This window comes from Leopardus geoffroyi, chromosome A2, assembly GCF_018350155.1.
Source record: "Leopardus geoffroyi isolate Oge1 chromosome A2, O.geoffroyi_Oge1_pat1.0, whole genome shotgun sequence".
In the NCBI taxonomy this organism is placed as follows: domain Eukaryota; kingdom Metazoa; phylum Chordata; class Mammalia; order Carnivora; family Felidae; genus Leopardus; species Leopardus geoffroyi.
Genome location: NC_059331.1, coordinates 47,414,953 through 47,559,131, shown reverse-complemented (window position 1 = coordinate 47,559,131; position 144,179 = coordinate 47,414,953). Strand labels below are relative to the sequence as shown.

General features: G+C 38.8%; 1 protein-coding gene across 1 annotated transcript; it reads right to left on the bottom strand.

The window, feature by feature from the left end:
• Positions 1 to 93,740: 93,740 nt before the first annotated feature.
• On the bottom strand, positions 93,741 to 94,730 carry LOC123605922 (U2 small nuclear ribonucleoprotein A'-like). Its single transcript, XM_045493618.1, is given in 2 exon segments — positions 93,741 to 94,567; positions 94,570 to 94,730. Coding segments are annotated over 2 exon segments (798 nt in total). The 5' UTR covers positions 94,718 to 94,730; the 3' UTR covers positions 93,741 to 93,917.
• Between the last annotated feature and the right edge of the window lie 49,449 nt (positions 94,731 to 144,179).

The window sequence follows — 144,179 nt, the reverse complement described above, 5'->3', positions numbered from 1 at the left end:
TAGCTGAAAAATTTTTCAGTGATGCTGTTTTGCCTCCCAGATAATGTTAAAACTTCATAACAAGGCAAGAACACTCCTTCACAATCTATTTTGTGCTTATCTGTCAAACCAAAGCAATGACAAAAGCTTAGCAACAGCACTACACTTTGTATTCCTGTACTCATGGCAGACATCATCAATCAGGCAAGGCCTTCCTTCCACTTGAATGCGTTGTAACCCTAGATTCCTCCATACCACGAAATGCCAAGAAACTCTTGTCATTTACAACAGTTGGCCAAAGAATTGATACCTTCTTTCCTCTGTTCCAGCTCATACTGAGCCACTGTCAAATAAACTTCTATTCATCTTGTAATACTTCAGATATCATTCCCTCCAGAAATCATCAACCCTCACTATTATTTTCTTTTATCTCAAGCTACTAGCACTTGATATCCCCATAACATTTTCTAACTCTCACAGGAGGCCATTTTTATGATGCACTGACATTACTGGTGGGTGTTCCCATCTCCTGGCTAAAATTTGAAATCCATAAGGGTGGCTGAAATCTGGAAGTAAACTGCATACTGTTGTAAGATTTCCAGACCACCATCAATGGCTTCCCACAAATGGCCAGAAATCTTGGCTGGTTACATGTTGGAGACCACATAATGGAAACTAATTTGTCTTTATTGCTATTTGATAGCTCTTTCTCTGAGATCAAGGTCCATGTTATACTCACTAGTTGAGAATGTGGCTTATATTAAAAAAAGAAGAAGGAGGAGGAGGAGGAGGGATATTTTCCTCCTTTTCTGCCCCTTCCCTGGAGCCTCTGCCTCTTGATCCCCATTAATACCTGGTCAAAAAAAATGTCCTGCTACCTTTTAGAATTTATTTCACCACGACTTACAGGCTTTTATCATCATTTGTAGGGAGTCAATATCATGTCGTCATTAAGAGCATGGACTCTGGAAGTCAGCATGCCTGAGTATCCAGGAACTTCTTGCTAGCTTTGAAATCTCTCTGCACCTTTCCTTCTTCATTTAAAAGTGGTAATAGGGGCGCCTGGGTGGCTCAGTCGGTTAAGTGTCCGACTTCGGCTCAGGTCACAATCTCGCGGTCCGTGAGTTCGAGCCCCGCTGATGGCTCAGAGCCTGGAGCCTGCTTCCGATTCTGTGTCTCCCTCTCTCTCTGCCCCTCCCCTGTTCATGCTGTGTCTCTCTCTGTCTCAAAAATAAATAAACGTTAAAAAAAAATAAATTCGTTAAAAGTGGTAATAACAATAGCCCTTACCTCATAAAGCTATTGTGAGAATTAGGTGGGATAATGTATGTAAAGTGCTTAAACCACTGCCTGACATGTGGTTAATATACACCAGAAGATACTTGTCACTAGCAAATCATCACCATCATCATCATCATCATCATCATCATCATCATCATTTACTCCAAAGTTTCTCCTGGGGACCCAGGATCAAGACTATGCAGGCAGCCCTCCCCTTGGGACTCAGCTCAGAAGGAAGATGACAGAATGACAGCCACAGGACATGTAGAAGGAAAAACAAAGCAAAGTGAGAAATAAATAAAGGTAGAGAAAAGACCACTTTACCTAGGAAAGTCTTTTAGGAGGGGACAGTTCCAACACTACTGGTATATTTCCGTGTTAAATTTAATTCTCACAAGAAATACTTTCTCAAGCATCTATGTGAAACTCCATAGAAAGGCATAAAACAACTTAAGAAATTCCCTGCCCACAACAAACTTCCAAGCTAAAATATCCAAAGAGTACAAATATTTAAGTATTTTAATATATAATATGAATACATAAAAATTTAATATAAATGCATACATACTTAATGGTTATGATAAAAAGTAAATTAAAGAATCCTATGTATACTGAAGAGATTTTAAATTTCAAAATTTTTTATGTATCAACAAAAAAAGTACGCCTCAACCAAAAATTAGCACAGGACATACAGAAATAGTCAATTTGAGGAGAAAGTCCAAACGGCTAACAGTAAGATACATTTTAAAGATCAGCAAGATTTCCAAATGATAAGAAGTTTTGGAGATGACAAGGTGAAATAATAATGTAGTTACTAATATTTACTGTGTGCTATCTCTGTGCCAAACATGTTTCATTTTTTACTCATTTATTTTTCCCCAAATTCTTTAAAGTAAATACATCATCCTCCATTTTCAGATGAGGTAACAGTAATAGAAAGCACAGATAAGACACATATTTAGTGTGATGGTTAGTTTCACGTGCCCAATTGACAGGACAATGGTGCCCATATATGTCACCAAACATTATTCTGGGTGTTTCTGTGAGGGTGTTTTTGGATGATATGAACATTGAAATCCATGGGCTTTGAGTCAAGCAGATCACCCTCTACAATGTATGTAGGTGTCACCTAATCGGCTGAAAGCCTTAATAAAACAGGGCAGCATTTGGAATCAAACTGCAACTGTTCCCTGGGTCTGCAGTCTGCTGGCCCTCCCCATCAAATTTTGGTTTCACTAAACATCCACTATTACATAAATCTAACTGATTCCTTAACAGAAATCTCTTTTTTGGGCTCTCTCCATGCTCACATGTACACAAGTTCAGTCAGTTCTGTTTCTTTGGAGAACTCTGAGTCATATATTTAGAATATGGTGGAGTCAGGTTTCAGGCAAGATTTCCTGAGTCTTACAAACTTCAGTATCCTTCACAGCTTTTCTTTGCTTTTTTAAATTAATTTATTTATTTTGAGAGAGACAAAGAGAGTGTGAGTGGTGGAGAGACAGAGACAGAGAGAGAAAAATCCCAGATAGGCTCAGCACACAGCCTAACATAGGGCTCGAATTCAGAAAATGGTGAGACCATGACCTAAGCTGAAACCAAGAGTCAGTAGCTTAACTGACTGAGCCACCCAGAAGTCCCCAGAGCTTTTCTATAAAAGCTTTGTTGGTACAAAAAATTCATGAAATCCTTTGGGGTAACGATTTGCTTATACATATTAATAATATTTTTTTTAATTTTTTTTTCAACGTTTATTTATTTTTGGGACAGAGAGAGACACAGCATGAACGGGGGAAGGGCAGAGAGAGAGGAAGACACAGAATCGGAAACAGGCTCCAGGCTCTGAGCCATCAGCCCAGAGCCCGACGCGGGGCTCGAACTCACGGACCGCGAGATCGTGACCTGGCTGAAGCCGGACGCTTAACCGACTGCGCCACCCAGGCGCCCCAATAATATTTTGAAAGTTCATTTATTCTAGAGATTTCCTCTAAGCAAACAGTCAAATTCAAACAAAGGTTTGTGTACGTGGCATTTTTTCTTAGAGTTAAAAAACTTGAATCAATTTAAAGGTCCAACAGTGAAAGCGTTAAATAAATTATGATGCACACACAGGAGTAAATATTAGGCAGTTATTAAATTATGTTTCTTAAGAACAATGCCATGGGGAATTACTCAGGAGATATTAATTTTTTTAAAACAAGCTAAATCATTATCTATATGGTGTGAGCTGAATTAGGTTATAAATGAATTTGTATTCATAAATATTCAGAGGAAAAACTGAAGATAATTACATAAAAATGTTCAGAGAGCTGTATTTCTGGGGGGTGTTATTCACTCATTTCCTTCTTTATCATTTTCTATATTTTCCAAGGACTTTATAAAAACAAATGTTTTGGTGTCTGGTCTTATTGTTTTGGGGTCAAGGCAAAAAAGGTAGTAATGAGACCCAAAGGCCTTTATGAAGGAAATCTATGACATGATGGGAAAAACAGAGTTTCTGGAGTATATTCCAAACTTGTATTCCCTGCAAGTTCCCTTTACTGAATTCGTACGTGGGAACATAAGTTCCTTCACTTGTCCCAACCTCTGTTTGCTCACTGGTAAGGAACAGGTAGTAAGGATACCTACCCACTTACTTCACAGCAAGGACGAAGGGATAGAGTCTTAGCATCAAATGATGCTGACTTATACTCAGTACTTTATAAAAAAAAAGTATGAAGCATGACTTGTGATGATTTTTTAATAGCTCTTTAAGATATTTGTACATATGGGGGTGTCTGAGTGGCTCAGTCATTTAAGTGTCCGACTTCAGCTCAGGTCATGATCTCACGGTTTGTGGGTTTGAACCCCACATCAGGCTCTGTGCTGACAGCTCAAACCTGGAGCCTGCTTCTGATTCTGTGTCTCCCTCCCTCTCTGCCCCTTCCCCACTCACACTGTGTCTCTGTCTCTCAAAAATGAATAACCATTAAAAAAAAAATTTTTAAAGGTATTTGTACATATGCTCTCCATGATTTTTGAAGTGGATACTTCAGTGTTTTTTAGTACATTCACAGAGTTGTGAAGCCATTAATACAGTAGAATTTTAGGAAAGTTTTGCCACTCCAGAAAGAAATCCTTGCCCGTTAGTAATCACTCCTCACTTCCCTTGGCTCTTAGAACCCATTAATCAACTTTCTATAAACTTGCCTGATATGGACATTTCATATAAGTGGAATCATACAGTATGTGGCCTTCTGTGTCTAGCTTTTTTCACTCAGCATATTTCCAAGTTTCACCCATGTTGAAGCATGTATCAGTACTTTAATCCTTCTTTTGGCCAAATAACACTAGACTCTATTAACATACCACATCTTATTTATTCGTTGATTGACTGATGGACATGTGGGTTGTTTGTACTTTTTTTTAAATGTTTATTTATTTCTGAGAGAGTGAGCAAAGGAGGGAAAGAGAGAGAGAGGGGGAGACAGAGGATCAGAAGCAGTCTCTGTGCTGACAGCAGAGAGCCCGACACAGGGCTTGAACTCACAAACCGAGAGATCATGACCTGAGCCAAAGTTGGACACTTAACCAACTGAGACCCAGATAAACTGGATTGTTTATACTTTTGAGCCATGATGAATAATGCTGCTATGAACATTCATATACAAGTTTTTATGGACTTATGTTTTATTTCTCTTAGGTATATACCTAGGAGTAACACAGCTAAGTCATATGGTAACTCAACATTTAACACTTTGATGAATTGTTGAACTATTTTCCAAAGTGGCTATGTTACTTTATAATACTACCAATGATGCAGGAATGTTCAGATTCCCTTTAATGATTTTTTTAACTACATATTTTTTAACTATATATTTTTTCTTAGTTGCTCTAAGGCTTATAAAGTGCATCACAGGGGCGCCTGGGTGGCGCAGTCGGTTAAGCGTCCGACTTCAGCCAGGTCACCATCTCGCGGTCCGTGAGTTCGAGCCCCGCGTCAGGCTCTGGGCTGATGGCTCGGAGCCTGGAGCCTGTTTCCGATTCTGTGTCTCCCTCTCTCTGCCCCTCCCCTGTTCATGCTCTGTCTCTCTCTGTCCCAAAAATAAATAAATGTTGAAAAAAAAATAAAAAATAAAAAAATAAAGTGCATCACAGTTTATACACTATGTTTATTTCGATGAGATATACTCTATTCTTATATAGCTCTATCCCTTGCTCCCTTTTACTGCTATTATTACTATACATATCACACTGATATATGTTACAATTCCAACTATACATTTTTAAAGAAGCTGAGAGAGCAAAGGTGAGTACGAATTTATCGTCTGTTATATTAACCTTATTTTTTGCAACTTTGGTTTTTCCGTGTATTTGAGTTACCTTCTGCTGTTTCCTTATTTCAAAACAGTTTAGCTTCTATCCATTGCATCTTTGCTATTATTTTGAAATACATCATATTCCTATACATTATAAACCTAAAAATACAATTATATACATATTGTGGGGCAACCCAATTGGGTGGAGGCCGGTCATGTAGGCAGTGAAATAACACCCAAGGCAGAACAAAGGAGATAGAAGTTTACTAAATATACTGCAATGGAGCAGGGTGCAGGAAAGCAAAGAGGGGGGGCTGTCTGCCAGGAGGCGGTGGGGGTGGGGGGCTGTAGTTATGGGGAGTAGTGATGAGGTATGAGAACGAATGGAATTTTCTTCTTTTGGTACCTGTGCCTGGTTGTTAAGTAGTATGTCGGTCAGCTAGGGCTTATGGCTAAGGTGGGTCACCTCCTGAGCCCATTTGCATCCAACTTGGTGGTCACTGTGGGCCCTTTGACCTTAATCAGCTTCCACTGCTCAAGCCTATTGCCTAAAAGTAGCCTCTACACATACTGTTTATACAAGCACTTTATAAATCAGTTAACAGAAAAAAAGAGAAGAGAAGACAACAAATTCCCTCAAGTTTTGTTTATCTGGTAATGCCATTTCATCTTCACTTTTGAAAACTAGTTTCACTAGATACAGGATTTTATTTTTTAAGTTTAGTAATACTAGTTTTAAGAAATAATACTAGTTTTCTTTCAGCACCTTGACTCTGCCATCCCCAAACCTTCCAGCCTGCACTGCTTCTGACAACAAATCATTTGTTACTGACAAAGATCGCTTGTCAGTAAAGGGTTTTTTTTTCTCCTTTCTATTTTTTTTTTAAAAGTAGCTTTTGAAATTTGACTATGATGTATCAGGCCATGGATCTCTTTGCATTTATCCTACCTGGAGTTCTTTGAATTTCTTACATATAGAGATTAAGATTTTAAATCAGATTTGGGATGTTTTCAGCCATATCCCAAGCAAAATTGGACCTTTTAAGTAATATAACAACTCTGGATACTAAACTGTCATTACTCCCACTTCCAGGGCTTGTTACTGATTTTTCTGGATAGTTTTTTACTTATTTAGTCTCCTATTTGGACTATTTCACTGAAGTCTGTTTCTGACACCATATGCAACCTTTAAAATTGCTCCTCATGGGATAAAGTCTTGAGTGTGTACACATAATCCCTGGGCATCTGAACTGATGTGCCCCTAAGGGTATCACACTCAGCTGTGAGTCTCCATTAATTGCTATATTATTCCTTTATTGTTTTTGGCAATGTCCCAGAGCATAAATGGCTCCACAGCCTTATCTGATGGAGTTAAGGACCATTTTCTTCTTATTTATTTATTTATTTACTTATTTATTATTTTGAGACAGACAGAGAGAATGAGTGGGGGCGGGGCACCAAGAGCAGGAGAAAGAAAGAATCCCAAGCAGGCTCTGCACTGTCAGCAGGGAGCCTGACATGGGATTCGAACTCACCAACCAAACCAAACCATGAGATTTAATCTGAGCCGAAATCAAGAGTCAGACACTTAACCAACTGTACCATCCAGGTGCCCCAAGGCCCATTTTCAATGGCACAGTTTGGCCAGTCTGAGGCCACTCAGACCTCAGAAGGACTTCTCCTAGCTGTCTCTTTCCCTGGTTCTCTTAAATTTCTAGCTGGTCTACCATTTTACTTACTGTTATCAGGTAGCTACCAGCTGAAGGGTGCCACTACTAACTGGTCACTGCCAAAAGTTTCACTTTTGCCAAAAGCTTCACAGTTTTTGAAAACTCTGCTAAACATGAATTCACCATTCTCTGTTCCAAAAACAAGTTCTATTTGGGAGATCTGTGGAATTCTCTCTTTTTATGATCTATTCCCTCAAGCATTATCTCTGTGTAAATGCAACAAGGTGGTGGGTGGAATGGGAGCATGCACGGTGGTCTGCTTCTCCCACAGTGACACCCTGCTTTATCATCAGGGCTTTAGGCAAGGAAAGGAGCTGCTTGTCTTCTTAGCTTGCCCATCCTGATGTGGAAGAAGGTGCTTACTTATAATCCCCACCTTAGAAGGAAGCTGAGATGGGTGTTTCAGGACCCAGATTCTGTGCCTCCCATGCCTGGAGTAGACTTTTCCCCAAGGAGTGAGACTGTTATAAGAAAGGGAGACCAGTTCTCCCAGCAGCATCTGCCCAGAACAGAGCTTCTGCAACAGGAAACTGGTACATGGGGGATGAGGTATCCCTGGGGCAAGACCCTCCTGGGATGAAATGGTAGCTACGGACTGGGAACTAAGAAAGAGAGAGGCTCATCTTCCTGGCTGTAGGTGCCTGGAGTATAATCTGTAACACACAGAGCTGAAAAGAGAGGAGAGCAAGCAAGTCAGGGCTTAAATGCCACAGATCCTTACTGCTCTTACCAACATATAGTGGATTTTTTTAATGTTTCTCCATTTTCTACAAGACCTTAGTACAATTTCCTGAGATTTTTAATGTAAACCATTTAACTACTGAAAATTTTATATAGATAAAATTATACAATTTTGTGGCTTACATAATATATATTTAAATATTTGTACATTTATACTTATATATTTGTCATATAATTGTATATATTTATCATATATCTAATTTTCAGAAGTTGCATGTTCATTAGACAGAGGGTCCACTATGCTTCTTACACAGCCAATCCAGAAGTCAACCTAACTGAGTTTTATAAGGCAAGAAAAGTCATGGCTACCTTAAAGCCAAAAGCACCCTGAAAGAATCACAGTGCATCACTGCAGACTTCCTGGATGAAGGGTGAATACACTTAATGGCAAAGTCACATTGCTGACGGCTCTTTATATTGGTGCCATACTCCACTTCTCTCTTACATAAACTTGGTGCGCTAGCAAAAAGAAACAACAATGGAAATTCAGCCTAAGAGTCAATCCAGAATTCTCTCCTGCCTTGGAAATGAAACTCCGAATGCCTAACTACAGGATTAAGGCACTTAGAATACAAGCACCAGCTAGAGGCTGCAGAGAATAAAGTAAACAAACAATTCCACTTAAATGTCTTAGACTGTGAGCCCTATAAGCCTGAAGCCTAAAAGTGTAACAAAACTACTTGGAAATCTCACCATTGAAAAATCGCATGTAAAATATACCTTTCTATTTTATTCAAGGCAGCAGTAAAAGACCCATTGAGAAAAAAGTAAAAATCTTAGGGAAAAAAAAAACTGGTAAGCAAGTAACTTTAAATGTCAGGCAGAAAATGCAAGGTTAGGCCATTTGGAAGCTTGTAATTTATTTAACATCGAAATCTCAGAATCAATTTTATACTTTACCTCAAGTTAGAGAACTTATCACAGCAGAGGAGCAAAATATTGGAAAACCTTCACTCTCCAAGTACTGTAATTTAGCTACAGAATACCTAACTAATGGCAGAAGAACAGCAAGGAGTGGTACAAAGAATTAAAGTAATAAAGGTATGGCAGACCAAAACACCTGGAAATGCTTCAAGAGCTACTGCCGATCAAGCAGCCCTGGGAGCGGGGAGCAGGGAGCAGAGGCAAGAGACAGAATTGACATGGTAGAAATGTCGAATCCATAAGCACTTCTACGGGAGGCCCAGAAACATGACCATCTCCTAGGAATCAGTTATGGAGAAGTACAGTGTCAGCATCATCTCAAGAAAGCACAAAGACAAGATCTCCTCTTTTATGCATCTCAGGAGGAACCCCTGAGGCAGCATCTTGAACCAAATGTTCCTCTGGTTTAGCATGAGCTGTGGGTGGGACAGCAGGAGTTTGTGATTTGAGGACAGAGCTCTAGAAGGTGATTGTGATACTTTTCCCCACTATGGACTTCCTGCAACTATTATCCCCAGGAGACTAGCAATAGTCTTTTTTTGAGGATATACAGCCAGAAGAATTATTTGGAAGTGGCATTTAAAGGTCTTAGTATGTAGCTACCTCTCCATCTGTATCCTGAGAGCACACCAGGCTCCCAGCCCTGCAGCCTTAGGGAACTACAGACCATGTGGTTATTGGCCCCCACAACTGGCCTAGAGATCTTTTTCTACCTTCTCAAATAGTTAACCCATGTTTTATTAAGACTCATCTCAGCCCATCTTCTTGGATGTGGTCCTCCTTTATTCAATTTAGGGCCAGGTCCTCTGGACTCACTCAGAAACAATTGCTTTCTTCAGCTGTGTTTCTCACAATGTTATCATCTTAAGTTTTCTCATCTCTAGACTAGTGTTCTCAAATTTTAGCATTCCTCAGGATCACCAGAGGGCTTGTTACAATACAGATTCCTGGGCCCCACTCCCATCTAATTGAATATGTCTTGGGTGGGGCCCAAAAATTTGCATTTCTAACAAGTTTCAGCTAATGTAGGTTGTCCAGAAGGCACTACTTCTAGGACCACAATCCTTGCAAGTACCAAATTCTATATGCGCCTTGAATCACAAGAGTATTTCCAAATGTCTAGCACTTAGCAGTTTCTGCTAGTGCTCAGTGAATGAAAGAAAGATCAACCAAACCAATAAATACATTAGTACATAAATGTATTAGTATACACACTGCAGAAACTGAAGTAACACAAATACAGTTTTTCAAAAATGGTAGCCATCCAACGGAACTATTCCATAGGTAAATAAGAGCTGTAAGCCCTTTCTAACTGGCAAGTTATCAACTTTTTTTTTTTTTTATAGTCAGTACTTGTAAACATGAATAGATACAATACACATTAGGAAATCAAGCAAAAAACACAATATGGAAATTCAGAAATACCTAGGCTTCTGACACAACCACATTTTTTCCCCAAAAAAACGAGTCAAAGCTGCAGTAATTAGCCAGAATAAACTTGTCATTCTATTTACTAAGAGTCTTAACCTTGAACTTGCCTGGTCAGCCCCCTGGTTTTCCTCATTGTTGTTCAGCAAGTCTGTGATCCTTTCTGGTTCCCTCTAACATCCTGTAGCTGTGTGTGTCCCCCAGGTAACCTCTTCAGGTTGTCCCAAGATGACTCTACAATTTTGTTGCACCATTTTTAACACTACTGATATGTTTTTAAAAATAGTTGTAAATGACATATCATTCTTCTGCTAAGAACAATTCAATGGCTTCTCATTTTACTTCCCATATAGCCAAAATCATTACAATAGCTCAAGGACCTACATCATTTTGCCCCAACCCCACCCATCACTCCTCTGAATTCAGCTCCCTTTTCTTGCTCACACCCTCCCCCTGCAGGGGAGCCACACTGACCTCTTTGATGCCCGACTACAGGGAATGTGAACCTTGCACTTCCCTCTGCTTGGAGACTGTTGCCAGATATCCATAAGGCCTCCTTTCCTACCACCTTTGAGTCTTAATTCAAATGTTAAGGCCCTCCTCGGTGAGGCCTTCCTTGACCCCAATCTAAACATTAAAACTCTCCCCTCAATACTCTCTATCTCCCTCTTACATGCTGTATTTTTCTCCATGGTATTTGTCACCATCTACATATTACATATTTTACCTCTTCATTTACTTATTATCTCCTTCCACTGTGATGTAAAGTGCACAAGAACAGGGATTTTCATCTGTTTTGTTCCTTGCCACAGATGTTGGCACATAGCAGGTGCTGTGTTGGACTCAAAGAGAAGTGCTTTCCGGTACCCCTATCAAGGGCTGATTTGCTGCCCAACTGTGGGGAGTGTGACCAGCTGAAGCCTCTAGCCATCAACTGCTTCAGGTTCTGCTTCCACTGCCGGGAGCTGCCTTGTCCAGGGTTACATGGGTCCTGAGATCAGCCACCTGCAGCTCCTGGCACAGCTCACTCTGACAGGCAATGTTCACTGCAGACTCCCCCCTCCTTCAGGTGCCTGAAATTTGGCAGGGCCTGTATCATCATTTGACTTCCTCCTCTGCCCACACCTGCATGCATCCTCCCCCTGCCTTTAACAAACGTTGATCTCTGATAAACAAATGGCACCCTAACTTTGTCTCAACATCTACTTTCAAAGCCTTTTAACCTGTAACAACTCAATAAATACTTGTTAGATGAGTGACAATACAAATGAATATGCCCCAGGTCAGGAGTGGCCCTGGCATTATTCCTGCAGGGGGTAGGCAGCTCAGTCCCCACTAACCTCAGAAGTGATAGTTCAAATGATCTAAAACTGAGGAGGAATTAATTGGGTGAAGATGGTGAGACATTTTAGGCCAAGGGCCCAGACCTGTGCCACCAGGAAACCTGGAAGAAGCCTTAGTGACTGGAGAACAAGAACCAGGAGCAGTGGCTCCTAGAAGAGGAAGAGGGAAACCACATTCTTTTCTCTTCACCCATTGCAGCCCTTGATGGCCAATCAGGAAAAACCTGATCCCCATGAAAACCAGGACCCAAATTACTAGCAATATTGGTTCGTCATTACTCTAGAAAAAGATGGACCCCATTCCCTGTGGTAGGCAGAATTAATGCCTCCCCCATGGGGTGCCTGGGTGGCTCAGTCAGTTAAGTGTCTGCCTTTAGCTCAGGTCATGATATCACAGTTTGGTTCATGCATTCAACCTCCACATTGGCTCTCTGCTTTTCACAAAGAGCCTGCTTCAGATCCTCTGTCCCCCTCTCTCTCTGCCTCTCTCCTGCTTGTGCTCTCTTTTTCTTTCAAAAATAAATAAATAAATAAATAAATTGAAAAATAAAAACAGCAAGGTATTAAAACACCATAAGAGACTCTTAAATACAGAGAACAAACTTAGGCTTGCTTGTGGGGTGTTGGGTGGGGGGGGATGGGCTAAATGGACAAGGGGCATTAAGGAAGGCACTTGGGATGAGCACTGGGTGTTATATATAAGTGATGAATCACTAAATTCTATTTCTTAAATCATTATTACACTATAGGTTAACTAACTTGGATTTAAATAAAAAAGAAAAAAATAATGATAGAGATTAAAAAAATAATGATAGAGATTTAAAAAATGAATGTTTCCCCTAAAACATCTTCATCCTAATTCCTGGAACCTGTGATTATGTTACAAACATGGCAAAGGGATTTTGCAATAGGGAGAATGGAGAGATTATATTAGATTATCTTAGTGGATGCAATTTAATCACAACAAAAGCAAGATAGGAGGGTCAAAGAAAAAGTGGAAAACACTACACTGCTGGCTTTGATGTCACAGAAAACAGGTGGCCTGTAGAAGCTGCAAAAGGCCAGAAAATGGGTTCCCCACTACAGCCTCTACAAGGTACAGAACCCTGCTGGCACCTTAACTTTAGCTTAGGAAAACTAATTCTAGAAATATAAGACTTCTGGAACTATAAGATAGTAAATCTGTGTTGCTTTAAGTCATTAAGTTTGGAGCAATGTGTCACAGCAGCAAGAAGAAACTAATTCACACCCATTCTTCACAAATATCATTACCTGATGTTCTCTCATTTCAGGGAGACAGAAAATACCTGCCTTCTGTACCAAAGATGGATATCCTACCCCACAGATGGAGCCAATGAAAATTTATGCATAAAGAAATACACATACACATATGCATGTATTCCAACAGATATTTTTGTTTTATGAAGAAATAAAAGGTTGAACATTTATATACTTCTAATAATTGCAGTGTCTGGGTTTGTCTTTACATACATATATTGACGTTTTAAGAATACCAGCTTTGTGCTAGGATTATACTTGGCCCTTGAGGTGTATTCTTTTATTTATTTCACTTTATGCCCATCATAGCACTACAGAATAAATATTACTATCTTCATCTTACATGAGAATACATTCAGGGCAGAGAGATCAATTATGTCCAAAGCCAAGATTCAAGCACGGATTGGTCTATCCCTCTTCAAGTGCATCATGCTTCTGAGACATTTAGGGATTTCTCAATCCAACCCCCTTCCTACCTCTACATTTTATATATTTCCACTGTGCCATCCACCTCTCCCCATACACAACACTGTCTATTCTACAGCCACAATGAAATTATTTCCCCTCCACCCACCTGGCTTCCTACTGCCTGATCTCCATATCATCTGCTGCTTCTGTGCAGAATTCTCCTCCCTCTCATCTCTGCCTGGTAGACTACTTATCCTTCAGGTGGTGGCACGGGCACCAATTCCTCCAAGATAATAATAAATCATCTTTGAGTACTTAGTATTCAGTGCATTTCTGTTTAATGTTGCAGCCTCAGGGTGACTCATCATGGCTGAATGTTAGTGGTGCCTGGAGCAGCTCTATCTCCAGGTCTGCCCTGAAAGTCATCTAGTCCCCTGCAGAGTGCACACTCTGCACCAGGAGCCTCAATTGAGTCGTGGAGCAGCCTGACGTGTCCCACGGAATAGCTTGCTGTCACTCTGGGCCAGGGACTTGGCTATCAATTCTTAATCACCCGTGTCTCATAGGCTCTGAAAACCTTTCAAGCCTGCTGGATTCTCAAATATGCTCCTATTGTCTCTTCCTTAAATATGCTCCCTATTGTCACATCTCCCTTAAAAAAAAAAAGACCAAAAATCCTAAAAGAGATTAGTTTCTCCCAATATGTAGTTGCATAGTATTCTTTTCTTCCCCAGTCATTTTACACATATTTCATGAGCTACTGCTTTACGGTATCTGCCTTCCTTTATCTGTCCCTAATACCCAACTTCTATGTGGTTAAGGATCACTTTGATCTTATCTATAGCTGTTTGCTCAGTGCATACCACAAAGCCATAAGAGAAACCTAACACTAATTATATAATTAGGTGAGAGTGAAAATACATCCGCTTTCAGTTGTTAGAAAAGTAAATGTATTGAGTCAAATATAACACATGGATCTTAGGAGTGCTTGGGTGGCTCAGTCAGTTAGGTGTCCAACTTGATTTCAGCTAAGGTCATGACCTTATGGTCATGAGATGGAGCCCCGAGATGGTGTCTGTGCTGACAGCACAGAGCTTGCTTGGGATTCTTTCTCCCTGCCCCTCCCCATTCACATGTATGTGTGTGTGTGTGTGTGTGTGTGTACGTGTGCACATACCCTCTCTCATAATAAATAAGATAAAATAAAACAGCACATGGATCTTAGAGCTTTCAGTTGTTAACTAAAAGAAAAATGTTCATTTAGTGTTTCATTGTTTGAGATAAATCTTTTAATGGTGATCTCAAACAGCCACTTCTACTTCCCGACCACATTACATCATTAACTGTCAACTCTGAGTTTGTCAGACTGCTGTCAGCTGATGATGAGGACCTGCTTGAAGTTTTCTTATTTTGTGGAGCAGTGATTCTCTTTCACCGAAGTTAAGGCCTTAGGGAAAGAGTCTTTTCTACCCCATTTATTTGTCACTCTGTGATCTAAGGGGACAAGGAGCAGATTCATATAAACCATTCTGTGAAAGTAGAAGAAAAAACTCTCTCATGTTCCAGGACACAAAAAAATCCTGCTATTACATCAGTATAAGCTGGAGTGTATCTGCTGATCAGTGCCATGGCCTTAAAGACATGGAGTTAGGTTTCAGGGGTTGGCCTTCCAAAGCAATCTGCAGGGATGACTGATTAGTAGAGCAAGAACAGAGTATCAACAGTGTAGAAGTAAAGATAGTAACAGCTGTCAAGTAAAAGACCACTTCTTATGTGCCAGGTGTTGGGCACTGCCTGCATTATATCTACTATTCATCACTAAAGCCCAGAGACCATACTATTGTTATTTGTTTTTCACAGATGGGGATGCTGAGCTCAGGAAGGATAGAGGGACGAACTCAAACCCAGGTATTTTTGACTCCAAATCTTGTGCTCTCCACCAGTATGAGAGTTCTTCCCAATGACTATAGGTTCAGCATCTGCTCAATGAATTTGCTCCTTAGGGCACTAGGCCTTGAGTAGAGGGACTAACTTACTTTTAGAGGGGAAGGCCTTACTTCATGTTGTTTTTAACTGTATATATATTGATATGAGTTGTTTAAGGCTGTGATTTTAAAAAAGAATTTTAAGATGCTCAAGGAGTAATATAAAAGAGTAATGAACAAGAGTTGAAATGAGTTCAAGCAGATTTTAATAATAGTCAAGATCTGTCTTCAACAATTGTGCAGAGAAATAGCCCTAATATAGAATAACTGGTTTTGCATCTTATTAACAACAACAACAACAACAAAAAGCCTACTGTGGCAACATATGAAAAGTAACAGACATAAAGTCAGAGGATCTGGGTTTAAATTCTGTCTCTCCCTACATCTCGCACAAACCTGGGAAGGTAAAAATAATATCTATCTCAGTGTGCTAATGCACATAAAAAATATCATGTGTATAAAAGCTTAAGACTCAATAAAAGTGAATTGAATCTGACTTCACACTGAATCTAAGAAATTATACATTCCAAAGGGAAATAATTCTGGCATCTATTGGTTGCATAACAATATCACTGTTGTTATCTGAAGTTTCTTTTTTCTTTTTTTTTTTTTTCTTGAACACACTGGCAGGTGCTTAACAGGTCATGGAAAAATGATGAAATAATGTTTTCCATATAGAACAATAGGACTAATATAGACCCTTCAGCCTGACTACCAAATGACTTTTGGTATTTTTAAAACATAATACAGGTGCTTTATAATCAAATGCCCATTAGCCTAGATTTAAATTTTAATTAGTAATTGATATTTTCACAAGTCTTGTACCATTGTTTCCATAAGTGTATCATAAGAATAAGCATGTCCTTAGAAAATGTTTAAGCTAATTTTAATAATAATTTATTATTAGGGGCAGCTAATCAACCCCTCTTCGTTCACCTGTGATAAACTGATTTTTTTTTTGCCAATACAGCATGTAGTACCTCATTTTAATGCATAGCTAGCCACATTAACATGTTTCCTTGCAACTCATCTAAATCCTTTAAACCTCTTCAATGAAGAAAAATGTATTGTGCATCTAATATGTGCAGGATTCCTCTCCAGGGACATGGTGGTGGAGGGATAATAGAGGACAATTCACAAGAAGCTTGTTCGAATCAGGAGACTCAGTATAGCAAAACCGACTCTAACAGATCTGGAACACAACTACGTGAAGTCTCTTGTGGGCTATGGCACCTTCAGTGAACACTGGTTCCTAGGGCCAGAAGAAGACATGTTGCTCTGATCAGAGAGTACATACCTACAAGAAAAGCTGGAAATGGCTCTCCATACCCCACCCCGAGTGCTAACAAGCCCGAAACAGTAATAAGTGCCTCACAGCCAGATGGCCTACAGAGAAAACAAATGTCTGTCCTGATTGTCACCAGTAAAATCTGTGAGGATTCTGCATGGTATTTTCTCACTTCACAGGAACCAGATTAGCCATAGGTGAAATGACAAATATATAACTTTACAAGATCAGAAACAGAGCCCTCTGGAGCCAAAATGAGGACTTTTCAAGTCATCAAGCACATTTCAGGCAATCTGACTGACAGACTAAATCTAACAGACTGAATGCCACAATTCACCTGGATAATTGACCTTTATTATTATTTTTTAAAATTTATTTTGGGCTAACATTTTGCTCTGTCTCTAAGCCTAGGCTAAAAGAACTTACAAGATCAAGTATGTGGATAAAGAGTACAGTGTAATATTTAATGGATATGCTGCCAAAGAAATGTGTTTTTCTACTTGTAATATATTATAATTCATGAAAATGATTAAAGTTTCATCAATAAAGTTCTCAGAGACATGCTTTTATATTATCTAGGCTACTTCCAAATGTATTTTGACTGTAATAAGCAGTAGTGGCTTCTCTTCTACTTTCTGGAAATTATATTACCCTTAAGGCACTAATTCATTCTGGTTTCCCAGGTTGACTCCAATATGATGTAATCTTATTCCTTTCCATGAAGCCAGTTCATTAAGTTAAAACTAAATGTCATTTTGTTGTCTTTGTTCTACTTTTAAACAAACTCATAAAATGGAAAATAAAGTATTTTGTCTGCCATGTGCCCTAAAATAACAGACATTTTAAAAATGCTAAGACATTACACAGTGCAAAGTAGTCAATGAGTAAATGATGCTGGCAAACAGAGCTCTAAGGTCTCATAACTATGCAGCCCACTGACCCAGATAAACAGCAGCCATTTTGTTTCTGTTCCAAGAATTTATTTTCTTCTCTTTACCTCCAGGGGAGGAACACTCAGGTGCACAAGAAAAACAGTCACAACCTTCAGCAAAAGCTACCTGAAAATGTGGACTTCAAAGAGCAAGAAAGAATAAAGGGAAGAGAGAGAAAGGCCTTGTAATGACAGCTGAGAATTGAATTCCCTAAGAAGTTATCCAGTTAAGTCAAGATTTGTGATTCAATGTTATCATTACCAACCACTATTCCCTTGGGGACCTCAGGGATTTGCCAAGATACAGGTTGAGTGCTCTGTCTGCCCCTCAAATAAGTACTTCCTTTCATCCTTGACAGATACACAACAATCTTATTAAAAAAATGCTTCTCAAGGAAGCAAACACTCTAGTCAGATAGTATCCCCTGGGCAGCAAGGATGTGTTTTTATTAAATATTTGTTTAAGTAGTTTTCAAGGTTCATGTAAGGACTGCAAATGATGGGATAGGGCCAGCTTCACACCAAAAGCCATATATATCCACAAAGATATTTCTTAGAAAAAACAGAAGAGTACCACCAAGACACTGGTGCATGGAACCAGTGTCTATCAATGAGTAATTCAAAAGACATGGCAGAATAGTTGGGGGTAACAACAATCAAAGAAATTCATCAAGCTGGCCATCTAATAAGAAATAAGGGCCTCTCTTACTCCACAGTAGATCTCCTATGGAACACAGACTCCTAAGTTACACAATTGGGACAGATCTCTACCTGGATATCTTTCTTTATTACTGCAGTCAGAAAAGTGTTTATTGATGAGGAACACCAAGGACAGATAAAGAAGGAAAATGTCACTGAGCATTACGGTAAGTTTGCAGCCAGGTCCTACCAACCCAATACTATTAACTCACCTGGTGACCCAGCAGTTGTGTGATGCATAAATGCATGAATGTTTGTTATTCACCCAACGTGTCATAAACTGAAAGGGTACACTGTCATTAAAGACATCCTCAATCAGAGTGTCCACCTTCATCAAAACTTAAGTATATATTAAACTTAAGGGATCCTTTGTCATCCCTATAAGCTGCCACCATGTTAATGAGCTCACTTAGAAATAGCCTGGTACAAATTAATATAAAAACTCAACAAAACCCAGTAACTATTCACTTGGAAAATGAAGTAAATTAGAAAATAAACAGTATTTGGAGAGATTAAAAGAGCACAAGTCATTCAGAATCTTGAAAGCCATACAAAGGATTTCTTCTTTATCCTCAATCAGTGAGAAGCTATTGAAGGGTTTAAAGTAGAGTGTTAACATGATCCACTTTGCCAACTTCAAAGTTGACTCTAGTTGAATGAAAATAATGCATTAGAGTCAAATGCTTCATGTATGTGTTGTCATCCCCCCTCCTTTTTGAAACTGTTATCAAAAAATGATTCATGTACTCCCACCAGGCCAGGCAAGGTGATGGAAAGGATATTTACAACTTTGAATGTAAGTTTCATGAGGGGAAGAACTCAAGTCTTCAGACTTTTTCTTAACCTCCTCAATTACTACCTAAATAAATGTAACTTGATTAACAGATGTGCTATTAATTCTCAAAAATGGATGATAGGGGAGTAAATTGTTTTCTCATTTTGGAACAACACCCACTATGCTAATTCCCAAAGCCTAATCTTTAAGAAACAATTTTCCATGTTGAGATAACAAGTTGGTGCCTGTGTCTGGACTTTTCACTCTCTATGGAAACATCTATCTTGACAACATTCCTTCTAGTGGTCTATTCTCTTCTCCTGCTGACATGAATCCTTCTTCCCTCCACTTCATTTGTCCAGTGCATAGACTGACAAATATCCTTTCCATTGCCAAAAACTATGCAGGTTCCTCTAGCCCAATTAGACTCTATCCTTGGGCATGTCCTTTAAGAGCCCACTTGTAGCAAGAATTCTAAACTGGTTTAGCCAGAATTTCCCTGCTCACTATCTGATCACCTTTGTTATCTAATCATGACCCTTATCCTCTACTATCTATCCATCAGGCAAAGCCTCATCACCTTGCCTGGCCTTAGCAAGAATCCTGTAAGGTCAGTTTAGCCAGAATCCCCTCTTCAACTGCCATTTACTCTTAATAATTTTTAATCTACTGACATATTTCCTCCCACAACCATGCTCCTTGGCTGTAAATTTCCACTTTTCCTTGTTGTATTGGACCCAATCTCTCTTCCCTAGTGCAAAATGCCACTGCAGTGGTCTCTACAGCTACCATGGTTGTCCTCCTGAATCAAGTAGGCCTTACCATTCTTTAACAAGTGTCATGAAAATTTTTTCTTTAACAATATAGAAGGGGCTTAGAGTATTCTCAAAGAACCAAGTCAAACCTTTTTCTTCTAAGACAAAAAACAAAAAACAAAAAAAAAAACAAAAAAGGGTTTACAGTTTCTGATGAGAAAATCAGTTTGGAGGACATTTAGATACATTTCCCAATTAGGATGTATATAGAATAAACTCTTTTTTTTAATTTTTTAATTTTTAAATTTAATTTTTAATTTTTGGGGGGGTTGGAATGTTTATATATATATACATAATTTATTGTCAAATTGGTTTCCATACAACACCAGAGCTCATCCCAACAGGTGCCCTCCTCAATGCCCATCATCCACTTTCCCCTTTTCCCAGCTCCCATCAACTATCAGTTTGTTCTCAGTATTTAAGAGTGTCTTATGATTTGCCTCCTTCTCTCTCTTTAACTTTTTTATTTCCTTCCCCCCCCCCGCCCCCTTCTAACTGGAGTCTTCAATGAAGATATTCTGGGCTCAAGACATTCTTGGCCCAATATCCTGTATCATCTCCAGCACAATCCTCCCTATTCATTGAGAGTCTTATATAGTAATCAGCCAGTAAATATTTGTTGACAGTAAGAAATCTGGAAAATGCAAAACCTTTTAGCTATCACTGATAATCTAAAAACATATTTTATTTTCATGGGCAGGGAGGAAAGCTGACACATTTCAGAAATATTTACAAAGAGGGGCGCCTGGGTGGCGCAGTCGGTTAAGCGTCCGACTTCAGCCAGGTCATGATCTCGCGGTCCGTGAGTTCGAGCCCCGCGTGGGCTCTGGGCTGATGGCTCGGAGCCTGGAGCCTGTTTCCGATTCTGTGTCTCCCTCTCTCTCTGCCCCTCCCCCATTCATGCTCTGACTCTCTCTGTCCCAAAAATAAATAAACGTTGGAAAAAAAAAATTTTTTTTTAAAAAAGAAATATTTACAAAGAGATCTGAAGAGCAAACAAAGGGGTTTCTAGTTTAGTGTAAGGTAATTAAAATTTTCAGTTAACAAAAACATCTTATTTAATGTAAAATTTTTTAATCTATGTTTTTCTCTATCAAAGAACAAAGCTTATTTTCCTGTCAGGTACAAATTCCTCAGCAATACATTTTAAAACATGCTATACACATAAAAATAAGGCCGAAAGTTAAAAATAAATGAGGTTATAAAGAAATAAAAGGGGAAGGAAAAAACACATTGGACAAGAGAGACATAATCAAGAATTCAAAGACCGATCCAATCAATGGCATGTTAAAGACAGGGCAGCCAAAGTCCCTTATGTTCTCAAAAGAATCATGAGTCCAACCCACTGTAACACTTTACTTTGGAATTTCCCTTAACAGAAACCATTGTAAGCTACAAAAATTCTTTTATATTTTGTTTTTTCCCCATGGTAAGCGAAAGTGTTGCAAGGAAAGTGTTACTTTCAGTAACAGATGCCTTTAGTGTCTTGGCTCTGTTCATATTTTAACTGAAAATCTATCACATTGTCAATCTTCATTACCCCTTGATTTTGATAGGTGTCTTTCCAAAAAAAAAAAAAAAATGCACATAAAATGCTAACCAATCCATTCACAAAATTTACCAATCTGGGTGAAATTTTACTGCCATTCTTTGACTATGTAATTTTTTTTTATAAAATAAAATTTTAGAAAAGACTTTGGGATTATTCGTAAATCAGGCTATAAGAAGCATATGATAGATTTTCAGGTTTTTTTCCGTCAGCTTTATTGAGATATAATTTACGTACCACATATTTTATTCATTTAAAATGTAAAAAAGCAGGGGCCACCTGGGTGGCTAAGTCAGTTGAACATCTGACTCTTGATTCTGACTCAGGTCATGATCTCCCAGTTCATGGGATTGAGCCCCACATTGGGCTCTGCACTGATACCATGGAGCCTGCTTGGGATTCTCTCTTTCCTTCTCTCTCCACCCCTCCCTTACTCTCTCTCTTTCTTTCTATATAAATGAGTAAGCTTTAAAAAAAGTAAGGTTTAAGTCTTTTAGTGCATTTATGAATTATACAACCATCACCACAATCAATTTTACAACATTTTATCACTGCCAAAATAAACCCTTAGCCCCTAATTCCCCTCTTCTCCCAGCCTCTGGCAATCACTGATCTCTCTGTCTCTAGAGATTTGACTGTTTTATGAAAAGAATTATATAATATATGGTCCGTTGTGACTACCTTCTTTCACATAGCATAATTTTTACAGGGTTTATCCATATTGGATCAGTACTTAATTTCTTTTATTGTTAGAAAATATTGCATTGTATGGATATGACACACTTCGTTTGTCTGCTCATCAACTGATGGACACTTGAATCAATTCCATTTTGGGATTATTATGAATAATACTTCATGAATATTCATTTACAAGATATATATGGGCATATATTTTCATTTCTTCTGGATATATGCTGAAGGGTGGAATTGTAGAATCAATCATTTTGAGAAATGACCAAACTATTTTCCAAAATGGCTGAAGGTTCCAGTTTCCCTCTGAGAGGTTTTAAATTCAGAAATGCACATTCAATATTTGAAAACTTATTAAAATAGAGTTTTACACAGATAGTGAGTATCTAGAAAATATAGCCTGTTTGTCTAGAAATTTTTCTTAGAACTCTGGACATATTTCTCCCCTAAATCCTAGTTTTGCCTTCCTCCTTAAAGACAAAATCTATTAAGTTGTGTAGTGAAGCAGTCGGCTAAAAGACAAGCTGGAAAAAGAGATATCAAAGAGGTTTCTGTTTTTCAGACAAATATTTCTTCTGCTAAATTAGGCTCAAAACTACCCCAATCTGATTCTATGTAGTTTAGTACTTGTACTTCCAGACTATGCTTAGGATAGCAATTAAAATCTTGAGACTCCACGTTTAGCCTCTATATTACAACTGTTATTATTATTTTTTTTTTAATTTTTTTTCAACGTTTATTTATTTTTGGGACAGAGAGAGACAGAGCATGAACGGGGGAGGGGCAGAGAGAGAGGGAGACACAGAATTGGAAACAGGCTCCAGGCTCTGAGCCACCAGCCCAGAGCCCGACGCAGGGCTCGAACTCACGGACCGCGAGATCGTGACCTAGCTGAAGTCGGACGCTTAACCGACTGCGCCACCCAGGCGCCCCTACAACTGTTATTATTATTTACTGTTATCTAATTAGAATTACATTTTTATTTATTTATTTATTTATTTATTTATTTATTTATTTTTAATTTTTTTTTTTCAACATCTATCTACCTTTGGGACAAAGAGAGACAGAGCATGAACGGGGGAGGGGCAGAGAGAGAGGGAGACACAGAATCGGAAGCAGCCTCGAACTCACGGACCGCGAGATCGTGACCTGGCTGAAGCCAGACGCCCAACCGACTGCGCCACCCAGGCGCCCCTAGAATTACATTTTTATATACATGATGCAAGGTTTATTTTTCACCTCTGTTTTCCCTTCATTTTCCTGTATTTCAAAGTTTCTGTATTGTGATGCTTTCGTTGTTATAGTACTCTTTTAAGCATGTACTTACATTGCTTACATGAAATAGTATCTAAATTCTCCCTTATTTAAAAATATCTTTCTCCAGATAGGGAAAGGTTTTTTGGCTGCCGAGAGAATTCTTTTTTTTCCAGTAAATTGTAGGTGCTAATATCCAATGTAAGAAATAAGAAGTCAGATGCCAGTCTAAATTCTTTTCCTTTAAAATTAACTTATTCTGTCTGAAAGATTATAAGATGTTTTCTTTATGGTCAAAGTTGAAGAATTTTACTAGTTATGAGACTTACTATTATCCCTGCTTAGAAATCTAGGAGTCTTTCCAATCTCTTATTTAAATTGATCTTTAGCTCAAGGAAAATGTCTTCTATTATTTATTTAATATCCCTCCTCCTATCCTTTTTTTCTTCTTCCTCTGAAGAGGTTATTACTTGTAAGAGGTCTTGAATCTGACTTCCAAGTGTCTTTTTTTTCTCTCATTATTTCCATGTGTTTGTAATTTCAATCTGTTTTGTGATATTTCTTTCACTTTATTATCAAGGGCACTAATTTAAGTCTCTATAGTACCCATTCTCTCTTTTAATTAATATTTTAGTTCGAAAGGCATTACAGTGAGTGTGTATGGATGTGTGTATGTGAGTTTGTTATCGTGGAATCTATCTACATAAGTGATCTATCATTTGCTTCTTCAAATTATCTGTCTCTTTCAGGGAAGATGGCAGCAGAGTAAGAGGACCCTAGGCTTGCCTTGTCCCGTGAACGCAAGTAGGTTACTATTAAATTATCCTACATACCACAGAAATCAACCTGAAGACTGACAGAACAAACTCCACAACGAAAAGTAGAGAAGAGGCCACATCGAAGAAGGTTGGAAGCACAGAGATACAGTTTGGGAGAAAAATGGATCATGGCCACTGCAGTGGGGAGGTCACAGAGAAGGAAGAAGGACAGACTAACACACAGGGGACTCTATCTGGGGAAGATGAATCCCCATACAGCTGGCTTAGGAAAGCAAGAGGGGTCAAATTTTATGAGTTACTGCAACCAGTAGATCTTAAAGCCTGGAGTTTTAAAAGTCAATGGGCTTGGATCAGGGAAAGCCCAGAGGCATTTGGGCTGCTCTTAGATAGAAGGCAGGGCAAATAGTTCAGGGACATAGAACATGGAAACAGTGATTTGGAGAGTACATGGGCACACAGTGGGGAGGTTATTTGCTCTTCTCAGAGAGTGCCCCAAAGAGGCAGGATTCACAGAGAGATCTCTTCTGGAACAAAGGAACTGGCCAGCCCATTTCCTTTCCTACCACTCTGCAAAAACAGAGGCGCCTGCAGGAAACAGCACAGCAGCAACACTCACTACCTAACTTGCTTAAACCAAGACCTTTCCCCCAACCCCACGTTCTGGTGGAAACACCCTTTCCAGTCATGTTTGCTTCAGTCTCAGCATGGCGGGCCACTTCCCCAAGAAGACCAGCCCAAACCCCTGCCAACACCAGATCTCCCAATCTGGGATCTCTTCTTCATAAGGTCATTACCCTCGAGAACAGGAGAGGTAGCTGACTTTCCTAACACAGAGAAGCAGGCATAGAGACTTGGACAAAATGAGTAGAGGACTATGTCCCAAATAAATGAACAGGACAAGGCCACAGCCAGAGATCTAAGTGGAACAGATATAAGTAATGTGCCTGAAAGAGACTTCAAAGTAATGATCATAAAGATACTCACTGGACTTGAGAAAAGAGTGGAAGACGGGAGTGAGCTCCTTAACCCAGAGATAAGGAATAACATAGCAGAGATAAAGGGTACAATAAACAAAAAGAGAAACAGGATGAATGGAATGCAGAGCAGGCTGGAAGAAGCAGAACAATGAATTAATGACCTAAATAACAGAGTAATGGAAAGTAATCAAGCTGAACAAAACAGAGAAAAAACAATTATGCAACATGAGAATAGACTTAGGGAACTCACTGACTCCATCAAACATAATAACATTCACAGTATGAGTACCAGAAAAAGAAGAGAAAAAAGAGGTGGCAGAAAATTTATTTAAGAAATAATACCTGAAAACTTTCCTAATCTGGCGAAGGAAACAAATATCCAGATCCAGAAAGCACAGAGAACCCCCAACAAAATCAACAAAAGCAAATCCACACCAAGATATATTATAATTAAAATGACAAAATATTGCAATGAAGAAAACATTTTTAAAGCAGCAGGACAAAACAAGACAGTTACATAAAAGGGAAACCCCATAAGGCTATCAGGAGATTTTTCATCATAAACTTGCTAAGCCAGGAGTGAGTGGCATGACATATTCAAGTGCTGAATGGGAAAAATCTACAGCCAAGAATATTCTATGCAGTAAGGCTATCATTCAGAATTGAAGGAGAGATAAAGAGTTTCCCAAATGAACTAAAACTAAAGGAGTTCATGACCAATGAACCAACCCTGCAAAAAAATATTAAAGGGGACTCTGAGTGGAAAGGAAAGACCAAAAGTGACAATATAAAAGTAGGAAACAGAAAAAGGAGTAAAAATGAATATTTTTGTAAAATGTCAGTCAAGAAATTCACAAAATAAAGGGATCTAAAATACGACACCATGTACCTAAAATGTGGGGAGGAGAGGAGTAAAAAAATGGGTTCAAATTTAAATGACCATCAACTTAATATAGACTGTTATATGCAGAAGATGTTATATATAAACCTAATGGTAACCACAAATCAGAAATCACTAATAAATATGCAAACAATAAAGAGAAGTAAATCTAAATATATCACTGAAGAAAACCAGCAAACCATGAAAGTGAGAAAGACAAGAAAGGACCAGAGAAAATCTTCAGAAACAACCACAAAAAAAGTAATAAAATGGAAATAAATCCATATGTATTGATAATTACTTTGAATGTAAATGGGTTAACTGCACCAATCAAAAGACACAGCATTGCAGAATGGATTAAAAAAGAAGAAGAAGAAGATGGCCCATCTATATGCAGCCTCCAAGGGGTTCATTTTAGACTTGAAGACACCAGTAGATTGAAAGTGAGAGTATGGAGAAACATTTATTATACAAATGGATGTCAAAAAAAGCTGTATATGGGACAAACTAGACTTAAAAAAAATAATGTAACAAGAGACAAAGAAGGGCACTATATAAAAATAAAGGGGACAAACCAACAAAAAGATATAACAAATGTAAATATTTATGCACTCAACATGAGAGCATGTGAATATATAAAACTGTTAATAATAAACAGTAAGGAACTCGTCAATAATAATACAATAATAGGAGAAGACTTTAACAACAGATTCACATCAATGGACAGATCAACTGAGCAGAAAATCAACGAGGAAATAATTGCTTTATGACACACTGAACCAGATGGACATAACAGAGCAGAATACACTTTTTTTTTCAAGTGCACATGGGACATTTTCCAGAAGAGGTCACACATTAGGCCACAAAACAAGCCTCAACAAATTCAAGAAGATTGAAATCATACGATGCATCTTTTCTGACCACAATGCTATAAAATTAGAAGTCAACCCTAAGAAAAATTCTAGAAAGATCACAAATACATGGAGGTTAAATAAGATGCTACTAAAAAATGAATGAATCACCCAAGAAATAAAAAGAAGAAATAATAGGTACATAGAAAAACAAATGAAAATAAAAACACAATGGTTCAATTGTGTGGAATAAATTCCTATCCATTCCATATCAACTACCAAAATTGAAACAGGAGGAAATAGAAAATGTGAACAGATTGATAACCAGCAAAGAAACCAAATCAATAATAAAAAAAAATCCCAAAAAACTGAAGTAGGGCCAGATGGTTTCACATGCAAATTCTACCAACATTTAAGGAACATTAAGGAAGAGTTAATACCTTTTCTTCTCAAACTATTCCCAAAAAAAAAAAAAAAAAAAAAGGAAGAAGAAGAAAGAAAAAAAGGGAAGCCTCCAAACTCATTTTATGAGTCCAGTATTACCTTGATACCAAAATCAGATAAAGACACTACAAAAAAAAGACAACTACAGTCCAATATCTCTGATGAACACAGAAGTGAAATCCTCAACACAATACTAGCAAAGGAAATCCAGCAATACATTAAAAAGATCAACCACCACAATCAAGTAGAATTTACTCCTGGATTGCAAGTGTTGTTCAATATTCACAAATTAATCAATGTGATACATCACATCAATAAGAGAAAGGATAAGAGGTGTAAGATCATTTCAGTAGATGCAGAAAAAGCATTTGACAAAGTAGAACATCAATTCATGATAAAAACCCTCAGCACATTATGTTTAGAGGGAACATATCTCAAAATAATAAAAGCCATCTATAAAAAATGCACAACTATTATCATCCTTAATGGGGAAAAACTGACAGCCTCTCCCCTAAGATCAGGATTAAGATAGGGATGTCCACTCCCACCACTTTTATTCAACTTAATACTAGAAATCCAAACCACAGCAATCATATAACAAGAAGAAATGAAAGGCATCCAAATAGATAAGGAAAAGTAAAACTGTCACTATTTGCAGAAGACATGATACTCTATATAGAAAACCCAACAAAGATTTCACCTGAAAACTGCTAGAATGATAAGCAAATTCAGTAAAGTCACCGGATTCAAAACTAATGTACAGAAATCGATTGCATCTCTATACCTCAATAATAAAGCAGCAGGAAGAGAAATCAAGAAGGGAATCCCATTTACAATTGCATCTAAACCCATAAAATACCTAGGAATAAACCTAAGCAAAGAGGCGAAAGATCTGTACTCTGAAAACTACATAAAACACTGATGAAAGATGATACAAAGAAATGTTAAGACATTCCATGCTCATGGATCGGAGGAACAAATGTTGTGAAAATGTCTATACTACCCAAAGCAATCTACTCATTTAATGCAATCTCTATCAAAAGGCCAAGAGCACTTTTCACGGAACTAGAAGAAACAATACTAAAATCTGTGTGCAATCACAAAAGACCTTGAATAGCCAAAGCAATCTTGAAAAAGAAAAACAAAACTGGAAGCATCACAATTCAAGTTATATGACAAAGCTGTAGTAATCAAAACAGTGTAGTACTGGCACAAAAATAGATACATTGACTAATAAAACAGAATAGAAAATCCAGAAATAAAGCCACAACCATAGGGTCAATTAATCCTTGTCAAAGCCGGAAAGAATAACCAATGGGAAAAGGACAGTCTCTCCAACAAATGGTGCTGGGAAAACTGAATAGCAACATGCAAAAAAAGAATGAAACTGAACCACTTTCTTACACTATACACAAAAATAAATTCAAAATGGATTAAGGGACTGAATAGAAGACCTATAAATCATAAAAATACGATAAAAAAAACATAGGCAGTAACTTCTTTGACATCAGAGGTAACAACTTTTTTCTAGATATGTCTCCTGAGGCAAGGGAAGCAAAAGCAAAAATAAACTATTGGGATTTTATCAAAATAAAAAGGGTCTACACAGAAAAGTAAATTCAACAAAACTAAAAGGCAACCTATAGAATGGGATCAGATATTTGCAAATGACATATCAGATAAAGGATTAGTATCTAAAATACATGAATAATTTATAAAACTCAACACCCAAAGGAGATATAATCCAATTAAAAATGGGCAGAAGACATGAACAGGTATTTCTCCAAAGAAGACATACAGATGGTCAACAGAACATGAAAGATGCTCATCATCACTTACTATCAGGGAAATGAATGAAAATCAAAACTACAAAGAGATAACACCTCTCATTTTCCAGAATGACTAAAATCAACTACACAAGAATGACAGGTGTTGGTGAGGATGTGGAGAAAAACAAACATTAGTATACTATTGGTGGGAATGCAAACTGGTACAGCCACTGTGGAAAACAGCATGGATTTTCCTCAAAAAGTTAAAAATAGAACTACTCTATGATCCAGCAATCCTACTGCAGGGTATTTACCCAAAGAATACAGAAACAGTAACTCAAAGGGATACCTGTACCCCTATGTTTATAGCAGCATTATTTATAATATCCAAGGCATGGAAACAGCACACTCCAAGTGTCCAGTGATTGATGAATAAAGAAGATGTGGCATACATACACAATGGAATTAATATTCCATGCAGCCATAAAAAAGGAATGAAATCTTGCCATTTGCAATGACATGGATGGAGCTAGAGAGTATAATACTAAATGAAATAAATCAGTCAGAAAAAGACAAATACCATGTAATTTCACTCATATGTGCAATTTAAGAAACAAAACAAACAATCCAAGGGAAATAAATGAGAGAGAGAGATGGAGACAGAGAGAGAGAGAGAAAACAGGATGGTTCCCAGAGGGCAGGTTGGTGAGGGGATGGGTAGAATACATGATGAGGATTAAGGAGTGCGCTTGTTGTGATGAGCACCCAGTCATGTATGGAATTGTTGAATCACTGTATTGTATACTTGAAATAATATAACACTGTATATTAACTAACTGAAATGAAAATAAAAAGAATAAAATAAAAATAAGTTATCCATCTCCTAACAACAGTTCTCTTTTGCAAGAAATCATTTTTCCTTGGTGTTTTGTTTACTGTCCATCTCTCTACCTGCAGAGTCCAAGTTAGTGTGGTTTATTTCTCAGCACCAGCTCTGCCCATAGGCAGGCACTGTGCCAGCCCCCTGCCAGTCCCAGCCCAATGCAGCAGGAGCAAAACTCTACACTCTGGTTTTCTCAGATATGAAATAGCAATCTTCCTGCCTCTACAGTAAAGCCATTTTAGCTACCTATATTGTGATGCTGCCACCTTTCCACAAAAACGAATGCCATGGAGCCCTCCCAAGAGCCATGCTGAGGACATGAGGTCTCTACTGGCTGATCTCCAAGCCATAAATTCAGGTAATGATTGTATCTCCTTTCAAATCTAGGGCCTGAAGCCTCTTTCTCACTCCAGTCCCTCTTGCTGCTAACCTGATAGCTTCCTAACTCAGGATAAATAAAAATACTATTTTTAACACTAACAGCAATAACTAACATTTCTAGGGCACATAATATGACATATCCACAATAAAATGGAGGAGGGTTCTTTCCACTGGTGTCTATCCTTCATTAGTTAGCTCAAATGCATATAATAGACACTTCAAAGCAGGCATACATCTCTGCAAATATATTAAGACAGAATTGGAAGAAATTATGAAGTTACAAGAAAATATTATAATGACTATTACAAGATTTAGATGAAAGTACAACCAAATTCAGAAGCTTGTTATCAGAGAAACATGGGACTGAATCTCTAGTATAAACTACTTTACTGCATCTAAAATTCCTCACTTACCAAATAGGAATGAGAATACCTTCTACACCAGGTCTTTGCAAGGATTAAATGATAAAACATCTTTTAGGACCTTGCCTGTTACAGGTGCTCAATAAATAACAGCTGCCATTCTGCTTTCCTTCAAATTAGTTTTTTAAAACAAAGCCTCACGTGAGGAGAGTGTGTGGTGTATTCCAAGAACAGTTTCTCCACCAGAGCTCAAACTCCCCGAGGGAGGCAATTTTGTCTGTCTCATTCACTGCTCATTACCAGATACAAGAATAGTCCCTAGCACTCAGTAAGTATTTGCAGAATGTCGAACCATCCTATCAGCTAAGGTTGGTAGAGCACCTTAGTTTAAAAATAACTTGAGCATTCAATGTTCAATTTGAGCAGCATCATAGTCTCCCTATTACCTACCTCTTTTTGCTAAAGGGGAATTCAAGGCTTAGGAAGGTACCAGTGACTTGCCCAAGAACGGCAGACAAGGGAACAACGTCCAGGCTTCAGACTCCAGATTAGTGATCTTTGCTCTGGGACACACTACCAGCTACTATCCCCTGCTGCCTTCTTCTGTAGTGTGAACAAGCTCCACTACAATTTCTTTATTTAAAAAAAAAAAAAAAAAAAAAAAAAAAAAAACAACGACTTATTCCAGTGGGTCATGTAGGGTCTAGGAGCCAAATGATGCAAGATGTCCATTACCATTAGCGAACCGAACCAGTGTTCTCATTCCCTTTAGCAGTACAGAAATGGCCTCAGGCAGCTAAGGACACAAATGCTTCACAACCGTGAATGAAACTTTCCAGATCCCAGGAGAGGCCAACAGCAGCACAGTAAGCTCAGACACAAAAAGGTTACAGGACAAGATGCTCCAGGCCAAATTTATTCATAGACCTGGAGGAAATGTCAGAGATCCTTTGTGAGATGAGGAAGGTAAAAATGTCTTCATTTGACAGAAGAGGGAACTGATTTCCAGAGATGGTGAGTCATCTGCCTGAGGTCACAGAGCAAGTGAGTGAGAGAACAGGGTCAAGCAAGAGCAGGTGTCCGGCCCCCCAGACTACATCATTATCACCACCGCAGCCTGATGAGGTGGCAATGCTGCAGTGGCTTCTGGCTCTGCGGTCCTACACTGAGTGTATCCTGTGCATCGAGCTGTGTGTGCTATGTGCTTCACACATTTTATCTCATTAAATCTTCTCCTGGCTCCATTCATTCTATTACCTTCAATTTAAAACAAATTGAAAAAAAAAAACTTGTCAGAAATCATATAGCTAGTGAGTGCTGAAATCAACAAACTTTCCTGTCCCTGGGTTAAACAATTCTGAACACAACCAAAAATAACTGACTTATGTGCTTCCTTCTAGAAGACAAGGTGAAGAATCAACCCAAATAGTATGCTTTTTAAGATTATTAGCTTGCTTGCCTAGAGATTCTTCAAGACCCTCAATTCACTATGAGGTGAATTCTGCCCTTTCCTAGTCCATTCCCCCACTTGGAAGAACAGCCTTAAATCACCCAACCCTGGTGCTAAAATACCTCAGACATCTTCCTCTGACATTTCCCCTCCCAGATGCTATGAAGACTCCTGTGATGTGGTCTTCCCTCTAGGACAGTAGGTCTGATAAGCCTGGCTCTGCTTGACCAGTAGGTTATTCTCGTGGGTTTGGGGGACATCAAAAAAAGCAGAAGGCAGAACTGGAACTCAAACCCAGATAAACTAAAATATAAAGTCCACGCTGCTAATCATCACTCACTAGCCCCCTCTTCATCAACTGCTCCTTCTTCATGAATCTCATTTGGCTGATTTTAGAAGCTTTCCCAAGTTAAACAAGTCACACTTACAGGCTCAGGCATCCGGTTACCAACAAATCTGTTCACCACTATCAGAGCAGTTTTCAATACACCTGCTTCCCCCACCTGCTACTGCAGAGAGACTGTATATGTCAGAAGAATAGGAATCTTATCTTCATTCATCCCCTCATTCATTCCCTCAACATTTATCAAGTACATCCTGCATGGCCAGGTTCTGTGCTAGGTATTTATTCAAGATTTTATTTTCATCATTTCAGCACAAAGAAAGCATTCAATAAATATTTTTAAATGAATGGATAGTTGAATGGATGAAAAGGTCAATGGGTGGAGCTATAAAATAATCCTACTTTGTAGGAACATGAAGAAGACATCCAGTGTTGGGCCAGATTGCCTTTTACACCCTGACAATTCTTCCAGACTCTTATTGGAAATGAAATGAAAGGAGGAACACATTATTTTTTTTCCTCCTAACATATGATGGAGCTAATAGAATGGCACAGGAGTATAATACCAAAAAAATGAGACTCTGTTCTACTTCTTGTTGTATCCCAACAACAATTGTTGTAGCCCAACCATTGAGAGGAGGGATTCATGTCAGTAGCCTGATCATATTACTGAACGTTTTCCATGGCAGTCCTGAAAATTGAACGCACTGTTTCTCTCATTCAGAGTGATGTGGGAGGGAGGCCAGTTAACAACCCTTTCAGCCTTCACCCAAGTGTCCCACCTGTCACCCACCCAGACTTCCCCATGCACACCCCCAAATAAACTCAGGAAAACAAGGAGACAGAATGTCAGGAGAACACTGAAGTTGTCTGTCTCTCTGCTTTCTCTCAAGGACTGTAATAGCAGTTGTGATGAAGAACCCTCCAGTGCTACAGACAGAATGGTAGAATGGAATGCTCTCTAGTTACTAAAGAGAACATTGCATACATGCATACTGTCCTGCCTACAATTTTTCTTTTCTTCCTTACCTCTTTCATGGTCATGAACAAAGAGGCCATGTAAAAAGCTCTCAAGATGGAAACTGTCAAGGAATGTTGTCGCTCCTCCTAATCCCTTGGGACATACTTTGTAGTGGTGCTGAGAACATTAGAGAATGGGATTAGCCATGTCCAAAATCTTTGTCCCCAACAAATCTGCATACTCATGCCTCAGGTGGACATGAAGAAGTAGCTCAAAGCAACACCAGCTCTTTCCCTAAGACCAGGAGCAAAGGGCCAGAGGAGCCATCGCTTGTGTTTTTCAACACTCTGCCAGGACTGAAACATGGCCACGTTTATGAGGCTAAGGAAAGAATAGTCACACTGGGCAGAGCGGCTGAGAGAGGGACAGGAAAGCAAAGAGGAATAAATCTGAAGAAAACAAAGCAAAACAAACATGAGCAACAAAAACCAGCTGGAAACTAGCCCAGAATGTCAGCAGAGATGACAGGTTTAAAGACCGTTAAAGGTCTTTAAAAGCTTGGGGGCGATCAGGGGGCTCAGTCAGTTAATCGTTGGACTCTTGATTTTGGCTCAGGTTATGATCTCACAATTGGTGAGATCGAGCCCTACATTGGGCTCTGCGCTGACAGCACAGAGCCTGCTTGAGATTTTCCTTCTCTTCTTCTCACTCTCTGCCCTTCCCCCACTCACCTGCACTCTCTCTCAACATACATAAACATCAAAAAAGTAAATTAAAAAAAATAAAGACACAGGCTGACTCCAACTTCTTGGGAAGTAGAAAGAGCTTTGCTCTCACCCATATGCAAAAAACAAACAAACAAACAAACAAACAAACAAAAAATAGGACACTGAACAAATTCCTAACTTCTTACAAAAAATCGAGAACTGGCGTCATATGAAAACGAACTAATCCAAAATTTAAGGAAAGACAGGTGTCTGCAAGCAAAGGCAGGGCACTAGCACCCATTTACCTGGAGAAGACACCTTTGGACATCAGTAAGAAGAATTCATCTAAATTCTAAATACATTTAAAAAATTAGTAAAGGCCTAGCACAGGCTGGGTAGAGAATAGAGGCAGCTGTAAGAGGGATTTGGGGCAGCTTATAAGGGGGATTTGTACCCACTTGTAGGCTTTTCTAGTGGAAACAAAGATTGGCCAGGGTCCTGAGAAAGCATCCCTTGAGGTGCAGGCCCAAGAAGGAAACAGCAGCCCCAAGCATGGAGAACCCTGCCCAGAATATTCTTTAGACAGCCAAAGCCTTACAGCACTGGAGAGGACAACAATCACTGTCCCCCAGGGGCCACATCATGACTTTCTCAGACCCTGGGAATTTCTGCTTGTGTGGGCCTCTTCCTCCATTTAATATTATATCATTTATATATATAAAGTTATACTTTACAACTGTGTTATTGTACAGGTGAGTATCATGCAGGCTGAATAAATTATTCTATATTCATTACTATTATACTCATTTTCACGTATCATCTTCAATAGTTAACATTAAAGCATTTGTGAGAAGCCCTAAAAGAACGATGGGCTCTAGATGCTGTGCCTACTTGGACAAATGGGGGAAAAGCCCTCCAGTCCTCAGTGAGGGTCAGACTTGCAGCTAGGAGCTAAGCAGGAGCGGAGTGAGGGTCACAGTGGAGGCCCAGAGACACAGTGCCACCTGAGAGCAAGCGTTCCTCAGAACCACAGAACCCTCCACTTCTAAACATGACTAGCCTAACCATCTAACTACTGACAGCAGCACAAGGGCAAGAGCAGGGAAAAAAAACCACCCATGAGGAAAAAGGCAAAACTATAGGGTGGAGAAGAGATGAGTGGTTGACATGCGTTAGGGGATGGCAGACTAGTGGGGAGAGATGTTGACTCCAAAAGAGCAGCATGAGAGCAGTTTTGGGAGGTGATGGAATTGTTCTTTATCATTCATTCATTCATTCATTCATTCATTCATTCCTTTTAGACAGAAAGAGTGGGGAAGAGGAGCATAAGGAGAGAGAGAGAGAGAGAGAGAGAGAGAGAGAGAGAGAGTCTTAAGCATGTTCCACGTTCAATGTGGAGCCCAACATGGGGCTCAATCCCACAACCCGTGGCTCATGACCTGAGTCAAAATCAACAGTCAGATGCTCAAATGACTGAGCCACCCAGGTACCCCTGCTCTTTATCTTGATTTTGTCTGTAGACACAGAATTTTAGGCATTTATGAAAACAAACAAAGGAAAAAAGAGACAAACAAATAAACAGATTCTTAAATACGGATAAGAAACTGTTGGTTGCCAAAGGGATGGCTGGTGGGAAGATGGATGAAATAGACCAAGGGGATTATGAGGTACAGACTTCCAGTTACAAAAGAAGTAAGTCACGGAGATGAAAAGCAGAGCATAGGGAGTATGGTCAAGAAGATTGTAATAAAGGCTGTTTGGTGACAGACAGTGACTACGCTTAGCGTGGTGAGCACTGAGTCGTGTCTGGAATTTTTGAAGCACCATGTGGTACACATAACACCATATGTTAATTATACTTCAATTTTAAGAAATGGCATATACCAAAAACAGTGTATTTCATGAAGTGCAAATAAATAAATAAATTAATAATTAATGAAATTTAAATAGAAGTAGCTGGAAAAGCATTCATCCCTCTTTCTTCATTGAACATCCTAAATTCAGCATTCCAGCTCTTCAGTGTTTGCCATGCTTACTACCCTGCCCACGTAGCTTGCCTCTCATGAAGGAAAAACCCTAAAAGAAAAAGAAGACAAAGGTCCCCAAATGCCAATTTCAATACATGTTACTAATTTAAGCACTATTTGTGACTGAAACACAGCGAGTTTTGAGGGTAACACAAAACTTTTAAGGGCTCTGAACACATTCTTCTTATATTGATGGCCCAAATCTCCTTGTGTTACAATTCATTTGCTGCTTGGATAAAGAAATAAAGTGCAATTATTAATGTGCTTTTGCCATAAATAATTAACCTCATCATGGGTGAAAGTGTGAAAGCTGGCTTAAAGAAACACTTCCTCTAATAGTAATTGATATTTATCTCTTCTGTCTTTCTAACTATTAAAAGCTGCTCATAACACTTAGTACTGCCACTAGGGGAAAGAATACTTAATCCATCATAATTTCAGATGATTTATATATAGATTGTAAAGGGGGGCAGTTCTTCTCTTGTGCCATTCATAAAACAGTAAGCTTCTAATAAATCACTCAGCCAAGATTTCCATGCAAGCATCATCACCTCATGTTTTAGCTTAAAGGACTAGGTCCTCCACACCATCATTATAAATCAAATTTCCATTCATATGATTGATCCCATGTGTTCTTCATTAGCAGATTTCAGATTTGAGTAAATATGCTGTTCTCTGCTCAGTCTGTTCAGGAATACGACCCCCTGTCTATTCATAAGAAATACAACATCCCTAGCCTTCACTGGCATCAGAGTGGAAATGGAATCACTTTAGTGATAATATTTTACTGGCTCTTTCCCTCATCCACTCACACAGGACTTCTGGTCACCTGTACTGATTCACTGTGGCAGTTCTGGAGCTCTTAAAGGTTATCTCAGAAGTGTTCAGTAGCCAGACTGTCAGCTACCATCACCAGAAAGCACCCACCATGTCCCCTCTCTGGTCTTACCCTGTCCTCTGACCACGAAGACCCTAGAGACAATCTCATCACTACCACTGCTAGTGGGACCCACCATTAGTTACCAACACCAGACCAAGAGCAATGCAAATAGCCTGAGATCCCTAAGATGCCCACTCTGGAGACACCAAACAGTGTTCCCCACCCCAGGTCTTCCCATCACACCATGTCACTCAAATAGCTATCTGTCCACAAACTATCACTAAGTCCCTGTGAAAACAGCTCCTTATCATTCTCCCTAAAAATCTCTTCTGCTGGTCTGAACCAGGACAGACAGATGCTGCACTTTTCACCCCCAAAGCCCGTTCTTCAATCTAGGTGTGAACAATACTCTCTCTAGTTTTTTGGCTTGTTTTTAATCATTTGTTTTATGTGCTCACACAAGTTCCTCTTTATTTCTTCATTCTTTTTTTATTGTGGTAAAATACACATAATATATAATTTATTATCTCAATCATCTTGAAACGTATAGTTCATTGGTATTAAATACATTCATAATGCTATGCAGCCATCCACACTGCCCAGCTCCAGAACTCTTCATCTGGCAAAACTGAAATCCTGCACCCAAGAAACACACTAAATCCCTATCCTCCTCCCTCAGCCCCCACAACCACTATCCTATGTTCTGTTTCTATGAGTTTGACTATTCTAAGTAACTTCCTAAGGGGAATCATACAGTATTTGTCCTTTTGTGACTGACATTATACTTAGCATAATGTCCTCTTTCAGGCACGTTTCTCCTCAGCTTTATGAATCAATACCAAAAACCTAAGTAAAGTAACTTCTCAGGGCTCACAGTTTCCCAACCACACTTGAATTTCAGTGTAGGCCCAAGATAGGACACAAGGTCCATATAAAGCCTTTGGATTTCAAAGCCAATTGATTTCTTTCTAATACCTGCCCCAGGGCCACCTACATAATGTCACCACTCTGTATCTTATTCACAGTTATATTTGGAATGTTAAAGAGCATAAGCTTAAGAGAATCGGTCATAAGATAATATATTTTCTTTTTCCTGTATCCTTCTTTTGTCAAATGCAAAAAGCCTGACTTGGTGCTTTTAGGTCTAGCTCAGACTCATGTCGTGCTACTTTTATAGCATGTTCACATGATTCAGGGAAGAGAAGTCTCACCACAACTTTAGAGAATATGGCAGAATAGGTACTATTTCAAACACACCTGAGGAAACTGGGGTCTGAAGAAGTTAAATAACCTGCCAGAGGCCACACAGCAAATCTTGGTCTGAGTTGAAACTAGGCCTTTTTTATCCATACAACACCTCCCTTCCATCCACTATCATTCATAAAATCTCTTGATAGGGAATTGGGAATTATGATCCAAAGAGCATTAAAATATCCTACAATTACTCCAACGCTTATACATGCATTTCTTTCTCTGTGCCCTTTTTAAATTACAGATTTAGATTTCCCAGGCTAAGAGAAAGGAAGGAGATGAGTTTCATTGAAGAAACTTAATTCTCAACATTCCAGCTAAAGCAGCAATCTAAAGGCAATCTTTTATGTTGCTTCCTGAGCCACAGAAGTTCAAGAAACTGCCACTATTTCCTTGTAAATATAAAATATTTTTGAGTACCAAGACACTTAAAAATCATTTATAGTATTCAGTAATTGGTAATTTCTCAAAATTTTGCATTATGTCCTAAGTTTTGCGGCCATATAGTTGTTTTATAAGTTACTTTAAAGAAATTATCTTATCTAGATCTAAACCATCCATCCTACTGTGAATGAAAAACTCTCATTACAAACAGGACAAATTGTGTGCACTCTACAAATCCTCTCTGACATCTCTAGGCAATTACCATGTGATGCAGAAATATTATCATAAATGAAATATTAAATGTAATTATGCTAAGGGTCATGATTTAAGTATACGTTTTTCAGTTTCCTGGAACATAAATTCCCCTTTTTAGGCTCAGTTTCCTCTTCTGTTCATCAAGGGGATTGGACTGGGCCACCTCAATGGTTTTCCAATTCAAAGCTGACAACCCAAGTCTAGAAATGTTAATATGGTAATTACTACAGTGTCCACTAGATGGCAGAAGAGGTAACTTCGCCAAAGGAAGCATTGGCTAAAATTCTAACAGCACTGGTGCTGGAAGGGCACTTTGGAATATGGTCTCATCGTTTATATATATGAGGAAACTGAAACAGAGTTTCAGTTTTTTATACATGAGGAAACTGAAACACAGGCGCCCCAAATATTCCACTTGGCCTGTTCCTCTGCAATACCAGGCAATATACTCCAACTCCACAGTTTGCCCATCTATATAATGGGACTAATTTTGTCTACCTGGTTGTGAGGTTATGATGAGATGGTATGTATAAAAAAGCACTTAACACAATGCCTAACATATGCTACATACGTAATAAAAAATGAATTGTTATTTTTACTGAAAAATTTGTGGGAAGAACTGAAAACAAAGTAGATCTACTTTCCAAAGTGTCAAAATTATAATGTGTAAATTATTAATAACCTGGAGGGAACTTATTAGCTCAAATTTTATCACCTTCTATAGGCAGGTGTTTCATCTGATATGCAAACTCTCTTACTTAAGTCATTCCCTTTCTTTCCTTCCTCATCTGCCTTAGAAGCACTACTACTTCTTGGGAGGATGATTTTTGCTATTTGTAAGTTTTAATTTTTTTTTACCAGTACTTGCCCTTAATATTAGAACTAATGCCATTAATACCTAATATTTACTGGGAACTTACTCTGTATCAGACATTGCACCAACGGCTTTTTCTGTATCAACATATTTGATCTTTACAACCTCTGAAGTAGGATACATTTACTACTCTCATTTTGTAGATGAAGAAATTAAAGCATAGAATTCACACAGAAATTTAATATATTCCATCACATAACACAATGTACCCAGTAAGTCTGGAATTATTCTTTTTTTTTCCAAAGAGTTTTTTAAAGTATATTTTTAATTTATTGTTATTTACTTTATCTATTTGTTTAATATTTATTTATTTTTGAGAGAGTGACAGAGAGAGTATGAGCAGGGAAGGGGCAGAGAGGGAGACAGAGGATCCAAAGCAGCTTTCTCACCAACAGCACAAAGCCTGCTGCATGTCTCATACTCACAAACCATGAGATCGAGACTACAGCCAAAGTCAGATGCTTAACCAACTGAGCCACCCAGGTACCCCAAGACTGGAATTATTCTTGCTTTTAATCAAATACATGGAAATTGATCATCTTCCCAAAGATCAAACTCTCTGAAACTATTTTTTCTCCCTCAGGAAGCTGGTACCATATAATATGACTTCATAGCCCAACATGAAGAAGAATATGAACTAACCTACAATATCAGAGTATAGTCCCATCTCAAGCAATATCATAGACTCTCCACTTCTTTTCTTTATGGGAATATGTATAATATTTAAAAATTATATTCTAATTCTATAATATTGTATACATTTATATATAAATTATAAATGATTATTTTATATTATATTATTTTTATATTTGTTATAGTTTATATTTATTAATATAATATATTAATGCACTTATGTTATATAATTAATATATTAACATATAATATATATTGTATTATATTTATTATATATTATATAATTATATTATATGTTATATAATAATATATAACATTAATTATATCAACATATTACTATAATTAAAATATCAATATGCTATTTATTATATTTTATAAATAAAAATTATTATTTAATAAAGATCATGACTCTTTACTAGCTGATTTGTTTTCTTATTGTTGCTTTATGGAAAAATAACAAAAACATAACACCTTATATATGTTTCGATTTTTGTCCAGGGGCTTAATTAATGCTGCAATTTCCCCCAAATCCCTCTACAGAGATCTAATCGGGTCTTCATATAGCCCTTAGATCGAACTAACAACTTTTCTTCTTAGCTCCCCAGCCAGGTCTCACCGTGCCTTGCTCTCTCTTTTTCTTGTCTTCCCAAACAAAATCAAACTCCTTGAGAATAGGTATAGCAAGTTATACTACTTATAATAGTTTCCTGGGGCCTCCTAATACAGAAATGTTTCCTGTTTGTGATGAGACAATCAAGGACAAATAGGAAATATTAGGAACCTAAATCAGCTAGGATATTAGTTTGGCTCTGTGACCAAGAATCTGTCAACAATCAACCCCTCTCTTGCCAAATATGTTGTCCAAGGAAACTTGGAGCAGGATGATATAAAGGATTAGCATAGAAAAACCTCCTTCAACACCAAAATATGTATAACTACTGTGTTCAGGCCAACAAAACATTGAATGAATCTTTACTACATGTCAAGCACTAGGCTATATGCTGTGAACTCAAAGGTGAGACACAGTCCCTGACTTTTGGATTTATATCCATACATTTTAAACAGAAATAATTAAAATGTTACATGTGAGTAAAGGAATAGAGTTGTATGAATTCCTTACTCCTTTATCCTTTTTCACATTTGCTACTGATAATAAAGGAGTATAATAATGCAGGGGAATTATTATGCTTTGAAGGGGAATAATCATTGAGTACTCATGAGTCAAACTGGGCCCCTCATCTTTATATGAAGGACAATACCATGAGAAGAGTAACACAAACTTAAACACATGGAAATGGGCAAGATGAAACTACAAGTCCCAGAAAAGGATCAATGGAGATTCAAGGAGAAGGAGTTCCAGGTACTTAAGGAAGATACAAACTACAGATGTGATGCTGCAGAAGGAGTTGGTAATATAAATCTAAAGACCAGATGATGGAGGATTACCCAACTCAGGATGGGATGGGATCAAATGGAATGCCTTTCACATTAATTCATACCGTCTATAATCTAACAGCTGTCACCGTAACACTGAATACTTAACCAGCCAAAGAGTCAGCCTCAAACCTCACCACCAATGCTATGAGCTGAATGAACTGTGTCCCTGAAAACTTTCTATGTTGAAGTCTTAATGCCCAGGACATCAGACTGTATTTGGAGATAGTACCTTTAAAGCAGTATTTAAGGTTAAATGAAGTAAGTGGAGTGGCCCCTAATACAGTAGAACCGGAATCTTCGTAAGAAGAGATTAGAGCGCATGTGTGTGTGCATGCACACAAACGCGCGCGTGCACACACACACACACACACACACACACACACACACACACACGGAGGACCATATGAAGACACAGGGTGAAGGAGGGCCATTTACAAGTCAAGGAGAGAGAAACTCAGAAAAAATGAATTTCAATGACACCTTGCTTGGACCCTAGCCTCAAGAATTGTAAGGAAATACATTTCTGTGGTCTAAGCCATCCCATCTCTGGTACTTTGTTATGGCAGCCCTAGAAAAGTAATATACCCAGTGCCCATAGTCATCACCTACAGCCACCATCATTCCAGACACCTAAGGACAACCTTGTGTAGAGAAGTTGCCTCTTTAGCTTTCATGCACAGCCAGTGGAGATAATAAACACAAGTATGCAGCGGCCCCATTCACAATTTCTCAGCTGCCTCCGAACACAAAATTTCATTTTCCTTCTTGTCACTGTCACAAAACTGCATGCATGGCTAGGCTAATTCATCTTGCAGCATGTACCTTCTCAAGCATGTCATGGGAGATCTATTGGTTTTTCTCAAAAAATAAACACTTGAGTATGTTTTTAATAAGTTTTCCTCCCATGGTTCAAATCCACGAGGTTGAACACAAAACCAGAGAAAGTATCAACAAAATCACTTGCCTTGGGTTATGGGATGTATCCAATCAGCTACAATAATAAAATGCATAACTTTTTCATTATAAAAGGAAACAATTTATTGATAAAGCCAGTGTTATCTGCCCCAATACTCAGAATCACTGTTTAGAGAGGAAAGGCCAAAACACCCTAAGTGGCGACATGAAGCAAGTGACTTTATGAGACAGAAGCCATTGACATAGTAAAAATTTTGTATTACTTCCCTTTTAGACAACTTGCATAGCAGAACCTGTCAGACAGTGTCTTATACTGTCCACTTAAATCCACATCTTTTCTTCCTCAGTGTCTAGCAGATGCCAAACCCATAGAAAAAGATCAATGAATATGGCCCAAACTCTGAGCAATATCATCTACTATGGCAGGTCTTCTTAGTGAATGGGGGGGAGGGGCTACTCATGATAATTATAGGACTTAAGAAAGAATGAACATGGTGAGGGAAAAGATGCAAACTGAGAAGAGGATGGGAAGGAGAGGGAAGTGGTGTAGGAGCAACCAGGTAAAAGAGGGAAACCCTCACAGGGAAGCCAGAAGGAGTCCAGTGCCAGTGTGAAATTTACCAAATATGAAAGGAATAAATGACACCAATTGTCCACTATTTCTTTCAGGAAACAGGAGCATAGGAAACACTTCCTAACTTATTCTATAAGAAGAGTACTATTCTAACCAAAACAAGACAAAAAAAATTATAAGAAAACTACAGATAAATATCTCTCATGACCAAAGATGTAAAAACTCATCAGCAAAAAATTAGGAAATTAAATGCAGCAATGTATAAAAAGAATTACATACCATAACCAACTGGGATTTATTCCAGGTATGCAAAGCTGGGTCAACATTCAAAAACTACTACATCAAGAAACTAAGGAAGACAAAAAAAACTCTTTTTTTTTTAGGGTTATTTATTTTGAGAGAAAGAGAGAGAGCAATGGAGGGACAAAGAGGAAGAGAATCCCAAAAAGGGTCTGCACCATCAGCACAGAGTCCAGCCAAGGGCTCCATCTCAGGAACTGTGGGATCAGGACCTGAGCCAAAACAAAAGATGCTAAACTGACTGAACCACCCAGGTGCCTCAAAAGAGATCCTTAAATACAGAGAAATGATGGTTTCCAGAGGAAAGGTGGTTGCGAGGAAGGGTTAAAAAAGATGAATGGAATTAAGATGTACAAACTTCACATTATAACACAAGTAAGTCACAGATAGCATAGGGAATATAGTCAATAAGATTGTAATAATGTGGGGTGATACATAGTGACTACACTGATCATGGTGAGCCATGAGGAATGTATGGAATTGGTGAATCATTATGCTGTACACATGAAACTAATGTAACACTGTATGTTAACTGTATTTCAATAAAAAAAGTAAACTGAAAGAAAAAAAACAGGTAGCAGGAAGGATATAGCGCTGGGTGGTAGTTTGTGTATCCTTGGTCCAAATCACAGCTTTATGTATATCGTGCCAGAAAAAACAATTTAATAAAAATTTTCTAAAACCACTCTAAACTTTTGTCTACATTTTGTGATAATTGTTCATTGTTAAAATATGTCATATTGTTTTCGTGTGTGTGTGTATGTGTGTGTGTTTAAGTTTATTTGGGGGAGGGGAGGGGCTGAGGGAGAGAGAGAGAATCCCAAGCAGGCTTCCTGCTGTCAGGGCAGAGCCTGAGGTATGGCTTGATCTCACAAACCACGAAATGATGACCTGAGCAGAAATGAAGAGTCAGTCGCTTAATTGACTGAGCCATCCAGGCATCCTGTGCATGTTGTTGAAAACTGAGAAAAGTAGAGATTATTTCAAAAGGAGAATAAAAATTATATTTAGTTCCACTATCCAAAAATAGAGGATATGCATTTAATATTAACATATGTCCCTCTGTATAAGACATCCTGATGTTGACACTTAATATTACATTATAATTGGCACACAATTAAAACTTACAAAGATTCTAGGGGCGCCTGGGTGGCACAGTTGGTTAAGCGTCCGACTTCAGCTCAGGTCACAGTCTCACGGACCGTGAGTTCGAGCCCCGCGTCAGGCTCTGGGCTGCTGGCTCAGAGTCTGGAGCCTGCTTCTGGTTCTGTGTCTCCCTCTCTCTCTGTCCCTCCCCTGTTCATGCTCTGTCTCTCTCTGTCTCAAAAATAAACGTTAAAAAAAAAATTTAAAAAAAAACTTACAAAGATTCTTAATGCATGTGAAAATTCTATCCTATAGGTATTTCAAGATTTACTTATTCATCCTGTAGAGTTGGATATTTGGATTCCACTTTATCTCTATAATGTAATGCTTAAATCAACATCTTTGTACTTAAATGTACTTATTTTTTAGAATGAACAGAAATACATGGAACTACAGAATATTAACATTTTTGAGACTTGCAACATACTTTTTAAAATTCCTTTAAATTCCCATCTGTAGCCTATGAGAGGTGTCCATAAAAATTTTACAGTTACATAGGTTCATCTTATAATTAAGAGCCACTATCCCATTAAAAAATAGAAATCTAGATTACAAATTAATTTTTAAAATACTACATCCAATTCAAACTGTGTATCACTTGGCTAAAAGAAGTTTAAGGGTTGCTCTATGGCAGGACATAAGACATTTATTTGCTCCAGATTTGGGGGCTACAGAGGTAAGCACCAAAGCAAAATCTCAGAGCAGCGTAATTAATCATCATGGACATTTCACTGTCAGTGAACATAAATCAAAAGGCAAGCACTTTTCCTCCCTGAGTGATATGAAACCAGCATAAACATGGAGAGAGAAATCTGATGCTTGTCAGTGGCTGATATGTATTTTTCACTTCTCCTGCAAATAAGTGGTAGAATGTTGCACATGAATACCTTCTACCCTGTGATTTATTTTCTCTACCAAGTATTACTCAGATAGAGGAAGACTGGAGCAGAAAGGCTTTCTCCCAGCAACTTGGTGTAAAAATACCAACAGATAAAATAATCTAAATATCAATATAAATTGCTCAGCAATACAGCCAGCTTAAAATGATCATGGCTCCTTCAACTGTTTAGAAACCTTGTTTACTTCAAACCACAGGTGTAGGAGATTATATTTTTCATTCATTAAGCAATAAAAAAGACAACAAACAACACAGAAACTGGATCTCCTAGACCCAGATTAAAATCCCATTTTTGCCAGCTGTTTCTATGTGATTTGAGACAATGTATCCATTCAAACCTGTTTTTCTTCACTGCAAAAGGGAGAAAATAAGATCTGTATGCCATAAATTGTAATTAAGAATAAGCAAGATAATAGACACCAAAGGGACTACCATGGAACCTGGAAGTTAAGTCTCAGTGTTGGTTGAATCAGAAGCTCTTCCTACATTCAAAGGATCAAAAACTTTTATGACATCAATCTCAATAATTTAGTATCTCTCAGTGATAGCAAAGGTCAACTCTACCTTTATATTTCATTGACGAAAAGAGTTTGAACTGTATTTTAAATCATTAGAGTCCTAATTAGAATGTGTAACTCTTAGATAAATAACTTTAAAGACTCATAAGCAAATTCATGCTTCAGGACAGCCCTGTTCAAAGTGAATTTTTATATCAGCTGCCAAGCCTGACATTTTTCAACCTTGTGTTTGTGTAAAATCCACACATCATTTCACTGTACACATTTTATATGCACTATTACTGTTTCTTTCACTTTTATTAAAGAAGAGATATGATTAAAATTTCCATAAAGTGTGTATTAAGAACTCCCCAGAGTGAGCAGATATAATATTGTATGAGATACTTACTGAATTCGAGTTCGGTATGATGTATATGTATTATGGAATTCTTAAAAAATGTATGCTGTTGACTTGAATGCAGTGCTTTGGTGGAAAAAAATTCCATTCCAATCTTTAAAAAACAGATACTACAATATCTTTCCGACAGATAAGCAAGATGATAGGCAATCTGTTGGAGTCTGTTATACAAATTCACTGCTGGATTTCATGAACCAAAAATAGACCCAGTGGCTGAAGAATACTGGAGCAAAAGATAGTTCCAACTTCTTTACAAACCTTGCTCTTTGCTATTGTAAAAGAAGAATCCCTGTGTGAGTCCACCATGATCCCCATTTATAATTATATGGGTATCTTAGGACCAAGAATTCCAGAATTAGAATCTGAACCAATGACTTGAATATAATTATCTATTAAAAAATGCTCTCAGAAGAAACCTACAAGTAAGTGGCAAAAGGACAATAGAAAAGAAGTGACAGCCAACAAGGGTATGGCTTCAGATAGGAGCGTAGACTTTGTCTGATCCCGCTGAGAATTCCGGAATATTAACATAAAACTTCAAGTCTGTCTCTCTGGATTCAATGGAGCTCAGCTTCCTTGCTGATACATCAGAAAATCATTCTGTCATAGTTAGCCTGGGGTAGGAGGGTGGTGAACGATCAATCATCTTTGACTCTCCCTAAGGAACAAGGGAGCTCCAAAGCCAAGAACCGTCATCATCCTCTGATGAACACAAGTGTTTGCTTTTAGTAGCAAAACGTGCAAAGGCTGGGAGAGGGATGGAAGAGGACTTAAGTGGGCACCAATTTATCTATTAAATCTTAAAATAATTTTAGACATATGTTTAACTTTTAATTTGTTTGTTTGTTTTTGAGAGTGTGAGCAGGGGAGAGGCAGAGAGGGCAGTTGACAGAAGATCCAAAGCAGGTTCTGCACAGACAGCAGAGAGCCCCATGTGGAGCTCCAACCCACAAACTGAGAGATCATGACCTGAGCCCAAGGCAGACACTTAACTGACTGATCCATGCAGGTACCCTTAGACTTAAGTTTAGATCACAAAAAAACATGGCTTCCCCAATGGTAGATAGTTTCTCTTCATTACATGAAGTTATTTCTCTTCATGTTCTATTGCCACATTCACCAAGTCATTCAGTGTGTTTATAATTACATCTTATAATCAAGGGCCCCTATAATAATGATTTCGTTGATTAAAATAAAGGGATTAACTTGTTTTCACTGATTCTACACTGTCCCATTTTCCCACAGTATATCCATATGGGTCCAAATCCCCCCACAAATGGAGAATATCCCTAAAAAGAATATGCAGAACCATCCTCTTCTTACTATACAACTCAAAATGTACTTCCTAGGGATAATCCATCAATAGTCTTAGGTGGCATCTTAATCTGCAGACAAGTAGTTTCATTCATGACAGAGTAACTCAGCAGGAATTTAAAAGTGCAAGAATGGACTATCCTGAAGATTCTCATAAATATTTATATAAAGACTCTTTCTTAGCCTTCACCAATGCATTTTCAAATCTCAAATATCTAGATACCTCCTCAATGCCAATGGGAACATTCCTCCCCTATTGACCAACTGGGGCTCAACGTAATTATTTAGTGGTCCTTGGTTGACTTTGAGAAGAAATTCACCTAGTTATTCCAAAAAATATTTTCACTTAAGTGAAACAATGCACCATCTTTTATTGTCCATACCTGGCAAGTGAGCACTAGCATATATTGCTTTTGTATATAATTCTGCCATCTCCCTGAGGAGTGCAGAACATATTGGTGACGGGAAAGTGTTATTTTACATCTTTTAAACATAAAAAATTTTGAATACACCATTCATCCAACCAAAGTTGTTAGGATCTTCTTGAATTCCTACTTTAATGCTTTTATAAATTTCCTTATTATAATCCCTACTTTCAAACATCTTCATTAGCATACTTTTTGTCTGTCTTCCCTACTTCTATCTGACTTTGTGTAATATTTCTAATATTTTGGCCAACCCCAAATAAGCTTATATTTTCTTTAGGATTTGGGGAAGTGTTGCTTTGGATGGTTTGCAAATATGCTCATTCCTTTATAATAAAACTAACTTCTCAAGGTCCTATAGGAAGAGAATATGGAATGAGTTGGGGTGGACCTAAAATACTCCCTTGAGACACTTAAAACAATTTTAGCAAAGAGTATAACGAGAGAAGCAGAAAACCACAAGGATCAGGCTAAGTCATGACACTGAGCCACATTATATGAATGTGTTTACAACACATTCCTATTATATGCATGTTTCAGTGAAATGCAGACTTTTAATGAAATGAAGCAAAACATCTCGTAAAAATGTTAGGGAGCTGATATCTAAAGTATGCTCTTCTCTAAATTACTGTAATTGAAGTTATTGTTAGGTTGTCAGAAGGGTGACTTCAAGAGTTCCCTAATTGGTCCCCAGGCATGCCAAGATTTCACCAAATAATGAAATTCTTCTATTAACCCATGCTCCCATAACTTCCCCAGAGAAAACTGCTAGTTTCCAGGTTAGCGAAGATGTTAAACCTCCCACTGCTCTGTGTTTCTGATGGGTGCATTGATGCAGGGGAGAGAAAGGTTTATATGCAATTGCTCGTTCTATATCACAGGCATTTCTGGTGGATAGGTGGGTAGGTGGATGGGTAGGTGGGGAGAGGAGTTACCAGTAAGACATGACTCCCAAAGACATCCAGTCTATTTCTAAGGACAGAGACACGGACCCCTATATAATTATATTGTTTACAAAGATGTATACCAGGCAATTCTATTTTTCTACTAATTTAAGTTCTATATATTTGGTTGCTGAAAAAGCCAAGCACAGAAGAGAGAAGCCTGGTTGCATATGATATCTTGCTCAAGGTTAATGATTTACTCAATAATTACTGTGCTCATGTCTGTGAACTTGCCTAGACACACAAGACCAGAAATTTCTACATGTAAAACCACCATCCTACTAGTAACCCATGTTCCATATGCCAGGTCCAAGATCACATTACTGAGGGAGAGAAATCTAAGTAAACTCAGAGAAATGAAATGAGCAGCAAAGAGTTGATTGAGCAGAAGCCCAATGATTGTCTTCACTTTTCCATAATTATATTATGACCTTCCTCACCATGAAACAAAATGGCCACATATTTAGAGGAAGACAAACAAAGAAAATGGGTGCTAGAAAAGAGAGGGAATGGGGATAAAGGAACAGATCATGCTGGACTCTCAAAATTAATATTCTATCTGCCTATGTATTTTTTAAAAAAAATTGTATAGAATTACGATTTATTTCTTAAATGTTTGATAGGATTTAACCAGTAAATCAAGCTTAACCTGGAATTTAACAGGATAATTTTTTAAATCAACTTTTCATTTTAGAATAATTTTAGATTTACATAAAAGTTGCCAAGATAGTACAGAATCCCCATTTATCCTTCACTTAATTTTCCCCAACGTGGGGCTTTTCCACCTTGGCACAACTGACATTTCAAGCTGGATAATTCTTTGTTGTGGGGGCTGTCTTATGTATTGTAGGACATTTACTAACATGTTTAGCCTTTACTCACTAGATGCTGGCAGCACTGTTGCCCCACTTGTGAGAGCAAAAAATGCTTCCAGAGGGGGACCAAATCATCCCTGGTGGAGAATCACAACCCTAATGTTAGCATCTTACAAAACCATGGTACATTTGTAAAATCTAAGAAATTAATCCTGGTGCATTACTATTAACTATAAACTATTCATATTTCAACAATTTTTCTATTAGCATCCTTTTTTCTGTCTGAAGATCCAATCTAGGATATCATGCAATGTTGTTACATTTATTGACCTACATTTTATTGGTCATGATATTTATTTTCCTTTTGTTACCTATAGAATATGCGGGAATATCCAATACTCATTTCTGCTGCTAATTTGTACTTTCTCTCTTGTTACTTGATCACTACAGCCAGAAGTTTGCTTGGTGTATATTTTATTGAACCTTTCAAAACACAAGCTTTCAGTTTTAATTATTTTCTCTATTGGTCTATTTTTTTCCTCCTATCTTCACTATTTCCTTCCTTCTACTCTTAGTTTAACTTAGTCTTCTTTTTGTAGTTTCTTAAGATGGAAACTTAGATTTTTATTTGAGACTTTCTTCTTTTCCAATAAAATTTAAAGCTACAAATAGCTATAAATATACTTCTAAGTACAATTTGGATATATCCTGGAAACTGTGGTACTTGTGTTTTAATCTTCATTTAGTTCAAAATAACTTTTCTTGTGTGTGTAATTCTTTCACCCATAGGTCATTTAGAAGTGTGTGTTTGATTTACAAATGTCTGGAAAACATTTTTTCTGTTAATAACTTTTTGTTTTGTGGTAAAAAGTTCTCTGTACAATTTCAATTCTTAAATACACCAAGTTGTTTTATGACCCAAGATATGATTATCTGGGTAGATATTACATGTGCATTTTAAAAGAATGTGTAGTCTGCAGATGTTGGGTGGAATGTTCCATAAATATGAATTTAGTCAAGTTGATTTATAATGTTTACCAAATCTTCAATACCCTTACTCATTTTTGTTCTACATGTTTTATTAGTTATAGGGAAAAGAAAGTTGCAATTTCCATCTATAATCATAGATTTGCTTACTTCTCCTTTCACTTCTGTTTTACATTAGGTATCCTGAAGTTGCTGTTAGGGGCAGACACATTTCAGATTCTGGGTCCTCCAGAAGAATTAACCTTTTGTCTTTATGAAATGTTCTCTTTATCCCTGGAAATATTCCTTGATCTTAAGTCTACTTGCATAATAATTATTTTATGCAACATTTTTATACTTAGTTTTTTCCATGGTATATCATTTTCAATTCTTTTACTTTTTTTATATTTGTGTATTTATTTTTAAAGAAGGTTTCTTATATGCAAAATATAATTAAGTCATGGGTTTTTTATCTAATGAGACAAATTCATTTGCCTTCATTTTTTAATTTTTTTTTCTGGTTATAGAATTCTAGGTTGACAGTTTTGGTTTTCGTTTCATTTCACTATCTTCAAAATGTGTTCCCTAGATCAATGGGGCAGGACAGATTCCAGAAATAGACTCACACACATATGATTGATTTCCTACAAATGTGCCAATGCAAGTCAGGGAGAAAGTCTTCTAAACAAATTATCCTGTAACAATTGAATAAAACTATGTACCTTCTCTCAATATCTTTTGCAAACTTCTTTTCAACTTGATATCTGAATGGGCTTGAGTTTCATTCTAGGCTACTTTTTCTTCTCCAGCATTCTTATAACTTCAGAACTTCTCAAAGCTTGAGGAAAAAAATTAACCTCACACCCATCTCACACTGTACTCAGAAATGAATACAAGATGGATCATAGACCTGAATGTAAAGCTAAAACTATATCTAGAAAAAAATAGGAAAATTATGTATGTCCTTGAATTAGGCAATTAGTTACTGGGAAAAAATTAGCATAAAATACAAAAAAAGGGTTAAATTACACATTGTCAAAATGAAAAACTTCTTATTAAAAGACATGATTAAGAAATGGAAAGATGAGAGGCACCTGGGTGGCTCAGTTGGTTGTACACCAACTTTGGCTCCGGTCATGATTTCACAGCTAGTGAATTTGAGCTCCGCATTGGACTCTGTGCTGACAGCTCAGAGCCTGGAGCCTGTTTCAGATTCTGTGTCTCCCTCTCTCTGCCCCTCACCCAATTATGCTCTGTCTCTCTCTCTCAAAAGTCAAATAAACATTAAAAAAAAATTTAAGAAATGGAAAGATGAGCAAAGACAGGGAAAATATTCACAATACATATATTTGACCAAAGACCTGTGTCCAGATTATTTTATGAACTCCTAGAAATAATAAAAAGACAAGCCAGTACAAATGGACAAAACACTTGAATAAGTTCCTTTATTTTCTAGTTTACATAATTTGTGATGACAAGTCTGCAGTCATTCTTAATTTTGTTTCTTAATATATGTCCTTTTTTTCTGGATGCTTTGAGATTTTCTCCTTAATCACTGGTTTTTGGAAGTTTGATTATGATTAAGTGTCATTATTAACTGTGTGTGCATTTGTGTATTAATCTTGTTTAGACTCTTTGAGCTTCTTAGATCTGTGGCTTTATAGTGTTTGACACTGTACTTTTGAAACAAATGCAAAATTTTTTGTTGAATATTGCTGAAGAATTTGAAAGTGCTTTCATTTCTTCAACTAGAATTTCTGTTATTCCCTTTTGTGACTTTTAATACATGTTACCTTATAAGACTGCTTGATATTGTTTCACAGGTCACTGACGTGCTGTGCTTTTTGCAGCCTCTTTCTCTTTTCTCCCCTCATGTGTCATATTTTCTTTTAAATATTTGCCTTAGTCCTATATGTTACACTGATAATAACTGCTTAAAACTCTTTACCTACTGTTTCTATCATCTCTCCCTTATCAGTCGAACTGATTAAGTGATTTTTCTCCTATAAGTTGTTTATATTTTCTTCTTTACATGTTTTTATTTTTTATGGACGACAGATATCTTGGATTTTATAGTGTTGAGTGTTCAGTACTGGATTTTACCAAGTCTCTTCAAAGGTAGCTTGACTTTTTTTCTGTCAAGCACTTCAAAAGTTATTACAAACCTAGTTGATCCTTGCAGGGTTTGCTTATAAGCTTTCAATGGAGTGTCTACTGTAGAACTTTACTCTAGGGCTAATTTACTTAAAGTGCCACCACCCTGGAGTTTCCAGTATATTCTATGCTTATTCAGTGATGTCTCTCCACTCTGGCTGGTAGGAATTCAAAAGGCTCCTGCCTTATACGAGCTTTGGTTTACAGCTCCCCAGTAATTATTACTTCCCTTCCAGGTGTTCTATGTTCAGCCTCATGGAATTTTACCCTACCTGTCCACATACTGGTATGAACTCAAAAATTTGAGAGAATTTTTCTGCAGATCTCCAGTTTTTCTTTTCCTTTTCTTCTCTCTCCTGATCCCCTCCTTCCCCTTTTCTCTCACTGTGTAATTACCTTCTGTCCCATGCTCTACACTCAAATTATAGCTGCCACAGCATTCCTGAATCCTTATCTCTGTCTCTTCAACTCAGCAAGATCAGTAGGCCTTATTGGGTTCTTCCTTTCTATACCACAGTGGAGAAGGTGCTTCTAGGGAGACATCTGGGAGTATACCTAGGATTCACTTATTTGCTTGCCTTCTGTCATGAATCAAATCCTATTTTGCCTACCATCCAATAACCAAAAATAACTGTTTTATGTATTTTATCCAGTTTTCTACATGTTGACAGCAAAAGGTCAAGCCCTATAACAGATGCTATTTTATGGACATAAGTGCAAGTCTCCATGCAGCCTTCTAATGGAGCTCTCTGCCTCCACTAATTTTACTGATGACACAAGTGTGCTGGATGCTGTACTGGGTAATGTCTTAAAATAAATCAGTTAACTTTAACTGATATGGGAGGCTGCGCTTCTTCCCAAACATTCAGAGTCCAAAGGTCATAAGGGTAGAAACTAACTAATTTGAACCTAGTTCTTCTTGCCTCTCAGTTCGCTACTCTTTGTTTATAGAGACTTATGGATAACTCATCTGAAACTCAATTTATCCATGTAATTTTCCATTTCTAGTGTGTTTTTTCAAGGCTTCACTTGGTTTTACCCTCTGCTTTAAAAAACTGTAGATGTTAATGTGTTCGCTTAACAGCTAAGCCCCTCTGAATCTCAATTGACCTGTCTCAATACTCTACAAGTAGTAAACAATAAGAGGAAGTAGGAAAACAAAAAACAATTATATCTCTGAAAATCAAGAATAACATTCCTTCCATTAGACCTAGGGGAGAGTGGTATTTAACTGTTTTTTTTTTCAAGAAAACAAATCTTAAAATAGTAAATTCTTAATTTAAATTAACATCTTCAATCTATTCTTCCAGCTCACCCTCTCAAATCTGATCTCCAGAAAATTAAATGAGGTTTACATGCACTGACATTCTGTCAACTATGTCCTTAAGGAATAGATTCCAGGGTCTGCCTTGTTTGAAATGACTGTCATGAGTTGACTTGTAAAAAGTAATTGGTTCTATAATTTCATACATGTCAAAATCTGCAACACACTGTTTCCTAATTGCTGTTTTGTGTGTGCACATAGGTATAAAATCAATTTAGTTGCTCGGGTAGTTCTCTGGCACTGTGTATATGCCACAAAATAATAAAAGTCAAGGATTATTTCTAGCCTATAGCTCAAGCTTTTCAAAGCCTTTCTGTCTCATCTAAAAGATTATGTCAAGGTCATTATAGTCTTCTGGACCTCAATTGTCTCTACTATAAAATGGCAGCTAGAAATAATTGACATAAATAACTTTAAGGTTCCTTCCATTCCTAATGTTTTAGAATTCCATTTTTAAGTGTGTTTAGATGGCATTGTATCAATTAGGAACACCTATTAATTGGCATGTTCATGCTCATCCAGAACAATAATTATCCATGTTCAAAACGTATCAAGTCAACTAAGTAAGATACAGCATTTTCTGCATAAATGCAATACTTAGTACCTTCTAATTATATGAAAATCAGTCAAAACCTTCTAGAATGTTGGCTATGGATAGGATACAAAGATAATTTTTCCTAATGATTCTGAAAATATACCGTGCATCAGAATCCACTGGAGAGCTAGGGAATTGCTAAGTCCTACCCCAGAAGGTTTTGATTCAGTGGGTCTGGAGTGAGTCCAAAGAATATAACTTCCTAACAGATTCCCAGGTGATGCTGATGCCACTGGTTGAAAGATCATACATACTTGAAGAACCACTGATTTAGCCAAACTCATTGCTTTCTTCTACTCCAATATCCCATAGATTAATGAAAACAGGTGTAAAGAAGGTCCTCTGTTCAACCTCATAAAATAAACCTGTTCCAGAACCAGTTCTCCTGGTCATTAGCCTTCACATTGTTTCTGTATGATCTTCCATATTGTCTTAGTTTTCTAGAACATTCAGAGACATGTCCTGAAGCATGTTATTAATGTGTTTCTCTAGATTACTTGTTATATGGTTTCTTTTGTAGACATAGTAGAGTACATAAGCCAAGACAGAAGGTTTATAGCTTAAGAAATGAAAAATGGGGAAATTATATGCTACCTGCCCTTGACTCTCATCAGTATAACTTAGCATCAGCCCTTTTAACTGCAACCTATTTTTATTTTTTGTAGCCCCCCTGACTTCGCAAAAGTGCTAATATTCATTCAATTGTCATAAATATAAGTTAAAATGAAACTATTTTACATAATAATGTAATATTTAAAACTAAATGTAGAGAGAATTTTTCATATACGACAAAACTATTAAGAACACCAGCTATCCTATAAGCAAAGCAGCTAAGAGACTTTAGTACATAATATGGATGTGACTTCTTAAGGTAGAAACCCCAAGAATTCCAATTGTAAAACTTGTAATGGTTTCATGAATTTGAAGACAAAAGATCTTTATTTTTTTAAACTACCTAGCATTGTTAGTGCATAATGCAAAACAAAGAAGTTCAATGAAGCCGTTTTATTCTATTCTGTTTTATAATTCTAACCCCTCAAATTGAACCTCTTAGATGAAACAACCCTTGGAGGAAGGGGAGGAAGAATAAGTAGAGGAAAGGAAAGAAGAAATGTAGAGTAAAACAAAGCTGCTTCTCAGATCATCAGATCCTGCTAAAAATAAAAGAACTCAATGAGATTGGTAAGTCCCAGAAACTAGAAAGACTGAGGCTAGTCCAATTGACAGGCTATTAATTGAGGCTTCTTGTTGTCACTTCTGGTCTAGCTAAGCAATAGATCACAAGTTGTAGGAATGGTGGGACTTTGGAAACTACTTGTCAGAGGTACTAGACCAGATTAATAGGATTCTAGGAAGTGGACTAATTAAGTCAACATCAACACCTTTTCCCCAATTCTCTAGTTCTGATTTTTTTTTTTCTTTTGAGAAGGTAATGAGAACTGAGTATTGATTAAGACCTGGTTCAGCATTGCTTAAAATAACAGCAACCATTAGCCAAAAGTATGTATGTTTTTTATCTTTCTTCTCTATTTCATCATTTCTTTTTTTTATAGCTGCAGTGCTTATCCAGGAAAGTTAATCTCAACTTCAGCTTCCCATTAGGACCCCCTGGGGAGTTTTAGAAAATAGATACCCAATTCCCAACCCAAAGCAATTACATAAAAATCTCTGTAACTGGGGCCACCTCAGTTGTTTCTGACACGCAGCCTGGTATAAGAAAGTCTTTTCTAAAACCTTGTCCATAGAGTTGACAATGTCCAGTTATTTTTCCACTATGTAACATCAAGATATATTTTCTATAGATGAACTCAGTAATAATTTCCATTCAGAAAGAAAAAAGTGTAGATGAGCCAAGAACATAGACTCTTGTGCCAGACTGCCTGGGTCCAAGTTCCCTGGTACACATTTATTAGTTGAGCAATGGTCAGTCACGTCACTCAATCTCCCTGTGTTTCACTACAGGGAGTGAAAGGAGAATAATACTCTATAAAAGGAGGACAATGCTATTATTTATGGCATAGGGTTGTTGTGAGATTAAATCTCTTACAACTGTGCCTGTTACAGAGTCAGAACTATCATTAATTCGAAACCTGTCCAGGAGACAAAATAGCCAAAGTGCTAAAAACACAGACTTTAGAGTAAGATAGATTCATTTCCAGGTCCTGATTCTGCCAACATACCAACTGTGGGAAACTGCAAAAGTTATTTAATCTCCCTAGTAATTCATGAAATAGAGATAATAATAGTTCCTATCTTATAGGAGTGTTGGTGAGGTTAAATGAAACAATTTATGTCATGGGCTTAGCATAGAGCCTCACTCCACAGTGAGTTCTTGTCATAATTCTCACAGCTAACCTAAGAAAAAGGAATGGGTTCATTATACACTCCAGTAAGACCTTTGGTTAACTTTTCCATCTCAGGTGAGACAATAGCATTTCTGTTTGTGGAGGTCCCAATCTCTTCTCTAGGAGAGTAAGAAAAGGAGAACAATTCATAAAGGAATTGGTCAAGTTTGAAACTGCAGACCTCAGTTACCCCTGGGAGAAAATGGATTTTCATCATTAATATCTGCTGTCTCTAGCCCAGATGCAAGAGCCAAAGTCATCTTAATTATAAGCAGCTCTGTAAATTCATCTCCATAATTCTAATACTTCAAAAATTAACCTCTTGTCCTGAGAAGGTGAAGTTAAATGTCAGTCCCAGATGGAACTTGAAGGGGCATTCAGATTCAACATCAGCATCACAATTGGCCACACAGCTGTGTATTCCTTCTCCAAATTGCCATCGATTTTTCCCAAAGCATAGCTCTGAAGATATTTTAAAAATAAAGATTTGACGGAGAATTCCTTTTTTTTTTTTTTTTCCTCAATTTTAGTCAGAGTACACCTGGAGATTAGATAAGATTTGAATTTGTACTTGGGCAAAAGTCTCATTTTGGGTAGAGATGATGAGAGGAAAGATGATTTGTTTATTGGCTTTTGAAGGTCAGTATAGCAAAGGAAGATATATCTGATCCCTGCTGATTATATGGTAGAGCTTTCTACTGGCTTTAGAGTTTAAAGATAAACACCACTTTCCTAATTCGATAATTAAGAACACAAATTTATCTAGCCTCTGGTTAGCAGTAAAACAACATGGATTCAAAAAATATAGCCCCAATGGATGTGACTGATCCTGTGTTTACAAGTCAGTCAAACACATCCCATTTATGCCACCCAAAGCAGCTGTCTAGTCAGATCATATAATGGAGATGAAATAATAGTAGGAGTACCACCGTTTCAATAACTAATTTTTGTTATTTGAGATAACCTTTTTTAAAAAAAAAAAGGAATTTTATGTATAGTATGATGTCAAGAATAACACATGGTGGAGAACAAACTGAGGATTTATGGGGGGTGGGAGGGTGGGGTGGGTGGGTGATGGGTATTGAGGAGGGCACCTGTTGGGATGACCACTGGGTGTTGTATGGAAACCAATTTGACAATAAATTTCATATATTTAAAAAAAAAAAAAAGAATAACACATGGTGTTCATGAGCAAAGGGTACAAGATGGATTCTGCCAGAAATAATATGACTTTTAGAGGTCAAGTCAAACAGACAAACAAACAAACAAATTGTCATGTGAAAGCACCAAGAAACCCAAGGATGGGCTTGGGGAACTACTAGAGAAGCATCTTATCAAAGAGCTGAGCTTTTCTAAATAAATCCTACCAGACTCTATTTAATCATCTTTTTGTCATCCTCTTTAAAGTATAGAATTTGGCCCTATTAACTAGCAAAACAAAAAGAAAAGGATTATTTTTATCAAGATAATTCAACCAGAAAACTAAAGCAGAGAAGGAGTTTAGATCTTTTCTTTTTTCTTTTTTTTTTTTTCTGGGAAAGTCATCTATCAGCCTATGGTTCTTGATTTCCCTATCTGTAAAATAGGGATGAGAGACCTTTCCTTTCTGTAGTTCACACTCCACTCCCAAGAAAATAGTAATTATTGAATATAGAAAGAGGAAGAGGTAATTTGTAGTATTATAACTGCCTGCCAAGTGCCTATACCTTCATCTGGGGTATTTCCATTAATGTAGACAAAATTTTCCTTTTTTAAAAAATATAATTTATTGTCAAATTGGCTAACATACAGCGTATACAGTGTGCTCTTGATTTTGGGGGTAGATTCCCCTGATTCATCACTTACATACAACATCCAGGGTCCATCCCAACAGCTGCCCTCCTCAATGCCCATCACCCATTTTTGCCTCCTCCACCCCCCTCCACATCAACCCTCAGTTTTTTCTCTGCATTTAAGAGTCTATTATGGTTTGCCTCTCTCTCTGTTTGAAATTATCTTCTCCCCTCCCTTCCCCCATGGTCTTCTGTTAAGTTTCTCAAGTTCCACCTGAGAGTGAAAACATATGATACCTGTCTTTCTCTGACTTATTTCACTTAGCATAATACCCTCCAGTTCTATCCACATTGTTGCAAAAGGCAGGGTTTCACTCGTTCTTATTGCCAAGTAGTATTCCATTGTATGTATAAACCACGTCTTATCCATTCATCAGTTGATGGACCTTTGGGCTCTTTCCATAATTTGGCTATTGTTGAGAGTGTTGCTATAAACATTGGGGTACATGTGGACAAAATTTTCTTAAATGGGCTCAATACCTACTTTTTCATCAACAGAAACTAAGGCTCAATGAAATTAAGCCACTTTTTTTTTCATACAGAACAGAAATAAATTCGATTTGCTAAATAGTTCCTTTCCATGCATGGAAGGAAACAGCACAGGATTGATGTCATGACTTAGTGTCATCCTGCTAAACCTCAGGTAGATGTAATCCCAGGAAAGGAATACTATCTGATCATAAATTTCATGTCCACCAAGTGCAAGAAAATTCTGAGAGTATATTCAGATTTGGTACGAACCGTGTTAAATAGTGGATTAGCAATGCCGCAAGGCTCTAGGTGTTATAGGTTGAATTGTATCTCTCCCAAACGATAGTTGAGGACCTAACTCCATTACCTCAGAATGTGACCCAGTTAAAATGAAGACATTAGGGTGGATCCTCATCCAATATGACCGATGTGGTTTTAAAAAGGGAGAAATCTGGACAGACACACACATGGAGAAAGCTATGGGAAGAATGAAGTTACCACAAGCCAAGGGGCCACCAGAAGCTAGGATAAAGTCTTAGAACATATCCTTCCCAGCACCTGCAGAAGGATCATGGCCCAGCTTGATACCCTGATGTCAGCCTTCTAGGCTCCAGAAATGACAGATAATGTATTTTTTTTAACCCATCCACTTTGTGGCACTTTGTGATGGCAACTCTAGGACATGAATACAAGGGGAAAGAATCTGGCGCCACAAGAGCCACCTCTTAACAATCCTCTATTAGAATGTGAGTTCATTCAGCTCTGAATCCTTGGCTGACAGAGAGCTTGCTCCACGCAACAATTTTTGTTGAAGTGAATAAAATGGGAAGAGTATAATGGGAGGTTTCCCTCTGCCAATTCTATGTTGCAGAAGCAGGTCACACGTTGTTTTTGCAGATAATCTTTGGAACAAAAGATGTAATGCTTACACAAAGGAGGAGAGGAAAGGGTGGAGGACCCTAGCAAAGTGGAGAACGAATAAAGTGACTGAGGAAACTCTCTTTCACAGTGTCTGGTTTGTTGTCACAACTCCGAGTACCTGGAGGAAAATTAAAGTCAAGAAGATTATCATCAACCTTGGTATGTTTTGTTTTTTTTCTTCTTCCTTGAGACTCAGGGTAACAACGTGTTTGGAGGGTTGCAGGCACAAATCCAATTCACTCTGTCATTGAATGCTGTCGGATGAAGTTACCCCACTCATTTGAAAACATTATCTCAGTGTGTTAAGCTCATTTCTAGGGACCATCCTATTTTCATGAAGTATTTTCAGATAAATATCATATTTCAGCAGTATGTTCAAGAACCATAGCTAATAAAAAATGTAAAATTTGCATTGTAGTGGAGCTTAATTCTCACAGAGGAAAGCTCTTTGCTTCAGATATAAGGAAGTGAGCTAATATGGGATGATCTTACAGCTTTCTGATACCAGATGGACCAGTCTCATGAGCAGCTTTCAGATATGCTCCCAGGGGTTACTCATGCATGTCCTCCTCAAAGGGAATTCATTCTGGTGGCTTCCAGGGACAATGGAGAATCAGAGCATGTGACTGAAGTGGGTCTCATGCAAGTTTTCTTGAATATACAAATAATTATTATTCTTATTATTAGCATTTCCTTCCTATTTTCTCTGTGCTATGCACTGCAGTGAGTGCTTTTTTCACAGTACCTTATTAAGTCATCATGAAGACCTATCTAATACCATACTTCTGGAGAGAAGAATTATTATGATTGCTATTTGATGGATAAAGAAAATGGGACCTCAAAAAGGTCCAGTAACTTGTCCATATTTGTTCAGCTATTAAGTCCAGGGCCAATATTGGAACCTACATTCTCTGACTTCCAAGTATTCTATGTGTGACACCTCCACCTAATTTATAATATTTCATTTCCCATTATGCAGTTTTCAACCTTCTTTACCATGACACAGTTGTTTGGGATATAAAGGTTAAACAGGAAGCCATCATGTCTAGTTCTGGGAATTATTTTTTCTCTATTTATTTTGCATATTTGTGTAGAGAGAGCACCATAAACTAGTATTACTATCATTAAAAAAGACCAAGAAAAATAAATAAATATAATCTTTGCTAAATAAATTTATCTATAGCCACCATACATTCCAGATTTTGACAGGAAAGTCCTAGTTTTAAATATTTAGCCCATCTATTTCTCTTTGCAGTGTATAAAATGCAATGCCCTCAAAGACAGATGGAATCAAGGAGGGTATTAGGTCAACTAGAGCCCCCAGAGTTCCACTCTCTGAAAAAAAAAAAAAAATTAAAAACCTTGTGCAGAAGAATCAACACATCTTACAAATAAACAAAAAGCCCCTTTTAATTTACCATAAACATAATGATAGCAATTAGAAACCAAAACAAGAGAAAAGCCAAGGACAAAAACGGCTTCCTGGAAAGTGAACTCCAAAATCCATTCCAACAGTTGCTAAAGGAAAAGTAACCACTGCTAACTGAGCATATTCTATGCACCAGTATGTTATATAAATTCTCAATGAATCATTGTTCTCATTTTTTTCAGATGAAAAAATTAATATCCAAGGAAGTGATATAAATTGCCTAACAGGCTCACAAGCAGCCAAGCCAATGGATGTAGTTTTGGATGTAGTTTTGACACTGAAAGCTGTTGTCGTTCCACTGAATTGGTTTCTAAATAGCACACATCTTAATTCCAATTCAATTTTTATATCCAGACCACATGTGGGTCACAAAGCAAAGTTTTTGCAACAAAGCACCAAGCCGGTGTCAGCAGATACCAGCGTCAGAGAGGAAAGGGGACAGAAGATAGACTTCAGCCTTGAAGATGGAGAGGTTCCTTCCATTAGTTAGAGCTAATGTTGTTCAAGTACTTGAAGGTTGTGAGATCATTTCTTAATTTGATGCAATAGCCCTCTAAGAGTAACAGATTAGTCCATTAGAATGGTAGCATTTGTATCTGCAGATTTTAATTCTTCAGAAAGAATGGAAAGATTCAAACAGCAAGATCTTTCCCTCAAAACTGGTTAGTTTGGAGAAACATAAAATTTGCTAAGACTTCTATCTTTATTCTGAATTCTAAGACTCTCTCTGAAGTATTGAGACACTTACATTTAAAAATTATCGGACGGGTGTGGTACTAAACATCATACATTTAATTCTTCACCACAAACCGAACACAGGGTCTTTCAATACCTACAGTCTTCTCTTTCATCCTCTTCAAATTGAAAAAATCAAAATAGCAAAAGGAGGCAAGTTACAGCACAAATTCTCCTGGTTCTGGCTCCGTCTTATTCTTTCCACTGGACTCAAAATATTTAAGTTCAGGAATGTAAAAGACCCAGACTGTTTAGAGGATGAAGCGACTAACTACTTTTACTTTCCTGACACATTTCGATATGTATGTATTATGGTGGTTACACTGAAGCGATTAATTCTTAACATGACAGAGGCAGCATGCAAACAGACTTACAGCTTATTTTTAATAAGTGCTAATACATTTATGCCTTTCTTGCCAGACTTCCCTTCTACAAACATTTGGCTTCCCAGATTATATCCACGAAAATTAATGATCTGTCACTAGGCTTGCCTATGTCTTAATGAAGTAGTTACTCAGAGTGATTGAAGTCAGGTGTGAGCAGCTTGCTTCTCCTGTGGATGATAAAGCCCTTCCTTCATTCTTTGCACAAATTTAATTAGGTGAAAGCCAAAAAAAATTAATTACTGCTGCACAATGATTCTGCATTTTTCAACAAGTGAAAGGGGTCTGTTCATGTTTGAAAGCTTTTCCACACAGTAAAGACAATAAAAAGGAGACATATCAAAAATTCAAATGAATTTGTAAATGCTTTGTGAAAAGCAAAATGCACGATTCATAAAAATGTATATTTTTACTGAGCAACTCGTAATTCACAAAGCTGAGGGCTTGGGGAAAAAATGTAAATAAAAAGAGTGGGGGATTGATAAAGAGTACCTGAGAGTGGGAAGAGGTCAGGGAGGGTGGGGCAATGCTAAGTGGAGTCACCTCCTCCAAGAAGATGACATTCATGTTAAACCTACAGGTCATCAAGAGTCAGCCAGGAGGAGGTAAGAAGGAAGGGTGGTTTAGACAGAGGAAATGTTCAGCGCAGAGAGTGTGGGGCAGGAACAAACGTGCCATCTTAGGCAGAGTTTCTTAATCTTGACATTGGTAACATTTGGGGCTGAAGAATTCTTTGTTATTGGGTGCTGCTCTGTGCACTGGAGGATGGTTAGCAGCATCCTTGACCTCTACCCCTAGATGCCAGTGGTACCCCACTCTCCTGCAACTGTGACACCAAAATGTGTTTGGACATTGCATCAAGTCCCCTGGGGAGTAAAATCTCCTCTGGTTGAGAATCACAGTGTTGGAGGAAAATATGTAGGCCATGTGGCCAGCGCAAGGGCAAGACTTAAATCTGCAGCAAGAACATAAAATTAAACCAGAGCTAAGTCACCCTTGTTAGCACCACTTCAGGCCTTGGGGCCTCAGAGGTCCTTGCTCGCTAGTACACCACAGGGCTCCGTGTCACATTCACGCTGGCTCTGTTTCAGTGTGACAAAACCAGACTTCATCTATCTCAAGGAACTACGGGACACGAGAAGTATTCTGTCCCCCACTGCCCATGTCCACCTCGAGCACGCTTACCTCCCCTTGTATCACCTCCTCTGCCCCAAGCCATGTCACTGTGTTCCCCACAGCCTGCCTCCAAGGGCTTGGCTTTCCTGCCTGTCCAGTCAACTGATGCCTTAGTTGCTCTAAAGAAGACAGAAACCTTACTCAGAAACCAAGAGAGGTGAATATTCCAAGATTTTAGAGCAAATGGCTTCATGAGGATGTTGATCACAGAAGGTACCCTTCTAAGTGTTAAGAAAGAAGTAATGAGTGAATAAGGAATTTGGAATGCATGTTTTTATACATATTTTCTCCTCTGTTTTGTTTCCTTATCTATGAAACAGGACCATTTTTAGTAAGTATGTATTTCGTCACCAGATAGGTTGGGGGGAAAAACAGGTTTTAACAGCCTGCCCCTAAATAAGCCATTACAAATCGAAAGCAAATGGGTGAAAGAAAGACAGAGGAGCAAAGGTGGTGAAGCAGCACTGAGGTATCCCAGGAAAGTGAACTTCTCGAGAATCAATTACTAATACAGAATTACACAATATGGTGACTAGCAACAGGAGCTTTGTCTTTCCTCTGAGCCCCAAGACTAGGTGATGCTCCATGAAGCCTGTGATAGCACAGAGACCATTCCAGTCCTTTCTTTGAGAGAGCATGAATTAACAAATCCATCTTCCATTTAAAGAAAGTCTATAAAGGGGTGCCTGCATCCCTCAGTCAGTTGAACATCTGACTCTTGATTTCAGCTCAAGTCATGATCTCATGGTTTGTGAGATCGAGCCCCACCTCAGGCCCTGCTCTGACAGCACAAAGCCTGCTTGGGATTCTCTCTCTTTCCCTCCCCCACTCTCACGTGCATGCTCGCTCGCTCGCTCTCTCTCTCTCTCAAAATAAAATAAAATAGAATAGAATAGAATAGAATAGAATAGAATAAAAAAAGAATAAATAGTGCTGTTTGGGCATATTTACGTAGTTTCTTCTATGTCATATGTCCCCAAAAGCCAAAATGTTTTAAGAGATTTTTCTGAAAAAGGGTGAGTGCAACTGTAATTACTTTATCTTCTGGGCAAGCACCTGGATTCTACAATTTCAGGTTTGCGAGGCACCAAACAACAAAATGCCTGGTTCCATAACTGACATAAACCCACTTCCTAATAAAATGAAGCATGATAGGCTTCCTATAGGCCATGTGGACACAGATATTAAAGTCAAGAACCTTATTTGGATAGAATTTGATTTTATCTAAAATAAAAGACACAATTGAAAGAAGGCAGAGTTGTATGCATGCATTTCTTTTGTCAGGTGTTGGCATCAATCAGCAGTTTTCTTAAGTTCCCTAATCATCAACCCTTTTGAAAACTCATGGATTGTAACAGTATGGAAATCTTTGGGTTTTTTTTTTTTCCCCACTATCTAGCTGGACCAATCATTATGCAGTTGCTAGAAATATATAAATACATAATTCTTTGATAATGCATTCAGGCTTTGGCCAGAAAAGGAATGGCTAGAGTTTGTAAGGGTATAGATCTATTTCTGGCCGTAATAAAGGAGAACTGGCAGGCAGACAGTTGAACAACAATGTTATGATCCATGCATAATCTGAGATGGACCAGGATGGACTCTAAATCCCAAAATGGGCCCCAGACAAACCCCATTTTCTGACCGACAAACCTTTATTGAACTGCTGCTTCATTCTAACTGTACTACATGTTGCAGTATATCACTGATTCCTCCCAATGATCAGCTTAAATAAACACCACTAACTAGCATTTTTTTTTTTTTTTTTTTTTTTAAGATTAGGAACCAAGTCCCAGAGACACTAAATATCTTGCCCAGGCTGCCAGCCTCATCAAAGGCACATTTGAGATCCACCTACAGATCTGTGTCTCAAGTAGGAGTAATGCAGTAAATGCAGGAGTAAGAGCTTTGGATGTTGATCACAATGTTTCCGTCTCAGTGTTAAGTATGGCACATAGCTCTCGATAAAGACTGCTGATTCAGTGAGCCAAGGAAGTCAATTAAACCGCAAGTGAATTCATATTAGTCACATGACTGAGTAATGGTAGACCTGTGGAATGAAGAGAGAAATCCTGGCATTTAGAAACCAGCGATTTATGAGTTAGTGAGCTAGGCAAAGTGGCTCTGCAGCTGTCAAGCTAACACGTGCCTTCTTCTGCCTGAAACTCTGTTCCTTCGCCTCTTCATATGGGTAATTTAGGTTTATCTTAAAATCTCAGGCAGACCTCACTTCCTCAATGTCTTGCCCTCACTGATTAGACCAAATCTCCCTGCTATATACTCTTAAAACATAGGAATCTCTCCTATACAGAACTCACCACAGTTAAGGTTTGTATTTTTTTTAAGTTCATTTATTTATTTGGCGGGGGGGGGGGGGGGGGGGGGAGAAAGAGAGCAAGCACAAGTGGGGGAGGGGCAGAGAGAGAGGGAAAGAGAATCCCAGGCAAATTCAGTGCTGTCAGCGCAAAGCCCAACGTAGGGCTCAAATCCAAGAATTGTGAAATAGTGACCCAAGATGAAATCAAGAGTCGGATGCTCAAGCAACTGAACCACTGAGGTGCCCCAAGGTTTGTATTTTATTGTGTGACTATGTGACTGAATTTCTGCCTGCATGAGACTGCACATGCTTCCCCTGGTGTCAGGGACCAGTTGGGTTTGGAACACGCGTGTCCCTATTGCTTAGACAGGTAAAGCAAGCACCCAATAAATATTGAATAGGAGAACAAAAGGTTCAGTTCCCATAATGGCTAACAACAAGCAGAAAGCTGACACCCAGCAGCCATTTCCAGCCCTCTGATGTTCTTTTTAAACTTGGCCATGCAGACTTTAATGCTAATGAGGTTTCCTTGTGTTATGGACACAGAAATTTCAAGTCAGCATTGCATACCACGTTTATTTCATTTCTCCTTTGACTTTGCATCTAATTTCTTAGATGAGCAAATATTACCCCGGCATAAAAAGTTAGGCTGTCCACGGGATGCTGAAATACATCATAATAAATGCAATGAAAGCATTTACTTCCAAATGTTTACCTCCCATTGATGGGGAGCAATTTCCAGAAGCACAGAGGACAATGCAGAGACCCTGCAGCAGACATCGACCACATGTGCTCTCACCAGCACATACTGGGCAGGTGCACTTCAAAATGAGCCTCTTCCCAGCAGGAAGTAAAATGGATCTGATCAAGGTATTGGGATGAAATGTGTTTCTGTAGTAAAGTGGCTCACAACAGCCCTGAATGGAAGAAATTGTTTTACTGTCGATTCTATCACCAGCTCGCTACTATTAAACAAAGCTGGTGAAGCTCCCAATGACCACTTTCAATTTCTATTTTAACACAAGAGCCTCTGTTTTCTCCCAAAACATGGTATTAAAGCTCTGAGGGTCATTTATTCTTTCTTCTAGGTGTGCTTGTATCTTGGGCTCCCTCTTCAGCCAAAGATCAAGGACCACGTAAAAGCAGAAACAGGCAGCAGGGAAAGCTTCCTGCTACTATAACAGTTGTCATACCACCTTATCTTTCTCTGAGCATCTGATTTCCATCTTTGACTAAATTTCCTCAACGTATTCTGCGCCTTCCCAAGACCAACTTAGGAACGGTTTCTCAGACCCTAAGACCCTACTGCGTCTCTCACACACCTCAACAACTGCCACACTGATACCCGGACAGCTGTTGACTTGATCATCTCTCACCAGTCTCAGCTGTTGGAAGGCACACGGGGTTTTACACATTTCCAGGGCCTGCATGGTTTTTGCCTGTAGAGATCTGGGAAAGGCTTTGAATCTCAAGATCTGAATGGTGGCTGTGCCACTTAATTCAGGTATATACAGGCTTTCTCTGCAAAGAGATAGATACTACATACCTTCAGCTTTGCAGGCCATCAGGGCAGTGTTGCAATGCCTTGACTCCGCTTTTGTAGCACAGAAGCAGCCAAAGACTCTACAGCAATGAGTATGTGTGGCTGTATTCCAACAAAACTTTATCGCAGGAAATTCACATTTCATAGAATTTCCTCATGTCATGAAATGTTCGTTTTCTTTGGAATTTTTCCCCAACCAATTTTAAAAAGTTAAAAGTGAAAAAAACCATTCTTAGTTCTCAAGCCACACAAAAGCAGTGAAGGGTCAGAATTGGCCCACTGAACTACAGTTTCATGATACTCCCACTTAATGTGTGTGACCTTGGACATAAAATTATACCTCTGTATGACTCAGTTTTAGCATCTATGAAGTGATCTCATCTCTCCCATGGATTTTTGCAAAGATTATATTTGTCTATTTATTACAAGTACTTAGAACATTACCTGGCATGTAATATGCACTCAGTGTTGTTTTTGTTGGTGTTATAGTATATGCCTAATAAATGATTTTTTTAAAATATATTTGAGTTTTATAGCTTATTATCTCCCCCTTATTCAGTCAGCCAAGTACCGAATGGTTGATTATCTCTCAAACATCTGGTTCCCTTTCCTGGCTCCCCTTACTAAGGTCTTAGCTTAGGATCTTTTCCTCACCCTCCAGGATTACCACGGAAGCCTTTGTATTGATCCTCTGCCTTCGGCTTCCCCTTCTAATCCAATTGTCCACATTGGTCGTTAAAATGATCATTCTAAAAGCCAGGTGTAATCATGTCATTTGTCTATGATAATCTCCCTTTTCTGTTTCCCTAAAATGAGTTCTGTGGATCATTAATTCTAAGAGGTATAAAAATGCATTTGTTCGCAAAAGAGCTATGTGTTTAAATAAGAGCAGACAAAACTGAACGAAACAAAATTAAACAGATGATTGTCTTTACTGCAGTATTTATGAGAACTTTTAATATGCTAATGTGCATTGTAAATCTCCAGGAAATTGACAAAGTGAGGTAATTTCCCATTTTTCAGTGATCAGTGTTTATCTCCCAGGACTATCTTAAGGTACATACTTTGCAAAATGCTGGTATATCCAAACCTTTAGGTTGGTATATACGGTTCTCCATGGGTTCAGTTCCCAAACAGTTTAATTCGCTACAACTGTTCATGTGGCTGTTGCTCTTTTGGTATCTTGCTGCACCCTTGCGCTTACTGAATCTTCTGTATGAAATGCTTGTCCCTCCCTGATCTGTCTGCCTCGTTATTCTTTAAAAAGTACTCCCTACTCACGTGGGGAAAGGTTAAGGGATCGTCCTTCATGTTCTCATAGGGACTTATTCATTCCTTTTTAGAGCATTTATCACATGGCTGTGAATATGTATATACACTTTTTTTTTTTAACCACAAAACAATGACTGTGAGACAATGGAGAATGTGAGAGATTCTGCTTGTTCATTAAAAAAAAAAAAAAAAAGCCTTAAAACAAAGTCTTGTGTTTCTAAATCTGATTTCACATCTCATACCCTATGATGAAAACACCAAAGAGAGCATTATGCTGATCCGTTGTCTGGATGGGAACAATGAGACTAGGCAAATTCAGTAAGTTATCCTCAAGTCAAAAACTGAGTGCCAGAAACCCAACATAACATCTTTCAACCCCCAGCCCGTGGTCCTGTCCATTATACCACAGAGCCTCCCCTTACAAAGCACAGACCCCTAGTCCAGCAGTCGTAACTCCTCCCTGATGAGTACCCTTGACATCTGCTATTTTTCTTTCCCTAGTGCCTTTACCCCTTTTCTGGTCATAGCACCTCAACTTTCCTTTGGGAAAGGACCTCCCTCTCAGCCCCTATAGTCCAGCTGATCCTCTACCCCAGCACCAGAAGTGAGGCTGCGATGTGACCTAGTCCGTCAGCCTGTTCCATCACACTGGCCACAGTCATGGGTCTGAGAAGAGGCTATAACTCAAACTGGCCCCCAAAAAACCTAATTCAAAGACTTTGCTAAAAGTCTTTGCTGTTAACCTGTGAAAATGTGAATATGGGGTTTCCAGAAGCTATTTTTCCATTTTATGGACAAGACTTGCCTAAAACAGCAGACAGCTCAGATGAATGCAGAGCAGAATCATGGAGACAGGAAGAGAGAAGGAGAGGGCAGATGGGGAGAAGGGGAAGCCTGGGGGAAAAGGGAGAGGGACAGAGAGAAACAAAAAAGACAGAGACAGATTCCAAGGCCCAAAGAAACTGCTTGAGCCCCTGAATCAAGCTGTGCCTGAAGAGTATTTCTGAATTTCCTGGTATATAATTCACTGAATTCTTCTGGAAGGCTTGAAGCAGTTGAAGTTTCAGCTTTCTACCCTGAAACCAAAACCTCCAGATGAGTACAGATGTTGTATAACTACAAGGATCACAATGAGAGAAGGTTGTGCCATTAACTCCAATAAGCACTCTCGAGAACTGTGTAAGACTTGGCCAAAAGCTTTGAGATAGGCTTACAACACGCTGCTGAGGATGCCACAGGCTCTTGGTCTAACAGAAGACAGATGATAAGGTCTCCGGTCTGACAGCCAGCCAAGGAGGGCTCGGTGTTCTCTTAACTTATTCCAGGACCTCAAAGGGTTTGACTAACAAATAACATGGCAATGATTCTAGAGTTTCAGTGAGTTCTCCTAGACCCTGTCCCTTTCACATCATCTGGCTCCCTTTATTCCTAAAGATGGAGCATAGACTCCTTTTATCAGCCTATACTCTCTCTAGAACACACAACACTCCTTTCCTTAACATAAAATAAGACTTAAAAATTGGCATAAACTATTGTCAGGATGAGAGATCCCTTGCCTTGGGAACACTCTTTTCAGCTTAGCAAGGCGCTAGTCATCTCAATATAGACAATACTTCCCCCAGATATGTGGCTATCTTTGAGCATGCAGTAGCATCCTCCCAGCTCTGACAAGGGGTCAGATTTCAAACTCAGAGGAGGCCAGCACTATTCATATCTTGCATGTAACAAGAAATCACCTCCATCCGAACACTGGTAGCTAATGAGGCATGGTTTTCTAAATGTATTTCCTAAAAAAATTGGTCCATGGGACTAATAGGCAAAAATTCTCCACAGTCATAAAAGTGTTCACAGTTTTCAGGTAAACAGGTAGATACAGGACTTCTTGAGGTGTCTAGTACAGTATAGTCACATGCAAGGTGAACTTAAAGAGGGAAGACGTCATATACAATATTTTTCAATAGACTTCAACCATGGGTTTTTGTTTGCTTGTTTGTTTGGGGTGCTTAAAACATGATGAAGTATTACACAAAAGTCCCTGTAAGAAATGTAAGGAATCATTTTCCAGCTATCCAAGGAGGGAAGCCACTGAGTAGACAAAAATGGAGAACTGCCATCGCCTGTGGTTTTTGTATAACAGCGGTTCTATTTTAATGTCATCAAGACTAACCCAGCCAGCCTAAGCCTTCTCTCCTTCAACCCTTAGATGAATTCCCAAGGAGGCACCCATCAGTGTTGATTGTGAAAGTGACAGCTGATATCTGGCCAGGAAACAGCTGTCATAGGCCAAGTCCCAAATGACCAAAGCAGTCTGGGTGGCCCGATCCTCCACTTAGGGAGAATCACGAAATCTGATCCTTCACAGTCATGGCACCACCTCGAATGCGCACAATCAAGCTCCCTAAGCAACAGCAAAACAGATGGAAGCATCTCTCCTTCCAGGTTGAGTTTTATTGCTATTATAGTACAATTCGGTCCCATTCCACATCATTATATTTGATAACTGTCATAAACCTGAAATCACTGCTATTTGAAGTCAGCACTAAGTCATTCCTGGAACTGAACCATGCCAGGCTCAATCAACAAATCCTTGTCAGCTTCCCCTTCCGCATCCATGTAAATAACCAGCCTGGTCATTCTCGTCAAAAAACTTCAGGTGAAGGAATCAGGCAGGTGTTCAGCAGGTCTCATGTCCTAAGACATAAGACTCTATCTGGTAGCTCTTGTTTTAAGAGAAGACCACAACAGGATAAGATTTTCTTTATCCTACATTTAAAACTCATGTTCTGAAGTTCAAAAGTAGAAAATTAAAAATATGTATAGAATGCCTGATCAGGATCTTAGGAAGAACTTGCTTTGATCCTTAGAATCTTTTTTTCATTTTCAAAACCAGTGAAAAGCTCAGTTGGTTTGGGTCCAATGTTATAAAAGTTGCAGTCTGGGGTTTAATTCCCCCATGGCCTTGTTAACCAACTCCCAGAGAAAAGCTCTACTTCTCAGGGCAGAATATACCCCTCCCCCTTCCTGCCCCCACTGAAGAATAATTTATGAGATGGGGGGGGAGGGGGCATTGTATTTTTGTATCGTTAGAATTAATGTGTGTTGTTTCACAGTATAATGTATATGAAGGTATCAGACACTTATAAAATGTCGAATAAATGTTAATCCCCATCTTGAATATTTTTGTTTCTTACAGAAATCACTTAAGTTGAGAACTGTGTAACATAAAGATATTCCTCCAAGGCCTCAACCTTCCTGGTATACAACTTCATTTTGCCTTACAAGAACTTGAAAATCTTGCCATGAGGACTTGCTGGCCCTATTATCAAAGCATAAAAACCAGAACATTGCAAATATCAGCTAAAAATAGTGACAGTGAAGTAAGAAGTATCTGGATTTAAAACCTGGTCCAACCACTCTTTAGCTGTCAATTGGCAAAGGTTATAAAGCTCCTAGGAATCTCTCTCCTAATCCTTAAAACGGGGATAAATATTTGAAGATACCTCAAAGGACTCTGGGAGCAAAAAGCAGGTAAGTCAAGCAAAATGCTTAGTGCCTGACACAGTTAGTACAAAATAATTAAAGGGATAGAGATTTTTTTTTTTCCCAAAATATTAAGAACATATACCCTTCAGTCAGATTCTCTGAGTCCAAATTCCGGCCCTCCCAATCCCTGCCTGTATCATTTTGGGGCAAATTCCTTTAATAAGTGTACCTCAGCTTTCTCAAATATAAAAATGAGGACAGACCTGTCACATAATGTTGTGGGGGAGTAAATGAATTAACTCATGCAGAGGACTTACAACATTGCCTGGAAATTAGTAAATGCTAAGTGTTATCTATTACACACTAAACCCACATATCCAACCCAGTCAGCCTTGACTGCGTTTTTGGACAGGGAATCATAAGTCAGTTGTCCAGAACACCTGTTTCCTCGATGATTTAAGAACATATCAGGCATCTTACATATTTAATGGATAAAATGTGACTTTGAGCTACTCAGAGTGAAAAGGCCATGGGTAGAAGAGTCTGGAAACCTTGGTTCCAGTCTATTCAAGTGTTATTAGCTGCATGGCAGTCTGTTTCCTCTGGAAAAGGACAATTATCAGCAGCAGATTCAGTGGGGATCACCAAAATCTCTGCAGGCTCATGTTCCCCATCTCCCAGCTTCTGGAAATGTTGGTTGCTGACAGCTCACAGCTGCAGTCCTCACCACAAATTGCCCCTAGTGAGGGTAACATGCCCAGCTTCACCCAGAGTCATGTCCCCTCCCCCTCAGTGGTGACCTTTCCTTTAGGTTCAAAAGCCCCACTCTTTGCCTTAGTTTGTAACAGCTCTGAATAGACATCCCAACCCCAGTGTTTCCCTTAAGGTAGGTGGAGGGCCTTAGTGGCAATTCCACTGTGGAATAGCCATTTCTATTGCCCAATCCTGGCTTCTCACTTCCTGCCAATTCCATCTTCTGAGAATACTCCTTAATAAGCTCTCTCTATGCAACTCCCCACCTCAGAGTCTGTCTTCAGGGAACCCAGTGTAAGACACTATGCTAAGTGCTATTCTAACAACCAGAGATAACGCCAAACAACTATTTTTGTTGAGCACCAACACATACAAGGAAAGCTATCAGCTCTAGGGAAACACAAAAAGAAGATAAATACAGAAACTGTCTTCAAAGAACTAGAGCCTAATAGAGAACACAGAGGTGAAATAATCTGTTACATAATTCGTGCATTTAATGAATATAATAAGTAGAAACAAGCATGTTATAAATGTACAGAATGGAGACATGAAATAGTGGGGGATAAGGAGAGAGGGGGGTGGTGACTGGATGGAACTTACTTGGGGTAGTAATTCTTTTTAATTGACCACTATTTACATGGACCAGGAATCTCCTCCAAAAAATCAAAGTTCATTGGTTTCTGACCAATAAAATCATGGGCCCAAAATGGCACACACAATTAGAATTTTGTTACTTGCCTAAAAGTATCTAATTATCATGTAAACTATTTAATCTGCTCTGAGGCCAGAATATATTTGCCTTCCATAATTCACTTAACATTAAAAACCTAGAATCACCTGATTTATAACTATATAATCCTAGTTGGGTTTTAAACACTTAAATCCATGTTGACTTATGATACTGTGTTTCAGGCTAAGTGGTGATTTGAAAATATACAAATACCATCAGACAGAATTTTGCCTAACTTAATTATTAGTGGTGTAGCAGCCGAGGGCAGCCGGCCTCAAAATGTGTCGCTTGAGCATATTGATTATTGTGAATGTACAGGTTTTTTTAATTTTTAATTTTTATTTATTTTGAGAGAGAGTGCGCATGCATGAGCTGGGGAGGGGCAGAGAAGTGGTGGGGGGCAGGGAGGGTAGAGAGAGAATCCCAAACAAGCTCCTCACTATCAGTACAGAGCCTGTGTTGGGCTTGAACTCACGAACCATGAGATCATGACTCAAGCCGAAATCAGGATTCAGATAATGTGTGGGACCCAAGGAATTTAACAAAAATCCCCTACCCCTGAACAAGCAGAGCAAGACTAACTCCATTTTGTGCTACACCCACCATCTCATGTATAACCCCCACATGACCTACTTATTGCTTAAGACAATCCCCCACCCTAGTCAAGCCGCTGAGCACACTCTCACTGGAAACCGGCTCATACAGGAATGCGGAACCCCTAACTGCCAAAGAATGTAAACCCCGCCTTTTGCCCGCCAAACTGGCACACCAATTCCAACCAGAGTGATAGGCTAGTTCAAACAGTTACTATAGGGTAAATTGTAATTCAGTTGGCCACCTGCATGTGGACTGACATGACTATGCAAACTTTCTGTGTGTGTTACAATCTCATTGGCCACTGGCCCCTATAAAACTGCTACGCCTCTTAACCTAGGGGTCCAATCCCTGCTCCGCTGTGTTGGGTATACTTGGGCCCAAGCTCGAGCTTGCAAATAAACCCTCGTGCGTTTGCATCGGTATCAGCTCCTTGGTGGTCTCTCGGATTCGAAATCGGGGGCATTACAAATGGACTGAGCCACCAAGGCAACCCTGAATTAAGTTTTTAACAAACAGCCAGTGAAAGAGGAACACTCTGATGACTCCTTTGTCTTCAGAAAGCAGGAAATAAATCCCCTGTGTAAAAGGAAACCTCCCTGTACCAGGAGGTAAAGAGACATTCTTATCACCAGACACAGGGAACGTAGAGACAAAAAAAGCTATACAAAAAAACCTTTGTTACTCTGTACTGATTTACTGCCCTGGCCCAAATTCTATTTAAAATTCTTTAAGAATTTAAATTCTTAAACATAAGTCTTCTTTGACCTGTCAACTCATCACAGATTTATTGTCTCTTCATCTAAAATATATAATAACTGCCTGTGTTGGTCATTTCTCTAGGTTTCCGTTTCATTAATAGGCCTTCATGCATGCCTAATTAAACTTTGTTTTTATCTCCTGTTCATCTCTCTCATGTCAATTTAATTCTTACACTACGTAAAGAACTCTGAAGGAAAGAGAAAATTTTCCTCCCTAACACTGGGAAATTGCCCCCCTACCTAAATTTCCTCCCACGTGAAGGCCAAAAGACCATGGTGTTCCCAGTCTCTCTCCAGCCCTCCTGGATAAGGAAAGTAAAAATGCCTTTCTTGGAGGTAAGGTTGCCGAATTCTGGGGATGAATATTACAAAGTCCACTTATACAGGTATTTGGCATATTATCCACTACCTGATCTTATAAATATAGTAAAGTTATATTTTGGGTTCTATCTAATTTCTTTGTCTCATATCTTCACTTGGGTACTTAAACCCCAACAGTTTTAACATTAAACTCCTGGTTACACTGTGAAATGAGAATTCTGACAAGGTTAGGACACCAGAATTCAATCTAGGCTGTCATATTGCATTTCTAATAAGGTTATAACATGACAATACAAGGCTTGACAAATCTCTGGAGGTTCAGTTGTGTTAAAAACAAAAGAAAACAAAACACAAGCCCAAAATGGAGTCACCTGTCCTCCACAACAGCAAACCAAGATCTAATTACAGTTTCAACCTATCCCAGGAATGTGACCTTTAAAAAGTCAATCTGGAAATTTCCTTATCAGCACTAGTGAAATAATCTGCATGATTAAAAAACAAAAAAGCAACAATAATAGCAAAACCTGCCATCCTTCCTCCCCTCCCCCCACACACACCCAAACAAAGATGTCCTGGCCTGAAACAATCCTTCCTTTTCTTTTGCTAATAATTTTCTTGCCCCACCCTCTCCCTATGAAAACCTTCCATTTTGTACTACCCAAAGCAGTCTACATTTTCATTTTGTAAAACTTCTTAGAGCATCTCCCTACCTAGGATGCTACTCAATTCATAAATTGCTTATAAAGCCAATTAGATCTTCAAATATATCCCATTGAATGTTGTTAACAGTTGTTATAAATATGGAGATGGGGTGCCTGGGTGGCTCAGTTAAGCATCCAACTTCAGCTCAGGTCACAAACTTGTGGTTCGTGATGTGAAGTCCTACTGTCCTCTGTGTGGACAGTTCAGAGCCTGAATCCTGCCTCATATCCTGTGTCTCCCTCTCTCTGCTCCTCCCCCACTTGTGCTCTCTCTCTCTCTTTCTCAAAACTAAACATTAAAAAAAAATATGGAGACAGAACCCAATTTAGTCTTAATTCCTCTGTTTGATTCTCCTTTGAAGAACCAATACCTAATGTTTCTTTGTTTGCTTTTTTTTTTTTTTTTTTTTTTTAATGTTAAAGGGAAAGGTATGAGAAGCAATTGTGGGGAAAAAAAAAAACAAACAAACATTGAAACTACTCTTTAGTTAAGTTAGACTTACTTCAAATCCTGAAGGACTCAAGGTGACAGGCAGGCTTGTGGTTATATCGGCTTCTTTTTTTTTTTTTTTTTTTTTTAGAATTATTTCCCCTTCCACACAAATACAAATCTCGGTAGTCCTCACTTATATGTCTACTATACTCATAACCAAAAGCATTTCTCTCTGTTCTGGTCAGATCATATATAATGCAAATCCCCAAACACAAATCTAACTCCTATATGCCCTCTGGGAGGATTTTGTCAATAACAAAAAAGAGGGTTTCAGCTAGCAAAAAGTACTTTTCAAGGTCTCAAAAAGTTTGTAAAAACAATCCAAGTAACCTGGGAACAAAAAGGGTCTCTGTAAATCTCAGCACCTTCGGAAATCAGATTTAGTAGCCTAAGAATATGGGGAAGATGAAGCGGAATTAATATTTCCTGAGATTTTTACTTCCATATTACCCCATCTTGACTAAGAGTTGATGAATATGTTGTATTTTCTCAGATGGTTTTGTGCCTCAATTTCAACATACCACAGCTTGGGTTCTTAAAAAATGTGTGATTCCCACTGATATTCAATCATACCTCCATTCCTATGGCCAGCCTATCAACATGTCACTCCTGGCCTCAAGCAACGACCTGCTAACTGGTCTGGCATCTTCTCTTGTACCCTTGCATCTCAGATTCCACACACCAATTAGAGAGGTCACATTAACTGAACCCAACATCATGGAAGACAGAAAAGCATCCCCAGATGGTTAGGAGCTGGCTTGGCACTATCACTACATACTGGACTTGACAGGAGCCAGTGTAGCTTGAACAATTGGGCCTGTGTGGTTTCCTGTTGACTATACATAATTTCACAGAACATCAACATCAGGCAATATCTGATGGATCAAGATAAAAACAGGACCTTTTTATATAATCATGCCTGAAGAGACATAACATAAACATTGTCCAAACCACCAAAACAGCCAGACATTCCTGCTCCCTGCCCTTCCCAGATAATGATGACTGCTGCTTCTTTACTAGTTCAACTCTATCCTCACTCCTTTCCTCTCATAAGAAACCCAATCATACAATTATCCCATTCTAAGATAGCACACAACCCAGAACAAACCTTTGCTTCCTTGAAGACTCTTTAAATTGCCACATAGAGTTCCAATCCTAAGAGCCCTTTCTAACCCCATATTACAGAGACAAATCGTTCTCCATGAGTAGTCTCCTGTGAGAATTAAGAGAAACCTCATTAAAATGGAGTCAGGAGGCCACCAGGGGGAGATCTCATGCCCTATGACATGTAGTTAACTATTCGCCTAACAGAAAGAGACATACTTTTCTGGTCATACTACTTCAGCTACTTTACTATCCTAACAGAACAAAGAAAGCTGCTTCTCCCCTCCTGGCAACAGCCCAGCCAATGACAGACTATGAAAACTCAGCCAATGAAAAGCTACTACACTTTGAACACTCAGGTTACTCCAATGGACCTCCTGTTTGCAACAGCTCCTCCTATCTTCAACTGTTCTTTTGTAAAAGAATGTTCCTCTCCTTTGTTCTCCCCCTTTGACCATGGTTTTGATGTATCACACATGTCCCAAATTGCAATTCTCTACTATTCCTGAATAAACCTATTTTTGCTGGTAAAATAATCAACAGCTTTATTTCTATGGTTAACACTCACCTATTGCAATGACCAATGAACCCACTTTCTTGAACCATAGGTGTGTTCGGGTGGTCTTTGGCTGCAGAACACTGACAACCGCTTAGCTCAAAAAAGAGTGTTCTTCGGCCAGACCGCCTGGTTCAAATTCCAGCACTGCCACTTACTCTCCATCACATACTTCCTAGGCCAAGTGACAAAACTTTGTTTGGCCTTAATATCCTCACTTGTAGGGCATCTGGGTGGCTCAGTTGGTTAAACATCTGACTTCAGCTCAGGTCATGATCTCACAGTGGTGGGTTTGAGCCCCAAGTCGGGCTCTGTGCTGACAGCTCAGGGCCTGGAGCCTGCTTCAGAGTCTGTGTCTCCCTCTATCTCTGCCCCTCCCCTGCTCGTGCTCTGTCTTTCTCTCAAAAATAAATAAACATTAAAAAAAAATTTTTTAATATGCCCATTTATAAAATAGGGGAATTGTGATCATGTGTATTTCCTTCAATTTTCTTTGAGGGTGATAAAGTAATACATGTAAAATGCACACAATATATCACTTAAAACACCCAGCGGGTCAAATCACTCCTCTTTAATAGGCAAAATCATGAATACATCTAAAAAGATATACCTACTTCTTCAGCCTAATGACGCCCTAATTGTCTCCTCTATAAAATGGGTCTAAAAATATCATTATCAGTAATAACACAGATAAATTTTAAAAAATATATTGACCATATCTTTGGAAAACCTCTAATCATCAGCATTTAAAAGGCACAAAGCAAATGTAATTTTACTTTCTTCCTTTGGGAAAATTATTAACTCTTTTAGGGCCTCTATTTTCTCAAATGAACAACAGTGGGATTGGATAAGACCAGTGCAATCCAAATATATTTTGTGGAATACCCCAGGTAGGTGCTTTGGGGGTCTGCAAAATTTTATTTTAATTTTGTAAGAAAAAATGACATAAGACTGCTACCGTCATCCTTCTTAATATCCTGGAATCTATATGGAAAATGGTACTTTAGCATAGTGTCTTACACCAAATAGAAAATCAGTAAATATTTGTTGCATAAAGTTCTAAATTCAAATTTTTGAGTTTGAAATTTGTTTCATCAAAAATTACATCATGTACAAATATTCTACCAAATATTATAAAACTTGAGTTTCTTAATTCATGCTATTAAAAATTAATTTCATGTTTTATATATTGGGATACCAAGTTGATTTTTATTTTTTCAGAAGAAAAAAAAAGTCTACTGCAAGTACCAAAGTTAAAACTATAACTTGACTGGCTCATCTCTAGGTATCTCCTGACCTGGGGTTCAGAGGTGTTCATATATGCTTTGGAGGATCCCAAACACTTCTGATTAAAAGAAAGCCACACAATACCCTGTATCATTTCAACAGGGATGTTGTTTGCTACTTAAATAGGCAACTGCTACTTAATTTTTTTTTTTAATGTTTATTTATTTTTGAGAGAGAGACAAAGCACAAGCAGGGGAGGGGCAGAGAGAGGGAGACACAGAATCTGAAGCAGGCTCAAGACTCTGAGTTGTCAGCACAGAGTCCAACATGGGGCTTGAACTCATGAATTGTGACGGCATAACCTGAGCCGAAGTCGGACACCTAACCCAGGTGCACCAACAACTGCTACTTTTTAAACATGTGGATTGCCTAGAGAAGCAGAAAAAAAATGTTCACTTTGTGTAAAAAAAAAAAAAAAAAAAAAAGGGCCTCCATCCTGTATTTATCCACACAAGCCAGGACAGCCATGAACACATACACATACCAGAGCCAACGAATACACCGTGACTACTGCTGGCCTCCTGATTCTGTGTGCAGTGAATTATACTTGCACTGCTGGGATATCCCTTTTAGAGACACCAGTAACAAACCCTTGAGATGATTGCACTCCCTTCTGCCTGAATAATGCTATCAAGCGATACTGAATCATGTTATTCTTAACAATCCAAACTTCACTGAGAAAAAAATTCTACAAGCCCTGTTCAGCATTCCTCTGATTATATGAGCTGAGATGTTGAAAAATCTTAAACATGGACTGTTTGAAGGTGATCGTGATAACAAAAATTAGACTGGAAGAAACAGTGATCATCTCCTCCACGACATGGCTTGCTTAATAAGCAATCTTCATAGTGTTTCAAAGCATCAGCAGTGATCTAAGCCATTTCTGTTACATACCAAATAAGGATACTGAGGTCCAGAGAAAGAACACGGTTTCTTGATGACAAATGGCAATGTTATAAAAACATTATACTATAATCTTAGTCTCATAACTCTTCCTATTATACCATATGTATTCAGTATACCTTACTTGAATTGAGATCTAAATGAATTGCAGTATATGATCTAGTGCAGAGAATATTCTCGTTCTGGGAACATGGTGGACAAGTAAATGACTCTCCCAAAGAAGATAACCAAAATGCTAATACGTGTTTTTAAATCTTTAGAAATGCAAAGATTATTGAGGAACAAAATAAGGAATAGTTATTTGAGTATTTGAGGCCAAAAGCTAAGTGAAGATAGGTAGAGCACAGAAACCACCTTCACGTTTAAGACAGTAGGTACAGCTGTTGAAATTAACCACTGGTTTTCATGTTCTTGCCAGGCTCAAAACACTAAAGACCAAGTTCAAGGCCATGCAAGAATGGTCCCAGCCCATAAAGCTAGAAAGTCAAAGAACTATACTTCTGGAAAATGAGCGAATTAAGAAAAGAAAACAAAAAGTGCTCTCTAGTAGGGGACTCCAGGAAAGCTTTCCTTCCTGGAATCTTCACAATGAGAGGAACTAAAAACAAATCTCTGGAATGTGTAACCCACATGGCCTGAATTCACACTACAAAGGTGGCCCATGAAATCTCAAACCAAGAATTTACTTTAAATTGTTACCCTTGTGGTAGAACTTCCAAACATAGAGCAGAAGCAAATAAAATGCATTCCTAGGATAATACACCCTCATCTCAGGCTTTTAAGAATTTCCACTGGTAATAATCCAAGAAACATATTGTCATTGCAGAGATTCGTTTAAAAATACATGCCAAGAAATAAGTAGGTATAGATTCACAAAGATTTCAGATACTAGGGTTATCAGACACAGAAATAAAACACACATTCATATCCACTTAAAAACTGCAAATCTCCAAGCAAGTTTTTAAAAGAACTAAGCTAGGGGAAAAAAAAAAAAAAATACACACACACACACACACACACACACACACACACACACACACACACACATATATATATATATATATATATATATATATATATAAAACATTTGATATTAAAAACTCAAAGAATGGTGGTCTGGTTTCAGGTAAGAAAGAGTAAATAACCACACTCTGCCTATCCCTCCCACTGAATGAAGCCATAAAGCTTACATGCAATGCATGGAACACCTTTCTGAGGACTCTGAAAAGTAAACAGGAGCATGCCAGTTGGGGAAGAAAACTAGATTTTGAAGCACCACTAAAACAATGAGGGGGTTTGCCATTTTTTCCCACTGGTGTCCTCCGACCTGCAATCATTGCAACCCAAAACTCAGAGCTGACATCGACCCTGACAGAGACCATCACAGGAAAAGCAAAGAGGTCTCCTAAGGCACAGGAAGAATAGGAGAAATCTCTTTTCCCTTTTTGCTGTTCTCTTGCAGTACAACACCCAAATAGTTTCGCAGCTATTGTGGGAGCCACAACACAGCACCAAGAGGCACTCCCAACAGCCCAGAACTCTGAGAAAGAACTTTCCTCTTTAATCAGAGAATCTGGTGGGGTGAATTCCTATTGCTCTTTTTTTCCTCTCTCTGTCCTTACCCTCTTGACAATCCCAGATATGGATTAAAGTTGCCAAAAAGTGGAAACAACCCAAATGTCTTTGAAGGATGAAGGGATAAACAAATTGTGACACATCTGAATATCTAAATGATAGGATACTATATAGCAATAAAAAGAAAAAAGCTATTGACAGACTCAACCACTTAGATGACTCTATAATCCATTACACTGAGTGAAAGAAGCCACTCTCAAAAGGGTTACACACTGCAATTGATTTTATTTATACAACATTCTGAAAAAGACAAAAGTATAATAAAAGAGAATAGATTAGTGATTGCCAGGAACTATAGGCAAATAACTTACTCAGAGGCTCATAAGAGAGAGAGCTAGTCAATGTATTCAACAGCTTCATGAGGTAATGACATCTTTGCTGTTACAAGTATTTAAAGCATGAGTTAGGTAATAATATATCAGGGATATTACAGAAGGAATTTATACTTTAAAGTCTGCATAGATGCCCTTTAAACATTCCATTCCACCTTTCAGAGACTCTCACTTTAAGCTAAAGTCTGGTTAGCGCTGAAGTATACCTAGACATACCTAACATTAAATAAATATGGTCCCTAGACTTTTGGGGGTGACAGCTCACTGAAAAATCCTCAACAAATAAATACTTTTTTAAAAAATTGTGCAATCAATAAACTTGTACTGGAATGCCAACTTTGTAATAAACTCTAAGGAGACAAAAAAAAAAAATTCAGACATGTTCATCACCCTCCACAAATTTGTAATACTTCTTGGAAGAGAAATCATTAATACCTGCAGTGTTAAACAACATAAAAATGGTAAACACTAATGCACAGTAATAACTTAAGAAAGTCCATGAGTAAGAGCTTGTGTAATTTCCACATTGATGTACAGGCAGTAAGAGCTACGGGAAGTGGGGAGTTTATTGGATATTTTCTGTATTCCCTTCCTGATCCCCTGTGTATCCTGCCTCTACCCACTGTATGGCCATGAGACTGATCCATATGGATACACCAACAAACTCCTGTGTCCAGATTGTGATTGGATTCAGTCAATGGGAGGCCCAGGAGGAGATCAAGAGGGCAGAATAAGAGTGAGGTAAATATGTTTATTTCCCCGGTTCCTGCCTGCCCATTTACTACAGGCTCCTATCAGGTGTCCATCACCACTCCTCTAGTTTCCCCTTCAGCTTACAGATGGTAAAGGTTTCCAGCCCTCAGGGGGCTTCTACACCCTTCTTGGTTTTCCTCAACACAGGTTGCACCTTTGTAAATAGTCCATTTGTTACATTATTTTCAAATAACTCAATTTGAGTTTGCCATTTGCTGGAGCCCTGACTGATCCTGTGGAGAAGGGGCAATATTCTCCGTGCATTGTAGTGATTGGGGAAGCTTCAGGGGGACTGGAGCAGGGTTTTGAAGTATGAATATAATGTAGACATTACTCTGTTTATAAGGCTTGTCCGGTGGCAAGTGATTATGTTTGGCACAGTCTGGGATTCAAAATCAAAACAAGGAACATGATGGAGAAACACAAAGCCTACTGACAATAAGGCAGGCCAAACTGACTTCAAGGAGAATGGTGGGTGTATGTTCATGTGACGTGGGGGGGGGGGGGAGGAAAAAAACATGCTAACACTCAAAAAGTGTTTAGTGAACTCACAATATAAGCTCATATTCTGAGGAAGCAGCAATGAGCAAAACACAGTGACCCTATCTTCCTTGAGTGCTTTCATTATGCATGGTTGTGTAACACATTATCCCCAGACTTAGCAACTTAAGACAACATAAAATTTTGTTGTCTTACACTCATTTGGGGTAAGTAATTCAAGAGTGTTTTAGCTGGGCAGTTCTGATTTGGGTTTCTCATGAGTTTCCAGCCAAAATATCTCCTAGATCTGAAACCATGTGAAAGCTAAATTGGAGCTAGGAGATGGCACATTCACACAGCAGACAATGTTATTCTGTATATTGTCAGGAGGTCTTCAACATGGACCTTCTCTGGGGCTGATTCAGTATCTTCACAACATGGCAGGTGGCTTCCCCCAGAGTGAGCGATACAGGAAAGAGCAAGTAGGAAGGCACAACATCTCTTATAATCTAGTCTCAGAAATCATAATCTGTCATTTCCACAATACTCTATTGGTCACAAACATGAGTCCTAGTCACTGCGGGAGGGGAATATACACAGATAGGACTGGAAGAAGATTAGAATCTCTGGGGGCCATCTTGGACACAGGCTATGACATGGAGTTTACAGTCTCTGTAAATAACAACCACCACACACACCAAAGGATTAATTATAACCTGTAGTCATTACAGGGAAGGGAACCCACAGAATCATTAGTTAACCTAGCAGGAAAATCTGATTGAACATGAAAGCCGACACAAAGACTGATGGACTCACATCAACTATAAGGTCATTTAAGATCACATGATTGCAGACCATTGGCTCCTTGCCCAGGTTAGCCCTGGTACACTCACCAGTTTCCAAATGGATTTTTTCTTGCCTACAGTTACAGTGGCAAGGAGCACAACAATCCTTGGAAGTCTTTCTCATTTTTTCCCCTGATTTCAGTATTCTACATCTTCCCCCATGGTTCCTTTGTTTCTCCCAAACCAAGACCTATTCTTTTTTTCCTAACAGACAAAATCTCACTCATTTTCTAATCCCCTCATGGCAATTCCAGTTAAAACGAGAAACAATGGGACACCTGGGTGGTTCAGTCAGTGAAGCGTCTGACTTCAGCTCAGGTCATGATCTCACAGTCCGTGAGTTCGAGCCCCGTGTCAGGCTCTGTGCTGACAGCTCGGAGCCTGGAGCCTGCTTCGGATTCTGTGTCTCCCTCTCTCTCTGCCCCTCGCCTGCTCATGCTCTGTCTCTGTCTCAAAAATAAATAAAAACATTAAAAAATAAAAATAAAATAAAAAATAAAATGAGAAACAAACTCAACAAAAATAATCAATACATGCCAAATAAATGTAACATTTTATTTTCCCTGTGTATAAAAAAAAAAAAAAAAACCAACCAGGTGTTACACTAGACAATACTGAGAACACAAAGAATGAGCTATCTGCAGCTCCAGGTTGTCAGGTAACAGAAGGGACCTCTGGTTTCAGAGGTTCCAGAGTTTTCTGATACAGAGAGTCTGAAAATTTGCATTTCTAACAATCACCAGTGATGCTGATGCTGATGGTCTGTGGATCACACTTTGAAAACCACTGGTATATGTCTGGTTACCAACCTGAGCTGCACACTACAATCACCTGGGAAACATAAAGGTATAGACAACTGTTCATACTCCAGGTATTGTGATACAGTTGGTGTGGGGTGGAGCCTAACCAATGGGATTTTTTCAAAGCTCCATCAGGTGATGTTACATGAGACCCACTGGTGCTGAACTTACCTAAAGCTATCACGGCTCTTGCCCAGTGAACCTGCTTACTGTCACCTCATTCAGAAAACAATAGGTGAGTGCTCAGATTTTCACACTGGACTCTGATATCTCAAGATTTCGGGGGCACTGCTGCCAGGCTGGAATGCTTGTTTCCTTTTCCTACTTTAATAAGACTACCTTCTCTTTCATCATCTCCTATATTGTTCTTCCTCCCAGGGTTTCATTCGAAGAAAGGGTCCCTTGGCTATAAGAGATATTTGGAAACCACTCATATAAGAGAAAGGCCACTAAGTTGAAGATGAGCAGGTATTGCTTCTAGCTATGTCATTGTTTTCTTCTCTGAGCTTCAGCTTCAACCTTAATCATTTCTGAAACAGTAGCTAACCTTTGTATAGTCATTTGTGGTTATAAATGATAGTTTACTATAATAGACAACTGGTGACAATTTGCTTCACATGATCATTACAACAATCCTATATCAATAACTGATATCAGAGACCCTATTTTGTAGACAGGACAATCACCTACAGGTCAGATTGAAAAACACACCTATGTTTATCCAGCAAAGGCAATACTCAATCTAAGTATTCTTAGTTTAAATTTTGATTCCTTCTATATCCTGATGCTGCTATTAACATCTTCTCTCTCATGACTGACATGAGTCTCTGTCTCATTTCCTTCTTTTCTACAAAAAGGGAGCAATTTTTCTATTTGGAGGGGTCCAAAATATCTGGTAATAATCTCACCTAGGGGTATGAACAAAGGAGCCGATTTGAAGGCAAGGGTTCTCAAAGCATGGTACCCAGGTCCATCACCTGAGAACTTGTTAGAAATACAAATTCTCAGGCCCTGCCCCAGATGTAAAGAATCAAACTTGGGAATGGGTCCCAGCAATCTATGATTTAACAAGTGCCCTTGGTTATAGCAACAGATGGTAAAGTTTGAGAACTACTGGTTAAGAATCTCTAATGCAATCTTCAGGAGCTCCATCCTGGAGTAAACTTGGTGGCAAAGCTAGTGTTGCTAAGGTAGGCTCATATGGCTTACAAGAGCCGACCATTAAAGTTTCAATAATTGTGCCCACTGGTTAGGAATATTTACATGATGGAAATTGGCCAACACTAAAATTAGAGTTTATACCTCTCCCCCTTTGCCCACAAGAGAGCTAGTTTACCAGCACACAATGACAATAAAATTCTGATCACTGATCCTAGTTCTCAGACATGGTCTGAAACTTCATTCCTAAGGTCAAGATTTTATGCCCTACCTTGATTATGCCAGATGCCCCCACTTGCTCCATTCACCAAAAATTGGAGAACGCATAGCCAATTTTGGTTACAATTGTCAATAGCTTGTCATGATTTTTAGGAGAGGGTACAAAAGCTCTCTATGATCTGACTCTAACTTCCATTTCAGTATCATCTTTAATCACCCTCTTCTAATCTGTCCACATTAGCCTTCAGCCATACTGTGAAAATTATCTCCCATTCCCTAATTCTTCAAGCCATCTCTACCTCCTTCAGTTCACTGCACATACTATTCTCTCAGCCTGAAAAATGCTCCCTCCCTGTCTCACTCATTTTCTAGGTCTCAAATCAGGTACAATCTCCCCCAGGAAGTTGTCTTCATACCTCTTCCCTCCCAACCCTTTCCTTCCTGCTCCCTAACCCATCCCACAAATTAAGAAAACTACATGGCATTATTTCTGATGAACACAAAAGCAAAAATCCTCAAAAAATATTAGCAAATACAATTTAATAATACATTGAAAGAATCATACACCATGATCAAGTGGGATTTATTGTAGGTATACGAGGATGGTTCAACACCTGCAAATTAATTAATGGAGCATACCATATAAACAAAATCAAAGATAAAAATTATGATCATTTCAATAGATGCAGAAAAAAATCTTGACAATATTCAACATCCATTTATGAAAAAAACTCTTGACAAAGTGGATATATAAGAAATGTACTTCCACATAATAAAAGCCATAGATGACAAACTCACAGCTAACATCATACTCAATGGTGCAAAGCCAAAAGCTTTTCCTTTTATAAACAAGACAAATACCTTCCCTTGATATTTTCACTCAACATAGTAGTGGAAGTCTGAGCCAGAGAAATTAGACATTAAAAAGAAATAAAAGGCATCCAAATTAAAAAGGAAGAGGTAAAATTCTCATTATTTGAAGATGATATTTTGTACATACAGAAAACCCTGAAGACTCCTCTAAAAAACTGTTAGAACTAATAAATTTAGGAAAGTTACAGGATACAACATTAATATATTAAAATATGTTGTATCTTTGTATACCAAAAGCAAACTATAAGAAAGGCCATTAAAAAAATCCAATTCACAATTGTATCCAAAAAAAAAAAATGCCTAGGAATAAATTTAAGTAAGAAAGTAAAAGATACAATTTAATTAAGGAGGTAAAGACTAAAAGATATTAACGAAAGAAATTTAAAAGACATAAATAAACGTGGAATTATTCTGTGCTAATGGACTCAAAGAACTGATATTGTTAAAATGTTCATATTCCAAAGAAATCTACAGATTCACTGTAATCCCTATCAAAAGTTGAGTATCATTTTCCACATAAATAGAACAAATTTTAAAATTTGTATGGAACCAAAAATGCTCCCCAATAGCCAAAGCAATCTTGAGAAAAAACAAAACTAAAAGCATTATGTTCTCTAATTTCAAACTCTATCAAACTATAGTAATAAAAATAATATGACAAATAAATAAATAAAGATAAATAGATCAATGGGATAGAATAGAAAGCCCAGAAATAAACCTATCCATATATGGTCAATTAATTTAAAGGAGCCAAGAATATACAATGAGTAAAAAATCAAGTCTCTTCAGTAAATACTGTTGGATAAATTGGACAACCCCATGCAACAGAATAAAAGTACACTACTATCTCAAAACAAGAATTAGCAATACACACACACACACGCACACCTCAAAATGGATCAAAGATTTTATTTATTTTTAATTTTTAAATGTTTATTTATTTTTGAGAGAGAGACAGAGTGTGAGCTGGGGAGGGGCAGAGAGTGAGAGGGAGACACAAAATCCGAAGCAGGCTCTAGGTTCCAAGGTGTCAGCACAGAGCCAGATGCAGGGCGCAAACTCACAAATTGCAAGATCATGACCTGAGCAAAAGTCAGATGCTCAACCGACTAAGCCATCCAGGCGCCCAAAAATGGGTTAACGATTTTAATGTAAGACCTGAAACCATAAAACTCCTAGAAGAAAATAAAGCTGGTAAGCTCTTTGATATTGTTGTGGATGATTTGAATTGGCACCAAAAGCAAGGGCAACACAAGCAAAAAAAAAAACAAAAAACAAAACAAAAAAAAAAAAACAAGTGGGACTGCCACAAAGTAAAAATTTCTGCACAGCAAAGGAAATCATCAAAAAAATAAGGCAACTTACTGAATGGGAGAAAATTTTTGCACATATTTTATCTGATAAGGATTAATATCCAAAATATATAAAGCACTCACAATTCAACAGCAAAGAAAGAAATATTTCTATTTACAAATAAGCAGAGACTCTGAGCAGACATTTTTCCAAAGAAGACAACAGATGGCCAATAGACAAATGAAAGATGATCAACATCACTAATCATCAGAGAAATGCAAATCAATACCATAGTGAGACGTTATCTCATACCTGTTGGAATGGCTATTATCAAAAAGGCAAGACATCAGGTTGACAAGGATATAAGGAAAAGGGAAACTTTGTGCCCTTTGGTAAGAATGTAAGTCAGCAAAGCCACTATGGAAAAGAGTATGGAGGTTCCTCAAAATATTAAAAACTGAACTATTAAATGACCCAGAAATTGTACTTCTAGATATTTATTGGAAGAAAACAAAAACACCTACTTGAAAAGGTATATGCAACCCCATGTTCACTACAGCATTATTTATAATAGCCAAGTCATGGAAACAACCTACCTGTCCATCAATCAATGAGCAATAAAAGAAAATGTGAGATATATTCAAACACAAGAATATTACGCAGCCATAAAAAAGTGAAATCTTGTCATTTGTGACAACTAGAAAGAACTTGAGGACATTTTGCTAAGTGGAATGAGTCAGACAGAAAAAGATAAATATCTTATGATTTTACTTATATGTGGAATCTAAACACACAAACACCCACAACAACAACAACAAAAACCTCCAACCTTCTGACTATAGAACAGAGAGGTGATTGCTTGAGTTAGGAGATTGGGAGGTGGGTAAATGGGGCAAGGGTATCAAAAGTAATAAACTTTCATTTATAAAGTATATAAATCATGGGGATGTAATATACAGCATGGTGACTACAGTTAAGAATACTGTATTACATATTTTAAAGCAACCAAGAGAGTGGATCTTGAAAATTCTCATCACAAAACAACTGTAATCATGGTGACGGATGTTAACTGGATTTATTATGGTAGTCAATTTACTGTATACACAAATATTGAATCATTACGCTGCACACCTGAAACTCAAATAATGTTTTGTCAATTATACCTAAATTAAAAAACAAAACCAAAAAACAACATAATGCATAATAAATGATACTATATTTATGCGATAGAATACTATACATAGTGGTAAAAAATGAAGTAAAACTAACTACAACCAAATGAATAAATCACACAACATGATACAGAGTGAAAGAAGCAGATATGAAAAGAGTGAATACTATCCGGTTCCATTATGAAATTTCAAAAAAATAGGTGAAACCAATGTATGGAGGTAGAACTCAGGACAGAACAAAGTTAATGGCTAGAGAAGGTACATGGAGGCTTCTGGATGCTGGTGACATATTGTCCCTTGATCTAGGGGCTGGCTATATTGTATGTAATTCTAAGATTTCATTATAACTCAACTGTTAATTCTCAGCAAATCTGTTCATTGCTTTGTATGTATGTTATTCTATAGCAGAAAGTTTTTACTGACAAAGTTAAAATGTCTAAGACACTGTGCTGGGTGCAGTGTGGGGAGACAAAAATAATTAGGCATGCATTCTCTGACTTTTAGATTGTTAGAAAAACAGTTAAGACATGTACATCTGGAAACAAAACTAACAGCATGGACTATAAGTGATAAGTGACCATAACTAACAGGGGTGTGCTGGAGATGCTTCTATGTGCTGATTTGTAAACATGCCTTGCTGACTCTGCGTTCAGTGATATCAAATCAGTAGCTTCAAATCAGCTACAATGGAAATATTTATACCACAGAAATTGGCAAATGCTGCACATCAGGGCATTTCCCCCAGACAGCTGGTTGTTAAACATTTACCAGCACACCACTAGCTATGGAAACCAAAAGTATTAGTGGAATTAGAAAAGGCAGCATCTTAGCCTGTCTGAGCCCCAACATAGCCCAATGACAAAGGGTATAAGCCTTTTTAAAAACTTGTAAAACCAGCATTTTTCACAAGGTAAGAGAAACAGGAGTGCTCACAAACTCTTAGGTCTGGGATACATCACCCTACTGCCCTCCAGTGGTAAATAAAATCTTGTGTGCTTTTCTGGAGACAGTTCAAGCCAACAATTCCCAGGTACAGTTTGATTTAGTTTATGATGCTTATAGCTGAATGCCATTGATTCCATAAATTCTGGAAATTACAGAGGGACAGAATTGATAGGTCATATTAGTATACAAAGCATCAAAATATCTCTTGTTGGAATATGCAAGGATTGGAAACAAAGCATCATCCAGCAAATAAAGGAGTCCATCTATCAGATGCTGATGCAAGTGGTATGGCAGAAAACTAGTCTAGCCCAGCATGCTTTTTACAAATTTACAAGAAATCTTGTGGAATTTCAGAAATCCTACAACCTTGTAAATAATACATCTTGCACTGTGAGAATAATATAGTGAATAATACATTAGTCACAGAGGATCTGAAATCCAGAACAAAGAATGAGACTGGGGAGAATTTAGGGTGACGGAACCATGTGCTCAAGGCAATGCAGTATTACTAACATTAACACTGCTAACCTAATATACTTGAAGAAGAAAGAGCAGGAAGCGGAGGAAGAGGAAGAGAGAAAGAAGAGGAAGAAACAGGAGGAAAAGGAGGGGAGTGGAAGGAACAGCTTTAATTCCTTAGAATTAAAACAGGAACTATTGCTGTTTTGGAATTATGCATGAAAAATTAAAATTAATTAAAATTAAACATGTTGGGAAGCATGTAACCCATAGACATGAGGATATTAAACTAGCCAGAAACATCAATTTACTGATCTTCATGGTGCCTGGAAAAGTTAGGGAAAGCAATCTACAGCCTGCCTCTGAGTACTTTAACCAGCCTCAGTTCTCAAATGTTTCTGGACATCCAAGCCCCAGTGCCTAACTCAACCACAACCTGGGATTCCTTTTACTATTCTAGGTACACTGGATTTTAGAAGATATTGCATCAGTTTTGTTTTAACTGACAAGAAACCAAGCCAGAAAAAATTAAAAAAAAAAAAACAAACCAATGTTGCTGTGGTTTCTGTATTCAACCACAGAGAGGGAAACATTCCCAGCCTACACTTGTAGATATCTAAGTAGGCATAATGGATCATAATAGGTATCCTTCCAGACTTCCCGGAAGACTTTATTTGACTGCTACCTACAGACTTGGGATCTGTCCACCCAAACGGCATGTGACCCAGGTCAGGCCCATCACAGCACACCTTTAATCTGAATAAAATGGCTGATTAAGGAGTGAGGCTTGTCACCAAAATAGAGATAGTTTGAATTCCTTCCTTGAGCTGATAAACAGATATTCTAAGATATATATCTCATCTAGAAGCCCCAAAATAGCAGAAAGAGGCAAGAAATGAAGAAAGTGATAGAGCCCCAATGACAGCATTTGAGCTTCGAAATCCAGCCATATCAGGAGATAAAATGACCCACAGACTTCTGAGTTGCATGAGCTGATTGTCTTTTTAACGCTTGCTTGTGTGTGTATGTGTGTGTCTTAGGTGCAACAGAACAAACCTAACACTGGAGACAGAGGGTTCACATTACAGACGTTCATATTAGAGGTGTCAAAACATCTATTTTATCTGGATACTGTCTTATCAGGAGTGAGTCTGGGGAAAAGAAATGGATTATCAAGGGGTAAAGTATAATAAGCCATGAAAAACCCCAGGTAAATGTACAAAGCAAAAGACCGAGCCCCCTTACAATGAAACATCCATCACTCTTGGGAAAAAGGTAAGCAGATTTCTTTTTGGTTTATCAATTCCATTTGTACAGATCAGGATACCGAGTCCTCTCAAAGTTAAACATCATTCAAACTATTGATTCCCCTAAATAAAGATGGTTATTATTACTACCTAGTACTTAAAAGCCCTAATACTTTACTTACAGTAACTTATTTTTTTTTCCACAGCGAATGTCTTTGTATTTTTACTATTTGTAGAAAACTGGCATTTAGATTTCAAAATGTATGATGTTACAAAATTACCAGCAGCAGTCTTAAGCATTTCAACAATGCTTATGAACTCTACTTTGCTGACACAAACAAGGCTATTATTCCAAGTTCAAAAAGCAGAACTTGTCCCAGGGGGATGTTACACGTCCTGTAGATACTCAGGCCATCTTGCTGAGGACCCATTTGTGATCGTGTCTTCTTCCATCTCCTCTTCACCGTCATCAGTGGGGCCTGATCTGCGTTCCCTGCCAGGTATCTGACCAGACTGCAGCAAGCCCTTCAGCCGCTCTACTTCAGCCAGAGTTGACGCATTTGCTATAGCATTCTTGATGGCTTCTACATCCCCTGGAGACGGCCCACCTTTCTTTTTGTCAGTCGGCAAACCGGCACCTGGGTTGAAAGTTTTGCTTCTCTTGGCAATATCCTTTGCAAGTTGTGCACCCCGTTTGCCCTTGAACATTTTCTCTGCTTCCTGACGCTCTTTCAGTTTCACCTTCTGGAAACCCAGTACTCTGACTTGCCGAACTTTACAAATTACATACAGTCTGTAATGCTTCTTATTTGTTACAGGATTTCTTAGGATACTTAGGTAAGTCAGTGATTTGAGAAATGCCAAGGGGTCCAGATCACCCAGTTCCAGGAGACTGTTGTTGGTGAGAATGAGCTCTGTCAGGCAGGGTAGAGCCTGATCAAGTCCCTCACCTATATGGCAGATTCTATTGTTGTTCACTAATAATGTTTTCAGTCTTCTCAACAAAGGAAAACCATCCAGTTTCCTGATTTCATTGTAGAAAAATCAATAGCATCAAACTGGTCTAAGGTGGCACCTAGATTTTCAATGACAGGAATCTTATACCCCCGGAGGTCCAGCTCGCGGTGCCGCACAGCGTTGGTATACTGCGCCCCCTGCTCCATCAGCTCCGCCGTCAGTTTCACCATCCTGCCGCCTCCCGCTGCCGGTGCTTCCGCCCAGCGGCTGCTTCCCGCCACCTCCGGCCCGCCAGATTTCCCAGCGTCCTACAGTGACTTAAATAATCCTTGAAACTACCCCGTATAGTAGGTTCTACAGCTAGTAAGTGATAAAGCTAGGATTTGCACCCGGTTGTTCCAGTTCTCAAGTCCATGCCCTTCATCAGTAGGCTATCTGTGGCCTCTCAGCACAGGAGATGGTAATTTTGGGATTTGAACGCAAAGATATAGGATTCCAACTTTCTGCTACCCTACTTTGCCCTGAAAAGATAATGCCTATGCAGTCCAAAGCCAGGAATGGGCACTCTTCCCTCTTCTCTCTGTTCTATGATGTGTATACATCTCTTCAACATACACTGATATTATTGGTCTTACACCATTAGCTTGTTTCTACTAGGACTGAATGTTACCACAGAACTGTAAGTTTATGTCAACTGTATAGACTACAACCTCCTGATTTCAACCAGCATCATTCTTCAGAGAACCTCACATTCAGGCAAGGTCTTCACCTGACCACCAGTGCTGTGTATCTATGCCAGCCTGTCAACAGAGTCATAGACTAAAATGCCACATGTCTAAGCCCAAATATGCTCTTCTTTCTAAGCCCCCATTTCTGTAAAATGGGATAATACAATATCATAATCTGGTTCTCAACCTTATACTCCTTCATTCCTTCATTTATTTCTTTGTTCTTCTCTCTCCTTTATTTCCACGTCAAATATCAATCCCTGCTTCTTCTATATGTTCTAGACAATTCCATTCCAGTTGCCTCCACACCAACCCAAACCTCCATCTCCTCCATGGAATGTTTCAAGAACTGCCCAATCCCCTATCTCATCTAAAATAGTTTCATTTATTCACATATTCACCTAATATTCACATTTCTACTATGTGCAAGATTCTACGCAAGGTAAGCACCAAAGAACATAGTCTCCTGACCTCAATAATCTTCCCAAAATAACACCTATAAATTGTAAATGCCACCAAAGCTCCTCATTACCTATAGAAATGAATACCTAACTTATCCTTCATTCAAGGCCTTCTGAATACCTAACTTATCCTTCATTCAAGGCCTTCTGAATACCTAACTTATCCTTCATTCAAGGCCTTCATTCAAGGCCTTCATTCAAGGCCCCAACCTAACTCACCACCCCTATTTCCCAGTATTTCCCTTCATGTGATCTTTGCTTCATAAAACTTATGACCATCAAACCAACAGCTAGCACTGGCTCCTGGTTCTTGGAATGTCCCCACCACAACCACCTGATGACCAACACACTGAAAATAAGTGTTGCCTTTTATATTATTTTATAATGTGAAAAAACATGCCCTGCACAATTAGATATTCATCAATTCCTTCACCATTATTTATGGATCAGTTCTATGGACTCTATCATTACCAAGACAAATGTTCACTCAACAATTTTATACTTGCAGAGTTCTTTAGAAAAGATGCGTCTTGGGGCACCTGGGTCACTCAGTCAGTTAGGCATCAACCTCAGCCCAGGTCATGATCTCATGTTTCATGAGTTCAAACTCCCCACTGGGCTCTCTGCTTTCAGCACAGAGCCTGATTTGGATCCTCTGGATCCTCTGTCCGTCCCTCTCACCTCCTGCCCCTCCCCTGCTGGATATCTCTCTCTCTAAATAAACAAACAAACAAACAAACTTAAAAAAAGAAAGAAAAGATGAATCTTTACAATCTACTCTGCCAGGCATTTCCCCAGAATTTTATCATTTGCATCTGTAGAGTGGTAGAAAGGGACAAAAGGAATATGAACAGCACGTATTAATGATTTCTAAGAGATATCAATAGACTGTGATCTGGAAGCTGCTGAGACTGCCTCCTGCTTGGTATTTTAATTAATCAGTTCAACTAAATAAAATCTGGTACAGACATTCTACAAACAGAACTCAAGACTAGTATCCCCATCACATCTGGGCATCAGAGACACAACCAGCAGAGGAACACCACCTGCAGTAACTGCAGTTTTCTCTAGCTTTATGTTTGCCAGTCACCAAGGAATCAACAGGGAAAGAACTGCCATTAGATCCTCAAGGTCTAAGGCATGTGGTCCATGGTCTCCCCCAAAATTATTTAATACGACCTTCCCATAAAACATAAGACTTTCAATTTCCCCTTCCCAAAAGGTAACCTTTATGGATACAGGTTATTTTTCTCAAATGTGATAGCTTCTAGAAGTCAAATAAAATAGTTCTGCATGTGGCCTTAGAAACCACCATTAGCCTCTGTATACAAAGGTAATAATAATGTAAATCACATGAAAAGAAATACGCTACCAAGACCTCGTAATTACATGATCAAGAAAGTTGCGTGCAAATTTGTAAAGCATTCCCAAATATAGATTCAGTCCAGAATTAACAATAACCACATCGTGGCTATTTATAATGAAGGGTTATAAGATTTATAATGAAGAGTTTATCAAAATGGCAGCCCAAATGTCAAACAGAGTCATCAGATTTGGAAGAAAAAAGATAGGTAGTATCTCACTGTGTTTTCAAACTTTTAAAACCTTGATATGACCAATCCAGAAAGATGGAACTTAGCTTGGACTCACTTGAATATTAAATTGAGGTGCTATTCTACTGCAGCAAACACTGATGCTTTACTTCCCCACCCTTGCGTTGTACTGATTTTGCTAGGAAAAATAAAAAGCTCAATGTTTGTGAATAAATCCCATAGATTTAAAAAACATTGGAAAGTATGTCACAGAAATCCTTGCCATTTATGAATTCACACTTCACTGTGAGACCATGGTTTTCTTAAATAGAATAGGAAATAGATGAGAAGATGTTGGAAATATTAATGAATAGAGTGCTGTGCATTGTTGGATTTCTCAAACTCTATTTTGAAGTAAAGACAATAATGCTTTCAATTTTACTCTGGGCTTAAATATCCTGCATCTCTAGGTCTCCCAACAGTGCTTTGTGTGACTGTAAAAACAAGCACAGGACTACACTGTCAGGTCAGTAATGTTGCCTGGGAAACTATCTACCTACCATTCCAATATGTCTGCCTCTGATAGAGCAGGCAATTCTGCATGCATGCCATTTTCCCCCACAACAAAATAGAGCTGGAAAAGTGCCCTAAAAGTTTTTACAGTTACAAAGTCCTGTAGAAAAGATGGGATTTTTACAATCCATACAGATTCCCCATTAGGTATTTTCCCTGAAGCCTATAGGGTAGCTTATCTGTAGAGCAGACGCCAAGGAGAAAGAAACATGAACATCAAGGGCTGGTGACTTCTCAAAGACCCCAAGATACTATCATCCAGAAGCTGCTGAGCCTGTACCTTTACTGGGGTTTTAACCCAGCTATTCAACCAAATGGAATTAAAAAGAAATCCTTCTGAAGTGACAAAAAATTACAGGAAATTCTCTTGTCCTTTCTCCCCACTTAGTAACAGAAGAATTTTAATATGGAATAATCTTTTCCTTTGTGCTCTTTTCCCAGAGGGTTTCAAACACATCAGAGACACCACCGGGTAATTCTGACTTTTCAAACTTGCAGTCTCACTTCTCTCACTCAGGTTGACTTTTTTCATTCACGCTTTCTGGATGATAGAAGCCTGTTTCAGTCATTTTTCACCACATAGGTCTGCTCTTCCTACTTGACTTGGGAGAGCTAATGGAGCAGTTAAAAATAAAAAAAGAATTCTCAGAGCACCCGAATCTGAATCCCAGCTCTATCACTTCCTAGCTGTGGATCAAAGACATTTGTCTGTATCTCCCCATCTATAAAATGAGGCTATCTACTCTGGTCTCACAAATTTGTTCAGAGGCTCACATAAGACTACGTGAATATATGGTATCACTTAAATGCAAACCTTTAACTGTACCTGTTTATTTCTATTTTACTGTGTGGAGATAAGTCTTGGGTATTAAAGAAAAAATGAGAGGCTCGGTGTCAAATGAATGGGGCAAGGAACAAACTTTTTTTTTAATTAAAAAAATTTTTTTAATGTGTATTCATTTTTTTACAGATGGAGCATGAATGGAGGAGGGGCAGGGACAGAGAGACACAAAATCTGAAGCAGGCTCCAGGTCTAAGCTGTCAGCACAGAGCCCGATGCGGGGCTCGAACTCCCAAACTGTGAGATCATGACCTGAGCCGAAGTTGGAGCCTCAACCAACTCAGCCACCTAGGCGCCACATTTAATTTTTAAATTTTTTTAATGTTTATTTTTAAGAGAGAGAGACAGAGAGAGAGAGCACAAGCAGAGGAGGGGCAGAGAGAGAGCACAAGCAGAGGAGGGGCAGAGAGAGAGGGAGACACAGAATCTGAAGTGCACTCCAGGCTCTGAGCTATCAGCACAGAACCCAACACAGGATTTGAACCCTCAAACCATGAGATCATGACCTGAGATGAAGTCAAAAGCTCAACCTACTGAGCTACCCAGGTGCCCCAGGAACAAACCTTTTATTAAACAATTTTAATATCATTTTATTTAATGCTCTTCACAACTCTGTAAGATTTATTTCTTTTATTTTACAGATGAAGAAAATGAGAGCTAAGTATCTTTCCTCAAGTAATATAACTAATGTGTAGAAAAATAAGGAGTTGAACCCAGGTCTATCTCAAGGCCCAAGGCCATGTATTCCTTTTTGAGAAAAAGAAGGACCAGTTGGACTTAAAACAATTCCAACAACATTATAGCATCAGCCAGACTGGCAGGTTAGTAGATGAATCTATGAGAAATGCTTTAGTGATAAATGAAAGAAAGCCAAATCCCAAATGGTTGAGTACAAAGGGAGATTATTTTTTATACAGGTGTTCTGTTTCAAAGGGGCTCATGCACCCCAATGTCTATAGCAGCACTATAGATAATAGTCAAATTATGGAAAGAGTCCAAATGTCCATTGACAGATGAATGGATAAAGAAGATGTGCTGTGTATACACACACATGCACACACATACACAATCGACTATTACTTGTCAATCAAAAAAGATGAAATCTTGCCATTTGCAACTACGTGGATGGAACTAGAGGGTATTATGCTAAATGAAATTAGTCAAGGACAACTATCTTAATGATTTCACTCACATGTCAAATTAAGATACAAAACAGATGAACCTAAGAGAAAGGAAGCAAAAATAATCTAACAAGGAAGGGGGTTGTAGGTGGGAGGATGAGCTAAATGGGCAAGGGGCATTAAGGAAGACACTTGATGATTTGAGCACTGGGTGTTATACATAGGGGATGAATCACTAGAATCTACTCCTGAAATCATTATTGAATTATATGCTAACTTGGATGTAAATTAAAAATAAATACATAAATAAAAACATAAATAAATAATAAAAATTTAAAAATTTTAGTATCACAGCCTTAGATTGCTAGAAGTAGTAATCAAAACCAAAAGAAAAAGAAGATTCAGCCAAATTTCCTTACCCCATTCTAACTCCCCCAAATGCAAAATGAAACTGATGTATGAGATCCCATACATCTTTAATTTCTGAAGAAAAAGACTTTCCTGAGGATGAATGGTCATCTATAGACTTCTAACCTCCTGTCTTTTTCAATTTCTGGAATTTTATCTTGTTTCGTTTTTTACACATACTACCTCCTCAGCCTCCTCTTTATGTAAAAGTGTACCACCCCTAGTCTAAAAACTTTGGAGTTTGGACTAGAAATGAGACAAGTGACAGGAAACACAGAATATTTGTAGTGGCTGCTTCTTCACCCTGCTCAGAATTCCCCCTTGGAACCAATGCTATTCCCTATGGTAATCCAGGGACTACTAGGAGGATAGCATCCAAGATGAGGGATCTAATCCTCACCCCATGAGGCATAAGGGCTAATTCACCTGACCACACCATCAGAGGGCCAGTGCCCATATTTCCCTACTACTAGCCTAGAGAACATGCCCTACCACAAATGGTTCCTTTAGCAACACTTTCCTCATTTAAGTAGGCCTGGACTACCTTGGGTATAAGATTGATCCTTAGGAATCTATGTCTGCCCAATATTAGTATTGTGACCTCTGTGTGTTAGCCTAAGTTGGGGGGGTGGGAAGAAAAGGGGGGGGGAGGGAAAGAAGTCTACCCAAGGTAAAATTCTATGATATGTAATCCACAGCACTCCCTCAAGAGCAATATTCTCAATAATCTAGTATGTCACAAACCTCTTTGAGAATGTTCTGAAAACTAGGGACTTCAGAGAAAAGGCTGCATACACAAAACAGTGGTGTATAATGTCAAGGTTATTATGGACCCTAGTTAGCAAACCCAGAGATTCTGGATCCCAGGTTACCAACTTCTGTTCTAGCCTACTAGTGAGCATACCCTAGGGCTTAAGAGTAGTGACAGAGGGGAACTAGTCCCTGCCTATGCTTAAACATAGAGGAAGAAAATGTATGTCTTACCTGGGAATGATTTGCTCCCCAGGTTACCAGTGATGTCTGGTTATAGTGTTATCATCAAGATTAGGGTAATGCTATTGGCATGTAGTGGGAGAAGCCAGGGATGGAGCTAAACATCCTACATTACAGAGAAAGAGCCCACTGTGGCAAAGAACTATCGAGCTCAAAATGTCAACAGTACTAAAGGTTGAGAAACTAAAGGTTGAGAAAGGAAGAGACAGAAACACAGATGAATGGCAATGTGTTTTAAAAAGCCATGCTATAAATTTAATCTGGGGTATGATAAGACCACTGCAGAGGATACTTAGTCCGGGCCTGGAAAAGGAACTTGGAAATCCTTCTCTTGTTACTGTCGTGGTTGAAGGAGGCTGTCCTGCTTGGGGTGTGCCACTGATTTGCATACATCAAACTCTCTGTCCATGCATCCTGCCAAACATCCACTTAATCTAACTTCAGCCAAATTTCCAAATAAATGATGGTCACTGCAGATAAAAAAAAAAAATCTAGTTTTGCAATTCACAAGGAGGGCCATTCGTTGGCACAAGCTATTGTTTTAAAACACAAGTAAATTTAGCAATCCTGTATTTTCCCGTTTCTAGAAGACCTTGTTTAAGTCATTGTACTCCTTAGGTCTCAGTTTCTTTGTTCCCATAGCCTGGACTATGTCCCTACTGCGCTAGGAGTGGCAGCCTAAAAAAGTGGTTAGGATTATGGACTCTGGGGCCAAAATGCTAAGTCAAATCCCAGCTCTGCCACTCATGAGGTGTGTGGCCTATAACACATTATTCAGGCTCTCTGTACCTCATTCCCTTCATCTATGGAATAGGGATAATAATGGCAGCTACCTCATGGAGATGTGAGGATTTAAAAAATTCTACATGTAAAGCACTTAGATTATTAGAATATCATTATTATCGTCATCATTAACATCTCAAAGTTATATGGAGAATAATATTAGATTTAGGTGTCCCTAAACAAAATAGGAGATTTTATTAGCTATTTGCCATCCAAATGGTAAGGTATCCACTTTTAAATACATCTGTTTTTAACCTAAATTTGAATCAACACGTTTGCTAATTATTGTCTTTTATGTTTGTTGAAAGTTAGCTCATATGTCAATATTATTTTAGAAGTACAGCTCCTTCTGTTCTAAATTGGGGGTGAGGGAAATTTATATTTGCCATTAAAATGCCAAAGTGGCAACACAACATTATGGTATCTGTTCACAAAGGTTTGAAGGAATAAAAGTCATTCCCAATGTTGTCTTTAATAATTCAGTATTTTATTCTTCAAATTATTTCAATGGTTCCTTGCTGCCCAGAGCAGAGAATCCACATGCCTTGGTTAAGCATTCTGCCATCTGGCCCAAACTTATCGCTCACCAGCCCCCTGTCTGAAACATTTCCCAGCAAACTCTAAACCTAATGTTTAGTCTCTCCTCCACCACTGTTGGTCCCAAAAGTCCATTGCACTCATATCCCTACCTTCTTAAATGTGATCCACCTTCCTGTCAAATAGCCCCTCTGCCATGAAGCCTACTCATAATATTCAACCTCCTCCTTCCCAAACCAGACAACATCTTTTCTTCTTTTGAATTCCCACAATCTTTGATTTACACCTTGCAGGTGCTTCTAAACCAGTGAACCCACACACCCTGCACAGGGTATTGGATACAGACGTTTCCATCTGAGGTGTGGAAATGATTTTTGTAATACCCACACTCTTACAATATAAAGAACTAGGAGGAGGAGGAAATCAATTCTGATTTTGTGATCTGAGGTTTGTGAGTCGAAGCAATTCCCTCTGGTTTAATCAATGACTGAATTACACTGTTCATTTCAGTAACTAAGCACACAAGTCCTATCCTCTGGAAATCAGGAATATTCAAAGTAAAATTTTGCTGGCGGTCTCAGAGTCATGGAGTCAGAATTGGCAGATATAGAAAATCATCAAGTCTTTTCAATTATTTACATTAATTGTTGTCATCTGCAGAGCTGGGAGCTTCATGGCCCAAAAAAGTAAAATATTAGCACCTGGACTACATGCCCTCACCATTTCTGTTTTCGGCTGGGCCTTCTCAAGCCTATGTCATTCCCTATTCTGTCTTTCATTTCTCCCATTACTTAGCTTAAATATGAGTTGCTCTGAAAGATCACTGGTAATTCTGATAAAATATAGTCCTGTTACTTTTCTTTTCTTTAAAAGGAGCATGATAATTGCCAACTGCAACGAACGGAGCTGAAAATAACTCCCCAGGCAGTTGTGCATTAGGAATTAGATTAAAATGAGCCCAATTTATTTTTAAATGACCTGGTAATTTGTAGGAAAGATTTAAGCCGCTTAAATTTTCATCAGTGGAAAACTGGGAGGCTCAAGAAAACCAACCGTTGGTCACTGGGGTGTGAGAATGGACCCTTTTCCCAGAAGCCAGAGAGGCAGTGTTGATGAATTATTTCAAGATTTACGTTCAAAAAGCAACAAGAGAGAAGAAAAACTTAATTTAACATGAATTTAATCTGCTTTCAAAGTCTAAAATAAAGTGAGTTCAATGTCAGCTCACAATTACAAGTGCCAAGATCTGTACTTAGAACTAATTTTCCAAGTACAACTAATTAGGATTTGAAATCAAAGCCCTAGGAATAGTTTTTGAGGCTCCTCTTCTGCTCACTCTTAAAGCATGAAGGATTCTGTTCTCAGCTCAGAGACTGAGTATGGGGTATGTCATATATTTTATTTCAGTACAAATGTAAAAATCTTCTAGCCTTGTCCTTAAAATTCAAGATATATTAGTGATTTTCTTGATATACATGACTGCTAATTTTCCTCCTCTCACTGTTTATTATCAACCACTTCTCCATGGGCTAAGTGTGGGTGTGTGTGTATATGTGTGTGTATAGAAAGATGGACGCATATATAGATACCTACAGATAGATGTGTGTATATATGTATATATGCATATATATGTATAGATATGTACATATGCATATTTCATACACCTAAAATCAAAAGAAATAGTTTGTTGGTCACTGATATGTCACTTAAGTCTCCGAATCATCCAGTTTGGGGAGAGAAATGTTAATAAAATATTTTAAAAAGAAGACAAATTTCCATAATGGCATAAATTACACAGAAACAAAAGACATAAAAAGGTGCAAAAATATAGAACCTCAAACATTTATTTACTGGTGCTGAAAATATAGCAGGCTTGAGTGAGGCACAGAAAACTTTCAAAAGATGAGCACAGCACAGATGTCTTCCATTTGCTTTTGTTTTCTACACCAGAAACACTTTCTCTCCTCAACCCTACTCTCTCAGAGTGGTTGACATATGGGTAGTGGGTTCATGGACAACCATACACTCCAGTTTCTGGATGGGCTTGACCAGTTGAGAACCTCAGCAGCAGACCAGAGGCAAGAAGTGAAGTCCCCTGGCTCATTCCTCAGGGTTACAGCTCCACTCTTTAGCCCCATGTTCCTTCAGTGTCTCTTGCAGTTTCCTTACACTCTTCACAAACCTATGTAATTGGTTTCTCTTCAAACACACCTTCATCCAACTCTCCTAATCAAAGCGGCCATCTGTTTCCCTCCTACAACCTGATACAGGTGACATTGGTACCTCCACGACCTTCACAATCTACTCAATGAACAGGGGCAGTTTTCATGTAACTCTACAGCCGCCATTAAGCAGACATAAAGACATATATGATGAAGAGGAGGAAGGAGTCACTTTGAGTTAAGATCTAGAAAGGTTTCATAAGGACCATGGCATTTGAGATGGACTTTCAAGGACCAGCAGGAAAGACTGGTGGAGACAGGGTGATCACATAACGTGAAGGGAAGATGAGGCCCAAGCCTGAAAGGCATCAAAGCAATGGCAGTTTTCAGAGGTTTTTAGTTGAAAATCAATTATGCCCAAGAAAGAAGAGACAAAACTGAGAAAAATAAAAATAAAAAAGCCTGGAAAGTGAAACTAGATCAAGCTTTAGAAGACTTTGAACTTCTGGTTAAACAGTTCTTACAAACACTATTTTGTGGAATATAAAAACTTACTGAGAACTTTCATGCAAAAAAGATATGCTAGCAAAGTATTACCTTATCCTGAGTGTTTAATAAATATTCATCCCAGCAGAACATAAATTCCATCAGACTGGGGGCCATGTCTGTTTTGTTCGGCTGTACCTCGTCCCTAATACAGAGCCAGGCACATATTACATATTCAATTGACAGGTGATGAATGAATGAATGAATGCTTGAATAAAGATATTTTATTTAAAGCAGTCTTTCATAGAAACTAGGGAAATTAAAATGGAAGAGAGAACTTAGACTAAGCTGTGATCAATGAGAATTAGAGGGAGGATAAGAATGGGAAAGACAATCCAAGATATCCTAGTTGCAACCACATCTATGGAACACCTCTGTTAAGTATGGCCAGCTTTCTATTACTGCATAGGCAGCATTCAGATACAATGAAAGTTCCCAGGTTCAACACTTAAGAGACATGTGGAAAATAAATACAGATCATACCCTACAACAACTAGTTATAGAAATAAATCTAAATTTCATGAAGGAGAAAATATACGACACCATAGTTAATTATGCATTAAACTATCAAGATTGTCTTTAAGGGCTATAAACATTCAGGAAAAAAAAGATCACATCAAAGAGAGGTGAATGAATTTGGAAAGGCTAAAACTGCAGACTAAAAAATTAAAACTATGCAGATGAACCAGTTTCCCAAAGCTTACTCAGGCACTGGTGAGCCTATGTGAATTTATACAGGATGGACAAGTGATAATGAATTCTATGTGCATTATGATACAAAGTATTTTTGAAAATGTTTGTTTTTAAAAAGTGGAATATTTGATAAAGATTTAACTTTATTATAGCAATGAGGTGAAAATGTGACAAAGATACTTAAGTTTGGGAAGCATGGGTAAAAGGCAGAGTGGCAAATACCTTTTGCAAAGAGAACTCCATTTACAATTAGGAAAAAGGGGTTTAACCATCTGGTTTGGTGATCCTAAGGGTTCATATTCATCAGAAGAGGAAATGAAGTGTACATGGAAGGGTAGAATTCTGAAACACAGAAAACCACCTAAAGACCCTCAAAAAACTTATCCAATGAAACTTTCCTATGGCCCAAGAATTATTGTTGCTTTTGCCACAATCAGGTTACTATGTATATTTTTAAAGTAGAGCTAATAGTTGAACCTGGATGGAACTAGCGGGTATTAGGCTAAGTGAAATAACTTAGATAAAGACAGATATCGTATGATATCACTCATATGTGGAACTTGAGAAACTCAACAGATGAACATAGGGAAAGAGAAGGAAAAATAGTATAAAAACAGAGAGGGAGGCAAATGCTAAGAGACTGTTAAATAGAGAACAACCTGAGGGCTTCTGCAGGAAAGTGAGTGGGGGGATGGGTTAAATGAGTGATGGGCATTAAGGAGGGAACTTGCTGGGATGAGCACTGGATATCATATGCAAGAGACAAATCACTGGGTTCTACTCCTGAAGCCAAGACTACACTGTATGTTCACTAACTTGAATCTAAACGAAAAAAAGTAAAAAAAAAAAAATAAAGTACTACAGCTAATAAACAATTCAGTGTCAGGTCACCTAAGTGTTACACTCTTTGAATCAGTAATTTCTCTCAAAATTATTTACTATAAGGAAAAAAATCATTGGAACAAAAATAATCAATAATTATGGGGTTCCTGGATGGCACAGGTGGCTGAAGATCGACTTTTGATTTCTGCTCAAGTCATGATCTCACAGTCATGAGATTAAGCCCCACATTGGGCTCTGGACTGGGCATGGAGCCTGCTTACGATTCTCTCTCCCTCTGCCCCTACCCAATTCGCGCATGCACTCACATGCTGTCTCTGTGAAGAAAAGAATCAGAATTAAGATAACGACAATGCTTTTGATAGCAAGCATAATTTTGTGTTTTGCCTTGGTTTCAATTAACCATGACCAACAAATATGACCTCAAATACTTTTGAAAACAAAATGCTTTGTAAAGTTTGTACCTTTGTGGATTAAAAAAAATTTTAATAGGAATTTATAAAAACACACCAGTGGTTAATATAAAAACAGACATTGTTTTATTAAAAGAACAAAATTAATGGTGATTTTTCCACTTTGTTTCAAATTTGATTAAAAGCAGTAAAAATAATAACTCCACTGTAGACAGTGGAGAATGCAGCCTCTGTGCCAGGTGATGCACTATGTGTTTTACATAAATTATTTAATTTAATTCCAAGGGCCATCCTGTAAGGCTGGTATTACAATTGTTATTGACAGCAGAGAATTTAGGGTTTTGACAAATCAAGCAAATTGCTCAGAATGGAGCAACTTCAAAGCCACACAACTACAAATGATTAGATTCCAAATTGGTCACTGATTTTCAAAACTGTGTTTTAACACTGTGTGTGTGTCTGGATATATGTGTTTAAAAATGAATGGAAGGGGCACCTGGGTGGCTCAGTCAGTTAAACCTCCGACTTCAGCTCAGGTCATGATCTCGCGGTCCGTGGGTTCAAGCCCAGCGTCGGGCTCTGTGCTGACAGCTCAGAGCCTGGAGCCTGTTTCAGATTCTGTGTTTCCCTCTCTCTCTCTGCCCCTCCCCCGTTCATGCTCTGTCTCTCTCTGCATCAAAAATAAATAAATAAATAAATAAATAAATAAATAAATAAATAAATAAATAAATAAAATAAAATAAAATAAAATAAAAATGAATGGAAATTTCAGAGTCCAAATTAAAATAGAATAATAGATCCTTTTTCTACTGACAGCCAACTAGAACCTGGGAAGAAGGAACAAAGCACAACTATCCCAGCATTCTCTGGGGGAGGGAAATTTCAAGCATCCAAAACAGCTTAGTTAAAAACATTTATTTAAGCCAAAACACTCAATGTTTATCTTTTTTCACTTCTATTCCCTCCATAATTCTTTACAAAAGAAATCTCCTTTCACGAACTAATCTCCACCAAAACAATTAAGCTGATAGCAGAAGAACTCTTAGTGTAATTTATATCTGCTGAGATAGTAATGTATCCTTTCCTTATCATGATTTTCTCCCAGGCAAAATGAAGCAAGTACAACACATTTTGAAGTCATTCCACAGATCAAATCACTCAGAGATATGATATAATTAGTTTTATGACAGTAAACATTTAATTAAATTAAGGAGGAACAATTATGTTAAAAAGGATGAAAACATCAAAAATTAACATACCGTTGACATGAATATGCCAAAATGAGAATGTGATTATGGATACAAATATTTAAATTGATAGAATTCTCACGAAGAATAAAATGTGCCATTGTGAGCATTTTATTCTGGATGTAGAAACATAGTATCTTTTTAAGTTTACAAGACTGGGAAAAGTATATATTCTCCATAGTTTCTGTGAACCATTTTACAAGACAAATTTAAGAAGAGAACATCTACAACCTGAACCAAGGATGATTTTCTTGGTACATTTTTTCCCCATAAAACTCTATCTTTCTGAATTTTTGACATTACATGCTCTTGAATAATAGAATCAAAGTTCTTAGATCCAGTTTTAGCACAATAAAATCTGTTTCTCACACTTAATGATTTAATGTCTACAGAGGACAATTTTACCAACTATAACCAAAATAAGTTTATGTTACCAACTACTGAGAAGTACTAATGAGTTAGTAGAGACCTAATAACACAGACACTGAACATTAATCATAAAGTGATGTAATACTGAAGCAAAAGTGGTATGAATCAGAGAGACAGAAAAACTTTATCAACGTCTTTTGTTTTTAAGTCCAAGTTTTGACATAATCTCTTCCAAGGGAAGCAACTTGACAGGTCTAAGACTGATATAAAGGCCTTTATTGTGTTTTTTCTATTTATCTCAACTAATTGCCTTAGACTATCTCTAAGATTTTTTTCTTGCTTGTTATTATTGAGTGGTCAATTGACATGAACCCAGCTAAATAGCCCCTATCTCCATAAAACAAACATAAAGAATTTTAGGATAAATACTAAATCAAAAGAGAAAATTAGAGAGGCTATTGCACAGCAAGGCCTACAATAATATCAAATAATAATTCTATTAATAAAATAACAATAGGGGAATAGTGAAAATATTTTCTAAAGAATTTCCTTAAGAAGAAGCCAAAAGGGCGGAACAGCATGGAAGTTTTTTTTGTGTCTCACATCTATGACATACAACCAGATCAACACTAAACAATCCTGCACATCTGGAAAACTGATCTGAGTATTAACACAACAATCTGCACAACCTGAACCACAGAACTTAGCAGGTACGTGGCACGGAGAGGTAAACTAGGGGAGAGAGAAGCCGTGGTGGGCAGGGAGCTGTTTTTGTTTGCAGAGAGAGGACTGAGATGAGAATACGGGAAAAGCATCCCCCAAAAAGCAGCTGGAGAGAAAGTGGAAAAGTGGAAACAGCTGTAGGGACTGAAGTAAAAAGGAAGAAAGGAGAAAGGAGAGGGTTTAAATTCCATTAAGACTCTACAAATAGGGGTTGCACAGAGTCTGAAATGCAGCAGCTCGATACCTGGTGGTGCTCTGGTGGGAAGAGCAAATCCCCAGGAGGAGAGTTATGTCTGGAGGCCTCATGGTCTTCAGGCCACATGGGGAGAGGCAGTTCCCCTGCTGGGAGGACACGTGGTGGAGGCTGTGTGGCTCCCCCAAAGGCAAAGGGGCCAGTGGACCCAGGAGAACAACCACATTCGCTGGTGCTGGAACAATGCCTTCAATGAAAATGAAATGATGGAAGTGAAATAGAATTTGAAAACAAATTGCACAAAAGTAAAAAATATAGTAGAAAAAATTAAAGAAAAATATTTTTAATAAAATTTGAAAATAAAAAGGTTTTCTCTTTCTGTATTCAAGAAAAAGAAAAGAAATGAAAAAGAGAATAAAGGACAAAAAGGAAAAAACAAAATTTAACAGATGGACCAGTGAATGGACTGAAATATGATTAAAATTACTTCATTTTCCCCTAGAAGTCAAACTATGAAGTGCTTTATAGTACATAAACTAAGTAGGCGGAAAGACGTGTGTTCCTGAAGAGGGAGGTTGGCCCAGTTGGGTGGGGCTTAGTGTAATGGCTATATTCTCCACTATATGGCGCTGTTTAGCTTACTGGGGTGGATTGTTGTGGCGCTTGTAGGTGTGTATGCACATGTGTGGGAGCAGTGAAAATGGCATCACTCAACTACCCAGTCTCTAGTATCAGAACTCTGTTCTCCCTGATCAGCAACTGAGCACTTGTCCTTTGTCTTCGGCTTCCGTACACTCCCCACTTTTACACTGTCCTTGACCAAGCCCCAGGCTGCATCTCCCTCCTGAGTTTTATCTCAGATGCGGGTGTTTTTCCTGACCCCTTACTTCTGAGGGACTGCGGCTTTGACCCATTCTGCCCCTCTGCAGGAGGGTGTCACCATGCAAAGGCCAGGTGCCTGCTGCACCCAGGAACGTTTCATTTTCTGGAAGAAAGGGACAAATTCCTAGAAACATATAAACTACCAAACTCAAACAGGAAGAAGTAGAAAATTTGAACAAACCTGTAACCAGTAAAGGAATTGAATTCGTACACTAGCAACAGAAATGATGAAATGCTTAGAAATGAATTCAACAAAAAATATATCAAACTGATACGACAAAAACTTTTTAATGCAGGCACTCCCATTCGTTGCTGGTAGAACCACAAATTGATACCACATGAAGGGGGTGAGCCGACAATACCAATCTAAATTCCAAATCCATATACCCTTTGAACTACCAGTTCCACTTCTAGAATTTTATCCTATAGATACACTTGAACATGTAGGAAATTATGCAAGCTAAAATTCATTTGCTGCATCATTATTGTAAGGCTGAGGATTAAGAGAAACCTGTTCAATCATAGGAGAATGGTTAGTTTAGAGTAGCTCATATGAGGCAGTAATATGCAGCTGTACGCATATGATAAAACTTTCTATACGCTGATAAAATGTCCAAAATATTATTTAGGTTAAGAAGCAAAATGTGCAGGGGTGCCTGGGTGGCTTAGTCGGTTAAGCGTCCGACTTCAGCTCAGGTCATGATCTCACAGTTTGTGGGTTCGAACCCTGCGTCAGGCTCAGTGCTGTCAGTTTGGAGCCTGGAGCCTGCTTCGGATTCTGTGTCTCCCTCTCTCTCCGCCCCTCCCCTGCTCACACTCTCTCTCTGTCTCTCAAAAAAATTAATATTAAAAAAAATTTTTTTAAAGAAGCAAAATGTGCAGAAGTTTATCAAATATCTTTTTGTATATAAAAAAAAAAATGAGGGGATCCTGGGTGGTTCAGTCCCTTGAGCGTATGACTTCAGTTTGGGCTATGATCCCACATTCATGAGTTTGAGCCTCATATGGGGCTCTCTGCTATCAGCATAGAGACTGCTTCAGATTCTCTGTTCCCCCCTCTCTCTACCTACCTGATCTCTCTCTCACTACCTCTCTCAAAAAACAATGAATAATTTTTAAAAAAAGGGAAAAATGAAAATAAAACCTTTTTGTTACAGAAAAATTCATTAAAAACCTCTTTAAGAATGCCTAAGAGGGGCGCCTGGGTGGCGCAGTCGGTTAAGCGTCCGACTTCAGCCAGGTCACGATCTCGCGGTCGGTGAGTTCGAGCCCCGCGTCGGGCTTTGGGCTGATGGCTCAGAGCCTGGAGCCTGTTTCCGATTCTGTGTCTCCCTCTCTCTCTGCCCCTCCCCCGTTCATGCTCTGTCTCTCTCTGTCCCAAAAATAAATAAACGTTGAAAAAAAAATTTTTTTAAAAAAAAAGAATGCCCAAGAAACAAATATGAGTGTGGGACACCCATGTGAACTAACCACAGGAAGGTAAACCTGGAGAGGAATCTATACATGGTAACCTTGCAGATGACTTATTAATCACACACACATTAATCACACTAGTTACATAGTTCATATGTTGTTTGTATTTTAAAATGTGGCTAGCAGCATTATAAATTCTATTACCATTCTAGTAGTCAAGATAAGGTAGGTTATACTGTTGTACCTAACCCTAAATTTCAGTGACTTCTCGTAACAGGTTTATTCCTCCCCACACTCCATGACCATAATGGGTCAACTGGGGTTCTGTTCTACATGGTTCTTTATCCAGGATCCAGGTTGACAGAGAAACACTGAGTCCCCATGCAGAAGAAAAAATGTATCCTGGAGGTTCTCACACTGGCCATTAAATCCTCCATCTCAGAATTAGTAGGTCACTTCTGCTCATAACCATTGACTAGAACTTGTCAGAACCCCCACAAAGCACAGAGAGGGCTATAAGGAGAGCAGGAACACCTTCCAGTGAGCTGTAGTAATGACGACCATGACCATCTTAGAGAACAACTTTACAACGTGTCCTAAAAACAAAGAACATTTGAAATCCATAGATTATGAGCTGGAAATTACATTTCTGAGAACCTAGTCTTAAGGAAATATCCCCCAGGGTTAACAAATAAATGGCTAGAAATAGTCACCTCTGGACCTAACACCAAGATTGAGAGAACTGTTCCTTATCCCTTCCTGAGGCAGCTCAACAGCCCCCAACTACTACTCCTCTGCCCACGCACACACACAAAGTTATAAATGAGCTGTAAACAAAAAAGCAAGCAAGCCCCAATGGAAGTGGAGTAGTTTGCCTTTAATGCCTGAGGCATTGGTCAGCTTTCTTATGCATTCCAATTATGAAATGTGAGTTGAAAATCTTCTACAATGAAGTAATATATGATGTTCATATCAATGGTTCATCTCCGGCTCCTGGGAAAGGAGCTATGCCATAATTTTAACCTAAGTTCATTTTAATTTCAGTAGCAACAAAGGTCTTCATTTAGTCAGGTCTTCACTAACAATGGAAAGTAGATAATTACAGCAGATGAAAAGATACTTAAGATTTTTTTTTAAAAAAGGAGCCTAATCTCACTGTATTTATAGAAGTATGCATATATTTCAAGAGAAAGGTCATTTAGCTAATTTGAGGTAAAGTTGCACTTACTATACTTTTTAAAGCCACTATAATGGGTGGCTTTTAAGTACTTACACCCTACAATCTGACAGGCCCAGGTTTGAATCCTAGTTTTGTTCTTTAATCACTGTTTGAGTTTGGACAAATCAATTAACATGTCTAGATTTCTGTCTTCTCAACTAAAAGGAACATGAGGGGTATGTGTACACATCTCATGATGCCATCAGAAAGATTAAATGAGATAGTAGATGCCTAGCATTTATTGATGGGCACATGATTATTGCCAAGTAAATGTTCTATGTCTTTTTTCCTGTAGCTTGTATCTGTGTTTTTATGTTCTAATAAGTCCTGTCACAATCATCATGTCATTTTTAATATTTAAACCTGAGAACCTCCACATAATAGAATGCTAAGGACATACACCTATCTTTCAGGCAAAGGAAAATATGACAAGTACAAGTGGAGCAACAAAGGGTGCCCCCGACAGATCAGAGAGTTACTACATTCAGTTGTGAGGAGACTGGCAAATATGCATGGAAGAAGCAATATTCACATAGGTCAGGAAGAATGGGTAATATTTCCAAGGTCAAGGCAACCTAAGAACAAAGAGATGATTTTGGGTGGAAGGATCATTATTACAAAAGCCTCACCAAAAGTGGGCATTCAGAACAGCAGCAATGAAGCCTGAAGACATGTTCAGGAGTAGTGGGAAGGCACACTGGCAAGATTGGGGGTAAAGGGGGGGCAGGACTGAGGAGACACCCGAATGCCAGGACAGAAGACCGCATATCATTGGGTAAATCCAAGTGGGAAAGCAGATTGGATCTAGGTTGACATGTTTAGTCCAATAACATTCCAGGACAAGAAGGTTAAAAATGAAAAGGTAAAGAGGAAAAATGCGATATGCGATGTGAATACACATGAAACAAAGTGTGTTTGGCAGAAGGAAAGCCCAAGAAGCCTGGACAAGAAGAACAGAGAATTCTTATTGGAGGATGGACTGATAGGTCAGTGAAGATGGTGATGAGGATGACAATGACAAGGACGACGCCAATGACAACAGCAGCTACCATTTAATGAGCACCTGCCACAGATTAGACACTATGCTAAGTGCTTGCGTATGTTTTTAATTTAATTCTCAGAAAATGCTAAAGATTTCTTCTCATTTCACCATGAAGATTTCATGATGAAAGTCAAGTCCAAAGAAGTTAAATGTTTAACCCAGAATCTCCCAGCAGGGAAAGGGTAGACTCAAAATCCAGCTCAGCTGATTTCAGCTGAAATCCAGCTCAGATTGTGCTGGTTCTATGGCACTTCATTTACTGGAGAGAGGATTGCATGCAAGATACAACTATTCCCTGGATCTATTTTCAGGGCATAAGAACTCACACCTCTTGTTTATTTGGACTTAACTCTTGCAGCTTTAGATTTGCTTCAATCGACCCAGCTATAAACTCCTTGAAGGTGGCTACGCATCCCTTGTTTTATCTTTGCATCCCTAAACAGTACACTACATACTGTTGACTTATATTTATTGATTCATTTATTCCACAAATATTTACTGACTGCTTCCAATGAACCAGGCCCTGTATTAGACACTACTGTTAAAAAAATAATCATGTAGGGTGCACCTGGGTGGCTCAGTTGGTTAAGTGTCTGACTTCAGCTCAGGTCATGATCTCACAGTTCGTGGGTTCAAGCCCTGCATTGGGCTCTGTGCTGACAGCTCAGAGTCTGGAGCCTGCTTTGGATTCCCTGTTTCACTCTCTCTCTGCTCCTCTCCTGCTCACACTCTGTCTCTCTCTCTCTCAAAAATAAAATAAACATTTAAAAATTTTTAAAGATAATAATAATAAAGAACTCACAGGAATCCAAAAATGAAGGTCATTATTGTGGAAAGATTATAGGTTTGTAGGCATTTTTTAAATTATCCTTTCAGTTTTGTGTACATTTGAAATTTTCCATAATAGAAAGTATTTTAAAAAGAAAGGAAGAACAGATTCCACTGTAAGTATTCTTGCCAAGATTACCAATGGATTCCTTATTGCTAAACATAATGAATACTGCTCTGTCCTCATTTTCCTTGCAGCTGTCTCCCTGGACGCTAGAATTGACAGAGAAGGCAAATCAGAGAGATAGGAGGAAACCATGGGTTAAGGAACCCACACATTCTGTTTTCTATCTACCTCTCTAGCTGCTGTTTCTCAGCTACCTTCCAACTTCCCCTTTTCTTTTTTCCCCTCTTTTAAATGAGGAAGTCATGCATGCCTTCATTCCTGTACTTGTTTTTTTCTTATCTGGCTCATTTTTCTGTGTTCCCATCCTCTCCCCATTCTTTCAGTATTATTCATATGGTGAAATCTTTCCAGTCTGTATTACCAGACCAGATCTTGCTCCTGAACATCAAACAGGAATCCAATGTCTAGGGGGTATATATTCTTGGATATTCCATAGGCAATTCAAAGCCAAAATGTCACAGTTACAGTCTTCATCTTCTTCCTCACCAAGCCCCCTACTCATAACTGCTGCCCGTGCTTTGTTATCTAACTCAGAAAAAGCAATACAGGCACCCAAAAGCATCCAGCAGGGGATGACCCCGCCAACAATCTTGCCTCCTAAGAATCTGCTTAATTTACCCATGTCATTTCTCTGTTTAGTAAACAACAGAAAGATAGATGAATGGAACTCAAGACATGTTCTCAGAGGATTCATCCTAGAGAACAAAACAGAATTGAATGTTGTTTCAAATATTTCATTATACCCAAAACTGACTGAAAATGTTTTCCTTGAAAACACTGAGTACAAATATAGCTTATGACTGCAAGCCTGTTACTACTACCACTGTATTAAAATAAAATTGTTAGAGCTCAACCATTATGTTTTATTTGAACATTTATTCAAAGACTTAATAGTTTTAATTTTGTGCTAGAGGTAAAAAAATAAAGTCTGTTATTTTGAGATGCTACCTCTTCAACACTGCAAGCTCTCAGTAGTGAACTCATCCTCAAATGTAATCCAGATAGACTGCATTTGAACCTTGAGAGATGAATCAGATTACCAAAACCCAAGAGGTTTTGGAGAAAACATCGAAACACCAGTCATTCATGATAACTGACTTCCAATAACTGAAATTCTAATATGTGTATAAGGTAGACCAGCCCAGTAGGTGTCTGAAGACCAAAAATACCTCATATGGTCAGGTATCAGCTCAATTTAACCAAAGATGTTACTACAATGCAAAGCTTCTCCAAAATAACTTCAAATGGAAGCTTTTCTCAAAGATACTGGGAAAGCTATTTTCAAGGCAGATTGAAACATATACATGGAATGACCTCCAACATTTTCTAATTATGAAATAAAAGGATTCATCCTCAAAAAGATGGAAATGAATCTTGAAATAGTGATGTCATAACTCAAAGTTGTCTCAAAAAACTACAATAACTATGTCTATGTCTAACATTATTTCCAAGCCTCAAGGGGCCACAGTAGCCTTAAGAATAGAATGCGGTTCAAAGAACCAGAGGGGAAAGTAATATTGAGAAGTCAACTAACTTTGTCTTCTGTGCCCTGTGAGTCCCTCCCTACACCCAGGGTATCCATTTATGACAGCACTTTGGGCCCCTTCTCCTTCTGCCCAACAGCAGTCAATGCTGTTCATCAAAACATAGCAGGATAATCTGCTTTCACACTCTGCCTCCCACTACGTAAAAGATTCTCAAGGGTATGCTAGAGAGAGGCACTGGTCTATATCTCAGATTTAGACATCTCGTGTCTGCAGGTGGAAAAAGTGCCTAATCTAATTCCTGTATCTATACTTATGAAACAGAGAATCTCTCTTTCCACATAAAGCTTCACCTATGTCATCTGGGATCTGAAATGATCTCTGGTCTGGGATTTTTGGGATCTGATCATTATTTTGAAGGCCTAAGGGAAAAGGGGAGTAAATATACCCTGCCTAAGAATCAAGTTCCAGGGGCGCCTCGGTGGCTCAGTGGAGTCATGATCTCATGGTTTGTGAGTTCAAGCCCTGCCTCAGGCTCTGTCCTGACAGTTCAGAGCCTGGAGCCTGCTTTGGATACTGTGTCTCCCTCTTTCTCTGCCCCTCCCCAGAACATGCTCTCTCAGAAATGAATAAATGTTAAAATTTTTTTTTTAAAGAATCAAGTTCCAGGCAAGATGCAAAATGTGCATCTTCAATGTCCCTAACCTGCTCCTCTCCCTACCACTGCATTCTGCTCATCAGCCTGGGTCACTCTCCTAGTAACATCCTCTGATCCAGACTTCCCAAACCCTAACCTTGCAAAATTTCCCTGCCCTAAATCTGAGCTGATAAACGGGGCGGGGGTGGGGGGAGGGGAGTACTAAAATGATCTCCAACACCTGTTTACAAGTAATTGATCTACACAGATTTTTCTGGTGATCGCATACCTTCAATAATGGCTAAGTATTTCAAAAGTCAACTGAAAGCATGAAGACCGTCCACTCTAATATACTTGGACCATCAATCCTACAGGGCCATAGGAAGAGTAGCACTCCCAACCTTCCCTTCCAGTACAATGATCACTAAGAACATGAGATTCACATCTTAATGTGCTTTGTGTGATCCATCAGCTGGTGTTTTTATTTGGCACAATCCCTTGCGCCATATTAGTCATGCACATGTCAGCTGCTTACCTGACCAGCTCTGCCTTGCACCACTCTTTACTTCAGTGTCTGAATCCCTGACCACATTTACTTCTTCTTGAAGATCTGCACACATTTTCCCCCTCCCCATTCCCTACCCGTGTGTACACCTTTGCCTCATCAGTTTTTCCTCATCAGTTAAAAAGCCTATCCAAATGTTAAGCACACAGGGACCCATTTCCTGACCAAGTTTTATTTACATGACGTACTCTCTCAGAGCTTCATGCATTTCTTCCATAGAAGCCGTCAAAGCTCTGATAACTGTTCTGCTATTTACCATCTGTCGCCATGTGGAGGCAAGCAGCACAAGGACAGGGACCATCTCTGTTATGTCCAGTGATGGATCTCCAGAATTGAGCTTAGTGGCCCCACATAGAGTGTGGTGTCATCAACATTTGTCAACTAAATGCATAAATAACTTGACAAAAATGGACACTTTAAAAACAGTCACAATATCACTGTTCTGCAAAGTGGGAGTTATCAAATAACACCCAAAGAGAAAATCTGGTTAGAGAACAGGTAGGCAAAAAAGAAACATGAAATGGCCTAAACTTTTTGCAAATGAAAGGAAAACCTTGACAATCCATATGCCTTAGAACGTGGAAGACAAATCCACTCACATGCCTTATCTTTCTGGAGAATGGAGGCATTTGCATAAAAATGAATTTAAAATAAAAAAAAAAAAAACAAGTTCTACTGTTAGCCATTAAATAAAAAGCTGAAACCTGAAAAGGAAGCTTCAGAAATTATCATAAGCCAAACAGAGAGTCTTTTTGTGGGTTTTTTTGTTTGTTTTTTTAACACAAGGATTAGTCCCCAAACAATCCCAGAAAAATCCATTCAAGTTTTAACCACCAAGAAAAAAGTTCTGAACAGTCATCTCACTGGATTCATAGGCTGCCAAGTACTCAGTGATCAAAAGAACTCACTATCTTCCACAGGGGGTTAGACCAGAGCAGGGGTTCTCCACCTGGGCCTGCTTCCGAACCACTTGATCTTTCTACACAGGTGCTGGGCCCATCCACAGAGCTTCGATTTCAGGAGGTCTGGGTGCAAATTTTTACTTCTAACAAGTTCCTAGCTCATGTTGATGCTTCATGCTGGTTTGGGGGATCACACTTTGAGAAGCATTAACAAAATTTGGAATAAAAAGCAGGAAGCCTACAATGTAGGCAGAGGTGGGAGACTGAACATACCCTTCCCCCCATTTCCCTTATTCTACCATACCTCCCCCCCACCAAAAAAATCCAATCTATCCTAACTCTTCGCTTAGTTCACACCCGGAAATAAAGACAGCAGGTAGATCAAGTGTACCATCCTTAAAGCCTACTTCTTGGGGGCACCTGAGTCATTCAGTTAAGCGTTTGACTGTTGACGTAGGCTCAGATCATGATATTATGGTTTGTGGGATTGAACCCCAATGGGGCTCTGCACACCCCCTCCCAACTCTCCCCTGCTCACTTACACACACTCTCTCTCAAAATAAATAAATCAACAACAATAACAAAAAGGCTGTTTCTTTTGGCCACATATCTCCTCTTGAACAGAACTTCCTGGTCTACAGAAGTCCAGTGCAGAGCCACACAAATGGACATCATTATTGGTATACCTTGATTTAAAGTAACAAAAATGGGGGAGCCTGCGTGACTCAGACGCTTAAGCCACTGACTCTTCCTTTCGCCTCAGGCCATAATCTCACAGTTCATGGGTTCAAGCCCCACATTGGGCTCCATGCTGGCAGCATGGGACATGCTTGGGATTCTCTCTCCCTCCCTTTCTGTCCCTCCCCGATTATTCTCATTCTCTCTCTCAAATAAACTTTTAAAAAAATAAGTAAAAAATAAAATAAAAATAGTTGCCACTTGTTAAACATTCTCCATGTGCTCATGGTTACAGTGCTATTTACTATACATACACAGCTTAGTTCATATATACTTATTATAACCCTGGAGGTACGTGGAAGCCATCCTCATGCTTCACGTATTCCACATATGCTAATCTGCCCACCCTCTAAAATTGTAACTCTAAAAGCAATACTCCCGGAATTTTGCATTCATTCAGACATGTACACGTTTCCAGCTAAGGTCAAATAAGGTGACACTCTGCCTCCTTTCAGGTCTCATGTGTAAACAAGTAACTTTTCCACAGTCTATTTAGTACCTTGTATTTTCACATTTTGTTGATTTCACTGCTTAAAATGGCCCACACATATTTTCATGCTGTCTGGTGTTCTCAAGTTCAAGAAGGCTATGATGTGCCTTATGGAAAACATACATGTGTTAGATAAGCCTTGTTCAGGCACAAGTTACAGTGCTGTTGGCCATGAGTTCAATGTTAAAGAATCATCAATATATATAAAATAACGTGGCTTTAAATACAAACACACATAAAACAAGATTATGTACTGCCTGGTTGACAAAAATGAACAGAAGCTCATAGGAACCTAAATGTATTCGCTAATTTGTGTTGATAGCAACTTTATAGACCGTAACTACCTCAGATAATGAGAACTGATGTATTTGTAACAACACAGAAGACAGTTTTTACTTCTATTTTACAAATAAAGAGATTTTTGCTTAAAGGGGTAAGAACACATGGCAGGGAGTAGTAGAGTCTGGGTTCTAGCCAATTTCCGTTCAGGCATGCTCTGACAATACACACTAGACACAGAGGAACTGAACATCCTAATGGATGAATTCTGGGTTCAAATATGGGCTTAGCCCTGACTTGACACTGGGTAGTTAGCTCCCTGCATCTGAGGTTCCCTGTCAACAAAATGGACATATTCATGATGCATGAATGAGTTAATATGTGTAATGTACTTAAAACAGAGTCTGAGTTCATTTCAAAACTAACAGTCTATAGGATCAAGATCAGACCTTATAGTAGTAGGTCCTGAGGAAAGCAAACAAGTAGGTAAGAAAATTGTCATCCAGCTAACAAATCAGGCTCTGAGGCCCAAGGAATTTACATTCCTTGGGTACTGTGTCTCCCCCATGGATGGAGACCACAACAGGAAAGTTATAGTTCTATGCACACAGCCATGTATCATCTCTCATGCACTTATGTGGCAGGAAGCACTCCGTGTATGGATTAATAAGTTCATTCTTTCCCTAATAACCAAGCTTGAAAGAATGCTATTTGTCAGTTCTTTCAAGTCTATGGCTTTGTAATGTCCCTAAAAAAAAATATCAGTTTCCTGGTCCCTTCCTAGGTGTAAAATAAGGTTTATTTCCATCTTCCAGAAAAACAACCGTGTTATAAGGTACTGATTGCCATGTTATTTGGTTCTAAATAATACTGAGAGGTACTCACTAAAAGTAAAGGTTTGGATTTTTCTCCTTTGCTTTCTACAAGAGACTAATGCTATCTTCAGTTTTGTAGGGTTATTTATCAGATTTGATAAAACAACACATTTCAAACACTTCGCACAGTGCCTAGTCAGTACCAGGACACAGGAGCATCTTGCACAGGTTGATAGGCCCCAGAAATAATTTCTTTAAATATCTGTTTAACATTTATTTAGTAAAGATGCTAACTGGCTGCACTGAGAGAAGGATGGAGAAGAGAAACACGCTGGTCAGTCCTTCCTCTGTAAGGAATTCAACTTTGGCCTCAGACTCACTCTAGAGCTAGGTTTATCAATATCAGCTCCCTCGACATTTAGCCAGGATTATTTATTGCAGGGGAGGCAAATAGGTGTCCTGTCCACTATAGAATTGACAGTGGTGTCCCTGGTTTCTGCCTACAAGAGGCCACTAGCGTTCCCCACCAGTTAGAACAACCAAAAAGTGTCCTTAGATATTGCCAAGAGCCTCGTCCCACAAGATGGGCGTGGGGGATCACCCCCCTAGTTGTAAATCACTGCTCTAGAGAATGACGAAGACATTTACCTGATGAGCACCAAGGGGACCACCCTGGTCCCCACTCAAATCTGAAATGTTTGGCCTGTATCCATGCCATGCCATCCATTATCAGCCCCATGAGGTTGCACAAGGCCCCTGGGTATCCCCTCTCACCACAGGCTAGTGAAACATAGGACAGAAAATGTGTATGACCTAAGTAACACAGTGTATATACCACTCACTGTGGGGATGACATCTGGTAAACAGTCTCTCTTCCCTTCTCACAGTGATGCTCTCACACCACTCACAGACTGGCACGTGGGCACAACATGATCAGACTGCCCTTAAAGCTGCTGTGTCTAGCGTGTTGCAAGTTTGATACATGGTAGCTTTCAGTGTTACTATGAATACAAAATTTTACCCCATAGTTATCTATTTAACCTGTGTTTTTTTAAGCCAAATCCATCTACATAAAGAGAAACCAATAAAATATTGTTTTCACTGTCCTTTTTACCTAAGAGCTCCAGCTGATACCCTAGCAATCTCTTGAAAAGTTGGTGACAAGGCTTTGTTTCTAGGTGAACACGTAAATTTCTTTCCTGCTCTGTGCAGTTGTGAGAACATGCTGCATTTTGATTCAAACTGTATCACAGGTGCTGATTCCCCGTCATGCTGTTCACAGACTGGACCTAGGGAGGTTGATTTAGGACATGACGGGAGCACCCACGGCCTCTCCAAGCACTCTGGAGCATCATTTCAGATGTAGTCCACTGCTTCGGGAAACTAAAAGCATAAATGCCTTCACCATAAATAACAGTAAGCAGGTGCCATATGGTTTGGCAGTTGCATGTGGTTACATATCACATCATTATCTCTTGCATTAAACACCCTGATTAACAAGAGAGCGAAGCTGCCTCCCCTTTGAACTTTTAACCAAGGGTGTCAGCAACTCAGCCAGGAACTGGGGCAACACTAAAAGTCCAACAAGCCAAAAATTGCCCCCATAGTGTGATCCTTCACCAGGCAAAACCTATAAGTAGTACTGCCTCCAGCTTCAGCAACAATCCTAAGGAAAATACTGCATTATTCTCTTGTCATTTTCATTTACCTCTAGGAAAAAAATGAGCCCTCTCAGAAGGGAGGTAACAGCTGTGCATATGCCTTCCTTGAATGAACTTTCCTTTGTTACATTTAGATAGAGTCTTAAATAAAATCACCTTTGCTGGAGAACATGAAATAAACAAATTCAAGAGATTAAGGTTTAGACATTTAAAAAGAGACAGTTGGCACATTGGAAAGAAAAGATCTGTTTTAATTATCTGTTTTAATAATACTGTCTTTCATAAAGACAGTATTTGCCATGAGCTGGGCAGAGTCTAAGAGCAGCTCATAAATTAGTACATTCACTCACCACCACAATCCAGGTGATAAAGGATCTTGTTAGTATCCCCATTTCACAGCCAAGAGGCTCAGACAAGTTGTGGAATTTGGCCAAGTAAGTGGCGGAGCTGGAATTTAAACCTAGGAAGTCTTTTCCATAGTCCATGTGCTTAACCACTGGTGTAAATTGTTTTATGATTCGAGTCGTATTCTCAGACACTCAAGGCTTATTCACAACGGGCCTTGTTAATAACAAGGTTACTGACTATTTAACCTGGAGAAAGCCTCAAATTTTTGAGATTACAACCTTTAATCTATTAAGCAGGAATAATGATAACCCCTCGATCCAAAGATAATATGCATAAAAATTCTTTAGAAATCTAAGAAATTATTAAGTACTGTGTCACAGCACAGTGTAGTGTGCTATAAATTAGTGTAAAGACTTCACACGATGGGGGGGCTCACTTTTCTGAGCATCAAAGCACATAATAGAAGGACTATTCTATGACATGAGAAAATGTGCATAATCTACTTAAAAGGGAACAAAGCTGAACACACACACACAAAAATTGTGCATAACTTGATATGTGTAAATACATTTACAACAATAGGTACAGAGAGAAACATTATGTCATGAAACTTTAGAGAAAGTTGATGTTGTATAAACATATCCAGATGTACAGGCACACCAACATATGTGTATCTACATACATACATATCTGGTATACATCTCTCTTTAAGACTAGAAGAATTTAAGGGAAAATATTAACAATCGTTATCTTGCAAAAGCGCCTGTTTTCCAAACTTTCTGCATTGAAAAGGTGTTGCTTTATCATTAGCAACAAAATGAGAAAATGTTCATTTTTAATATGTGATTATAGGCAGGCAACATGAAGTCTTCTAATATGTGAAATAATTTATTCTTAACTCAGAAAATCGGGGTAACAATGAAGCCACAGAAACCCCCATTTTAACACAGGTGGTGAAGAGCAAGTCTCGCGTTTATTATTGCACTCTCCACTTTCCCAGGTTTCCAAGGGGTTACCAAAACAATGCAATATGCCCAGGAAAAAAATAGCTCCACTGAACTAGCAATATGGTGAAGTGCTCTGCCCGGAGATTCCACTATATCTGAATTGGCCTGGCTGTTGAAAGAACCTGCTCCAGTCATAGAAACTGTTCCTGGATCATTATCAGAAAGCGTTTTGTTTCTCATCCCTTTGCAGAAGTAGATCTGAAATTCCAAGCGTTCTTTCCTGTTCATTTTCCTATGGTTCAAAATAACCTCTGAAGTTGGTGAAAACCAAAATGTGCATTATTAGCACCCTGTCTCTATCCTACTGCCATCAGTATTGTTTTCCTAGGGTATGGCCTGAGTCAGAGAACATCCTTCCTCCACTGCGTTTAACGGCTCCCTTTACACACAGATCAGCTCTCCACCTGCCTCAAGGGCTCCCGCCATCTGGCTGCAGTTTGCCTTTCCAGTCTCATCTCCTGCTGCACCCACATCTGTATCCTGTGTGGATTTCTCACCACTGCCAAGACAGGTTCCACAGTTTCGAAGTCTCCGGCCCTTTTACTGGTGGTGATCCCTTTTCCTCAAAGGTCTTCTTCCCTCCACATCTCGGCACCCCAGAAAAATCCTATCCAGTCTCCCAAGCCCAGCTCCATAGTGTCTCCTTGAAGAATATTCTGTGTTTTTTTTTTAATTGAAGCTAAGTTGACATCTAATATGTTCTTGGTTTCAGGTGTACAGAGATTTGATAATTATATACATTACAAAATGCTCGCCACAGTAAGCGTGGTTACCATCTGTCACCATGCAACATTATTACAATCTTATGGACTATATTCCATATGCTGTACTTTTTATCCCCATGACTTAATTACTTTATAACTGGATGTCTGTAATTCTTAATCCCCTTCACCTATTTCACCCATCCCCGACCCATCGCCCCTTTGGCAATCACCAGTGTGTTCTCTGTATTTACGAGTCTGCTTCTGTTTATTTGTCTGTTCATTTGTTTTGTTTTTTAGATTCTACATGTAAGTAAAACTATATGGTGTTTGTCTTTCTCTAACTTATTTCACTTAGTCAAATATGCTCTAGGCTCATCCTTGTTATTATAAATGGCAAGATCTCTTTTTTATGGCTAATATTCCTGCGTGTGTGTGTGTGTGCATGCGTCCACTCCATTTTCTTTATCCATTCATCCAATGATAGACACTTAGGTTGTTTCTATTTCTTGGCTACTATAAATAATGTAGCAATAAATATAGGGGAGCTCGATAAAGCATTTTAATTCCTCAGCCCAAAAATGTTCTTTCTCCCCGTTTAGGCAGTTTTTCTCCCAGTACTTTCTGCTTGTTTTTTCCCCCTTAAAACATTCCTTTCTCTACTTTATATTGTAGAGAGTACGGGCTCTGTGCTGAACGCTTGCTAGGAGCCTGGAGCCTGCTTCTGATTCTGTGTCTCCTCCTCTCTCTGCCCCTCCCTTACTTATAATCTGTCTCACTCTCTCAAAAATAAATAAATGTAAAAACAAATTTTATACTGTAGAGACTAATTAGATACCAGGACATCAAACTTTTCCCCACACAGAGAGCTTACCATATAGTAGGTCTCTGCCAGAAAGTAAACAGAATAAGCTAGCATTTGTATAGGACATTAATATACCCAGTGCTTCCATGTATATAATCCCAAGTAATCCTCACTAGCTCTCATGACAGATGTCACCAATATGATTATCTTCCTTTTGTAGATAAAGAGGCAAAGGTTGGACTTGCTGGGGTGACCTGATATTTCACCAGTGGCATCTCTCTCCCTTAAAGCTGCTAGCATTTTACTCCAAAAGATTTTCTTATTGGCGCTTCCTGTTGTCCACCACCTTAATTAACCTGCTTCTTGGAGAGGCCATCCCTGACTTGGCAGAGACAAAAGCTTTCCCTCAACTAATGAGACCCCAGAAGGAAGGTTACAAAGTGCTGTCTGTGACTGGTGGAGCCAAGGTGGCAGCAAAGTCACTGGTAAAGCTCATACTTATCAGGGTGACTGTGAAACCCACATGGCTGGCCTGACTCACCGTTCGCCCCACATGTCCCCTCAGTTTCAAGAGTCCTTTTACTTTCCAGGTGGACCCTGGATGAGTGTGTCCAGGAGCCAAGCTGCTGGGAGCAGGGCCCTTTCCAAGCTCTGAGCAAGCATGTCAGTGTCCAGGAGACACAGATGCCCCTGCTGCTCACAGTGAGTTCCTGCCATTTCTGTCATCCAGGAGTCTGCCAAACTGTAGTTGCTCCCTTGGGCTCAAGACCTATACAAGTCATTCATTCAACTAACTGCTAACTCGCCCCTGCTACAGGACAGGGATTATCACGGGCTCCCAAGACTGAGCAAGAAAGAAGACAGACCGACACCTTGACTCATAGAATGGTGTTATCTTTCCAGAAAGACCTTCCTCACACGTGAGCATGTGTCACCTTGCAATACTATAACAAAATACCATACAATGAGTGGGTGAAGAAACAGACCTGCATGCCTCATGGCTCTGGAGGCTAGAAACTCAAGATCAAGGTGCTGGCCAACGTGGTTGCTTGTGAGGGTTCTTTTCCTGGTTTACAAATAGACATCTTGCTATATCTTGACCTAGCAATGAGAGAGTTCTTCTCTCTTCTATCTCATCCTATAAAGGCAATAATCCTATAATGGATCTCACTCTCATTACCTCACCTTTTCTCTTAAGGTTTTTTTTTTTACGTTATTTATTTATTTAGAGATAAGATAGTGACTGAGAGAGAGAGAGAGAGAGAGGGCATGTGCAAGTGAGGGAGGGGCAGATTATGAAGGAGAAAGGGAATCCAAAGCAGGCTCCATGCGGTCAGCACACAGCCAGACGTGGGGCTTGATCTCATGAACTGTGAGATCATGACCTGACCCAAAACCAAGAGTCAGACACAACCAAATGAGATACCCAGGCGTCCCCCCTCACTACTTCATCTAAACCTAATTGCCTCCCAAAGACCCCCTTTCTGAACACGATTATGCTTGAATTTAGGGCTTCAACATAAGACTTTGGGGAGAATATAAACTTTTAATCCATAGCAGCATGTTCCCTAAAAGGGTGCTAAAACATTAGCATCCTCTCACAAACCCCAGTGAACTATTCCTCAGGAACGAGAGTCCTCTACTAATTCACTTATTTATTTATTCAAATATTTATTGAAGATACACTGTAGACATTCCTGCCCTTGTGCTATCTACACTCAAGAAAAAAGGCCCAGCCCACTTCATGTGTCATGTTTTCTTTTTTTTTTTTTTTTTGAGAGACAGAGAAAGCATGTGCACACAGACATGCATACAAGCAGGGGAGGGGCAGAAGGAGGGAGAAGGAAAGAATCTCACGGAGGCTCTGTGCCCAGTGTGGAGCCCGACATGGGGCTCAATCTCACAACCATGAGATCATGACTGAGCTGAAATCAAGAGTAGCACACTCAGCTAACGAGGCCAACCAGGTACCCCTAATGGTCATGTTTTCAAATCTGGACTGTCTTTCCTAAAGAGTCCTGGTTTTGCACTCCTTCCCTATGTCATGTTGCTGTTTAAAACCAAAGAAACATAATCTCAGTACATCATGCCCCACAGTGATGGAACCCAGCAATCTCCAAATGCATTGGTTCAGTAATATCATTAGCCCCGGCTCCGTCTGACACACTGAAAATAAAAACAGAAATAAAGCCTTTTGCCAATATGCACCTCTTTCAAATGAAGGAGATGAATGAGAACTCGGTGAAGCGAAGACCAAACTCAAAGTACATACACTTGTTCCCAGTGTGCAGACTCCTCAGCTTCTTGCCAGGGAGATTCTGACTCAGCGGGTCTGAGACAGGGTTCCAGAATCTGCACAGTTCATTCATATGCTCCTGAGGTGATTATAGTCAGTCAGCAAAGGACAGATGAAGACAGGCTCCAAAAGAGGAGTGGCTTATCAAACAGAGCACTCCTGAGTGAGAAACTAGAATGTTCAAAAAGGAGAGAGGTATGAATATAGATGTTATAGATGCAGATGTAGATCCCAACCCTTCTTGTCCCTTTGCATGAAGTCTAGAGACCCAGGATGTTCCAAATGGTTTACTATTATAAGGAAAGATGCTTAAAGGAACCTGTCTTAGAGGTGAAGACTTGTCAGAAGAGATTGCACAAGGTTTATTTTACCTGCCACTATGCCTTAACTGTACTACAAAGAGAACTCTTGGGGTGGAAGGCCACTTTCATTTCCCCTCTTCCATCCCAGTCTCTAAACCTTGAGGGAGAAAAGAGGTAGTGATAGAGGTTGGCTGATATACAGCTTGTCGGTGCACTAATGGTCTGATGCCACACACCATTTCACAAAGGCTACTCAACAGCCCTTAGATATTAGAACCCAGTTACTCTCAGACTGAGATAAATTTAAAGTAGTACCCAGGGGACAAGTCTATACGAGGTCAGTAACTCACACTGGACCTGGGAGGTCTCTTGCTAGAATCTGTACAGAGAATGAGAGTTGTTTACTAGAGAACCAATGACTTGCCTAAGGCCCTTGTGGATCCGTGACACAAAAGACTGTTTCCATCAGCATTGCAGTCTCCAACAGAGATTAACTCATGCCAATGGTAGTGAGTATTATTTCACTTTCAAATTATCTGGATCTGAAATCCTCTAGCTAGGTTATTTATCTAGTATAGACGAGAATTTGTCATTACAAACTACAATTCTAGCTAATCTTTTTAAATTCTCTACATTGGGCGCCCCTGGAGCAGCAAAATAACCAGACTCCAAAATTTTCCCAGAAAATAAATTTACTGTCAATTCTCTCACATACTTTCTCTCTTCCAAGTGATCAAACAATAATGGGCAATTTAATCTAATCTTCTTTTAAGTGGACATGCTCCTACAATCATTTTGCTATTATAAATAATCAGGTATGTTACAGCCTCTTTTAAAACAGCACTAGATATCCTATTGTATTCTAATATACTTCTATAGAAACACCTGTGTACAAGATCCATAAGTAATACTAAGAAAACAGAGACTTTGGGTTGGGGCAGCTGTCATTCACATTATAATGAAAAAGTAACAAAGTAGCCAACAATGTATATTTAACTCTGATATTTAACTAACCACACTATATTAAGTGTAAGTCTTAGGCGAAGGAATGAAACCAAACAGGTAATTAGGATTCACTCCACTTAAAAAACAAAAACAAAAACCCAGCCAACTTCTTGATACATATATGATGACAATTTGGTTTGTCATGCACTAAGATTCTAAGTTAACATATGCCAAACAAATGTTTGTATGAAGGAAATTTACAAATCCACAAAGTATGGGCTAGTTTAAAAAACAAACAAGCAAACAAAACACTTCATCATAAAATCAGAAGGATCAATGTTCTTAATACTGACTCTCAAACTGGCCAGGCAAGTAGCAAATCTGGTTACTGACTCAGCAGTGGTTTGCATGCTCCCCTTGCACTGGGCCCACGCTCTCCAGCTCACCCGCCCCACCACTCTCCATTTCCCGCCCCCCCCCCACCTATAAATTGATACATTTCTGCTATTTACTCTGATCCCTGATGACATTTGAAAGGTCATAACCCTACCGTAGAAATTAACTAGGCAAAGATTAAGCTCCAGGGGCCAACCCCATCCTATGTTTTGCCACTTTGATACCAGAAAGAGAAAAAGGGAAGGAACATACAACTGCGAAGGAAGAACAAGAGGCTAATTATGGTATTTCAAATATTGGCAGAGATGATAAATTAACTGCCTCCTTGACCCCTCTCTGACTTTCCCCCTTCTTCACCTCAAGCTCTAGCTGCTGATGTCTGGATTCCCACTACATTTAGCTATAATGCCCTCCTAGACTCCTAATAACAGATCCCTGTGCCCCAAGCTTAAAAGAACCTACATTTATCCTCCTTAATGGAGAACTTAAATCTCCATAAAAACTGAGTTCAGGCCCAAACTTCCTTCCCCCGATGCGGACCTCTGTGTTCATATTATAAACACAACTCTCTTGTGGTAAAGTAAACCCCGATTTACAAGGGGTTCATTCACTCATTAAAAAATATTTAAAGTACATCTACCAAATCTCAGACATCATTTTGGGAATGATGATATAGCAGCAAACAAGTAAAAAGACCCCAGTGTAAAAGAATTTGCTTAGAAAAAAAAAAAAACAAAACATAAGGATAATTTCAGAAACTGGGTCTGCACCATGAAGACAATAAAACAGGATGAGAGAGAGGAGGACAGGGCCACCATAGGAACAGCCTCACTAAGGAAGGGGAAGTTAGGCTGAAATATGATGGAAAAAGAGAAGCCATCCATTCAAATATCTGGAGGAAGAACATATGCAAAGGTCCTGCGGTAGGAACTAGCTTGGTACCTTTGAGAATAGGAAAAATGCTAGTGTGGCTGGAGGTTGAGAGTGAATGGGAGTGAAAGGAAAGGACATCAGAGAAAAAGTCAAGGGCAGATCCTATAATATCTGGAAGACAATATTGAGTAATTTTGATTCTGTTTCAAGTATAACACGAGCCAGGTGGAAGAAGCTAAACAGGGTGAGAGTGGGAAGCATGATTAAATTTATAGGTCACAAGATCCCTCTGGCTGCTGCATGGAGAATAGCTGATGGGAGAAAAACTAGCTGCAGGGAACAGTAGTCTGCAGACTACTGTAACCATGCAGATGATGGTGGCAAGAGATGGGGTGCGGCAGGAGAGCTGGGGAGTAGTGGTTCAGATTCTGATAGTTTATGGTGGAACTGGCAAGACAAGCATAGAGCAGTTGATACCATTCTGCTTCACCTGTCTCCAATGGTGCTGAGGGACTGGTGATCCAGGTGTACCCAAGGGCCTACTCCCTGAGGCTGGCAGTGCATTACTGTCCTAGAGCTGGTGCTTAGTACAGCCACCAGCCATGTTTAAAACAAACAAACAAACGAAAAACCTTGAGGTGCCTAGGTGGCTCAGTAGGTTGAGTGTCCGACTTTGGCTCAGGTCATGATCTCACCATTCAAGGGTTCCAGCCCTGCATCGGGCTCTGTGCTAACAGCTCAGAGCCTGGAGCCTGCTTCAGATTCTGTGTCTCCCACTCTCTTTACCCCTCCCCCACTTGCTCGTGCACTCTTTCTCTCTCTCTCTCAAAAATAAACACTTAAAAAGTTGTTTAAAACAACCTTAGACAGTATTTGTTAGAAGAGCGAAGTAACAGCCTTGGTCCCCCTATAGGGCAGATAACCCCCTATACAGCCTCAAGACAGAACTTTGTCCTCTGTAGGGCTCAGGTATCTCTTTGAAGAATGAAGCCAATGAAACAGATAAGTGAGAGTTTCCCCTAGCAGCACTGGCACACCAGGAGCCTCAGTACATGACAGGTAGCTCTCCTTTTACACTTTGAAGCCACGACTAGCAACAATGATGACAGCCAACACTTAATGGAATTTTACTCTGAGCTAGGCCCTGTGCTAGGGCTTTCGATACATTGTCCCAATTCTCATCTCAACATGGTGAGGGAAGTAAGACTGTCCTCATTTAATAGATAAGACAAAAGAAACAGAGGTGAAATAAGTTGCCCAAGGACAGCACCTAGTAGGAGGATAAAATGGGACATAAACCTAGACCATTTAAGCCCAGGATGTAGGCTTATAACCACCGTGATATGCTTCCTCCTAATAAACAGCAAAGTGGCCCCTCCTCTCCTGTCCAACTCTGCTTCCTACCCTACCTGTGTACCATCATGTGCCTCTGGCCTCTGTTTTCCCTTCTAAAAGGTAAACATCTTTGCCCTGCCCAAAAAAAATCTTCAAGTAAAGGGCTTCTAAGCTCCTCATCCTTCCCATCTTCATACAAAGTTCTCTGGTTTGGTACCTTCCCTTAAAATCTATCTCCTGAACATGGACCTATTTCTCCACATGTGACTCAGCCATGACAAAGCTCCCTGAGATTATTTCCTCCCATTGTGCAGTTTCTGAATATACAGTTTAGGGATGCACTACTACGTTCTTCTAGCTGCATGTATAATATCACACAGGGAATTCTGGTTAAAGAGTACAGAGTTCAAGGTCAGCAAATAGGCATGGAAAACAGGAAAGCTGCATTCAAGTCCCAACTTTTGCCATTTGTCAGCAATGTGGTTTTGGGTAAGTCACTTAACCTATCTGAATCTCCTCTCCCCATCCATGCAAGAGAGATAATAATACCTCTTCTGTAAGGTGGAAGATCGAATTAGATCATCCAGATACAGGACTTGATAAAATCCTTAAAATTTAAGTTCCTTAAAAATTTTAAATCTTAGCAATTATTATCTTTATGGGGGAAAAGTCTAGACAATTGACACAGAATGACACACGCGGATTCCCAAGACCCTAAATGACAGAATATTGCACAAGAAACAGCACCACTTAACTCCAGTGACTGGACAGAGAACCTGGACGCACCCATCACAAACAGCATACTGGTTAACCACATGGGCTCTGACAACATTCAGCGTCACCACTTAAAAGCTGTGAAACCTTGCACACCTTGCTAGCTCTAAGTTTCATTTGCTTCAGGGTAAGTGGAAATGGCACAACCCCCTCCTGGTTGGATGGTGTGAGAAGGACAGGAAATAACGTATACCAAGTGCTCACCCCGATGCTTGACACATGTTGAGGGCATTACGAGTACTGGTGAGAAGTCCCATCCTCCATTCACTTGACATGTATTTATCAAGCACCTACTCCATGCCATGCATGGTTCTAGGGGCTTTGATACAGCAATGAATACATAACTCCTGTTCTCATGGTGCATGTACTCTAGGAGAAAACATGGCCAATAACCTAACAAATCTGTCAGGTGGTGATAAGAGCCGTGAAGACAAGTCAAGCAGGGTAAAGGAACAGAGCGTGGTGGGGTGATCAGGGAAGTGCTGATTACAGGGAGGTGTCACCAAGCAAGAGCTCTGTCCAACGCTGTTTTGCAGACAGGAGTAGACAAATAGATGGCTCTATCCTTGCACCTTGATTTAGGCTAGCTTTATTTATATGTGTATATATAAATATATAAAATATATATATAATTTATTTACACATATATAAAAATATATAATTTATTTGTATATATAAATATATAATTATATAACATATATAAATATATAAAATATATATATATAAAGGTTCATGTTAGTACAGCTTGTTAGCAGTCAAAAGGTAATTTCCATTTGGCAACATTCTAATGAATAAAACATCGCCAGGAATAGCAAGCAGAATCTGATCCACCGGAGGATATACACAGAGCATCGGAAATGAAAGGCTCTGACCCTGGGCCACCCCTGCAATGAGAAGCAAAGATAGCACATGTTCCCAGGTAGTTAGGAAGAGAAAGATGTTTCTGTAAGTGAATAACACACTTGATCTTCCGTTCAATTTCAGAAGTAACTTAGCTTTTTCCAAATCAGCCAAAAATAAATTAAGAGGAAAATGGACTCCACTGGAACATCTCAAATTAGAAACCTTTTCATATTTGAGGTCTTTCATGCCTCTGGCATCAGAAGGCTGGGGAAGTAGAGCTAATCTCAATTTTTTCCTTACCCTGTACACTCAGGCTTGTGAGTCTTCTGAGATACCTGTGACATTGGCATTCAAATCAATCCAGCAGGCACTTACTGATTCTCTGCTACATACCAGGATGCCAAGGTAGAATATGATCCATATTGCGAATGAGCTCGCAGCCAAGTAGGGAAGACATCTGTATGAACAAATAATTGCAATCAAGCGGTATGAGTGAAAGAATGGATCTTTAAGGTGTAGGAAAGAAAGAAAGGAGGGGGGCAGTGAAGAAAGCTTCCTACAAGTAGGAAACCAACTGGGCTTTGGGAAATGAACATGGGCCAAGTGGGTGAGAAAATCATGCCAGAAAGAGGCAACAGCATGAATAAAAACATACAGTTCTAAAACAGCATGGCACACTCAAAAGAACTATGAATAGAATTTGGGGTTTCAGGGGCACAAAGTAGAAGTGGACTGATGTCATGTGAAGACGTTCAAAAGCTAGATAGGGATCAGGTCTTGAAGAATCTGTTTGTACTGCTTTCTTACTTCCTGTGTTTAAACAGGGTACTAATTGGCTATCCATTTAAAAATACCCAGGAAAACCCATTAGTTAATCTTGTTCCTCAGAGTCATTCACACATTCATCTCCAACTTTAATAACTTGTTATTCATGGCCTGAAATCTCCTTATCCTATTCCCTCTAGAGCCATACCTTAATGTATGAAATTGAATTTATGGCTAGTGAAGGGTAACAGATTAATAGCACTATAAATTAATCTATTCATCCATATACTAAGAGTAGAAAACCTAAAAAGAGGCAGTTCAATCTAACACCATCCATTATTATGCCTTAAAACTCAAGCCCAGAGAAATGAGATGAAAATTTATAACCGAAGACTAAAGAGCAGGGGGCAAGTGAGAGCTGGACCACAGGGAATACTATGCAATGTTCAGTTTCCAGAACCCTCTTAGGAAGACACTTTCAAGCAGGAATTTCTTACTTTAAAAAATTGCGTTATGTTTATATTACATCAAATAGCAGTGTTTTATTGCTTCACTGATAAAGGAAGACATATTAAAATATGATTTACTCCAGTCTGTTGTCAACAAATAATACAATGATGGTAATAATAAATGAGTGAGTGAGTGACTAAATAAGGGACATGCAAGTTATTAAGAAATCCTCTGTTTTGGAAAGACAGATACCATATGTTTTCACTCTTATGTGGATCCTGAGAAACTTAACAGGAACCCATGGGGGAGGGGAAGGAAAAAAAAAAAAAAAAGAGAAGTTAGAGTGGGAGAGAGCCAAAGCATAGGAGACTCTTAAAAACTGAGAACAGAGGGTTGATGGGGGATGGGAGGGAGAAGAGGGTGGGTGATGGGTATTGAAGAGGGCATCTTTTGGGATGAGCACTGGGTGTTGTATGGAAACCAATTTGACAATAAATTTCATGTATTTTAAAAAAAATTCTCTGTTTTGGAAAGAAAAGGGGAGACAGACTTTAATAATATTTCATTGGCCATAGTCTTATCGGAGCCATCGAGTATATAGCTTGTGCCACCATGCTATGTGCCACTCATATGACAGATATTACTGACCCATTGGCATTCCTTTCTCAGCCAGTTGCCCCAGGCTGACATTTTGGAGCTGGCAACCACAGTATGCCAACCTCAGCTAACAGACTCCTACCTTTTTCTGACAAAACCAGACGCTCTCCGTTGAAATCCATCTTTCATCTTTTCACCCAAGTTGTCTTCCAACTTGTCGAGGCCAACCATATCGTTCAGCCATGCTAAGAGCTCCCATTGGCTTATTCATGCCTAGAAGGATAAATATAAACTTCTTACTGTAGTCTAGAAGTCCTTTCACAATTTGGACTTATGTCACCTCTGTTTCTGGCCTCACCCCACACCCTTCTCTTTTCTATACCCTAATTCAGATATACCTCCATCATTCCCCTGAGATTCAAACCTTTAAAAACACCTGGATTTTGTACATGGTATTCCATTCTTCTTTATCTGGTAAACTACTAGTCATGCTACAAAGTGTGTGAATCAACTGTCACTTCCCCAGTGAGCCCTTCCTGTAATGGCCATCTCTTAGCATCTACTCCTCCTGGTTCAGGACACATCCTTCCCTGACTTCCAGCATAGAGGGTTCAAGGGAGGTTACAAGAGAGGTCACTAGGCCAACAAGCATGGCATCATCCTGGACACAAAGACTGGTTCACAAATGGACATGTGTCACCAGAGGTACAGAGTACATTCCATCTAGGACTCCTCCACACTACTAGGAAATAGGCATGAATTTTAAAAATCTAATCAAGAGTCATCCTGCTAGGTAGATCATTTTTGCCATCATGTGGGAAGAGGTTGCAGAAATATCCTTCCCTGAGAAAGAGATACTGAAAACAGGGATAATAATCCTCTTTCTAATGACAGTATTTGGGTCCTTGGACTTTGTTTTTCTTAAGTTTGAGGTTTTATTTTGCAAAGAGAAGGATATCACTGACATATTCCCCTAGTGTCTCCAAAAAAAGAATTAATCACCATTTCCTTTATGGTCCCATAGATCTCTTCTTAAAATCCCCCAAAGAGTAATTATCATGTCCCATCATTATTTATGTGGACAGCTGTGTCCATTACTAGAGTGAGAGCAGTGAATGTCTTATTCACCTTTGGGACACCAGTGCCTGACACAGCATCACTACAAATGTCTGCTGAAGAATAAATCCCAGTCACATTGCTAGTTTCATTCTCCTCTCAGAAGATCTCTGCGAATTTTAAGGGCCAATGATCCCCACATTTTCCTTCCCTCTTCAATGTGCTGTCATAATTTCCCATGGTACCAAAGGTAGCTGTCTTTCCAAACCCGCTTGTAAGTCATTCAAATAATGAACTATGCATTTCAGTGGAGTTACAGGCCACATCAGAACCTCCAGGAGGCTAATGTGTTAAAAAAAAAAATAATGTTAAAATGCTCACATGCAGGGAGAGTGGGGGGTGCCTGACTTTCTTAGTTGGTGAAACATCTGACCCTTGATTTTGGCTCAGGTCATGATCTCCTGGTTCGCAAGATCAAGCCCGGTGTTGGGTTCTGTGCTGGCAATGTGGAGCCTGCTTGGGATTCTCTATCTACCTCTACCTCTCTCTCTCTCTCCCTTAAAATAACTAAATAAATAAACATTAAAAATAAAAATAAATGTTCATGTAGGAACTGCAAGGAAATCTAATTTTTTTAATGTAAATTGTGGAAAATAAAATTTAATCCAATCTTCGGGTGCCTGGGTGGCTCAGTCAAGTTAAGCATCTGACTCTTCATTTCAGCTCAGGTCATGATCTCACAGTTGTGAGATCCACACCCAGCATGGAGCCTTGGATTCTCTCTCCCGATCTCTCTCTCTCTCCTCTCTCTCTCTCTCTCTCTCTCTCTCTCTCTCTTTCTCTCTCTCTCTCTCTCTCTCTCTCTCTCTGCCCCTCCCGTTTGCATGATCTGTCTCAAAATAAATAAAAATTTTTTAAATCTTTAAAAAATAATAAAAATTTTAAAAATAAAATAATTTTTAAAAATTCAATCCAATCTTTGTGACTGGTGGAGTCAAGGATATATTTCAAATCCGTAAAGATAAATAGCAAAATGTTTAAAGAATTATGAGAGTGGTAGGATATCTGGTGATTTATTTCTCTACTTCCTTCTTTATTCCTTTCTGTATTGTCTTTATCATTTCTTTTTGCAAGGATCATGGATTTATATTTTAATAAGAAAACAAAACCTCTTTTGGTTTTAAAAATAAAATTACAGGGTGCCTGGGTGACTCGGTCAGTTAAGTGCCTGACTTCGGCTTAGGTTATAATCTCACAGTCCATGAGTTTGAGCCCCATATTGGGCTCTGTTTTAACAGCTCAGAGCCTGGAGCGGCTTTGGATTCTGTGTCTCCTTCTCTCTCTGCTCCTCCCTGACTCATGCTCACTCGCTGACTCTCTGTCTCTCTCAAAAATGAATAAATATGAAAAACATTTTTTAATAAAAAAATAAAATTACATGTCTCATTTGGCTCAATATAAGGAAAGATGGAGAGGTCCCACCTTTAAATGAATCAGAGATTCAGCTACCACCTCAGCCTCCTGCACCAGACCCTCCTCTTTAGACCCTGACATTTTGGCCAGAATCCTAAATAATTGTTCCTACTTTCCCCATTCACCAGGTTTTGCAGATGCAGCCCTTGATATCTACTTTCCCTCTCCTGTGATGTAGATAATGGCACCACTAACCCTATCTGTCATGTTAGAATATTCACATTCAAGGAATTTAGAAAAAGTAAACATATATCATGATATAGCCATATGGCAATCAAAATGAATATTTGCAATTAAAATTGCAGGCAGTTGCTCAGGGCCTAGGTCTTGAGGTTTCAGTTAAAACCAAACAAAAAAAAGGGGGGCATCTAGGTGGCTCAGTTTGTTAAGCGTCCGACTTCAGCTCAGGTCATGATCTCACTGTTCCCGAGTTTGAGCCCCACACTAGGCTCTGTGCTGACAGCTCAGAGCCTGGAGCCTGTTTTGGATTCTGTGTCTTCATCTCTGTCTCTGTCCCTCCTCCACTCACGCTCTCTCTCTCAAAAATAAATAAACATTAAAAAAAAAAAAAAACAATTTCTTTCTCCCTCAGTTAACATTCTATGGCAGGTATCACCAGCTTCTTGAAGTAACTAAGAAACTGAATATCGAGAGGCAACCCCTGAAGAATGTGTTTTCAAACACACCAGTTCCCATGCACTGTGCTTACTTACAAAAAAAAAAAAAAAAAAAAAGAAAGAAAATACTGTAGGTAGGATGAAAACAGTAATCACAATGGCCAACAATGACCTTGTCCCTGTAGGGGCAATCCTTAACCATCCCAGATACACATAGGCTTCTTCCTATCTTCATCTCGGCTTCCATAACTGCCAATCTCATGCCCACCTTAAATGAAGTTTTCCAAAATCTTTTCCCCCAAACTTCAGCTGGTATTTATCAAGCACCACCTTTGTACCAAGTAGGGGTTTGCCTGGGAATGTTCACAAACCAGGTATGAATGAAGCAGAGCTCTGGTATGTAGCAGTTGCTGGTCTCCATGGTGAATTCCTCCACCATGGCCAATTTCAAGCTACCAGTGAAAAATCACTAAACATGGAATTAAGAGACGTTCAATGAGCAACACTATAGAGTGTATCCCCACTGAAAACAACTTACATATAAATGATTTCAAGAGCAAGGATAACATCAAAAGGTAGAAAAACAATTAGGAAGTGGAGATTTTTGAGCATTTGTTATATTTGTCTTTGAATAGAATTTCATTATAGTTTTCTGCCATTGAAGTTTTAGTAATGGTTGTCTTTAACAGCCTCCTCTCAAAATTCCTTACAATTTAACATTTAGCAAGAACGAGTCATTACGAGCCACACTACTGGTGCTGGAGCTTGTGATAAGGTCTGAGGATACGTGAATAACATATAGTCTCTGCTCAGAAGCAGCTCTCAGCTCCATAACAGAGAGAGACATAAGGAAATTACAGCAAAGTGAAAACTGCTAAGGGGAAGTGTCAACAAAACACTGAAAGCACAAACAAGCCTGAGGGGAGAGTCAGGGAGAAATTCAGAATATATTGGGCAAAAGATGCCACATCTGAGTTTAGTCCCAAAACATGCTTAGAAGTGGAGAGCAAAGAGTACAGGCAGCAAGACGGAGACAGTGCCATTTGTGTCCAAGAAAACAGTACATGCAAGAGTTTAAATGCATGAAAGAGACAGATCCTCTCTGGAGATTTCAAGGCATTTGGAACACAGAGTTCATGTGAAGAAGAAATAGAAATGAACATTCAAGTCCTTTTCCCTTTATGTCAAAACTATCCTCCACAAGAGTGGTCTTAAGAAACTTCAAGGACAAGTTCTCAAATAGGTTTTTATATCAACATCCAGCATGCATTTCAGTATAAATGTGCCACTTAACATTCCATGGGAGAAAGAGTGGGCTTCTTGAAATAAACTAGAGATTGCAACAATGAATAAGGTACATACCCACACTTGAAAAGCTCACAAAAGCCACACTAAACAATAGTAAGAGAAAGATCATCTCTACATTCACTCTTGTACCAAAAACATGAACATACTGAAGGGGACCATGGTGGACTGTGTGACAGGGATGCTAGGTTTCTTTCACTGGTGAAAGAATTATTCCCCCAGATGCTGGAATGTTACTAGAAGATGATCTGGGACTATCAGTCCTCTTTGAAAATGGCCTCATCCATAGTTCCACCCCCTACCCAGAGAAGCTCACATCTAATAGAGAGATGGTCAATGAAGGGCTATAAAGCCCCTGGCCCCTTGCCTCAACTCAGGACAACACAAGGGGGAGCTCCTGACAGACTGGGTGAGAATATGTTGAGAGTGAATCCTGTTGCCCAGTCCTGCTTTTTTCTCCTTCCTTCTGCTGGTATTGATCCCGACAAACACCCTGCATGCTTATCTCTGTCTCACAGTCTCTTTCCAGGGAATCCAACTTGCAGCAACAACCAAACAAGGTTTAATTCCTTCCTTCATTCAATAAATATTGGTTAAACTCTGTCCATGCGCCAAGCTGTATGCAGGGCACTCACGTTGCAAAAGTGAAGAAAACAAATTAAAACAAAGTACATAGCCCTTGTTTCATGAAGTCTAGCAGAGAAGATAAATATGAATCAAATACTAATACTAATGAATGTGCAGAATGTACAATTAAGAAAATAATTGGTCTGAAGTCAAAGAATAGAGCTCCAAGAAAGCATGTAAAAAAAAAAAAAAATGACTGAACTATGATGGGGACTCAACAGAGGGAAAGCAGTGGCAAGAAATATAAAAGGTCTGGTATTTTCCCAGCTTGAACATTAAGAACAAGCCTGCCACAGCTATATGGATGCTAGTGGAGGACAAGATTCCAAGGTGAGTGATGAAGGACAGTTTATTACTCACAGCAATAGAGTGTCAGCATTTCACAGCATTCCCCTAACCCTAATTCCAAAGGAGTGATATGAAGATGGCCCAGTGGCACTTGCCCAAATGGTGAGTCTTATTATAAGGCAAGAAGTGCTGAGCATTAGGGAACCCAAATCTTTTATAATGGGCAACAACAGTGCTTTCTCCTTGATCCAAAGTGAGACACTATCTCTGTCTTCCAAAGCTGGTCACCATTCAAATATACTTAAAAAGTTAGTCTGGAACAGAGACAAGTACAAGCATGCAGAATCATTAAAGACACATCCAGAATCATCTCCCAACAGGTGGGGTATACAAACCAGCCTCTCTCTGTAAGATATCTTTACCTTTAGTTCTGTACATCCTTAACTAAAGCTTATTAGAGACATGTTCATGGTGGCTATTTGCCTTCTCTAAAATGGGATCTTAGCAGTCCTGGACACACTGTGTATTTCCTCTTGGTAGTACACTATTTTGTAGGGTCTGTGGAGTTAGTATGTAGGATAGAGGAATCTCAATTTTTCTCTTAAAAGACTTAAGTAACTGGAAATTTTTATGTACAAATGCTGGTTGTGAGATGGTGTAATGGTATTCTTGTATATCTGGAAGCATTCAGTTGCAATGGAAATTTTTACAACCTAATTTTTGGTATCCCAACTATAGATGCCAAGGACCCGGAAAAATATTCACTACAAGATATAAATCTTTGGGTGTATCATCTGGGAAAAGTTTGAGAAAGCTACTATCACGTGGACCCAGTGCTGCACTAACATCAAATTCCATAAATATTTATCTTCTGAATTAGGCTTTCAACATTGCAGACAATATTCCCATTACATGTATAAACACTGTGAGGTCAGAAAAGCTTCACAAATCTCAGTTAGGTAGATCTATGTTTTCCATGTATGTCTATGGGCTCCAGAGCTACAGCAAGAATTAGAAGAGTGTAAAATTGGTATTGAGAGCAAACGTTTTGGAATTATTCTAGTGTATTCCGACTCCCTAGGATGAAACAAACTGCCAAGTGATGTATGTAAAGGTAATTTTAACGATTTTTGTCTCTTATATAATACACCCTATTATGAAATATAATGTAAAATGTTCTGGGACAGTTCTCAAAGCGGGTCCCCTACCACCACTACCAAAATGAGCCATGTCACCTGGGAAGTTGTCAGACACAAATTCCCAGGTCCCACTCTAGACATACTGAATCGGAAACCCTGGAGTGGGATCCAGTGATTCACACTTTCACAAACCCTCCAGCTGATTGTAAGTATGTTAAAGTAAAGAAGCATTGCTATAGAATTATCTGGGGATGTTAAAGAGATGAACAGTACTGTTGAACCCGGGAAAAATAGATACATCCTGCCAACATCATCCTAGTGACTTTAATCTGAACCTTTCCTCCAACAGCCATAAAAGAAAATGGTTGACAACTTTTATTTTATTTTGCAATTTAAAAGCCTAAGCAATAAACCCAACTGCCTGAATTATCTTTCTTATCAAAACAAAGCAGATTCCAGTCGGGTGTGATATACAATGGCAACCACCAGATTCAAAGAAAATCAATATGCAAATCAATACATTTAACTCCAAGTCTCGTCTGTCAAGTCTTTCATATAAACTGGCTTAATTAGGAGCTCAGTGAAATGCAAGAATAGGCCTAACTCAATATCCCATGCCAAAGCTTTATCAATAATATACAATTTTCCAAAAGAAAACACAAGGCATCAATAATAAAGCTGTCTTTTCTTCGAAAACTGAAAGCTGAGCTTCCCTCAGAGATGATTTGGTATCTCAACCTATCATATGTCCACTAGTAAGAGCCTACAAAAGGATGAAAGCTTTACTTTTATTTATATAGAACCCTTGTCATTAAAAGGTTGACTAATCTTTAAAAGCTGACATTTCTTAAGACTCATCATCCAGAGGAAGGCACTATAATGGTTGTCGACATAGGCTCTGCAGTAGAACCATCACAGGAACCATTAGAAGGCCTTACAATCAGGCTTACACCCAAGTTCGCTGGCTCTTAAATTTTAACACGCATCAGAATAAACTGGAAGGCTTCTTAAAATAGAAAACCATACTTTAATAAATACCCCCCCCCCAGACCAGTTAAATCAGCATCTTTGAGGCTAGTACTCCAATTTCACCATGTTTTAAACTTCTGAAGGTAATTCCAATGTATAGCCAAGGTGAGAATCACCAGTCCACAGGCTGACTCAGCCTGCCAACATGTCCAAGATTTGCCGAACACAGAATGTGTACAAGAGAGGAAAGGGAAATAAAAAGAAACACCTGGGAAATTTTTTGTGAGCCTAAGATGAGGAAGAGTTTTCCCAACACACAAAATGTTCATTCACTTAAATAACGATACATGTTTCAAAGTGTTTCTAGACACTGGACAATTGGAAAACTGGTAAAGCAGGGGCATCTGGGTGGCTCAGTCAGTTTAGTGACCAATTCTTGATTTCGGCTCAGGTCATGATCTCAGAGTTCATGAGATCGAGTCTAGTGTCAGGCTATGCACTGACACCTCAGAGCCTGCTTGGGATTCTCTCTCTCCCTGTCTGCCCTCTCCCATGCATGTGCTCTCTTGCTCGCTCGCTCTCTCTCTCTCAAAATAAATAAATAAATAAACTTAAAAAAAATGGTGAAGGATGCTAATGTTAGTAAGGTTCAAATAATATTGTAATCCCGTAAGATGTACTAATCACAAGACATGACCATCTCAGCAGATCTCAGTTGCATATTGAGGGAGGCCACTGTGGTCACCCAGGAGAGGTCACCAGGTAGGCAATGAACCACAACAGTGGGCAAGAGTAAAGACTAAGTATCTGAGTGTAATACTTACCTGTGTTAGGATATGGAAGGAGAATACTGTTGTAGCCAAAAGAGACATTACATGAAGATTCTAAGAAAGGAAAGAGAAGATCAAAATCATATCTCCTGGGATGTTTCAGAACAGAACTAACGAATGTGTTTAGTTACAAAATTCAGCAAGAAAGTGGCCTCAATACATAGCTCATCTGGTCCAAGAATGTCAGAGCAGTTCTCAGAAATACAGTGATAAAACAATATAATAATGATGTTAATAATAGTGATAACCAAAATGTATTGGGTCTTTTTATGAGCCAGGTACGGTTTTAACAGTTTTACATATATTAACTCATTTAATCCTTCCAACCCATAGATTGGGAGTTGTCAGAGGCCTGGAGAGATGATGTAACTTGTCCAAGGTCACAAAACTGTTCCAGGTGGAACCATGATTTGTACCTGGCAGCCTGGCTTCACAATGCATGCTTGAAAACACACCAGAACCTTTTGGGTGCTTCTCTGCCTTGCACAGAAACTATCACACACCTCTAACATCAGTTAGTGTAGCTCTCATTACTATCAAGTTCAAGAGAAAGATCTTTTATTATATCTATAATTTTAAATATATGCTCTGAATACTTAAAGTGCTTAGCATTTCCAGAAATCTCATTTTTATTTTCTAACAACACAATGACAATTATGAAAGATAACATGAAGGTACCACTGCTTCTTTACTATTACCTCTACTA